The sequence below is a fragment of the Ranitomeya variabilis genome, chromosome 2 (assembly GCF_051348905.1).
Source record: "Ranitomeya variabilis isolate aRanVar5 chromosome 2, aRanVar5.hap1, whole genome shotgun sequence".
Taxonomy (NCBI): Eukaryota; Metazoa; Chordata; class Amphibia; order Anura; family Dendrobatidae; genus Ranitomeya; species Ranitomeya variabilis.
This window is the reverse complement of record NC_135233.1, coordinates 248,962,575-249,106,753: the sequence shown is the minus strand read 5'-3', so window position 1 is coordinate 249,106,753 and position 144,179 is coordinate 248,962,575. Positions and strand designations below refer to the sequence as shown.

The 144,179-nt window shown below is 47.4% G+C and overlaps 3 protein-coding genes across 5 annotated transcripts; 2 read left to right on the top strand and 1 right to left on the bottom strand.

Moving 5' to 3' along the window:
• Positions 1-7,946: 7,946 nt before the first annotated feature.
• On the top strand, positions 7,947-24,613 carry DOLPP1 (dolichyldiphosphatase 1). The gene is made up of 8 exons (XM_077284524.1): positions 7,947-8,178; positions 11,597-11,697; positions 11,775-11,859; positions 13,388-13,487; positions 13,757-13,855; positions 13,934-14,062; positions 21,396-21,485; positions 22,580-24,613. The coding sequence occupies exons 1-8, from the start codon at positions 8,103-8,105 to the stop codon at positions 22,614-22,616; spliced, it is 717 nt and encodes a 238-aa protein (XP_077140639.1). The 5' UTR covers positions 7,947-8,102; the 3' UTR covers positions 22,617-24,613.
• A 24,748-nt stretch (positions 24,614-49,361) lies between these two features.
• Positions 49,362-71,900, bottom strand: CRAT (carnitine O-acetyltransferase). Of its 2 annotated transcripts, none has more exons than XM_077284509.1 (14): positions 71,442-71,900; positions 64,013-64,273; positions 63,076-63,194; positions 61,995-62,048; positions 61,748-61,913; positions 61,127-61,301; positions 59,300-59,478; positions 59,122-59,222; positions 53,333-53,452; positions 52,635-52,757; positions 52,101-52,236; positions 51,960-52,022; positions 50,712-50,849; positions 49,362-50,639 (listed from the first exon to the last, which is right to left on the bottom strand). In XM_077284509.1, the coding sequence occupies exons 1-14, from the start codon at positions 71,466-71,468 to the stop codon at positions 50,424-50,426; spliced, it is 1,878 nt and encodes a 625-aa protein (XP_077140624.1). In that variant the 5' UTR covers positions 71,469-71,900; the 3' UTR covers positions 49,362-50,423. The 2 variants fall into 2 exon arrangements, with proteins under 2 accessions (XP_077140624.1, XP_077140625.1); XM_077284510.1 differs by lacking the exon at positions 71,442-71,900 and adding an exon at positions 66,122-66,224.
• A 123-nt stretch (positions 71,901-72,023) lies between these two features.
• PTPA (protein phosphatase 2 phosphatase activator) lies at positions 72,024-104,339 on the top strand. 2 transcript variants are annotated; one of them, XM_077284512.1, is made up of 10 exons: positions 72,024-72,162; positions 76,962-77,071; positions 77,863-77,949; positions 84,668-84,793; positions 85,329-85,446; positions 86,850-86,949; positions 87,518-87,642; positions 87,754-87,854; positions 95,118-95,225; positions 103,813-104,339. In XM_077284512.1, the coding sequence occupies exons 1-10, from the start codon at positions 72,138-72,140 to the stop codon at positions 103,885-103,887; spliced, it is 975 nt and encodes a 324-aa protein (XP_077140627.1). In that variant the 5' UTR covers positions 72,024-72,137; the 3' UTR covers positions 103,888-104,339. The 2 variants fall into 2 exon arrangements, with proteins under 2 accessions (XP_077140627.1, XP_077140626.1); XM_077284511.1 differs by lacking the exon at positions 72,024-72,162 and adding an exon at positions 72,222-72,322.
• Positions 104,340-144,179: the final 39,840 nt, after the last annotated feature.

The window sequence follows — 144,179 nt, the reverse complement described above, 5'->3', positions numbered from 1 at the left end:
GCTATCCAGGACGCTGCAATGTCACGGATTGTTGTTGTTCTCTTTGCAAAGTTGCTGAGTGTGACGGTACCTTTATTTGCTCCTCACCCAACCGCCTCCAAGACTTCTCCCGAATATCCCCCATCCTCTGGAATTCTTTGTCCCAACACGTCCGACTATCAACCACATTCGGATCCTTCAGACGGAACCAGAAAGCCTACAGCCTGCACTGACCCCGCTGCCTTCTCATCACTACTGAAGCTACCACCTCACCAACACCGGAGCTCCTGCAACCCTCAACCTACTGTCTCCTTCCCCATAATCCTGTAGAATGTAAGCCCGCAAGGGCAGGGTCCTCGCCCCTCTGTATCAGTCTGTCATTGTTAGTTTACTGTAAGTGATATCTGTAACTTGTATGTGACCCATTCTCATGTACAGCACCATGGAATCAATGGTGCTATATAAATAAATAATAAATAAATGCTGTTTAATAATTTGTTCAAAGCTCTTTCCTGGTATAGCAGTAAGGCTCACTGGCCTGTAGTTTCCTGGCTCCGTCCTCTTTCCCTTATTTAAGATAGGGACATTTGCCAATCTCCAATCTTCTGGGACTTCTCCTGTTCTCCAGGATTTTTCAAAGATTCTGGCTAGTGGTTCTGCAATATCCTCTGCTAACTCTTTCAGTACCCTAGGATGTAATTCATCATTTAAATTAGCTAAGTGTTCCCTAATAGTGATGAGCAAATATATATCGTTACTTGAGATTTCTCAAGCATGCTCGGGTGTCCGAGTGTTTTTTAGAGCTCGGAGAATTAGTTTTTCTTGAGGCAGCTGAATGATTTACATCTGTTAGCCAGTATAAGTACATGTGGGGGTTGCCTGGTTGCTAGGGAATCACCACATGTAATCAAGCTGGCTAAGGCTAGGTTCACATTGCGTTAGGGCAATCCGTTTAGCGCTAGCAGATTGCGCTAACGCAATGTCTTTTTCGGGGCCGCGTTTAGGGGTCGCGCTAACGTCCCCGCTCTCGCAGATCCCCGATCTACGAGAGCGGGGAATGGACCTCGGGCGCGCCGCGGACGCTACAAGCAGCGTCCGAGGCGCGCCACAAAAGAACGGCACATCGCTAGCACGAGCCGAAAAAGGCACGCGCTAGCGATGCGCTTCAGGCTGAAACAACATTGCTGTCAATGGGTGCGCTAACGGACCCGTTGCACGGCGTTAATTGCGATATTTTCGCCGTGCAACGCTGTCCGTTAGCGATCACCCACTAACGCAATGTGAACCTAGCCTTACAGATGTAAATCATTCAGCTGCGGTGATGAAAACTAAATCTCCGAGCACTAAAAAATACTCGGAGGACACCCGAGCGTGCTCGGGAAATCTTGAGTATATTCGCTCATCACTATTCCCTAACCATCTGTTTATAGTATGGATTCTTCTATTCCATTGATAGTATAGTAAAGATCACATTTACTTACTTACATAAAGATTACATTTACTTTCTTAAAGAAAACAGATGAAAAATAGGAACTTAAAAAGGTTCAGCCTTCTCAACATTATTTTTTTACCACATCACCATTTTCATTCTGTAAAAATCCGATAACATCTTTGACTGTTCTTTACTTTTGACATACCCCCAAAATACTTTTTTATTGTTTTGTGATGTCTCTTGCAAGCCTTAACTTATTTTCAGGTTTAGATAATCTGACGTGTGCTCTGCAGACAGCATTAAGGTACCGTCACACTAAGCGACGCTGCAGCGATACAGACAACGATGCTGATCGCTGCAGCGTCGCTGTGTGGTCGCTGGAGAGCGGTCACACAGACCGCTCTCCAGCGACCAACGATGCCGAGGTCCCCGGGTAACCAGGGTAAACATCGGGTTACTAAGCGCAGGGCCGCGCTTAGTAACCCGATGTTTACCCTGGTTACCAGCGTAAAATGTAAAAAAAACAAACAGTACATACTTACATTCGCGTCCCCCGGCGTCCGCTTCCTGCACTGACTGAGCGCCGGCCCTAACAGCAGAGCGGTGACGTCACCGCTGTGCTGTACTTTCACTTTACGGCGCTCAGTCAGTGTGGGAAGCGGACGCGAAGGTGAGTATGTAGTTTGTTTTTTTACATTTTACACTGGTAACCAGGGTAAACATCGGGTTACTAAGCGCGGCCCTGCGCTTAGTAACCCGATGTTTACCCTGGTTACCAGTGTAAAACATCGCTGGTATCGTTGCTTTTGGTGTCAAACACAACGATACACGCCGGTCTGACGACCAAATAAAAGTTCTGAACTTTGTTCAACGACCAGCGATATCACAGCAGGATCGCTGCTGCGTGTCAAACTAAACGATATCGCTATCCAGGACGCTGCAACGTCACGGATCGCTAGCGATATCGTTTAGTGTGATGGTACCTTTAGAGTTGTGTGAAAAAGTGTTTGCCCCCCTTCCTGGTTTCCTAGTCTTTTGCATGTTTGTCACACTTAAATGTTTCAGATCACCAAACAAATGTAAATATTAGACAAAGATAACACAAGTAATCACACAATGCAGTTTAGAAACTAATGTCTTTGTTAAGGGAAAAAGAAAAGAAACACAAGAATTGGAAATATGCCATACTAAGGGTGAAAATCTGCAGAAAGATGACAGTGGATTTGAGATCTCCACGTCAATTTTTTTCTCATATTTGTTGCAATTTTTCTACCTGTAAGTTGTGTAATATTTCTGCTATGTGTGAAGATATCGCACCAGCGGGTTCTGAATATAAGATTTCTCTGCGAAGGTTGCTAATACACAGAAACTGCACCATTCTGCCATCTGCTGGTCATACTCGTAACTGGAGCCTGTGGTTTCCGTAGTTTGATGTAGGTGCTGAACTTGCTTCTCGACACTATTGAACGGACATTGAGGCTATGTGCACACATCAGGATTTCTTGCAGAAATTTCCTGAACAAAACCAGACATTTTCTGCAAGAAATCTGTATGCGATTTTTGCGCTTTTTGTTTGCGGATTTTTTGCGTTTTTTTCCGGAGGTTCCCAATGCAATAATATAGTGGGAAATCCGCAAAATTAATGAACATGCTGCGTTTTTTACTGCGATGCGTTTTTTTTGCAGAAAAAAACGCAACATATGCACAAAAATTGCGGAATGCATTATAAATGATAGGATGCATATGTATGCATTTTTTAAGCGTTTTTATAGCGAAAAATCCTGAACGTGTGCACACAGCCTAAAGTGAACATCCACATTTACATAAAAATGTAACCTAGCTGCAGAAAGGTGCCTTTTTTCGACTTAAAATAACCGCAATACTTCTAAGCTACCGATTCCCCCACTTGTGGATTTCCATGAGCAGACCGAGGCCATTTCTAATTTAAAGGGAACCGGTGACCCCCAAAATCGAAGATGAGCTAAGCCCACCAGCATCTGGGGCTTATCTACAGCATTCTGGAATGCTGTAGATAAGCCCCCGATGTATCCTGAAAGATGAGAAAAAGAGGTTAGATTATACTCACCCAGGGGCGGTCTGATCCGATGGGCGTCGCGGTCCGGGGCCTCCCATATTCTTACGATGACGTCCTCTTCTTGTCTTCACCCTCTGCGCGCAGGCGTAATTTGCCCTGTTGAGGGCAGAGCAAATTACTGCAGTGCGCAGGTGCTGGGCCTCTCTGACCTTTCCTGGCTCCTGCGCACTGCAGAATTTTGCTCTGCCCTCAACAGGGCAAATTATGCCATCGTAAGAAGATGGGAGGCCCCAAACCGGACCGCGATGCCCATCGGACCGGACCGCCCCTGGGTGAGTATAATCTAACCTCTTTTTCTCATCTTTCAGGATACATCGGGGGCTTATCTACAGCATTACAGAATGTTGTAGATAAGCCCCTGAAGCCAGTGGGCTTAGCTCATCTTCGATTTTGGGGGTGGCAGGTTCCCTTTAAAACCGGTGTGACGTGTTGCTTTAAGGAAAAATAACTGTGGTCCTCCCCCCTCTTATCAGCCTGTGCCCCAAGTCCCCCTCTAGCACACAGGCTGCCCGTTTCCCCTGTAGCACACACACGGCCTGCTCTCCGTGTCTCCCTCTATTACACACAGCCTGCGCCCCAGATCCCACTCTATTACACAGTCTGCGCCCCGGGCCCCCTCTAGCACACACAGCCTGCGCCCCGGGCCCCCTCTAGCACACGCAGCCTGCGCCCCGGGCCCCCTCTAGCACACGCAGCCTGCGCCCCGGGCCCCCTCTAGCACACGCAGCCTGCGCCCCGGGCCCCCTCTAGCACACGCAGCCTGCGCCCCGGGCCCCCTCTAGCACACGCAGCCTGCGCCCCGGGCCCCCTCTAGCACACGCAGCCTGCGCCCCGGGCCCCCTCTAGCACACGCAGCCTGCGCCCCGGGCCCCCTCTAGCACACGCAGCCTGCGCCCCGGGCCCCCTCTAGCACACGCAGCCTGCGCCCCCTCTAGCACACGCAGCCTGCGCCCCGGGCCCCCTCTAGCACACGCAGCCTGCGCCCCGGGCCCCCTCTAGCACACGCAGCCTGCGCCCCGGGCCCCCTCTAGCACACACAGCCTGCGCCCCGGGCCCCCTCTAGCACACACAGCCTGCGCCCCGGGCCCCCTCTAGCACACAGCCTGCGCCCCGGGCCCCCTCTAGCACACACAGCCTGCGCCCCGGGCCCCCTCTATTACACATAGCCCCTGGGCCCCCTCTAGCACACGCAGCCTGCGCCCCGGGCCCCCTCTAGCACACGCAGCCTGCGCCCCGGGCCCCCTCTAGCACACGCAGCCTGCGCCCCGGGCCCCCTCTAGCACACGCAGCCTGCGCCCCGGGCCCCCTCTAGCACACGCAGCCTGCGCCCCGGGCCCCCTCTAGCACACGCAGCCTGCGCCCCGGGCCCCCTCTAGCACACGCAGCCTGCGCCCCGGGCCCCCTCTAGCACACGCAGCCTGCGCCCCGGGCCCCCTCTAGCACACGCAGCCTGCGCCCCGGGCCCCCTCTAGCACACGCAGCCTGCGCCCCGGGCCCCCTCTAGCACACGCAGCCTGCGCCCCGGGCCCCCTCTAGCACACGCAGCCTGCGCCCCGGGCCCCCTCTAGCACACGCAGCCTGCGCCCCGGGCCCCCTCTAGCACACGCAGCCTGCGCCCCGGGCCCCCTCTAGCACACGCAGCCTGCGCCCCGGGCCCCCTCTAGCCCACACAGCCTGCGCCCCGGGCCCCCTCTAGCACACACAGCCTGCGCCCCGGGCCCCCTCTAGCACATGCAGCCTGGGCCCCCTCTATTACACATAGCCCCTGGGCCCCCTCTAGCACACACAGCCTGCGCCCCGGGCCCCCTCTAGCACACACAGCCTGCGCCCCGGGCCCCCTCTAGCACACACAGCCTGCGCCCCGGGCCCCCTCTATTACACATAGCCCCTGGGCCCTCTCTAGCACACACAGCCTGCGCCCCGGGCCCCCTCTAGCACACACAGCCTGCGCCCCGGGCCCCCTCTAGCACACACAGCCTGCGCCCCGGGCCCCCTCTAGCACACACAGCCTGCGCCCCGGGCCCCCTCTAGCCCACGCAGCCTGCGCCCCGGGCCCCCTCTAGCACACGCAGCCTGCGCCCCGGGCCCCCTCTAGCACATGCAGCCTGGGCCCCCTCTATTACACATAGCCCCTGGGCCCCCTCTAGCACACACAGCCTGCGCCCCGGGCCCCCTCTAGCACACACAGCCTGCGCCCCGGGCCTCCTTTAGCAAACACAGCCTGCGCCCCGGGCCCCCTCTAGCACACACAGCCTGCGCCCCGGGCCCCCTCTAGCACACACAGCCTGCGCCCCGGGCCCCCTCTAGCACACACAGCCTGCGCCCCGGGCCCCCTCTAGCACACGCAGCCTGCGCCCCGGGCCCCCTCTAGCACACGCAGCCTGCGCCCCGGGCCCCCTCTAGCACACGCAGCCTGCGCCCCGGGCCCCCTCTAGCACACGCAGCCTGCGCCCCGGGCCCCCTCTAGCACACGCAGCCTGCGCCCCGGGCCCCCTCTAGCACACGCAGCCTGCGCCCCGGGCCCCCTCTAGCCCACGCAGCCTGCGCCCCGGGCCCCCTCTAGCCCACGCAGCCTGCGCCCCGGGCCCCCTCTAGCACATGCAGCCTGGGCCCCCTCTAGCACACGCAGCCTGCGCCCCGGGCCCCCTCTAGCACACGCAGCCTGCGCCCCGGGCCCCCTCTAGCACACGCAGCCTGCGCCCCGGGCCCCCTCTAGCACACGCAGCCTGCGCCCCGGGCCCCCTCTAGCACACGCAGCCTGCGCCCCGGGCCCCCTCTAGCACACGCAGCCTGCGCCCCGGGCCCCCTCTAGCACACGCAGCCTGCGCCCCGGGCCCCCTCTAGCACACGCAGCCTGCGCCCCGGGCCCCCTCTAGCACACGCAGCCTGCGCCCCGGGCCCCCTCTAGCACACGCAGCCTGCGCCCCGGGCCCCCTCTAGCACACGCAGCCTGCGCCCCGGGCCCCCTCTAGCACACGCAGCCTGCGCCCCGGGCCCCCTCTAGCACACGCAGCCTGCGCCCCGGGCCCCCTCTAGCACACGCAGCCTGCGCCCCGGGCCCCCTCTAGCACACGCAGCCTGCGCCCCGGGCCCCCTCTAGCACACGCAGCCTGCGCCCCGGGCCCCCTCTAGCACACGCAGCCTGCGCCCCGGGCCCCCTCTAGCACACGCAGCCTGCGCCCCGGGCCCCCTCTAGCACACGCAGCCTGCGCCCCGGGCCCCCTCTAGCACACGCAGCCTGCGCCCCGGGCCCCCTCTAGCACACGCAGCCTGCGCCCCGGGCCCCCTCTAGCCCACGCAGCCTGCGCCCCGGGCCCCCTCTAGCCCACGCAGCCTGCGCCCCGGGCCCCCTCTAGCCCACGCAGCCTGCGCCCCGGGCCCCCTCTAGCACACGCAGCCTGCGCCCCGGGCCCCCTCTAGCACACGCAGCCTGCGCCCCGGGCCCCCTCTAGCACACGCAGCCTGCGCCCCGGGCCCCCTCTAGCACATGCAGCCTGGGCCCCCTCTATTACACATAGCCCCTGGGCCCCCTCTAGCACACACAGCCTGCGCCCCGGGCCCCCTCTAGCACACACAGCCTGCGCCCCGGGCCCCCTCTAGCACACGCAGCCTGCGCCCCGGGCCCCCTCTATTACACATAGCCCCTGGGCCCTCTCTAGCACACACAGCCTGCGCCCCGGACCCCCTCTAGCACACACAGCCTGCGCCCCGGGCCCCCTCTAGCACACACAGCCCCTGGGCCCCCTCTAGCACACGCAGCCTGCGCCCCGGGCCCCCTCTAGCACACGCAGCCTGCGCCCCGGGCCCCCTCTAGCACACGCAGCCTGCGCCCCGGGCCCCCTCTAGCACACGCAGCCTGCGCCCCGGGCCCCCTCTAGCACACGCAGCCTGCGCCCCGGGCCCCCTCTAGCACACGCAGCCTGCGCCCCGGGCCCCCTCTAGCACACGCAGCCTGCGCCCCGGGCCCCCTCTAGCACACGCAGCCTGCGCCCCGGGCCCCCTCTAGCACACGCAGCCTGCGCCCCGGGCCCCCTCTAGCACACGCAGCCTGCGCCCCGGGCCCCCTCTAGCACACGCAGCCTGCGCCCCGGGCCCCCTCTAGCACACGCAGCCTGCGCCCCGGGCCCCCTCTAGCACACGCAGCCTGCGCCCCGGGCCCCCTCTAGCACACGCAGCCTGCGCCCCGGGCCCCCTCTAGCACACGCAGCCTGCGCCCCGGGCCCCCTCTAGCCCACACAGCCTGCGCCCCGGGCCCCCTCTAGCACACGCAGCCTGCGCCCCGGGCCCCCTCTAGCACACACAGCCTGCGCCCCGGGCCCCCTCTAGCACATGCAGCCTGGGCCCCCTCTATTACACATAGCCCCTGGGCCCCCTCTAGCACACACAGCCTGCGCCCCGGGCCCCCTCTAGCACACACAGCCTGCGCCCCGTCTATCAGATTCAGCCACTTTCCTTTCCACCGACCTCACTTCCTGTATTCTGTACTATAACCCCTCCCATATTCTGGTCACATGGTCATGACGTCATCGCAGGTCCTTTCTGCTCACTGGGATTTAGCATCTACCGTTTCTCCCATACGCCCGGTATCCGGGTAAGATGGCGACCGGTGACCAGTGCTCGCTCTCGGCTCAGTGGCGCCCAGTTTCCCTCACGCACGTTGAGTATCCTGCAGGTAAATGACTTTCTTCCCGCTTTCTCGCCTCCGCTCGCTCACGGCTCATAGAGATTGGTTTGAAGAAAGATTTAATGGCGATATTGTGATCCCTGTACGGGACTGTCTGGGTTGTACGCAGGCGCAGTGTTGCTGAGGCTGGTGCCAAGTAGTGTGGCGGGGCAGTACGCATGCGCGGCGCACTTTCTGCAGGTTCCTGCTGTGTGTGGACTGTCATGGAGGACACGATGGTTTCCACTGTGTTTTCCTCAGTGTGTAGTGTGACTCCAGTGCTGTATACACGTTGCTGGCCAGGATGTGTATACATTATGCTTTCTGTACGGACTGGGACGTTGTTTTCGTCTTTGTTGACAATTCCTCGAAATGGTTTATAGTTCTGGTTCCGTGGCGCTATTAACCCCTTCCTGTTACAGGATGCAGTTTATCGTCTTGTAGCCAGTGTATGGAACGGGCTCTGGTGCTGGGTGTATTTGAAGGCAGCAACTGGAGCTAACCCCTGATTGCTGCTGTTTAGCCCCATAATTGTCTGTAACCTGATTACTTGGAGTGAGTGGCACCATCACGGCTATGTGTGTGTTGGCCCCCCAGGACCATGACCGCCAGCCACTGATGGGATGCCCTGACTGCCAGTTGTCTGCTGAATCCCCCCTTGCCGCCACGTCCATAAAGGCTTCTTATTTACTCTTTGCCATGACCCTTGACTGGCATTTGTGGGGCCCCTTATTTTAAATGGCTCCTTATGTATCTATAAAATGGACAGAAACTCATCTTTCAATAGGGTAACTCAGAGTCTCCCAGTGGTCCCTAGCTTGGGGCTCTCGCTGGAGTAGGAAGTGCACATGCTCTGTAAAGCCCACTACTCGGGAACACTGGAGGTCCCGGCGATCAGTAAGTTATCCTCTGTACTATTTATAAGGGGACACATTTTTGGGAAGACTGCGTGAGTTTAGCTGGCCCGTCCCGTTATGTATTGCAGCTTTTTGCATAGAGAGAATGTCTTCCCGCAGTAAACAATCCTAATAAAACTATCCTACTGTTTTGTGTTCACAGCTCCTATGCAGATTTATGTGTTTCTATGGTTACAAGTGATAACCAAGCCCTGTGTGTCGTCTGATTGTGCACTGCTTTGTACGCCGCTTCTTCTGCTCACCTATAGGCATAGAGGCAGGACTCTGGTCCGGGGCTGCTGCTCCAGGGTCCTGTGAATCTTTTTGCTCAGCTCTCATCATGACATATGTTGCTGGGAATAACCCTTTAACTGCTAAATCAAACTATACACGTGCATGTTTGGTAGTCAGCGACTACTAAGGTTCATATATCTGCACAGGAGCTGCAAATACTAAACGGTAGTGTGTGTATATATTGATCCGATGCCTAAACTCAGCCATGAACTGATGTGACCCAGGCACAGGTCCGTAGATGAAGAGCTCATTCTAAAACGACACAGGGATTTGAATGGCAAATCTATCGCCTGTGTGTGGGGCGACACAGGGCGAGGCTCGGGCGAGTCATCACGTTCTCTGTTCCTTTCTTGGTGGCTATCTGAAAGCACAAGAAGGAAAGTCTGGTAACTGAGTCACGTCTTATCAGTCAGCTGCCCGGGTCAGTTTTCCGTTTGGGCTGTGCGGCTGCTCACAAGTTATGATAGAGAGCCAACCCCATCCCACTCCTCTACCAAGTGGGGGGAAAGGAGGAAAAACCAGTAAGTCTATGGATACCTTCATATGTGATGTTTGACGCAAAATGCACTAAAACGGTACCATAAAGGGTCGTCTGAGATGCACATGCCGCCGTTCTTGCTCATCTCATGGGCAATGTCTGATGTTGTAGATCCTCCCAATTTAGTATAATATAAGGTCACCATCCCTATTGCTAAATGCAGCCCCTATAGATACTGATTCTCTGTAGAAGGAGTATACAGATATACATATTGAACTGTACTAATATACACGTATTATGAGAGTTGGCGGTCCTGGCTTTGGCAGCTTTGCTTCTAACATGGGTTCCGCAAAGGAAGGGGGCTGTCTAATTCGCATTTCAGTAGGTGAGCCAGCCCCGCATCTGTCCCTTAGAGAAGCTTCAATGGATCCTGTCGGCCAGCCCCCTTATCATACAATATTGGCCCCATTGTCGAACCCTAATCAGAAGTGAAGCTCCCAGGACCGATGCTGAGATCTTAAGATGACAGCACCTTTCTTAAAACAAATATTAGTATCTCGTATGTATGTATGTATGTATTGTGTTTTTATGAGCTGGACAACCCCTTCTAATTTCCGTTTTCTAGGAAACTCCCCTTCTTAAATGCTGGATGCGACCGCTTCCTCCGCAGACTGTATGTGGCCACATTTCTCTCATCTGGATTCTTCCGCTATGAGCCTTCCCTGAATATTTCATGTGGTTTTTAATGGCTCAGCAAAACTGACAGACTCAATTATTCATGAGGTTGTTCCTCTGGGCTGCAACTAAATAAGTCACATTTCTATGACGCTGGTAATTTACCCAGATATGTTCTTACCAAGCCTATAGGGGGCGCTCTTTCCTGCTGGATAGTGGACTGACTGAGGGACAGGTGTTACCATTTCAATAGGCAATGGGTTTGTACAATTACTTGTTTATTGCCCTATTGGGATACATCAAGTCGCCAAGAAGTGGGCCTTTCCCTGGTTGCCGTCCCGAGCTGGGACCTCCTCCCGTGTCACCCACCCAAGCTGCCAGGCTGGAGTCCTTCCCGGGCTGGGGCCCTTCCTGGGTTGCTGTCCTGAGCTGGGACCTCCTCCTGGGTCAACCACCCAAGCTGCCAGGCTGTAGTCCTTCTTGGGCTGGGACCCTTCCCGGGTCACCCACCTGAGCTGCCAGGCTGTAGTCCTTCTTGGGCTGGGACCCTTCCCGGGTCACCCACCTGAGCTGCCAGGCTGTAGTCCTTCTTGGGCTGGGACCCTTCCCGGGTCACCCACCTGAGCTTCCAGGCTGTAGTCCTTCCTGGGCTGGGACCATTCCCGGGTCGCTGTACCGAGATGCTAGGCCCTTCCTGGGTTGCCGTCCCAAGCTGCCGGGCTGGGGCTAATATTTGACTGAGAGGTGAATTGCACCCAGTGTTCCGATTTTTGGGCTTACACCTAATTAGATTGGCCTTTCCCGGTCCGAGTTGGTAAATAGCATAATTACATACAGTTAAATTCCATGTATTTAGATCAATCAGGGTGGGAATGATTGAAGCCCCCTCTATGGTCTGCATGTGTATAAGAGTAACATGGAAAGTTGTTGCCCCCTTGGTACCTGTGCTCCATTTCCATCTGCGCCTGTTCTCGTATAGTAGCCTTCCTGTGTTAGGTGCCTCTGCTGTCAGTTGCCTTTGCTATAGATGGACCATAATCCATTTACTCACCGCTTTCTTATTTTTGTGTCCCTCGTCATCCAGGAGACGTCTACGGGCAGCTTTTGGCCTACCTCAGCCTGGGACCAGTAGTCATTCTCATCAGTTTCGTGACTCTCATCATATTCAAGAGGGAACTGCACACGGTGAGCGTCCATTATACCCCCAACACCTTATATCAGAGGGTGTCAGATTCCGGCTCACGGTCTCCTCTCTTTTCCAGATTTCCTTCCTGGGGGGTTTGGTAATGAATGAAGGCGTAAACTGGTTAATTAAGAATATAGTAAGAGAGCCGCGTCCATGTGAAGGTAAGTGAGCGAGCGCAGGCGACCGGGCAAGGGGCTGCTGCTCACGGTTCGTGGGGATCAGACTGTGCACCCCATCGTCATTCCTGCCCGGCAGGATACACAGAGCTGCTCATTATGTCACATTCAGTAGAGCGCAGCTTGGAGGTGAAGGCTTCTAGCAGGGACCCTGGAAAGCAAATGTGCAGGACGGCCCCAAGTGGCCGGAAAATAGGTCAGAGTTATTATGGTGTTAGTAATGTCTTGGTCAGGAGGGTGATTATTAGTAAGGTCAGGATCAATACAGATATTAGAGTTGGTAAGGTGGGTCGTCGGTATCATTAGTAAGGTCAGTGTTATTGGGGAAAGTAAGTCAAGGTAAGTAGTGTTATAGTGTAAGTAAGACTAAGTGGGTAATTAGAGATAGTAAGGTCAGTAGAATTAGTAAGGTCAGGGACTGTGGGCTGTTCAGGTTATTTGGGTTAGTAAGGTAGAGGTCAGTGTATTAAATAGGGTCAGGAGGATTAGTGTTAGTTAGTTTTGGCTCTGTGTAATATCTGAACCCTAAGTTTGGTGTTTATGCTAGGACATATGTCCTATGTATGCACAGGGCTCCTATGCAGCCCTATAAGTTAGTGTAAATCATAGTTGTACAGTACAGGCTATTTATTTCATATTCCTTTTTTTTTTTTTTTTTTTGAAATTGTGGCCAATCAACGATGCATCCCGCTATATGGCTGTACAGAGGTGGGCGTTGCTAATTATTCCCAGCATCATCTCAAGTTAAAGGCTAAAATGTGAACAGATCATGATTGCAGGGTTTGCAGGCTTGGGGTCAGTGGGATTGGCAGGGTTTGGGTTTGTAGGGTTGGGGTCAGGGGGATTTGCAGGGTTGGGGTTTGCATGGCTGGGGTCAGCGGGGTTTTCAGGGTTGGGGTTTGCAGGCTTGATGTCAGTGGGGTTGAGGTTAGTGGGTTTAGTAGGGTTGGGGTCAGCGGGGTTTGCAGGGTTGAGGTTTATAGGGTTGGGGTCAGCGGGGTTGAGGTTTGAAGTCTGTTGGCTTGGTGTCAGCAGGGTTTTCAAGGTTGAGGTTTGCAGGGTTGGGGTCAGCGTGGTTTGCAGGGTTGGGGTTTGTAGGATTGGGATCGGGGATTTGAAGGGTTGGGGTTTGCATGGCTGGGGTCAGCGGGGTTTGCAGGGTTGGGGTTTGCAGGCTTGATGTCAGTGGGGTTGAGGTTAGTGAGTTTTGTAGGGTTGGGGTCAGCGGGGTTTGCAGGCTTGGGGTTTGTAGAGTTGGGGTCAACAAGGTTTGGAAGTTTGGGGTTTATAGGGTTGGGGTCAGCGGGGTTGAGTTTTGAATGGTTTGGGGTCTGTTGGCTTGTAGTCAGCAGGGTTTTCAGGGTTGGGGTCAGTGGGGTTTGTAGGGCTGGGATAAGCGGGGTTTGCAGGGTTGGGGTTTACATGGCTGGGGTCAGTGCAGTTTGTAGGGTTGGAGTCGCTGAGTGTCTGATGTTGTTTTCTTGTGTATCATTTTGCTTTTCTCTTCTCTCAGGAACGCACACGACAGTCACCACAGAGTACGGCTTGCCTTCTAGTCATTCCCAGTTCATGTGGTTCTTCTCGGTATACTCCTTCCTCTTCCTGTACTTAAGGTGAGGTACTGTTAATGGCTTGGCTCTCAGGCTGTTCATGGCCACCTCAGAGATTGGTGACTAGTATAATTGGTCGTATGTGTGGCACTGGTCCAGTCGGAGAGCAGGTCACACTTTCTGTAGAAGACAACTTTTCCACGACCTGGTAGAATCACCTCTGCTCCAAGCTTCTCTGAGGTCTGGGAGTTTTCTCTCTGGAGACGAGCAACACTTGGCCGTTAAGCAGTTTTAAACACATCGGATTACATTTTGTGCCTTTTTTCCTCCAGGATGCACCAGACTAACAACGCACGGTTCCTGGACTTGCTGTGGCGCCATGTCCTGTCCCTGTGCCTCCTAACAGCGGCGTCCCTGGTCTCATACAGCCGGTAGGGGATCTGCCTGTCCTAATGTCCTATATCCCTCTATATTCTGAGTGTTCGGTAACGGTTGTGGTCTTTCTGCAGAGTCTATCTCGTGTATCACAGCTGGAGCCAGGTCACGTATGGAGCTGTGGCAGGAAGTATCTTGGCTATAATTTGGTTCGGCATCACCCAGGAGATTCTCACCCCCTTGTTCCCTAGAATTGCATCCTGGTAAGTGTTTTTTTTTTTGTTTGTTTTTTTTTTAAACCCCTTCACCCCCAAGGGTGGTTTGCACGTTAATGACCGGGCCAATTTTTACAATTCTGACCACTGTCCCTTTATGAGGTTATAACTCTGGAACGCTTCAATGGATCCCGGTGATTCTGACACTGTTTTCTCGTGACATATTGTACTTCATGATAGTGGTAAAATTTCTTTGATATTACCTGCGTTTATTTGTGGGAAAAAAAACGGAATTTGGCAAAAATTTTGCAATTTTTCAACTTTGAATTTTTACACAATTAAATCACAGAGATATGTCACACAAAATGCTTAATAAGTAACATTCCCACAAGTCTACTTTACATCAGCACAATTTTGGAACCAAAATTTTTTTTTTATTAGGGAGTTGTAAGGGTTAAAAGTTGACCAGCAATTTCTCATTTTTACAACACCATTTTTTTTTAAGGACCACATCTCATTTGAAGTCATTTTGAGGGGTCTATATGATGGAAAATACCCAAGTGTGACACCATTCTAAAAACTGCACCCCTCAAGGTGCTCAAAACCACATTCAAGAAGTTTATTAACCCTTCAGGTGTTTCACAGGAATTTTTGGAATGTTTAAATAAAAATGAACATTTTAACTTTTTTACACAAAAAATTTACTTCAGCTCCAATTTGTTTTATTTTACCAAGGGTAACAGGAGAAAATGGACCCCAACAGTTGTTGTACAATTTGTCCTGAGTGCGCCGATACCCCATATGTGGGGGTAAACCACTGTTTGCGCGCATGGCAGAGCTCGGAAGGGAAGGAGCGCCATTTGACTTTTCAATGCAAAATTGACTGGAATTGAGATGGGACGCCATGTTGCGTTTGGAGAGCCCCTGATGTGCCTAAACATAGAAACCCCCCACAAGTGACACCATTTTGGAAAGTAGACCCCCCTAAGGAACTCATCTAGATGTGTTGTGAGAGCTTTGAACCCCCAAGTGTTTCACTACAGTTTATAACGCAGAGCCGTGAAAATAAAAATTCTTTTTTTCCCCCACAAAAATTATTTTTTAGCCCCCAATTTTGTATTTTCCCAAGGGTAACAGGAGAAATTGGACCCCAAAAGTTGTTGTCCAATTTGTCCTGAGTACGCTGGTACCCCATATGTGGGGGGGAACCACCGTTTGGGCGCATGGGAGAGCTCAGAAGGGAAGGAGCGCCATTTGGAATGTAGACTTAGATGGAATGGTCTGCAGGCGTCACGTTGCATTTGCAGAGCCCCTAATGTACCTAAACCGTAGAAACACCCCACAAGTGAACCCCATATTGGAAACTAGACCCCCAAAGGAACTTATCTAGATGTGTTGTGAGAACTTTGAACCCCCAAGTGTTTCACTACAGTTTATAACGCAGAGCCGTGAAAATAAAAAATATTTTTTTTTTACACACAAATTATTTTTTAGCCCCCAGTTTTGTATTTTCCCAATGCTAACAGGAGAAATTGGACCCCAAGAGTTGTTGTCCCAAGTAAGCTGATACCCCATATGTTGGGGTAAACCCCTGTTTGTGCGCACAGGAGAGCTCGGAAGGGAAGGAGCACTGTTTTACTTTTTCAATGCAGAATTGGCTGGAATTGAGATCGGACGCAATGTCGCATTTGGAGAGCCCCTGATGTGCCTAAACAGTGGAAGCCCCCCAATTATAACTGAAACCCTAATCCAAACACACCCCTAACCCTAATCTCAACTGTAACCCTGACACACCCCTAACCCTAATCCCAACCCTATTCCCAACTGTAAATGTAATCCCAACCCTAACCCTAACTGTAGCCCTAACCCTAATGGGAAAATGGAAATAAATACATTTTTTAAATTTTTTAATTTTTCGTAACTAAGGGGGTGATGAAGGGGTGTTTTCTAGCGGATTTTTGATTGGCAGCCGTCACACACTAAAAGATGCTTTTTATTGCAAAATGTTTTTTGCGTTACCACATTTTGAGTGCTATAATTTTTCCATATTTTGGTCCACAGAGTCATGTGAGGTCTTGTTTTTTGCGGGACGAATTGACGCTTTGATTGGTAACATTTTCGGGCACGTGACATTTTTTGATTGCTTTTTATTCCGATTTTTGTGAGGCAGAATGACAAAAAACCAGCTATTCATTAATTTCTTTTTGGGGGGTGTTTATACCGTTCCGCGTTTGGTAAAATGGATAAAGCAGTTTTATTCTTCGGGTCAGTACGATTACAGCGATACCTCATTTATATCATTTTTTTAATGTTTTGGTGCTTTTATACGATAAAAACTATTTTATAGAAAAAATAATAATTTTTGCATCGCTTTATACTGAGGACTATAACTTTTATATTTTTCTGCTGATGATGCTGTATGGCAGCTCGTTTTTTGCAGGACAAGATGGCGTTTTCAGCGGTACCATGGTTATTTATTTCCGTCTTTTTGATCGCATGTTATTCCACTTTTTGTTCAGCGGTATGATAATAAAGCGTTGTTTTTTGCCCCGGTTTTTTATTTTTTTTTTACGGTGTTCACTGAAGGGGTTAACTAGTGGGACAGTTTTATAGGTCGGGTCGTTACGGATGGGGCGATACTAAATATGTGTACTTTTATTATTTTTTATTATTATTATTTAGCTAAAGGAATGTATTTATTGGAACAATATATATATTTTTTTATTATTATTTATTTAGGATTTTTTTTTTTTTTTTTTTTTTTTTTACACGTAAATTTTTTTTTATTTTTACTTTGCCCCAGGGGGGGGCATCACAGTAAAGTGACAGATCGCCGATCTGACACTTTGCTGTGCACTGCGTCAGATTGGCGATCTGAAGTGCACAGCTCCAGGCTTCCCGGCGCCTGCTCTGAGCAGGCGCTGTGAAGCCACCTCCCTGCAGGACCCGGATGCAGCCCCGCGGCCATTTTGGATCGGGGGCCTGCAAGGAGGAGACACTCGGTACAAGGTGAGCACATCGCCTTGTACCGATCGTCTCAGGGAAGCACGCAGGGAGCCCCCTCCCTGCGCGATGCTTCCCTGTACCGCCGGAACACTGTGATCATGTTTTATCGCAGTGTGCCGGGGGTTAATGTGCCGGATGTCAGCTGCGATAGTCAGCTGACACCCGGCTGCGATCGGCCGTGCTTCCCCCGTGAGCGCGGCTGATCGCGCTGGACGTACTATTCCGTCCTTGGGAAGTAGGGCCCACCCCACATGGACGGAATAGTACGTCCAATGACAGAAAGGGGTTAAATTCCGTCTTTGCATTGGGTAATACAAATGGGGTCTGTTTTAACTATTGATATGAACCAAGCAGGCAGGCCCATTCTCGGTCTTTGCATTGGCTGGTACAGAAGGAGGCTGGCTTAACTATTTGTTTAAACCAGTCAGCCAGCCCCCTATAGACACCTGCAATGATGCAGTAAATACTTTCCTGTGGACCTGCATGACTGGTGCCGCCCCATACAAAGCCCATGAGTCCGGTGGGGTAACTGAATCAAACCCATGATTGTACTGTGAGGAGGAACAGGGGATCAAGATGAGAAGACACAGGACCCTGGTTCATGTGACATAGTCCCAATCACATTCCTCTGTGTATTGTGCACATATAGACTTGCGCTCCCCAAAATACCACCATTAACACTTGCGCTAACAAATTGCACTAGATTAATGGAGGGCACTATTGTAGTAGAGGCTTTGTTACTTTTCGGCCCCCTACCCTGATGTCTTTCATTTCACTGCCATCTTTATATGTGTGTGTGTGTGTGTATGTATGTATGTGTGTATATGTATATATATATATATATATATATATATATATATATATATATATATATATATATATATATATATATATATATATATATATATAAAAAATATATATATATATAAAAAATATATATATATATATATATATATATAATATATATATATATATATATATTACAAAAACGGGCAGCACTCCATATTCAAAGGAAAAACAGCAGATCTTTATTGAGCCCACATCTCCGCGCAACATTTCGGCTCTGACTGAGCCTTTCTCAAGGCTTGAGAAAGGCTCAGTCAGAGCCGAAACGTTGCGTGGAGATGTGGGCTCAATAAAGACCTGCTGTTTTTCCTTTGAATATGGAGTGCTGCCCGTTTTTGTAATTTATATGGACTGAGAGCAACCAAGGGACGGGTTGCTTGGGCTTTGCACCCGAAGATAAGTATAGACTTTGTGCTGTTCCTTCTTTTTTTCCAATATACACTCACCGGCCACTTTATTAGGTACACCTGTCCAACTTCTTGTTAACACTTAATTTCTAATCAGCCAATCACATGGCGGCAACTCAGTGCATTTAGGCATGTAGACATGGTCAAGACAATCTCCTGCAGTTCAAACCGAGCATCAGTATGGGGAAGAAAGGTGATTTGAGTGCCTTTGAACGTGGCATGGTCCCGTGTTGTTGGTGCCAGAAGGGCTGGTCTGAGTATTTCAGAAACTGCTGATCTACTGGGATTTTCACGCACAACCATCTCTAGGGTTTACAGAGAATGGTCCGAAAAAGAAAAAAAAAACAGTGAGCGGCAGTTCTGTGAACGGAAATGCCTTGTTGATGCCAGAGGTCAGAGGAGAATGGGCAGACTGGTTCGAGCTGATAGAAAGGCAACAGTGACTCAAATCGCCACCCGTTACAACCAAGGTAGGCCTAAGAGCATCTCTGAACGCACAGTGCGTTGAACTTTGAGGCAGATGGGCTACAGCAGCAGAAGACCACACCGGGTACCACTCCTTTCAGCTAAGAACAGGAAACTGAGGCTACAATTTGTACAAGCTCATCGAAATTGGACAGTAGAAGATTGGAAAAACTTTGCTTGGTCTGATGAGTCTCGATTTCTGCTGCGACATTCGGATGGTAGGGTCAGAATTTGGCGTAAACAACATGAAAGCATGGATCCATCCTGCCTTGTATGGAGCATCTTTGGGATGTGCAGCCGACAAATCTGCGGCAACTGTGTGATGCCATCATGTCAATATGGACCAAAATCTCTGAGGAATGCTTCCAGCACCTTGTTGAATCTATGCCACAAAGAATTGAGGCAGTTCTGAAGTCAAAAGGGGGTCCAACCCGTTACTAGCATGGTGTACCTAATAAAGTGGCCGGTGAGTGTATATATATATATATATATATATACACTGTGTTCCAAATTATTATGCAAATTGGACTTAAGGGTCATAAAGATTTAATTGTTTTGTTTTTCAAATAAACTCATGGATGGTATTGTCTCTCAGGGCTCAATGGATCGCTGAAATCAATCTTAAACACGTGATAATTAGTTTTCTAAGTTGATTCTAATTGAAGGAAAACTACTCAAAAATGATGCAGTTGCTAAAAAGCCATTACAAAGCAGCAAACAGTTATTTGAAGCTGCTGGTGCCTCTGGAGTCCCTCGAACCTCAAGGTGTAGGATGCTTCAAAGGCTTGCTGTGGTTCATAAACCTACTATTCAGCCACCCCTAAACAGGGTGGATTGATTTAAATCACGCCGATTTAAATCATGATTTAAATCACGATTTAAATCAAAAGATTTTTTTCTATTTAAATCGGATCGATTTAAATCATGATTTTAATCATGATTTAAATCACTGATTTAAATCAAAAGGTTTTTTTTAATATAAATCACGATTAAAATGAGAAGTGAGAGCAGTGCGCATGTGCGCCCATAGTTACACGGACGAAACTAGGGGCAAAGATCTAACGCCAGGGTGAGGGGGGGACCCCAAAGTAAGTAAAAATCTTTTTTGTTTTACTATATGGCAATAGGTAGGTGTTTAAAAGCAGCATGTCTTAATTGTATAAACTATTAATAGCCTCCACATTTTGTTCATACTGCCTCTTTAATTCCACACTTCTAGCTTGGTTTCACTTTTGGTTTAGTTTCTTTTTCCATTCAGTTGACATGCCCAAACTTGTTGGATAGTCAGCATCCTACAGAAACCTCTCGAAGAGCATGGCATTGTGAATGTTACACATATACAGCCTTTATTCTACTGAGTTAAACAACTCAGCTTTATCTCATGATGGAAGAACCTTTGGATGGTAAAATATTTTCCTCAAAAAGCAGTTTATTGAAAAAAATCCGATTTAAATCAAAAAAATCCGATTTTTTTGATTTTTTTAAAAAAACATTGATTTTTATCCACCCTGCCCCTAAACAGTGTTCACAAGCAGAAACGGTTGCAGTTGGTCCAGACATACATGAAGTCTAATTTTCAAACAGTCTTGTTTATTGATGAGTGTCGAGCAACCCTGGATGGTCCAGATGGATGGAGTAGATGGTTGGTGGATGGCCACCATGTCCCAACAAGGCTGCGACATCAGCAAGGAGGTTGAGGAGTCATGTTTTGGGCTGGAATCATGGGGGAAAAAGCTGGTAGGGAACTTTAAGGCTCCTGAAGGTGTGAAAATGACCTCTGCAAAGTACATAGAGTTTCTGACTGTCAACTTTCCTCCATGGGCTAAAAAGCAGAAATGTGCCTTCAGGAGCAAAATCATCTTCATGCATGACAATGCACCATCTCATGCTGCAAAGAATACCTCTGAGTCATTGGCCGCTATGGGCATAAAAGGGGATAAACTCATGGTGTGGCCACCATCTTCCCCTGGCCTCAACCCTATAGAGAACCTTTGGAGTATCATCAAGCAAAAGATCTATGAGGGTGGGAGGCAGTTCACATCAAAACAGCAGCTCTGGGAGGCTATTCTGACATCATGCAAAGAAATACAAGCAGAAACTCTCCAAAAACTCACAAGTTCAATGGATTCAAGAATTGTGAAGGTGATATCAGAGAAGGAGTCCTATGTTAACATGTAACTTGGCCTGTTAGGGTGTTTTAGAGTTAAATAGCCTTTTTTGTTCAGTGAATGTGACCTCCTAATGCTGCAAATTCCACAAATGAGCATTTTCAGTTCTTTAAGACATATTAAATGTTTAGAAATTCTACTGTGCCTAATAATTTGGAACAGTGCATTTTGAGTTTTTATTCATTTTGGAGATCTTAACATTGGGAGGTTTCTTCAATAAAATTTGATGTATACTCTAACAGGTGATGACTTTATTAGACTGACCATTTAGGAAAATCAGAGAAAAATGTTATTTGCATAATAATTTGGTACATAGTGTGTATGTATGTATGTGTGTGTATGTATATGTATGTATATGTATATATATATATATATATATATATATATATATATATATATATATATATATATATATATATATATATATATATATATATATATATATATATATATATAATTTTACTACTTTTTCTTTTTTTTTTCTTTTAGGCCAATTTCCGAATTTTTTCTTATCCGTGACACCAGTCTAATTCCCAACATCTTGTGGTTTGAATACACAGTCACTCGATCAGAAGCCAGGTAACTATGCCAAGGGTGGCGTTTCTTTGAAGCTGGTGGCACGGGATCTCCATCTGGTCACTTTCCAGCTGCTGTAAAACGACAGCTCCCAGAATGACTATCGCTTTCTAGTTGTTGTCAGCTCTGTAGAAGTCACTGTAAAGTATGCGGAGGATGTGGCACTGTGCGGGGCTGATGATTGGCGGTGGGGCCTTTCTAACCTTGATGGCCTCTCTTAAATACACCTATCATTTTTACAGGGATTGTCTAAAAAAAAAAAAAAAAAGTTACAAACGACAGAGAAGGTTTTAAGTCATTAATGTTGCTGGCTCGCTCTAGCCGCTATGAACTCGGCACTGGTTGCTCGGGCAGGCCACTGGAAGGGGATGTCGTCAGACGTGCTATGGGCGATGTTCCCCATCAGTCACCTGACCTCTGCGGCCAATCACAGGCCTCAAATGCACAATGTCATTGCTTACTGTACTAGCGGAGAGCACCGGATCGGCACCGCTCGCGAGCATCCTTCATTTTATCGCTTCATCTCTTCCTGTCGCTTGCGATCTATAATTTTTTTTTCTGTAGACATTCTGCAATAATCAGGCATTTAAAGGTGAGCAATCTGTTCCAGCATCTAGCTTGGTCTTCACTTCTGCACCTGGTATCATGGGTTCCACTGGAGTTTACTGGGCAGCATGCTGTCATGGCGGGAGGCTATGTCTGAATACCTTGGGAGGGATTTAATAAGTGCTTGAAGCTCCAAGGAGGGCAACAACGAGCGGCCCAAATTGATGTATTAGCCATCTACGTGCACGGCCGGCAGGTATCGTGCGTGTGCCTGCGGGTATGTGTAGATGCTGGGTCATCGGCGCCATTGACCTTTCAGTGCAGAAATTGCAGCGGCCCAAGCTTTTTGGGTGGTGGGATTTGGAGCTGTGAACCAGAATACCAGCCCTCTGAATGTAAAGACATAGTATGAAATGAATGCAGCAGTCGTGATGCAAAAAAATAGTCTGTACCCCCTCCCTCCATTGCTCATTGATTGCACAGTTAGGTAACTTACAGTAAATATTCTTTTAAACTTTTTCTTTTATTATTATTCTTTCTGCCTTGTCCAGGAGCAGACAGCGCAAACTCGGTACCAAGCTTCAGTGAATCTCAGCCAAGCAGACTGGTTTGGGGGATGACGGCGGCAGGATCCATAATATTCTGGCAAGGAACTGAAGCCGGTACAGCCCGTGGCGCACTGAAGAACATTTATAACGGACGGACCAAAAAAAAATGCGGGAAAAAAAAAAAAAAGCGAGCGAGAGGCCTTTTACTCGGTTTACATGCCTGTCTTGCCAGCGGCCGCCCTCTGCATGTCAGGATCGGGCTGACCCACACACGCCGTCCAACGGTGCCTCTCCGAGACGGATTGACGGAAACTTGCAAGAGCTAAGGGTGTCCCCCTTTTTTATTTTTCTCCCTGATGATCAAAGGAAATTCATAATTCTATCAAATCCGAGCCCTTTTTATTGCATGAGCATCCACCTTTTATTTATTTATATATATTTTATATAAAATGCTTTGGGACTAATAAGTATAGGGTGGAAGATTCTGTAAACGGGGGCAGATTTTTTTTTTCTTCCCATTTTATATAGGGGGCGAGAGAGGCTTTGGGACTGACTTTTAGTCCCTGTAGACAATGGACCCAAAGTGCTTCAACAGACTAAAAGCTTTGGTTGCCGATTTAATAATTCCGCGCCCCGCTGCTCACCCCCATGGGCTTCAGCTATGCTCCCGAGGTGCCTATCGATGATTGACGGCTGGAGGGCTTAAAGCAATTCCTGTTGCACTTTTGAACAAGGTTTTTTTTTTTTTTTCTTCGATTTAAGGACTATAAATTACCCTTTTAACACTAGTGATATATATTTTTTAATTGTTTGCGTGAAAATTGTGATAGCGGAATTTTTTTTTTTAGTTTTCCTTTTTTTAATCTACTTTGTTCCTTGTTTTACTCCGTGGAGAGGATGTTTCTTACAGTAAATGAGGAGCTGAATCACTTTGTATCTTCCCATGCGGTTCGTCCTGCAACTCGCATGGGTTAAAATAAAGCCGCACCCTTGGAGCCATGCTTAAGGAATTACCTTTTAAGCGATTTTTCTAATGTATAGGTCAGGAAGCATGCAGTCATCTAAAGAAAGGGCACCACTCTTGTCTATGGGCTGGTATCGGTCCCTCAAAAAAAAAAATTCTGGGTTCCTTAAAATGGCTTCAATGGAGTTTTATTTTGGGCCATTTTTAGTTGACAGAATGGAGCCGTGTTTAGTCTTCATGACAAATCTCACTGTTTCTTCTACGAGATGGCAGCCGCCATCTGCAAGGTATCGGTGCAGGCCCAGCTCCTGCGCCCGTTCTTATATGGATGCGAATGGGTTAAGTCTCATATGATCTTTTCCAACCCTCGTGCCCTACACTAGGAGTAACACCAATGGCCGATTATCAGAGGTGACCATCTTTCCCCAATTCTGAATTGTCCGCGAGTGAATCCGCACCCCCTGTATCTGCCAGTGTGAATGAGCATTACTATCTGTATACATGTCAGCTACAGCAGAATTATCTGTCCATGTGGAAAGGGCTTACGGCGGGCTGATTCGGACGTCTGCCATCATCGTCTATATGTCCCGTGTGGACCGATGCCGAGTGATCGAACGGCAGAGAACAGGAACTGCACAGGCGGCTGTTAAAGCTCACCCCCCCCCCAAAAAAAAAATAAAAAATAAAAAAAAAATATGCACATCTGTTAAAGGGGTTGTCCAGGTATAAACTTTATGGTTGACTTGGCAAATGTATGATCAAGTGTCTCTCACTTTCTCAGAGTCTGTCTGGCAGTGCATTTATTTGCTGCAATACCATGCACAGCCTATGGACCAGAGGGGGCGCTGTCTCTGGGCAGTCTTGGACAATCCCTTTACCATGAGATGGGAGCATCAGTTTATTTCTTCAGCTCCATGGCACAGATATCCATGCAGTGACCCCATGTCATGGCGACTGACCAACGGCTCCTGGCACAAACGCGTCACTCGTTTGTTTTGTTCTGTGAGTCTAATGAATTGAGTCATGACATTTTTATTTTAAAATAAAAATTATGCAAAAAGTCTGCATTTCTAGTGCATGTGTGCGGTGTTTATTTTTTTTTTCTCCTGCCGATGTTTCAAATGTGGCAAATTCATATTGGAACGGGGGCAATTTTGTAGGGTACATTTACATTTTTAGAGAGTGCAACCATAACTGGGGAAAATACACACATGATCAAAGTTGTTGGTACCCCTCGTTTAATGACAGAAAAACCCACAATGGTCACAGAAATAGCTTGAATCTGACAAAAGTAAAAAATCTATAAAAATGAACAAGTGAAAGTCAGACATTGCTTTTCAACCATGCTTCCACAGAATAAAAAAAACCAAAAAACCCTCATGAAATAGGCCTGGACAGAAATGATGGTTCCCTTAGCTTAATATTTTGTTGCACAACCTTTTGAGGCAATCACTGCAATCAAACGATTCCTGTAACTGCCAATGAGACTTCTGCACCTCTCGACAGGTATTTTGGCCCACTCCTCAAGAGCAAACTGCTCCAGTTGTCTCGTGTTTGAAGGTTGCCTTTTCCAGACGCCATGTTTCAGCTCTTTCCAAAGATGCTCAATAGGATTTAGGTCAGGGCTCATAGAAGGCCACTTCAGAATAGTCCAATGTTTTCCTCTTAGCCATTCTTCGGTGTTTTTAGCTGTGTGATTTGGGTCATTATCCTGTTGCAAGACCCATGACCTGCGACTGAGACCAAGCTTTCTGACACTGGGCAGCACATTTCTCTCTAGAATCCCTTGATAGTCTTGAGATTTCATTGTACCCTGCACAGATTCTAGACAACTTGTGCCAGATGCAACAAAGCAGCCCCCAGATCATAACAGAGCCTCCTCCATGTTTCACAGTAGGGACATTGTTCTTTTCTTGATATGCTTCGTTTTTCCATCTGTGAACATAGAGCTGATGTGCCTTGCCAAAAAAAGTTCCATTTTTGTCTCATCTGTCCATAGGACAATCTCCCAGAAGCTTTGTGGCTTGTCAACATGTAGTTTGGCAAATTCCAGTCTGTTTTTTTTATGATTATTTTTTCAACAATGGTGTCCTCCTTGATCGTCTTCCATGAAGTCAACTTTGACTCATACAAGGACGGATGGTGCGATCTGACACTGATGTTCCTTGAGCTTGAAGTTCACTTTTAATCTGTTTAGAAGTTTTTCTGGGCTCTTTTGTTAGGCTATGTGCACACGTTGCAGATTTTGCTGCGGATTTGATGCTGCGGATCTGCAGCTGTTTTCCATGCGTTGTACAGTACCATTTAAACGTATGGAAAACAAAATCCGCAGTGCACATGCTGCGGAAACGCAGCAGTGTTTTTTCCGCAGCATATCAAGTCTTTGTGCGGATTCTGCAGTGGTTTACACCTGCTCCTCAATAGGAATTGCACAAATACCGTGGTAAATCTGCATGTAATCCACAGTGCGGTTTACCTGCGGATTTTGCTAAAACAGTGCGGAAAAATCCGCACACCAATCCGCAACGTGTGCACATAGCCTTACCATTCGTATTATCCGTCTCTTTGATTTGTCATCAATTTTCTTCCTGCGGCCACGTCCAGGGATGTTGGCTACAGTCTCATGGATCTTGCATTTCTGAATAATATGTGCAACTGTAGTCACAGGAACATCAAGCTGCTTGGAGATGGTCTTATAACTTTTACCTTTTAGTTTCAATATGTTTATTTAAAGTTTTCGTAACAGTATATAACAAAAACGACCTTCCATGTAAAGAGGACATAGTTATTTGCAGAGTATCTTGACAGAAATATAAAAGTAACCATATCCATAAAGGTCAATCATATAAACCAAACAAGAAAGACAAGACAGGACAGACTAGGGATAGGAACAACAAGGGGAATAACACCACTTCGTTTTACCAGATATGGGGGGTACTCCAACATGTCACGGCATCGAGCGCTGATAATTAAGCGAGTGCTGATTCGTCGCAACATACTAGTTATGTTAATGAGCTTTACAGACATTAGATGTAAGAAATTCATGGGGACAGTAGGAGGGTCCGAGTCAGGGGGGAGCTGGAGTCAAGATCGAGCCAAGGGTTCCAGATCCGAAAAAAGGCACTCAGGTCATCACACCTAGTTGCTTGGATTCTCTCGCACATTAAAATTTCATTCATTCTGTCTCTCACCATCGAAATGGACAGCGTCTGAGTTCTCCATTTAGAAGCTATATGAATTTTAGCTGCCATGCACAATGTATTCGCTAATCTCTGAAGGTGCTTCGAGAATCCATGTTGCATCTTACCCAATAGGAATACTGTGGGGTCCATGGGAATTGGTTTACCAAATAATTGGTTAATAATTGAATTAACTTCTTGCCATAATTTCTCAACGATCGGACATTTCCACCAAATGTGGAGCATATCCCCAGGGATATTACAGCCCCTAAAGCAATCCTTAGAGATGTGCGGATAAATGGCATGCAATTTGGTTGGAACATAGTATGCCCTATGTAACACCTTAAGTGATGTTTCTGTCAGAGATGTTTGATGGCTGCCTCTAGACAGGGTTTCACTGCATTTATGCCACGTCTCCAGAGGCAAGACGAGCTCCAAATCATTCTCCCATTGTAGCATATAGTTTAGTTTCCCTGATGTATGAGCGACATTCATCGTGGAATATATTAGCGAGATTATCCCATTACCCATAGGGTTTCCAGAATACCTTTGCTCAAAACCAGTGAGCCGAAAGGGGGCTCTACGTGACAGAAACTGTCTGGCAAAGTGAAAAACTTGGTTGATGCGCATAGCCTCTCCAGTCGGAGGGTCATGACATTGTATAAATTCTTGCTTAGTGAGTAAAATATTGAAAGGGGAGCAGAGGTGTTTTAGCATGGTGATCCCCTTCCCGATCCACCAGGAGAACAGTGCAGGCTCCAACCCCGGCTGAAACATAGGATTTCGAAACAATGATGTAAGGGGTGAAGACTTGGATTGAAGATTATGCTTAAATCTCTCCTTTCTCCATATGATCAGAGAGAGGGCGGAAAAGGGAGCTGTGACCTGAATGTCCGGCGGGAGTCTCACCGTAGACCACAAGAGGCCACAAAGAGAATATGGTTGCAAAAAGTAGGATTCCAATTGCACCCACCTGGGAGTATTACTATTAGGAGAAAGTTTGGACAATTGAGCTATTTGGGCTGCTTTGAAATATGTCAAGAGAGTAGGCAGTGACATGCCTCCATACTTTCTGTGTAAACACATTATGTTTTGTTTGATACGGGGTCTCTTTCCATTCCATATAAATTTGGAAATAATTGACTGGATCTCTCGGAGACATTTCAAAGGGACCGCAACAGGGAGTGATCTAAATAGGTATAGGAATCTCGGCAAAGTAACCATCTTTATAGTGTGTAACCGGCCAAGCCATGAGATTTTTAAGCGAGACCATTTTGCTATGTCAGTCTTAAATTTTGCAATTAAAGGGGAATAGTTCCATTTGAAAAGGGAAGATTTATGAGTCGTAAGGTTAATTCCCAAGTAGGATAGGGAATGTTCCTTTCTTGTAAAGCCAAACTGTGAGATCAAATTGTCTTGGTCAGTCTTGGAGGTGTTGACGAATAGGGCCTCTGACTTATCAACATTTATCCTGAGACCTGATATTTTTTCAAATGTACGGAGAAGCGAAAATAGGTTGGGTAAAGTAGAGTAGGGGTTAGACAATGTGAGTAAAAGGTCATCTGCAAAAAGGCTCAGTTTGTATTTTTCACCAAGGCCTGTGGGTCCTAATATGTTTGGATTTTCTCTTATGGCTGCGGCCAACGGCTCCATGGCTAAAGCAAATAATGCTGGGGACAACGGACATCCCTGACGAGTACCTCTTTGTATATTTATAGATAACGGTTTAGTGGATGGGAGTTTGAGGTATGCTGATGGATTGTCATATATTAGTTGAAGGCAGGAAATCAGCTTTTGAGGGAAGTTAAATTTGTCTAACACTGAAAAAAGATAAGGCCAAAGAACTGTATCAAAAGCTTTTTCGATATCTAGAGCCAGTACCATCAAAGGTCTCTGCGTACGATTCGCTGAGTGGATGATGTTGAGATTTCTACGTATGTTGTCGGGTCCTTGTCTCATCGGGATAAAACCCACCTGATCCCGATGTATAAGTGAGGGAAGTATTTTGTTCAGTCTATCGGTGATAAGGGAAGTGAATATTTTTAAGTCGACGTTTAATAAAGAAATGGGACGGTAGTTTTTAACTAATAAGTGATCTCGTTTTGGTTTGGGAATGACAGTAACGTGAGCGATATAGAACTCGGGGGGCATTTGGGAACCTGAAAGAAGGGCGTTGCAGAAATTTTTAATGTGGGGTACTAGGAGATCTCCAAATTTTTTGTAATAAAGGGCTGACAGGCCGTCCGGACCCGGAGCCTTGCCCGACTTTAATTTTTTGATTATTGTAATAATTTCCTCAGGAAGGATTTCTGACTGAAGTTGCTGAATAGCAGGTTCGGAAATTTTAGGAAGAGAAATACCTTGTAAGAAAGAGTTCAGGGAGTTCAAGGGGGTGTTTTGAGGGGAGGAGTACAGTTTTTGATAGTATTCATAAAAGACTTTATAAATAACTTCTGGATGAGCTGATATGCGTCCAGAGTTATCCCTGATGGAGGGGATAGAGTTTAAAAACTCTCTTGCGCGTAGCTGGCGCGCTAACATTCTGGAAGGTTTGTTTGCCTGCTTATAAAAGGAGGCTCTAGTCCAGGCGAGGGCTTTCTCTGTTTTAACAGTGAGTAATGAGCTCAGCTGTTTTTTGACATCTGAGATTTGTTTTATTAGATAGCGAGATGTTGTTAGCTGATTAGCCTGTTCTAGCTTGAACAGTTTGGTTTCCAGTCTATTTTGGAGGGCTGATCTGGTTTTTTTTCGGGTGGAAGCTATCTTGATTATGGAGCCAGTTATGAACTTTTTATGGGCCATCCAGATGCTACCAGGGGAGGAGTCATTAGTTACATTAGTTTGGAAGAAAAGTTTAAGATCTTCTTTGAGTTGAGAAAATATAGTGGGGTCTGTAAGCAGGGATTCATTTAAGCGCCACTTAAAAAGGCCGGACGTGGTAATATCAAATTTAAAGACCGACAGTACGGAATCATGATCTGACCAAGCTGATGGGACATGTCGCGAGTATAGGGCTGATGTTAGTGTGTTTGCAGTCGTTAACTGTAAGTCAATGCGAGAGTACGATTTGTGTACCGGTGAGTAGAACGTGAAGCCCCTTGCCTGCCCGTTAATCTCCCGCCAGACATCCACCAATCTGTTCTCCCTCATCAAATGCAAAATTTGTTTCCTATCCCTCTTGGAAACATCAGACCTCCGAGCTGCACTACTGTCCTGGGTTGGATCAAGGACCATGTTGAAATCACCACACCAAATCAGGTGGTGGTATGAGATTTGAGAGAGCTTTGTTAGAATTAATTTGAAAACCTGGAGCTGGGAAGTAGCGGGGAGATAACTATTAATAATACAGATTTGTTTACCCTGTAGGGTTCCCTGTAATATTAGGAACCTTCCTTCTGGATCTGAATATGAATCAGTCAAGTGGAAGGGGAAGGAGTTTTTTAGTAATATAGCAACACCTCTGGTTTTTCTGTCCCAAGAGGCAAGGAAGTAGCGGGAATAGCTCGAGTCAAAAAATTTAGGTGAGGAAGAAGAGGAGAAATGGGTTTCTTGTAAACACAAGACATCTGGCTTGTGTTTATGGTAATCTATGAATGCTCTCCTCCGTTTAATGGGTGAGTTAAGACCCTTTACGTTGTGAGAAATTACCCTACACATTGTTAGAGAGACAAGTAATGCTTACAGACTCAGACACACGACCAGTCCTGCCAGATCTCCACCGTTGAAAGCTGCGAAGCGGACAGCGTTGGGTAAGTCTACAAGAAAACAAAGGGAGAGAGACAAAACAAGGGAAAACAAACACATATAACATTAATAGAACAAAAGTGTGAGTTCTAGACTCACAAAAGATGGAGATCCGGAATACCATATTAAAAGTAAACCGGGAATCACCAAAATAGGGCAACATGTGGTAAACCCGAGGTCGCACCCGTTATGATTACAAGCCCAGCCAAGGAGGGGAGGGGGATGGAGAAGAAAAAAAAAAAAAAAAAAAAGGGGGGGGGGGAGGGAAAAGGAGGGAGGGAGGGAAGGGGGGGGGGAAGGAGGGGGGGGGAAGGAGGGGGGGGGAAGGAGGGGGGGGGAAGGAGGGGGGGGAAGAAGGGGGGGGGGAAGGAGGGGGGGGAAGAAGGGGGGGGGGAAGGAGGGGGGGGGAAGAAGGAAGGGGGGGAAAGAAGGGGGGGAGGAAGGAGGGGGGGGATGGGAAATCTAGTAGAAAAATAATAAATAAATAAAATAGGAAGAATAAACTGGTGCGGGCATATTCAGAAAAATTCGAAATCGGGAAAATATAGATCAGTCTAATGATCGTTAACAGACAACTCAAAATAACTCAATGTAGTCAACCGGCGGAGTCAATGTAAAGCCACGTCTTAGGAATTAAACCCAAAGAATCCGGGAAACAGTCAAGTGATTCGTGAACGTTGGCTTCTGGTCGCAGGAACCTGCTGCCATTCTTTAGCTGGTCTGGGTCTTCTTTGCGGAAGTGGAGGCAGAATATCAGGAAGCGAAATTCCAGCTTGCTCTAACACCTTTTTGCCTTCATCCAGTGTACGACAAATATGCTGCTCATTCTTATGTGTAAAAGATAAAGAGAATGGGAAGCCCCAGCGGTATTTTACTTGCACTGACTGTAGTGCCATGGTGATTGGTTTAAGGGCTCTCCTGCGAAACAACGTGGCTGGCGCTATGTCCGCAAACAATTTTACAGAGTCTGGAAGTCCAGGAAGTGTAGATAAAGATCTCGCAGCATTGAGAATTAAATCTCTAGATTCTTCGTATTGCATTTTGAGGATCACGTCTCTGGGAATGTCCGCGGACCGTGTTCTGCCTAGCGCCCTGTGGATTCTTGTGACATGTAATGAGGACGGATCTGCATGCGGCAGGAGCGCAATAAATAAGGTAGTGACTGTCTCTTTTAATGTCACATAGGATTCTGGTAAGCCACGCACTCTAATATTACCTCTTCTAGACCTGTTCTCTAGATCCTCACTTCGCAGCTCTAGATCCATAATGCGGTCAGCATGAAGTGTGAGGGTCTCTTGATCTTCACTAAGAGCCTCTGCAGTGGCCTCCATTTTCTCCTCTAAACATACTGTGCGCTGGGAGATATCTTGCAGCTGTGTGGAGACTGCATTCATAGCTGCAGAGAGTTCTGTGCGGAAGGTCTCCTGAAGGGATTTGGTGAGTGCTGCAGTTGATATAACAGCGTCCCCTCCATTATTCAAATCCTCATCGTCTGCTCCTTCACTGAGCTGCAGCGCCGGGGTGTGAGAGAGAGTGAGGACAGGCGCGGCGGCCATTTTACCTGCACCGCCGCCCGCCAAGAGCTCAGATATCGGGCGACTTGCCGGCTGTCCTGCGCCACCTTTCCTGGGCATTGCGGACCTCGGTGCTCTCGGAGGTGAGGGGGAGCAGACCGCTATGAAAAGATCCCGATTCCGGCGTCTATAAAGGGGGAAATCAAGCCTCGGGTTGCGGAGCTCAGCCGAGCACTTCCTGCTCCATTAGAGTCCGCGCATGCGCCTATAACTTTTACCTTTTAACATGTTTGTGTATAATTTTCTTTCTAATCTCCTGAGACAACTCTTTCCTTCTCTTCTTCTGGTCCATGCGGAGTGTGATACTCACTGTGCTGTTTGGTGACATGATGTGTATCTGTAGCCCTATATACAGGCCACTCACTGATTCCAAGATTGTAGACACCTGTGATGCTAGTTAGTGGACACACCTTCATTGAACATGTCCCTTTTGTCACATTATTTCTCCTACGCCACATTGGGGGGGGGGGGGGGGAGAGACACAGGACCGTGGGTGTTATGCTGCTGCCACTAGGAGGACACTATGTGAATATAGAAATATTAGCTCCTCCCCTACAGTATACACCCTCCTGCTGGCTCTAAGTGAACCAGTTCTTGCTCAGTGTCTGTAGGAGGCACTTGGGTCTGATTTTCAGACCCCAAAGTTTATATTTTATTTTTACTTTTCTGTAAATTTTTATTTTTTTAATTAACGGAATGAAGGGGGCAACGGATCCTTTGAAGGTTCCGATTTCCCCCTAATCATCAACAGGCGAGAACGCGGAGTGTCGCCTCCCCTGCGATGTGGGAAGCCATGCCTGAGCTCACTTCAGGGTCGACGGTTCCTTCGAGTCCCGATCTCCCCACACCAGCAGCAGGCGACCACATGGAGTATCGCCTCCATGTATCCTCTCCTGGAGCCAGGCCTATAGCTGGACATTCTGCCCAATACGAAGGCCCCCTACTATGGTGTCCATGCAGCCCCCACTGCATCACCACTTACTTAGCAGATGATGGATGGCGGCAGAAAGACTCCACCCCCCTTGTCTATGGTGCTGGTGGATTGAGAGTGAATACCAGCCTGCAGCTCCGGCTCTGCTACATGTGAGTAGGACTGCAACTGGTTGCGGAGGTTCAAAGGGGTCCTGGGAGGGGGAGGTGTCTCAGTGTCCGGCAGTGTTCTCTCTACGCCGCTCCAACTCCTTTTTCCCTGTCCCCGACGCAGGGCTCCAACCCATTCCCCAGCTCCTGACAGGCTCGGCGAGTGCGGCGGTGTAAGGCCGCGGCTCGTATCTGGGCCTGGACATAGCCAGTTTCTGGCAGGCACAGGCCGCAGATCCGGCGGAAGACCGCGGCCCGCACTTTCCCCGGCTCCAGAAATTTAGTCCCCAGCTTCTAGCCGGGATAGGCCGCATTTTATGGCCCCGCCTACTGGGGGTGGCGCCGACCTTTGTGTTCTGGTGCTTCTTGTCCATTGTCCTTATCTCAGCATCCATCTTCCTACACCCCCAGCACTGCAGCAGGAGCAGCAGCAGTGTTCTTCTCTGGGCCTGGACACAGGGACAACAGGAGCAGCACTGACAGAAGCGCTGAGGGGACACAGACAGGGACACCTCCCCTGGGGACTCAAGACACAGGACCTGGGTGAGCTGCAGAATTTTAGCTTAACCCTTCCTCTGCACGTACATCCTCCCTCTACCTCTCTGGACGCAAAGAAACAGGGTACACTATGTCTCAATCTAAGACTTCCAAAAAGATTTAACAAGACACACAGTTTTTTGCTTCATATACCACTTGCAAGGTTTCTGTGCCCCGGGGGCCACAATACTGCGTTCTGCAAGGCCTTTGACCCGGTAACCACCCAGGAGCCACCTGTCACTGATACCAACCCCAGCCAGCCTAGTCCCCCTGAGTAAGCCACTTCTCTCTCACATTCTATGGATTCTTTAGACAAAGCAATAGACTCTCTCCGGAACCCTTCCTCTAGTCAGGGCGTAAGTCTGTTAGTTGCAGAAAACCCTTCCGATGGACAAATCTCTATCTAGCAGGGGTCATACTTTATCAAGAAGTGCTCATGCTTCTAGGAAAAGGATACATGGCACATCCCCCGAACCTCCTCGTGCTTCTGCCTCTGGGAGTTCGGCTTCTCGCTCCCCTTCTCCAGGGGTTGGTAGCGAACATGATTCAGAATACGAATTTGATGCGTCCTTAGATCAGGACTCTCAAAATGATCAGGAGACACTTGCTTCCCTCATTGAGTCAGTCAACAAGGCTCTGAGGGTGGACAAGGAACCCGTATCTACTCCAGACCACGCTGTGTCCTTTAAGAGGACTAAACACCCTCACAAGGTGTTCGCCAACCACCCTGAATTTAAGGACATTGTCGAGACATAGGGACCAACCGGAAAAAAACGCTTCACAGGGCAGAAGACCATGGAGTCTAAATATCCCTGTGCTCCTGACTTAAGAAAGAATTAGTTACAGTCCCCCCCCAGTGGATCCACCCGTGTCGCTGCTTGCTTCTAAAACTCTTCTCTCCTCGTCCGACGGCGCCGCAGTCAAAAATCCTACTGACGGTCAAATTGACAATCTTGCTCGTTCAGTCTTTGAGGCTTCTGGAGCGGCACTTTTTCCATCCTTTGCCGCGACCTGGGTGGCTAAAGCTATGACCCACTAGGCTGAGGTCTTGTCCGTAGCCATTCAGGAAACTGACCTCCCCCTGAGGCAGCGTGCCTCGCTAATCAGATAGCTCGGGCTGGGGATTTCGTGGTGTCCGCTTCTTTAGACGCGGCTAACCGCTTCCCAAGCAGCAGCAAACGCCTTCACCATTAGGAAGGCACTATGGCTCAGAGACCGGCGTGCGGATTCTGCTTCCAAAAAGTCTTTAACTTCTTTGCCCTATCAGAGCAGTCGCTTATTCGGAGAAAAGCTTGATCAACTAATCTCCGACGCTACTGGAGGGAAGAGTAAGTTTCTCCCCCAATAAAGGCACGTTTGACCCTTTTGGAACCAGCAACAACAAGCTTGGACTCGATTTTTTTCGTTACAATCCCAACTGGTCCTCTACATCCACCTCTTCGGGACCAGGACGGGCCCAACGCACGGATAGAGGTTCCCAGGTCTCATATAGACCCTCCCATTCCTGGAAAAGCAGGCCCAGACAGTCTGGACCCAAGGGTCCCAGATCACGCAGATCCTCTACACAATGACTCAGTGCGGTATCCGGGGGACACCAACAAAGTAGGCGGTCGTCTACTTTTGTGCCGTCAAGCATGGCTTTCGGTCGTTCACGACGAGTGGGTCAGAGATCTAGTGTCCTCCGGATACAAAATAGAGTTTTTGTCTCTCCCACCAATGCGTTTATTCTGTCTTCTCCTCCCAAGACAAAGGCAGAAGCATTCTTCCGAGCCTTAAATGCCCTCAGAAGAGACAGGGTCATTATCCAGGTTCCGCAAAACAAAAGGTTCAAGGGTTTTTACTCAAACCTTTTTGTAGTCCCCAAAAAAGACGGAACAGTGCAGCCCAAACTGGACCTAATACTGTTAAACAACTTCGTCAGAGTACAACGTTTCAGGATGGAATCGCTCCGTTCTGTCATCGCGTCAATGGAAAGAGGAAAGTTTTTTGTGTCCATAGACATCCAGGACTCTTACCTTCACATCCCGATTTTTTTCCCCCTCAAAGATTTCTAAGATTCGCAGTTCAAGATGAACATTTTCAATTCGCTGCCTTGCCCTTTGGCCTCGCCACCGCCCCCAGAGTCTTCTCCAAGGTCATGGCGGCTGCCATGGCCATCCTCCACGCTCAGGGGTGGTAGTGCTACCGTATCTAGACTATATCCTGATCAAGGGACCTTCTTTTCACGCCTGCAAGGAGTGAGTGAGCATCACAATAAATACGCTTTCTCGCCTGGGCTGGAAGATAAACTTCAAAAAGTTCTCGCCAGTACCGGCTCAGCAAATTTCTTTTCTGGGAATGATCCTGGACTCTTCCCAGGGGTTGGTGATCCTCCCACCGGAAAAGGTCTTAGCCCTACTGTGGGCCACTCAGATGCTCACCCGCTCTTTTATGCACTCTCTACGTTTCAGCATGAGTTCTCAGCAAGATGGTAGCAGCTATAGAGGCGGTTCCATTCATTCAGCTACACCTCCGCCCCTTGCAACATGCGCTTCTGGCGGTTTGGGACAGGAATCCATTCTCTCTCGACCATCGATTCCGCCTCTCTCAGCGGGTCAGACAGACCCTAAGGTGGTGGACGTTGAAGTCCTCACTGAATCAGGGGAAGTCCTTCCTCCCAGTTCATTGGCTAGTGGTGACCACAGATGCCAGCCTTCTTGGATGGGAGGCAGTGTTCCGCCATCACACAGCTCAGGGGCGCTGGTCTCCTCAAGAGTCGCATCTGCCGATCAACATTTTGGAGATATGGGCAATCAAGTTAGCCCTTCTGCAGTTTCATCATCTGGCAGGTCGACCTATCAGGATTCAGTCTGATAACGCTACAGCTGTGGTGTACATCAACCATGGCCATGATCGAAGTAGGTCAAATTCTCCATTGGGCCGAGAGGAACCGCTCGGTGATCTCAGCAGTCCACATCCCGGGCGTAGAGAATTGGGCGTCAGACTTCCTCAGTCGCCAGGGTCTCACCTCGGGAGAGTGGTCTCTCCATCCGGAGGTTTTCCAGCAGATCTGCTGTCGCTGGGGGACTGCGGATGTGGATCTGATGGCCTCAAGGTTAAATGCCAAGGTTCCCGACTTCATAGCTCGGTCCCATGACCCAGTAGCCATGGGATCAGACGCACTAGTCCTCCCGTGGCATCAATTTCGGCTTCCATATATATTCCCCCTGCTCCCCTTACTTCCAAAGGTTATCAAGAAGATCAGAGCGGAAGGGGTTCCAGTAATCTTGATTGCGCCAGATTGTCCGTGCCGGGCGTGGTACGCGGAATTAGTTCAACTCATCGCCGATGTCCCCTGGCAACTGCCGAATCGCACGGATCTGCTGTCCCAGGGCCCTATTTACCATCAGAACTCCGAGGCCTTGTGTTTAACGGCGTGGCCGTTGAATCCTGCGTTCTAGCTCAGGCAGGTTTTTCTCATCAGGTGATCTCTACCATGCTTAGTGCTAGGAAACCCACGTCTATGCGCATTTATCATCGCACCTGGAAGACTTTCTTCTCATGGTGCAAAGACCGTGGACGTTCTCCTCTTGACTTTTCTATTCCTTCCATTTTGGAATTCCTGCAGACCGGATTGGAATCAGGTCTCGTGCTAAGCTCACTTAAAGGGCAGATTTCAGCCTTATCGATTTTGTTCCAACGCAGGATTGCCAACAGATTACAGGTGAGGACCTTCATTCAGGGAGTCTCTCATGTGGTGCCTCCCTATAAGATGCCGTTGGAACCATGGGATCTTAATTTGGTCCTTGGGGTTTTACAAGAGGCCCCTTTCGAACCGCTGCAGGATGTCTCTCTTTCCTGGAAAGTAGCCTTCCTAGTTGCGGTCACGTCAATCAGGCGAGTCTCGGAGTTAGCGGCCTTGTCCTGTCGAGTCCCATTCCTGAATTTTCATCAAGATAAGGTGGTTCTGAGGACGTCCCTGTCTTTTCTGCCGAAAGTGGTCTCTTCTTTCCATCTCAACAAAGATATTGTTTTGCCCTCACTCTGTCCGGCCCCAGTACATCGCATCAAGAAGGCCCTTCACACTCTGGATCTTGTGAGAGCCCTGAAGAGATGTCTCGCGGACGGCATCTTTTCGCAAGTCAGATGCCCTGTTCGTGCTTCCGGAAGGGTCTAGCCGCTTCCAGGGCCACAATAGCCAAGTGGATTCGCTCGGCCATTCAGGATTCATACTGTTAGGGGTGAACCTGTCCCAGCAGGGATTACGACACACTCCACTCGGTCAGTGGGCGCCTCTTTGGCCATTCGGCACCAGGCGTCAGCAGAACAGGTCTGCGACTTGGTCCAGCTTGCATACTTTCACAAAACATTACAGTAATCATTCTCAAGCCTCTGCAGATGCGGCCCTCAGCAGACGAATTCTGCAGGCGATAGTACCACATCTGTAACTCGTTGGTACATGGGGTAGTAACAGTTGATTGTTCCCCACCCAGGGACTGTTTTATGACGTACCATGGTCCTGTGTCCCCCAGTAAAATAGGGATTTTTGTGTACTCACCGTAAAATTCTTTTCTCTGAGCCAATCATTGGGGGACACAGCACCCACCTTGTTAGCCTGATGGCTTGTTTTGTTTTCTTGGTTTTGACATAGTTTATCCTTGTTAATGGTTTTAAGCTTTGTTACCAAACTGGTTCACTTAGAGCCAGCAGGAGGGTGTATACTGCAGGGCAGGAGTTAATATTTCTATATTCACTTAGTGTCCTCCTAGTGGCAGCAGCATAACATCCATGGTCCTGTGACCCCCCAATGATTGGCTTGGAGAAAAGGATTTTACGGTGAGTACACTATAAACTCCCTATTTTCAGGGGTACCATCATTTTTGTCTAGGCCTATTTCATGTTTTTGTTTTTTTTTATTCTGTGGAAGCATGGTTGAAAAGCAATGTCTGACTTATTGGTTCATTTTCATAGATTTTTTTTAGTTATTACTTTTGTCAAATTCAAGTTTTTTCTGTGACAATTGTTGAGTTTTCTATCATTACATGAGGGGTACCATCAGATCTAAACTAATGGGGGACACAGGAACCATCATTATTATTATTTATTATTATAGCGCCATTTATTCCATGGCGCTTTACATGTGAGGAGGGGTATACATAATAACAGGTACAATAATCTTGAACAATACAAGTCGCAACTGGTACAGGAGGAGAGGACCCTGCCCGCAAGGGCTTACAATCTACAAGGGATGGGTGAGGATACAGTAGGTGAGGATAGAGCTGGTCGTCGTGCAGTGGTTTGGTCGATCGGTGGTTACTGCAGGTTGTAGGCTTGCCAGAAGAGGTAGGTCTTCAGGTTCTTTTTGAAGGTTTCGATGGTAGGTGAGAGTCTAATATGTTGTGGTAGAGAGAGAGAGAGGTAGAGAGCTAGAGAAATCTTGTATGCGATTGTGGGAAGAGGAGATAAGAGGGGAGTAGAGAAGGAGATCTTGTGAGGATTGGAGGTTGCATGCAGGAGAGTACCGGGAGACGAGGTCACAGATGTACGGAGACAGGTTGTGGATGGCTTTGTATGTCATGGTTAGGCTTTTGTACTGGAGTCTCTGGGTAATGGGGAGCCAGTGAAGGCATTGACAGGGCTTTTTGAGGATAGGTGTGATTGAGGCATGTTTAAAGCTTGAGGGGAAAACACCAGTTGTTAGTGATAGGTTGAAGAGATGGGTTAGGGTTGGGATAAAGACTGGCGAGGTTTGGGATGAAGTGGGAAGGGATCGGGTGAAGTGCACAGGTGGTGAGATGCGATCTTGAGAGTAGAGTGGAGAGTCGATCTTCTGTAATGGTGGAGAAGTTGGTTTTGGGGGTGGAGGGCTGGGTAGTTGGGAGGAAGGGCTCTGGGGATTGTCGACTAAAACAGTCTCTGATGTTCTCAATTTTCTGCTTGAAAAATTAGGCAAAGTCTTCAGCTGAGATGAATGGGGATGGAGGAGAGAGTTGAAGGTGTTGAATAACTGTTTAGGGTTGGGAGACAGGGAGGATATGAGAGATGAGAAGTAGGTTTGTTTTGCTGTGGCGAGTGTGGTCTTGAAAGTAGTGAGGTACTGTTTGAATGCGATGAAGTGCTCGTTGGAGTGGGATCTTTTCCATCTCCGCTAAGCAGCCCTGGAAGTTCGCCTCAGGTCTTTGGTCAGGCTGGTGTGCCAGGGCGGTCTGTTGATTTTGCAAGCTTTGGTATGTGTGAGAGGGGCAAGAGATTCCATAGCTGCAGCTATTTTGGTGTTATATAGAGCGGCAGCGTCATCCGCATTGTGTAGGGAACTTATGTCTGTGAGAGGGAGGAGGGATTCAGAGAGCATGGGTGTATGCTGCTGCCACTAGGAGGCTGACACTATGCAAATAAAGTTAGCTCCTCCTCTGCAGTATACACCCTACTGACAGGAAGTAGGATATTCAGTTTAGCTTAGTGTCAGTAGGAGGTGGACACGGGTCTTTCATTAGACTCATATCTACCTCAATGTGCGTCATTTCTTTTCAGGTTTCCGGAGGGATACAGGGTGAACGGTCTCTCCTGTACTCCCACAGAGACTATGAGTACGGCGTGTACTGCCACCCCGTATCCTCATACGTCTAGTCGGCAGGACCCCAGCTCCTAACACAGAAGCGTGTTGAGGTGATTCGGACCCGGGCCTGCCTCAGTCGCCCACCAGAGCGTGTCGGTTCATGGAGATGCGGACGTCCCACTATGCTGGATTATCGGACGTCCGATCTTGGATGGGGAGGTACTCTCTCTCTCTCTCCCTCCCAGATACAGAGTGAAAGATAAGAAGATCACAGAAGAAAGATGATCAGGAAAAAAAATTCCTTTATTTTAATAGTGGGCCCCTTAATTCAGGTTACCTTTGCAGCAGTTTTAGGGCTCTCCTCGCCGCTTCTCCCGTGCTCGGTGGTCATCTGATGTAATCTAGGTCCCGGCTTCTTCCGGGCCTAGCTGCAGAGTGGGGCATCAGGGGTCATTTCCTCTTTAATTTTGGGGGCTGCAGGCGTTGTTTTGCAGCGTTTTTCAATCCTCCGTGCTGCTCCCTCGTCCTCCGGCGGTCACCAGCTCTAATTTAGGTCCCGGCTTCATTCGGGCCTAGCTGCAGGGCTGGTTCCACCCCTCTTCTTCCTGCTTTTCGGGCGGGCGTTTCTCCCGCCTATCTCTTAGCCAGCTCCTTCCTGCCGGGACGTAGCTCCGCCCTATGGATTAGCTCCGCCCCCTTTTCCTGTCTCAGAGCAGGCTTTTTAGCATGTGTCCCTGCAGTGTGCGCTTTTTCACTCCTGGACCTGGGCACCCTCTTGTGACTGCCATTTTTCCTCTTGGTGGATCCAGATTGTAACTTTTTCCTGTGGTGTCTCCTCTTCCTGGCACAGCAGCCCTACATTCTGGAGCTGAATACAGGATGACTGCACGTAATGTGAGTAGCTGCTCTGCAGCCCAACACTCTCCTCGGCTCTCCTGTCCCCTAACCTTCTGGCATCAGTTAATGGGTCTGCTCATCATGCCTAACTCTAAGGGAGAGCGCTCTCGTCCTCCCACCTCCTCTTCTGCCGTCATGAAACACTTTGCGCTCTTCGTGCAAATGCAGGCTCCCTTCAGGTCAGTCCTCTCCCCTCTGTCAGGACTGCAGCAGCCCCCCTGTGCCCACCGCCTAGAAGTGCCCTTCTGTCCCAGGTGGGAGTGAGGCCCCTATTCCAGGGTGGGTTTCCTCTGTCATAGTCCGTAGTGGATCTCACCAAGGTCTCCCAGACCCTGGTGTCCATACTTGATAGGTTGCCCCTCCCGACTTCCGTAGTTGCTAGTGGGTCACAGGAATCTCCATCTGGGCCTTCCAACGCAGGCCGCAAGGGATCCAGACTGGAGCACTGTTTTAGGTCCTCTTCCCGCTCCATCTCGCCCCCCCGGTCCTTTCCGGCGGTCTGCCTCTTCCCGATCCTCCTCTCCCGAGCCAGGCGAGGCGTTTTCGGATGCACCATCAGAGGGTAATTTAGACCTTGTTTCAAAACAAACCTCCAACATGAGGGATGTGGTCCAGAGCCTCATTGTTGCTGTCAACCACAACTTTAGCATCAAGGACACCTCTACGGAACCCGCAGATCAAGCGGTTTCACTTAGATGGTCTAAACCACCTTCCAAGGTCTTTGCTCCTCATAAAGAATTTGAGGAGGTACTTGCCAGGGAAAGAGAGAACCCGACCAGGCGCTTTCAAAGAGGGAAGCGCCCTTGTGTCCTGTATCCCTTTTCTCCCGAGTACACCAGGATAAAGTGATTTTGCGACCTCCGCCTGCCTTCCTTCCCAAGGTGGTGTCCACCTTTCACCTGAATGAGGGTATTGTCCTCACTTCCTTTTGTCCTGCTCCGACTCATTCTCTGGAGTGTTCACTGAACAGGTTTGTCCTGGTCAGGGTGGTGAGGACCTATCTGGCTAGGACCGCCCCCTTTAGGAAGACGGACTCTCTATTCATCATTCCAGATGGTGCGCAAAGAGGCCTGCCGACCTCCAAGGCTACGATTGCTCGCTGGATCAGAACAGCAATTTCGGAGGCTTACCGGGTCAAGAACAGAGTGCCTCCCCCTGGGATTGAGGCTCACTCTACCCGGCAGTAGGCGCCTCCTGGGCAGTACACCATGGGGCATCTGCCCTACAACTTTGCAAAGCGGCAACCTAGCCTTCCATTCACACGTTTGCCAAATTTTATAAGGTCCATACCCACGCTTCGGAAGACGCCAGCGTAGGCAGAAGGATCTCGCGTACGGCAGTGGCGAGTTCTCCGACCTGAATGGAGTTTTCTGCTGTTCCCTCCCCAGGGACTGCTTTGGGACGTCCCATGGTTCCTGTGTCCTCCAATGAAGCGATAGAGAAAACAGGATTTTTTGGTTGCTTACCATAAAATCTGTTTCTCTGAGCCTTCATTGGGGGAGACAGCACCCTCCCAAGTTGAACAGCTGTTTTATTGTATTATATTGTTAGTTTGAGTTTTCTATCTTTTACATAGTGAGAAAGCAGTAGGAGAAGCACCAACTGAATATCCTACTTCCTGTCGGTAGGGTGTATACTGCAGAGGAGGAGCTAACTTTTTTTTTTTACCCTTCGCCACGACAGCACCCACAATGAGGGACCCGCCCATAGGAACAGGAAACCTACAGAGATAAAAAGGGCGGTCCCCCTCTCCTCCTCAGTTGGTTTCCTCTTCCTATCGGAAGTCCATGGATTCCTACAGATGGAGGTGGTTGGAGCACCTCCAGTTTACCTGAGCATGTGCACCCGCCTGTGTGGTCCTCTTGATGACAACAGGGGCTGCGGCATCAGTAGTAGCGGCAGGGGAGCCACTGCATGCAGCCTCCTCCCTCGTCTGGTCACCATCCGGCAGGTTCCGGGCGACAAAGTCCAACCTATGGAGGAGGCATGTGTGTGGGCGATCTTCCGGTTACCAGCGGCGCTGCTAGGAGGCGGCGGCTACGTCGCGCGGGTAAGTCCGCGCTGCTTCATTGAACCGGAAGTGGTCGGAGCACTTCCGGTTCGCGGGGGGCAGCGCTGCACATGACCGCGCAATTCAAATGGCAGGCCGGGGCACAGAGCTAAATCGCTCAGTATGCTGTCCCCGGCGCATGACGAGCTTCCACCAGCGGTGGAGCATGATAGCGCTGACAAAATCAGCGCTAAGGGATCAAAATCATCGGCAAAAAGGAGTGGTCGTTCCATGGACGGATCTGACACTCACATGAGAAGTAAAACAAGGAGTAAACATGCAGATCTACTCAGACTCCACACAGCGTCTCCACCTCCAAAACCGGTATGATTATGATGATGATGATAGCTTCACTGGGTGAGTGTTTATGATCCTCTATCTATAAGCTGATCCCTTCTTTCTCTGACTCTCCACTTAGGCTAAGAAGACCAGTAAATCTAAGCATAAAGAGTGTGCCCTGTGTATGCAACCCCTGCCCGACACGTATCTTAAAAGGTTGTGTTAAAGCTGTATACAAGATGAGGCGGCTGTTATGACCACAAATATCCGAGCCATAATAAGGTAGGAGATCCAGTCTCTGGGATCAAAATCTCTACAAGAACGTGGAAGTAAGCGCCTTTCTCCCGTCTCCAGTTCAGAGTCTGAAGAGGGCTTAATCCGATCCTCCGATTCCTCAGGATCATCTCCTAGCTCTTCTGAAGATGAAGGCGGAGCATGTTTTCCAGTCGATAGTATAGACAACCTTATAAAATCCGTTAGGAACACTATGGGGTGTCCAGACACTAAAGGGGTCAGATCAGCCCAAGATATCATGTTTGCAGGTCTAGGTCACAAAAAACGGCCAGCTTTCCCAGTCGTTTCTGCCATCAAGGACCTTGTAAAAAAAAAAGAATGGGACAAACAAGGAAAAGGGTTTCTCCCATCCTCTTCTAAAAGGCGTTACCCCTTCAGTGATGAGGAGTTAGCAGTTTGGTCTAAGGTTCCAAAAGTGGATGCAGCGGTGGCATCCACCTCAAAACAGTCATCTCTCCCTGTGGAAGATGCAGGAATCTTACTAGACCCATTCGACCGTAAAACCGAAGCTCTCCTTAAAAGATCTTGGGAGACAAATACAGGATCCTTTAAGCCTGCAATATCAAGTACATGCACAGCTAGGTCATTATTAGTATGGATAGACCAGCTGGAGCAACAGGTAAAAGGCAAACTGCCGAGAGAAAAAAAAATCTTACAAGCAGTTCCTTTGATTAGAAGCGCTGCGGCATTCTTAGCTGATGCTTCAGCGGATTCTCTACGACTGGCGGCAAGATCAGCGGGACTTGTCAATGCAGCTCGTCGAGCCCTCTGGCTGAAAGGATGGAAAGGAGATGCACAGTCTAAATCTAGATTATGTACAATCCCGTACCAGGGTAAGTTCCTGTTTGGAAAGGTTCTGGATGACCTACTCAATAAAGCAGGAGAAAGAAGTTTCTTCCTTCTTATAGGAGAGAGTTTAGAAGACGGCCATTTAACAGAAGGAGGTCGTATGAACCGCAGAGAGATCGTTGGGAAACGAAGGAAACAAAACCGAAAGGTGCCTTATTTAGTAACCCCGAAACATCTAGACGTAGTAAATACCATCAGTAATGAAATTCCGGTGGGTGGAAGACTGAAATTTTTTCATCGACAATGGGAGCACATAACCCCAAATCAGTGGATCCTTCGCCTAGTAAAAACTGGACTAAAATTAGAGTTCTTTAAACTGCCGCAGGATACTTTTATTATAACATCTCTGAAAGCGCCGGAACAGCAAAAAGCGCTTCAGTTAGAAATTCTAAGCCTTTTGACTAAGAATGTTCTCATAGAAGTACCAAGAGATCAGGAAGGGAGGGGATTTTATTCCCCTTTATTCCTGGTTCCAAAACCGGATGGTACTTTTCGTACTTTAATAAATCTAAAAAAACTGAATTCCTTTCTGTATGAACACACTTTTAAAATGGAATCAATAAGGTCTACTATTAGACTTTTGTTTCCTAGGTGCTTTATGACGGGTCTAGATTTGAAGGATGCGTACTATCATCTTCTTATTTATGCAGAGCACCAACAATACCTCAGGGTGGCGGTAAACCTACAGGGCCGGATCCATCACTTCCAATTTACAGCCATGCCATTCGGCCTTTCCATGGCTCCTCGGGTTTTCACAAAGGTTATGCTCGGGGTGATGGCTTATCTGCGTCATCAGGATACGCTAATTGTGCCTTATCTAGATGACTTCCTAATAATTGGAGATTCAGCCTCACAATGTAAAGAACGCTTAACTAAAGGTACCTTCACACGAAACGACATCGCTAGCGATCCGTGACGTTGCAGCGTCCTGGCTAGCGATATCGTTTCGTTTGACACGCAGCAGCGATCAGGATCCTGCTGTGATGTCGCTGGTCGCTGAATAAAGTCCAGAACTTTATTTGGTCGTCCGATCGCTGTGTATCGTTGTGTTTGAAAGCAAAAGCAACGATACCAGCGATGTTTTACACTGGTAACCAGGGTAAACATCGGGTTACCAAGCGCAGGGCCGCGCTTAGTAACCCGATGTTTACCCTGGTTACCAGCGTAAAAGTAAAAAAAACAAACAGCACATACTTACATGCGTCCCCCAGCGTCTGCTTCCTGACACTTACTGAGCGCCGGCCCTAAAAGTGAAAGTGAAAGCACAGCGGTGACGTCACCGCTGTGCTGTTAGGGCCGGAGCTCAGTCAGTGTCAGGAAGCAGACGCTGGGGGACGCATGTAAGTATGTGCTGTTTGTTTTTTTTACTTTTACGCTGGTAACCAGGATAAACATCGGGTTACTAAGCGCGGCCCTGCGCTTAGCAACCCGATGTTTACCCTGGTTACCCGGGGACCTCGGCATCATTGGTCGCTGGAGAGCGGTCTGTGTGACAGCTCTCCAGCGATCAAACAGCGACGCTGCAGCGATCGGCATCGTTGTCGCTATCGCTGCAGCGTCGCTTCGTGTGAAGGTACCTTAATACTATTTCATCGTTACAGGCTTTAGGTTGGATTGTGAACTTCAAAAAGTCCAGACTACATCCGGAAACCCTTCAGTCCTTCCTAGGACTAATCTTGGACTCTAAGTCAAAGATGTCTCTTACCAGAATCCCAAAAATTATCCATAATCTCAAAAGTTACTATGGCAAGGTCTAATCCTCAAATGTCCCTAAGAGATGCCATGTCTCTCTTGGGCTCACTCTCCTCTTGCATTCCTACGGTTCAATGGGCCCAATATCATACTAGAGCCTTACAACACCAGATACTTTATGCACAATCACATTATCATGGTCATCTAAATACAAAAATTAAACTAAAGACTTACTTAACTCACTCCTTTGGTGGTTAAATAAAACCCATTTGTCCAGAGGAATTTCATGGACGATAATACCCTCGAAATTTGTCATCACTGACACAGGTCCAGAGGGGTGGGGGGGCCCATCTGGATCAAAATATAGCTCAAGGCCGCTGGAATTCTGAAGAAATTCAGTAGTCCTCCAATTGGAAAGAACTAAAAGCGGTTTATTATGCCTTGAATTTTTTCCTTCCCCAGCTCCGAGGATCTCACATCAGAATCCTGTCAGACAACACAACGGTCGTCGCATATTTAAATCGTCAAGGAGGAACGCGATCAGGAAGTCTAAAGTGTTCAGCGGCAAACATCTTCAACTTAGCAGAGCCCAATTTTCTATCACTCACAGCTCTCCATATCAGAGGAGTAGAAAATTCAAAGGCCGACTTCCTAAGTCGCCACACGCTCCATCAGGGAGAATGGACTCTTAATCCTCAAATATTCAGCATAGTGGACATATGGGGTCTTCCACAAATAGATTTGTTTGCAACCAGGAACAACAGACAGGTACCGAGGTTCACCTCCTTAAATACAGATCATCCAGATTTGATAGACTCGCTCCAGTATCCGTGGGACTACGATCTGGCCTATGCTTTCCCACCAATGATGTTAATACCGTTGGTCATCAAGAAGATAAGGGAAGAGAAAGCGAGGGTGATATTGATAGCACCATTTTGGCCAAAAAGGCCTTGGTTCTCCTGTCTTCGAGCGATGTCAGTTTGCAATCCCTGGATTCTGCCAATGATCCCAGACCTACTGTCTCAGGGTCCATTCTATCACCAGGAAGTGAAAAGTCTTCACCTAACGGCGTGGAACTTGAGAGGCAAATACTAATGTTAAGAGGGTTTTCTCAAGAGCTAATTAACACATTACTGCTAAGTAGGAAGAAGTCTACAACTTTAATATATAGCAGAGTATGGAGAAAATTCCTCAACTTCTATACAAAACCTTTCTCTAGCAAGGTTCCTATTAAAGCTATCCTAGAATTTCTACAAAAAGGCCATGAACTGGGTTTATCGGTCAATACCGTAAGAGTTCAGGTGTCTGCCTTAGGAGCCCTTTATAGTGCTAACATAGCTGGTGACAGGTGGATAGCAAGATTTATTAGAGCATGTGAAAGGTGTGCACCAGTACATATTCCACGTTTACCACCCTGGGACTTGAATTTAGTCCTAGATGCTTTAACTGAACCTCCTTTTGATCCCTTACATTCTATTTCTCTGAAAAATATCACATATAAGGTAGCCTTATTGATAGCCTTAACTTCTGCCAGAAGAATAGGAGACATCCAGGCCCTCTCCATAGACCCTCCGTTCTTAATGACATACCAGGACAGGGTAGTTCTCAAACCAGATCCATCATATCTCCCTAAAGTAGCAACACACTACCATAGATCTCAAGAGATTTTTCTGCCTTCCTTTTATGACAATCCATCAAATCCAGAGGAAGAGAAGCTACATATGTTGGATGTGAAAAGAGCAGTCTTAGGGTATGTGCACACGTCAGGATCTCTTGCAGAAATTTTCCTGACAAAAAACGGACATTTCTACCAGAAATCCGCATGCGTTTTTTTTGCGTTTTTTTGACGCATTTTTTCATGCGTTTTTTCCAAATGCATAGAATTGCGGGAAAAACGCAGAAAATTCGCAAAATTAATGAACATGCTCATTTTACCGCGATGCGTTTTTTCGCGGAAAAAACGCATCCATGTGCACAAAACATGCAGAATGCATTCTAAATGATAGGATGAATAATGTATGCGTTTTTAATGAGTTTTTATAGTGTTTTTATCGCGAAAAAAACGTGAAAAAACCTGAATGTGTGCACATAGCCTCAAAGTATATAGAGAGAACCCAGTCCTGGAGACAGAGTAGGGCTCTGTTTGTATCTTTTCAGGGTCACCGAAAAGGCCATGGGGTCACAAAGGCTACTTTGTCTCGCTGGATCAGAGATGCCATCTATCTTGCCTACCTAACAAAAGACAAAGATCCTCCACAAGGAGTAAAAGCACATTCAGCTCGGGCCGTATCATCCTCTTGGGCGGAGAATAAAGACATCTCCATCGAGCTTATATGTAAGGCCGCAACCTGGTCGTCGCCTTCAACATTTTATAGACATTATAGGGTTGATCTGTCTTCTACATCTGAATTGGCATTTGGGAGAGCTGTCCTCAGCACGGTGATCCCACCCAGGTGAAGGTTCTCTGTAAATCTCTCATTGTGGGTGCTGTCGTGGCGAAGGGTAAAAAGCCGGATTACTTACCGGTAATGCCCTTTTAATGAGCCACGGCAGCACCCTGTCACTTCCCACCCTAGTTAGCTATGTATAGTTATTTATACAAAATATTCTCATGGGTGAATATAAATAAGATAAAATGTTCAAACAAATTACGGACATATATACTAATCTAACAACGGCGGTTCCTCTCGTACTCTGAAAAACAACTGAGGAGGAGAGGGGGGACCGCCCTTTTTATCTCTGTAGGTTTCCTGTTCCTATGGGCGGGTCCCTCTCTCATTGTGGGTGCTGCCGTGGCTCATTAAAAGGGTATTACCGGTAAGTAACCCGGCTTATTTGTCTAGTGTCAGCCTCCTAGTGGCAGCAGCATACACTCATGGTTCCTGTGTCCTCCAATGAAGGCTCAGAGAAACAGATTTTACGGTAAGCATCCAAAAATCCTGTTTTTGTTGGTAAAATGTGCATTTATTTGAAAAAAAAAAATAAATGCCATTAATCGATCAATTTCACATGTTTTTGGCTGCCCTCTACCACTGCGGTAAATATGTGCCATTTTCCACAGCACTCGGCAGACCTGGCCGTGGCTCACTGTGCTATAAAATAATGGTGTCGTGGATAAAACGTTACATTTATTATAAATCTCTTCTTAACCAAACACTTACAAAGTAAACATTAACTCCTCGACCAATCTGATTGGTCAGGATGAGATTGTAAGACCAGTATCTGGATCGTGTAGACATAAGATCTTCTTTCGAGGCCACAGATTTGTCAAAGAGCAAAGAAAATGAAAGACAGTTTGTGGCACATTTCTGCGGCAAAATCCCAATTTTTGGTGTGGCTTTTAATAAGTTCTGTGTGATCGGACCCATGGGCATCTATTGATCCATAAAGGGGTGTGTGTGTACACTTTTTTTCAGTGCTCTATGTCAAAACAACATCTGTTAAGCCTGTTTTTAAAGTTTAAAAAACTCCAAAAGGGCTCCTATCTTCTAGGAACAGCACCACTCTCATCCATAGGTTGTGCCTGGTATTGCAACTCAGCTTTAGCAAATTAAAGGGATTGTTCTTCTGCATTCAAGAACTGAGGCTGCCAGTAGCCCTATTCCAATCAAACTATATTAATGAGCAGTAATAATTTCATATTTTAAAATAATTTTATCTGCTGGACAACTTTAGATTTACCGCAGCTGCGCTGCAATATCAGACCCAACCTGTGGACAAGAGTGGCGCTGTCTATAGAAGAAAGCAAGGCATATTTTTGTAACTCTGAACAGCCCCTTTAATGCCTCTATAAAGTAAATCCATGCCTCTAACATCTTCTTTATCAACCATACAAATGAATCGGGGGCTGATTAATCAAAACTAGAGGTGGAAAAAAAATTGGGGTGTTGCAGCAACAACCAATCAGACTGGTGCTTTCAATTTCCAAGGCCCCTTTAATAAAAAAATTACCTGCTTTCTGATTGGTTGTTATGGGTAATTTCACCACTTTGCAGCATTTTGGATAAATCTCGGCATTGTTTGGAGTTAGTGAAGCTTGAATTACTTCTCATTAGTATCTAGTCCCATGAGCGGAGGGCACCACGTTTGGCCTCTGTAGTCTCTCAATGATTGGCGACTAGCGCCCACGTGTGACAATACGCATTGTGGGTAGAGTCCCTGCCTGGTTCAGGGTTAGAGCTTAGACTTGGGGGTGCTTTGGATCAGCTGCTGCATATCGCAGAGCGCCTGCTCCAGGTAATGGGCCATCCGGGCCGCGTTGGTTTCTGCACAGCTGTTAAATGCAGATACCGAGAAGTTGATGTGATCTTCCATGGGGTTGTAACAAACTCCATACCCGTCGGGCACCACCGGGCCGAAGCACATGACGCAGTCCGTTTGGGCGGGCACCTGCGAGCAATACACTACGTCAGTCAGACAAAACGATAGGTTATTTCACTCTGGAGAGGACGGCGTTATTACCTGGCTGGTGGAGAGATTGAAATGCATGGCCATGGCGTAGGACGTGTCCATGAAGATCTCCGGCATGCTGACCAAATCCTCAATGGCCTGAAGCTTCAATCCGAGCAGATGCCGGTCTATGGCTTTTCCACTGATTGCCTGCAGTAATGAAGGCATCAGTCACAATTTATCTTGTGTATAGAGACCCTCACACATATTCGATAAAAGAGACTGCATAAAAGGAAGAAGTCAGGGGAGAGGAGGTCCGCCCGCTGGACTTTCAATGGCTGATCCTTCCTCTTGGGGCAGAGATAGGAGCTCTCGAGCCGAGCAGTCCTGAGTATAGAGAAGCCAGGAGCGATGGCTATCTAATGTGCATTAGGTCCCATTGCAGGTTACAAGTGATCACAGCTCAGCAGATCACTGCCTGCTTGTGGACATTGCGATCTTACGTCGTATACCCACATGTAGCCACTCGCCTCTCTCCAATTTGGCTGGTTTCACATATCCCATACTAAAATTGGAAGATGCGGTTCCTCCCGCTCAGAGCTCACTGCATCACAGCAGGTCGGAGACCCAGTAGTCTGGCAGGATGAGGCTGTATGAGCATGGTCCGCGGTTCACTGAAGTGTAAAAATGGCCTTAATTGTAATAATAGACACTTGGATTCCCCGTGAAATAATTATTCAACATCTTTATGCGTTCTACTGCACTGTTCCTATTCTTCCTGGGAATGCAAGAACTGACTACTGGGTGTGTGTTCCTCCGCACTCTGACACCGCCGATGGTGTCAGAGAGTAGAGAAATGATCCAAGGAAAAAAGGGAGGATAAAACCCAAATCAATCTATTCCTACATTTCCAGGAGGAGTAATACTAAAACTGACAGCCGAGGGGCTGTGCGCAGGCACTGGAAAAGGTCAGAGAGGCCCAGCGCCTGCGCACTGCAGTACTTTGCTCTGCCCTCAACAGGGCAGATAAAGTACGCCTGCGCAGAAGCCGTGGCAGGAAGCAAAGAAGAGGATGTCATTGTATGAAGATGGGAGGAGCCGGACACGGATCGCGACGCCCATCGGACGGGACCGCCCCTGGGTGAGTATAATATAACCGGTTTTTCTTATCTTGCAGGTTACATCGGGGGCTTATCTACAGCATTACAGAATGCTGTAGATAAGCCCCTGATGGCGGTGGCCGCATCTTATAGGCAAAAATTGGGGTGACAAATTCCCTTTAAGGTGGACTGTGATGTCCTAAATGAAGGGTATGCTTACCATATCAGTGTAGGCACGATGAGCCTGAACCGCTTTTCTGAGCAGATCCACCTTCTCCAGGTTCTAAGGATAGGAAAGAGCAGAAACCATGCGTCAGGTAGGACAGCCGCCTCCCATATAACGGACACCGCTGTCACTCACCTGTTTCCCAGGATCCGCCATTCCTTGGACAAACTCTAGAGACTGCACGGAGGCGGAGCGGATAGTGTCGGTCCTCCCCAGGCGGAACATTCGCAGCGATGCGCTCTCGTAGGTGGCGCAGGCCTGGCCGTACATCCTGCACACAGAGTAAATGGGAGACCATCGGATGAACTTTCCAGCATCAATCAGGTCATCAACCACAGAGTCCAGGCTGAATATTTCATTTGTTGCCTTCCTGTTCAATCAGTGCTCCTCCAACCCATGGCTATTCTAAAACTACAACTCACAGCATGCCCCAACAGCCAGAAAACAAGAGCCAGCAAATTCAAAGATGGAGCTGCAAGACTTCTCTTGTGCTGCACCCATTACACTAACCCTTCTTTCTCTGCTCCCAGCTGATTCCCAAACTATGAATATTAAAAGGGGCAGAAATGTTAAATTTTGATCCCAAGACTATTAATAAGCTACGGACTATCCTGCAGAGAAGGATTCCCAGATTAACATAATACTGGTATGACTCGAGACCCCACTTACCGGTAATATGCCAGCTGGAGCGCCACTTGGATAAAGGCATCGGGGCTCAGCTTTTCTGACTTTGGGAAATTTTTCCCGAACACCTCAAAGACAATGACCTTTACATCCAGGTCATGAACCATTCTGAAAGGAGAAGAAAAAAGAATGAGGAGAGAAGCAGCACGACAAGAGGTCACCGTATATACAACATGGTGACCGTCTGGGGCCTCAGGTCACCCCTTAGTGACATCTGCCATATGTTTACAGTGAATGTGTGCACTTACTACATGGAGCATCCTCAGGAGCTGAGCCCGCCCCACAGAGAGCTTGGGCACAATGGAATAGTTATACCTTAGATTCTGCGGTCAGTCTCTGCTCGTGGCATTTAACAGGTTAGGAATGGGGTGTGTTAACTTTTTCAAACCTTTTCCACTATTCGTTTGCGATGTCCTACTGAACACCCTCGTGTCTGCTGTACCAGTACACCTATGAAGCCCCTCTTGTGAAAGAGCTTCATAGGAGAGCGGTACTTGTACAATATACTGCGATATCCCAAAATTGCAGTGTATTGTACAGGCGCTCACAGGTCTGAGTTCCCTAACGGGAATAATATTAAATATCTATATATAGCATCGTCAAGGGGTTAAATGTGACGTCAGCAGCAATAGTATTCCAAAATGTGAGGTCCCGATGCAGCAGTATCTCTAATGGCCGCTCACATGTTCAGATTCTGCTTGGCGTTGTCGATGTCTTTCTTGATTTCTGGAGTGATGTTGAATCGCAGTTTCTTAGGCATTGGCAGAGAAATCATTGGCGAACGCACCAGATCCGGCTTCTTCCTGCAGAAAAAAAATAAATAAATATCAGCTGTGGAAACACTGGTAAAAATAAAAATTTCCTTTGCATTCATTATTACATAAAATACGTTTGAAAGCATTTTTACATTATCTTGTAAAATATAGAAAAAAAAATTGTTTATTGTAACTTATTTTTCTCATTTCGAATATGATATTTGTACTCTGACATTTTTGTTTTTAGTTTTCTATATTTATAGATTTTTATTTTACCTAATTTTTTTTTTTACATCAATTTCTTTAATTTTCGGCATCATTAATATACCTGCATTTATTCAAAATGTTTGATATAGGGATTTTTGTGTACTCACAGTAAAATCCTTTTCTCTGGGCCATTCATTGGGGGACACAGACCGCGTGACCGTAGGTGTATGCTGCTGCCACTAGGAGGCTAACACTAAGTGATACAAAGAAAGTTAGCTCCTCCCCTGCAGTATACACACTCCTGCTGGCTCTCAGCTAACTAGTTCGGCGCAAAAGCAGTAGGAGATCAATAACAACATATGAGCGTATAGCATGTCAGATTATATATGAGAGTATAGCATGTCAAATTATAACAAGCACAAGCTAACAATAGGGTGTTAGCTGTGTCCCCCAATGAATGGCTCGGAGAAAAGGATTTTACGGTGAGTACACAAAAATCCCTATTTCTCCTTCGCCTCATTGGGGAACACAGACCGTGGGACATCCCAAAGCAGTCCCTATGTGGGGACAACAAATCAGGCCCTGTATAATAGCTACTTACAAGTGCGCCACCGCGGCCTGCAGAGTCCGCATGTCCAGACTCACATCTGTGGCAGTGTGGGAATTATAGTGCTTCAAGAATGCATGCGGACTGGACGAATCCGCAAGCTGCTTGCCGACGTCTGGTGCCTAGAGCCCTCAGACAGGGAGATAGGCTGACATGTAGCACGGAAGGACTCCTGAATGGTGAAACGAATCCACCAGGCTAAAATGGCTGATGAAACGGCTAAACCCTTCCTGTGACCGTCAGAAAGCCTTCTTCTTACCGTCGGGAAGCCCGAATAAAGTGTCCAACCTTCGGAAGAACGACGTCCTTGATACGCACCTACTCTGAGCACTCACTTCGTCCAGATTATGGAGAACCCATTCCGTTTTGTGGACTGGAGCCGAAAGAGATGAGAGAAGGACGATGCCCCTGTAACAGTGGGAATACAATACCACCTTGGTAACAAGGGAAGGGGATGGCCTGAGGACAACCTTGCTTTGATGGTAATAAGGAAAAAAGTCTGAAAGAACAGAGCGGCAAGCTCTGAAGACTCATCAGGATGACAAGAACGCAGAGGAAAAAAGGGAGCGACCTTCCCTGATAGTAAAGTCTGTCCGGATCAAAAAAGGAGTCTACTGTAAGACCCCCAGGACCATTAAGGTCCCAAAGATCCAACGGTATGCGATAGGGAAGAACCACAGGTGAAGACTCCCCACAAGGAAGTCCATATTTGCAGTTTTGTTGCAATAAGACGGAAAAATACTAGTACCGCAAGCTAGAAATCCTGACATGGTCAGTGCGGGTCTCCCAGGATCACTGGGGCCCTTTCTGCTTCCAAAAAAAATCTCAGAAGTAGTGGAAGAGGGGTTATGGAAATTGGTACCATGGAAGAGCAGAGCATGCACTGCGGTGCTCTTGGATCTCGAGGCCGAACCATGAACTCGAGTACATTGGCGTTCAGTTTGGACGCCATCCGACCTACATCTGGAGTACTCCAGTGAAGGCAGATCTGATGGAAGACTTCCGGATGAAGTTCCCACTCACTTGAGGAGAAACCCTGACGGCTGAATATGTCTGCCGCCCAGTGTTCTACTCCATCGATATGTACTGCCGAGATCACCGAATGATAGATCTCGGCCCATCAGAGGTGTGAGGTACCTCGGCCATGGCGCTTGACTGTGGGTACCTGCTAGATGATTGACGTATGGCACAGCCATGGCATTATCCAATTGAAGTCGGATGGGGTGACTCGCCTGAAGGCAGTAGACCTGCTGTAGGATTAGCCGCACCGTTCGGATCCCCAGAGCAATGATCGGGAGAAGAAGACTTGCATTGGTATTCACTAATAACCATTGGACCAGGAGAAGGCCCTGGATGAGGAAGGAGCTCAGAGACTACCCTTTGAAAGGCTGATTGACTTGCTGAAAACGAGCGGAGCGAAGGAAACTGCTTCCATTGTCGTCACCATTTTTCCTCAGAACCCTCCTAGCGAATCGAATGAACCGAGGGGATGAGTGATCAAGTGCGCAAGCTCCCTGTTGAAGGGCCACAACCTTGACTCGAGAGAGAATTACCATCCTTCTTGTGCAGGATCATCCTCAAAAAGGATCTGCTGGGCTGGAAATGAGGAAAACTTGTCTAAGTTTAGCTGCCAGCCCAGGTGAGAAGGTATCGCAAGTGATATAGATGACTCAGCGTAGTCCTGGAAGAGCGGCTAGAAAGTCGACCAAATAGGGCAGGACAACCACGCTACTAGGATGCCAGAGGAACCTGACAACCGCCATGACCCTTGCGAACACTCTGAGTGCGGTAGCCAGGCCGAAGGGCAAGGTCGTTACTTGAAAATGCAGTTCGCGAATGGAAAGGCGAAGGGATTTTTGTAGAGGGGAAAAATAGGAATGTGAGGGTAAGAAACCCGAATGTCGATGGATGCCAGAAACTCCACCTTTTTCTGTTGAAGTAATGGCTGAGCGGAGGAACTCCATTCGAAGGAGAACCTTGTGAAAGGTTGTTAGAAGTTTGAGGTCCGGGATTGGTCTTACTTTTCCTTCCCCCTGTTTGGAACCAAGATCCCTTAGATCTAGACTGTCCTGGACAACCCTTCCACTGCTGGTTGGGTCTGTAGGAAAAATACAATCCCTTGTTAGTCTCTCGCTCAGAAGATTTGATTGGCCAGCTGTACTGTCTTCGGGGAAAGGTTACTTGTGTGAATCGAAGTAGTTAAGGTCTCCGACCAGACCATTGCTCAAGCAACCCATGTGGCAGCTAAGGAAGGGTAGAGCGCTGAACCCGAAGCCACAAGACGGAACGAACCAGATTTGCTATCCGACAGTCCGTGGTATTTTTAATTGATGATACATCAGGCAGGGATACTGGTAGGTATACCACAAGAAATTCTACCCGCTTAGTCTGCCAAGTGGCAGAATGCGGGGCTGCATCCAGCAGGTCAGGAAAAAGCCGCTCTCTTTTGACGGGGCAGAGTACAAAATTAGGAACCCTTGATCCACCATTCTCTTAACAGGGAAGTGGAGAGGAATCGTCCGCCTTCTTTCATCATCCGCTAAATAGTGGTGATGCAAAGGGGGGTGCTCGGACGCCAAAAAGGGGTGCCTCTGTACATCCCCAGAGTTGAGGTCCCCGGGTGGACAGGGCAGGTTGTCTGGCATTAGGCCTGGATGCAGAAGAGGATACATGGAGGCGACTCTCCATGTGCTCGTCTGTTGATGGTGTGGGGAGATCGGTGCCCTTTAAGGGACCCGTCGCCCTTAAAAATCAGACCAGGTATGGCATCCCACGTAGAGGCTTCTGTCCAGTGAATCGCTCGTCAATTTGGTTGATGATATAAATAGGCGAGTCCATCCTTTTCTGAAGCTCTGGCAATCGAAGGCAATATCCGATCCATATTCAGAGCCTTGTTCTCAGCAAATCATAGGGGAGAGAGATCAGGAAATGAAACCTCCGTTTTCTAGATGCCTGTACGTTTCTAGACGCCTGTATGTTTCTAGAATACTTGCGGCCCCTGCTAGCCGACGGCTCCCATGTAGGAGAGGGTCCATGTATATCGGTCCTGCGAGCACTCCGAGCCACAGAGGGTTCACGGAGGGATTCAATCTCTTGGTCAGAGAAACCATGGATTGCGGTTAGTGACAAAGTCCACTGAGGGGGACTAGGTACTCTGGGATAAACTGGGATCAGCGGCGGAGGGCTCCTGAGCTCATTCAGGGTGACCGGCTTCGGATTGATCATGTGCCCTTAAGACCAGGAAATACTGGTCGTGCGCCATTAAGACCAGGGAATACTGGTCTTGTGCCTTTAAGAGGAGGGCATACTGGTCATGTGTCTTAAAGACACATGACCAGTATGCCCTCCTCTTAAAGACACATGACCAGTTTGCCCTGGTCTTAAAGGCACATGACCAGTATGCCCTGGTTCTTAAAGAACCAGGGCATACTGGTCATGTGCCTTTAAGACCAGGGCATACTGGTCAGGTACTTCCTTACCAGGGTACTGATGTAGAGTCGGTTTTGCAGCGTGGACGGTGCAGAAATAAAGGTGTAAGCCTCAATCGACCATCCCTTTGTTAGGGAGGTGAAGAGGAACCGTCCGCCTCCTTGTGCCATCCGCTTTTACAGTGGTGGGACAGTGGGGGCTGCTCGGACGCCAAAGAGAGGGGCCTCTGTACATCCACGGAGTTCAACCCCCGGGTAAACAGGGCCAGTTGTCCGGCATTAGGCCTGGCTGGGGAAGAGGATACATGGAGGCGACACTCCATGTGCTCGTCTGTTGATGGTGTGGGGAGATCAGTGTCCTTGAAGGGGCCCATTGCCCTTAAGAATCAGCCCAGGCTTGGCTTCCCACGTCGCAGGAGAGGATACGGAGAGGCGACACTCTCCGTGCTCACCTGTTGATGATTCGGGGAGATAGGTGCCTTGAAAGGATCCGTCACCCCATTCGTCCGTGGAAAAAATAAAATCTAAAATAAAAAATGTAAAAGGTAAAAATAAAATAAAGAGTTTTGGGTCTGAATAGCAGAGCCGTCTGTGTGCCTCCTACGGACACTAAGCAAGAACTGGTTAGCTGAGAGCCAGCAGGAGGGTGTATTCTGCAGGGGAGGAGATCACTTTCTTTGTATCACTTAGTGTCAGCCTCCTAGTGGCAGCAGCATACACCCACGGTCTGTGTCCCCCAATGAGGCGAAGGAGAAATATTAGTTTTTTTTATAGTGTTAGGCTACGTTCACATTTGCGTTGTGCGCCGCAGCGTCGGCGACGCAACGCACAACGCAAATGTGATCGCATGCACAATGCAGCGTTTTGTGACGCATGCGTCCTTTTTTTGCTTGATTTTGGACGCACAAAAAATGCAACTTGCTGCGTCCTGTGCGCCCTGACGTGTGCGCCGCAGCGACGCATGCGTCACAACGCAAATGCAACGCATGTCCATGCGCCCCCATGTTAAATATAGGGGTGCATGACGCATGCGGCGACGCAGCGGCGCCCGACGCTGCGTCGCACAATGCTAATGTGAACGTAGCCTTAGATATGTATATCTGGTGGTAAAAAATAAATATATGATTTAATGTGTAATGTTACTTTTAGCTGACAGATTTGCATAGCAAAATAAAAAAATCCTGTCACAAGTCAGACAGGTACCATCGTTTGCATCTAATCTGTAGGACCCCCTACTGTAACTTACAGCAGGGAGCCCCCAGAATAAGTTATAGATTGCCTTTCTTGCCTAGACGGCTGATGTCTAGTCTCTCTCCATAGAGATGAATAAGATTCTTCTGCGGTTTCTGATGCTCCCATTCATTATGACTCTGGTCAGTGACCCGTCAATGGATGCATAGGGAGCACTGTAAAACCCCCTCATATACATTAGACTAATATCGGCCGATCCCGGACAATAAGCACACAAGTCTTACGTGTACTCAACGACGTGATCAAGCAAGGCCACGATCGGCGGTCCTTCTGCAGGAGCGTGCTCATACACCAGCCCGCACGACCCATCCTCCGCCACTATGAACTGAGAAGAGACAAAATAGTAAATGCAGCACATAGAAATTTTAGCTCATGCAATAGCACAAGATGGTCGTCTCCTACCTGAAGTGTTTTGTCAAACCACCTGTTGCCACTGTTCAGGCGGCTTCCCCCACCGTGAAGCATCTGTGCGGCCACACGGCTCCTGTAGTGTTCATCGGAGACTTTGGGCATCGGGCCATCCAGGCACACGGTGAAGATGCTCTTCTGGATTGAGCGCACAGACTCCTTGTTGGTTTTATCTAGTACACAAGAGAAGGCATTACTTGACTCCAGACCAAACTGGTCATCGGACCCCAATGTGTCGTATGGATTGCCGTACAAAAGCCGATTGTCAGGGACACCAAGAGATGGAGGCGGAAAACTACTCTTGGGACTTTGATACTGCAGATAGGCAACCAATATCAGATTAGTGGGGGTTTGACACCTGGTACTCTGACGATCATCTGACTAAAGGGTGTCATTATTTACTCGGCACGGTGCTGCAATTTTAGTCGCAGTTGTGCTCGATACTGTAGCTCAGTCCCTTTCAAGTACATGGGGATGAGGTGTAACATCGGGCAAAGCCACTACGAAACGTGGAGGACGTCGGTAGCATCCATAACACTGCCACAACCCCTTCAATTAGCTGATCATTGGGCATGCCGAGAGGCGGACTGTTATGATCTGGTGGCCTAAGAGCAGCATGAGACGTACTCTGGAGAAGGTGGCACCTGTACTGACCGCAGACCCTGAACTTAACACCGCAACTAGAAGTAGCCGTGGAATGTACCTAGCGCTCCCTAGACATCTCGACACAGCCGGAGGACTAATTATCCCTAGAGATAGTTTTCCCTTTTCTATCTTGCCTCAGAGAAAATCCCCAAAGGATAGACAGCCCCCCACAAATATTGACTGTGAGAGGAGAGGGAAAAAACATACACAGACTGAAATGAGAATTTAGCAAAGGAGGCCACTTCTAGCTAAATAGAAAGGATAGGACAGAGTACTATGCGGTCAGTATTAAAACACTAGAAAATATCCACCACAGAAAATACAAAATCTCCACAGCTAACTAAAGATATGGAGGGTATATCTGCATCTCCAGAGATACCAGCTTGTCTAAACAAATCCTTATACAGACCAAGCTGGACAAGACAAAAACATGGAAAAGAACTGAACAATAAGGCCACAGCATGTGGACAGCAAAAATCAAGGCCAGAACTTATCTTTGTCGAAATGAACTGCAAAGCAGAAGAGACCAGGCAGGGATGTGAATCCTCCAGGAACAATGGACAACTGGCACTGACTAAAGGGTGAAGCAAGACTAAATAGCCCAGTCAGAATTGCAAAAAGTGAACACACCTGATAAATGCTGCGATTCAGAGACAGCAGCACTACCACTTACAACCACCGGAGGGAGCCCAAGAGCAGAATTCACAACAGCGGACCCCCTACTGATTTAATATCGATGGCCTAACCTAAGGATAGACCATAAAGATCAGTCCTGGAAAACTACTTTAGAAGGGGTTGTTAGAGGAAAAGAATCCGCAAAATAATTTATAGATCAATGGTGGTCCGACTGCTGGGACCACCAACAATCGACAGAATGGAGGCACTCATATCCATCAGAATGGGGCAGCAGTGACCATTGCACCATCCGTTCTCTATGAGAACTGCTCGAAAAAAGCCGGGTGCAGCGATCAGCAGTCTTGTATGTGCACTGTAGCTCCATCCAGTGGGGGTCTCAGCAGTTGGACCACCATCGATTTAGAAGTTATTGCAGTTTCCTTTCGCCAGACAACGCCTTTAGCAAAACCAGTCCTTTCAGACTAGATTTGTACAGCATTTATTAAAGCGCAGGGTCAGGAATATCGCCCTGCGGGTCACTACGGCGCGTCTTCATCGTACCTTTGATCAGGTTGTTGTAGGCCTTGGCCCAACTGTTCCTGTGATTGGAGGTCAGAATGCCGATGGGCTCCTTGTTCGTCTGTAGCGAGGTCCCCCAAATCTTTTCCAGCTGATTAAAAATCTGATCGGCGGTGAGTGCGCTTCCATCACTGTTATACACGTCCAGTTCAAAGAACTAGAGGGGGTAAGAATGACAGTAACGACCAGATTAAAGGGGGTCTCCACTAGGGCCGGTCTCTGATTGACCGCCAAGGCCACCTAGTAGACGAAGCAAAGAGACTGTGGAGGGACACTGACAGCCATATGGAGGGGCATCTGGGGTGGTGCAGATTGTGAATATTCCGTTTAAAATTTGGCAATGCCGTGCACCCATTTTCAGAGCATTTGTACAGTAAGCAGTGGACACCCCCATTAAGTGGGAATCCCACTATGGAAAAGCAAAGGTTTATAGACTTAGGGTCTGTTCTTACTGTGTTTAGAGTCTGGAAAACACACCTGACATACAAGTAAAGGGTCTCTATAAGGGGTCCATTGTCCAGAGAGGCCGAAAAGCGCCCTTTGGCCTCCACCAGGTCAGTATGGTCCTAGCTCTGCGCATCCATATATACAAATGGGTCTTACCTGGAAGTTATGGACCACAGTTATGTGAGTAGGGGGCTTCTTCACTTGACTGTAATTGACCACGGAGTCTCGCTTTGCCCCGGGGATTCGACATGAGGACAGGATCTGGTAGTACTGATTCATACATAGAAGTTTACCACCAAGATGCTCCACAGGGAGGGTTTCACTGTAATCAACAGGAGGACAATGTACACTTGGCCTATAAACAGGTCTACAGGGGGTCTGACGGTACCACTCCACTACTCACTTATCTATCATGGCTTTAAAGTCCAGGACACCCTCAATCAGCTTTGCGGCAAATCTAAAAGAAGAAATAGAATTAATTCTACCTATGGTTATTGCCTGTTGGCTTCTCTCTGCACGAAGTCATGTCTGTCACTGGTACTGTAACTCGGGTTCATTCACTTCAATGGGATGGAGCTGCAGTACCGGGTACGGCCACTGCAGAAGCGTATGGCGCTGTTTCTGGTAAGCAATGAAGAGGTTGGAGTGTTGCGACCCCTTTAATGAGCTGACTGCTGGGAGTCAAATAGCCACAGATCTGAGACAGATGACCCATCTTATGGGAATGTCAGCAGAAAGTGGACAATTGTTTAAATCAGGTTTGTGTGTCAAATTATTTATTTTTTCCTTCTAAGGATACGCCATCAATAATCGTGTAATGGACAACTTCTTGTTGTAGCCCCCCTCATCAACCAGCTGCATCTAAGATATAAATTGCAGCAGTTACTCTGCGGGTGGCGGCTGTATAATACAGCTGGCACCAGCACTCTATGGAGCGGGCGCAGCCCCTGATCCTGCTCCATACAAGGATTATGCACATCCATCATACCTTAAGGGGGTTAAAGAGAGGGAAGGAAGCCTACGGGCAAGAGAATGGCCATGAATAGATGTCAGTGTATATAGATTGGGGGGAGATAAGTGGCTGCCAGGGACCTCTCATCGGTGCACGGTAAATGGTATGCATGTACACATGCTGCACATGTCACTGTGTGAAGATCAGTCCTACATGGAGAAGATATCTGCTTGCCATCAGAGTTGGAGCTGGACTGCTGCATGGCCATGTAATGTTACACCCTAGGAGGGGAACACGCTGGAGGTCAGAGCCAAGAATCAGCACATGTAGCTCCACTCTGATCCAGACACGGGGGAGGGTCCGGAGTAAACGTCCCAAGATAAATCTTATTGGACTTTATTTTGGGCCTAGTGGAAATAGCAGTGTAGAGAGTGTGAGAAAGGTCACCCTGGACAGGGGTCATCTCCTACCTCTTTCTGAAATCCGGGAGAGGACGCAGGTTATTGTACAAAACACAGAAGTTACCGGGTACCTGAGCTGCCCCTGTCTGTCTGCAAAATCTTGCTTTGGTAAGACCACGCCAGGGCTGGAGTGGACCACCACAGGGAGCCGGTACTCCAGATAGGCCGTCTGCAGCCACCAGTCAGCGAGCTGAGGAGAAGCACATCAGACTTTATCTGCAAATGTCCCCCCATCCAAAAATGCTGCAAGAAAGTCTACCCTATATTAACCCCTTCCCCCTTGGTCCACGCCAGCATGGCGGTGTCGTCTGTGTTCTACTAGCTAGCTCTGTTCGCTGCTGCTTTACCATTTAGGCAACGCTGTTGATCACTGACCGTGGCGTTTAAATGGTTCGGTTACCACTGTGCGTCCGCCAATGTTTTTTGTTTTTTTAAACTAAAGTTCTTATTTTTTCTTTAATTTAAAAAAGAAAAAAAGTTTGTACCCAAACAATAAGGTTAGATTTTGTTTCCACTGCACTTGAAATTTCAGTACCTTGTATGATAAAGTGATTAGCATTATTCTGAACTACAAATCGTTCTGAGAAAAAAAAAAACCACACAACACACAAGCCCTTGTGTCGATGAAAAAACAAAAAAAATCCCACACAAATATGGCCCAGTCCTGAAAGGCTTTAGAAGGTTTCCATGACCAACTGTAATAGGAGCCAAGCTGCAGTACCCAAGAATGGCCACTAGAAGGAGTATTTAGCAGTGTGTTCAGGCACCACACACTGCGTACAGCTGATTGTTGGGGTGTGACCTATCATATGGATAGGTCATCAATATCCAAGTCAGCTGAGAAAGGATTGGTCATACTGAAATTCAGCATGCCCAATCCTCCTGTTCTTACAGGAGATACCAATTGTCAAAAATGCCTGGCAGCGGATTACTCCTCCCCCTCTAATGCCTGCTGGGAGTTGTAGTGTAGCTGAGGTTGCACTGCTGTACAGTAACACGTGACCATACCCAGTTTTCGGTTTTCTTTGCTCTCCTCTCAAGTCCCTTCTGCAGCCGCTCGCCCACTCCAGAGCTCTGGAAGTCTTGCACCACTTGGCTGGTGTGGCTCCATTCTTCCTGAGAGACTATGGGCTTCAGGGCCAGAAGGTACTTGTCCAGCGTCTGTTGCAGTGGTGGTACGGGAAGAGAAGGCAGCCCCTCCTGGTGTGCCAGGTACCTACCTGGCAGCTTCACCAACGACACGGGTTTCACCAGGCGAGCCGGCTTGGCCTGTAAAAATAAAATAGATAAATAATAGAGTTTAAATGGGTATGTAAAGCAAAATGACCTGGAGGGCCCCCTTATAGGGGTAACTTGCTGCTCTCTGTATCACACGCAGCACCACCCTTGTCTACAGGCAGTATCTGGTATTGCAGCTCAGCCCAACTGGGACGCCGAAGGAAAGGAAATCTACGAAACCGGCTCGAAGATAAGGGGCGTCTGGCATCTGTTCACCGCTTCTCTCCCCCTTTGAAATATATTGGGAGGCAAGGTTAGAAAGTCATTTAAAGGGCATTTATCCAATATCAATGGCTGAGAAACAGCAGGAAAATGTATTCCCTTTGTCCACTATGTCTGCCTGGCTGACACCTGTAAGTAAAGGGGGCCATACTTGTAGCTGTGTTAATAAATCTCCAGATGGTAAAAAAAAGCTGAAATATTGGATTCATTTCAGATTTTTTTTTTTGGTTAGTGTCAGCAATAAGCATCAGTATATATTGGGTTAATGGATTATGTGCCACCAGCGCTTGTGTGATGCCGGCTGTCCATTGAAGACCACTTATGATGAGCTAGAGCCAGACCTGACAGTGACTCCAAAGCTTTAGTGTGGAGCCGGATGACGGCACCATTGACTTCTATGGTGAATGTCGGATGAGCAACGCAGCAAGGAGATCTTGTTGTGATCTCTGAGACATCTAGTGCGGTATAGGGCACGTGTGAAAACATGTGTCATATGACTTAAAGGATCTGTCACCAGATCAAACGTGGCCAGTTTTTGCTATTCTTTTATTCCCACCAATTCCGTTAGAATTTCGTTTTTTTAATTTTTGGAAATCCACGATACGATTCCAAAGATATGGTCCTTTTAGTATTTAGTGCTAATTTCTATGGTCTTAACAAGGGGGTGTGGCTCACAGGATCCTCGGGGGCGTGTCTTCAGGCTGCTCTGCATTGGTAAGGACCACAAAAAGCAACACTAAAGAAAAAGGTCTACATCTCTGGAATTATATGGCGGATTTGCCAAAAATAGAAAATGGAATACTCAGGGGAACAGCAGGAATAATATAAGAGCCAAAACTGACCACTTACCACTTGGTGATAGGGCCACATTAAATATAAGAAAAAACAAAACCTCAGTTTAAATTCTAGCTGCATCGAGTGCTAATCTATGGGGTGATTTACACGAACGAATTCGGCCCCAATGCTCTGGTTCTATATTGCCGACTTAAAAGAATGAAACAAGTATCCGAAGTATCTGACAGTATCCGTAGACACTTGAGAAACTTTTTGAAAACGTGAAAAAACACAAAATCATGGACTGTAATTAAAAAAAAAAAAAAAAAAAAAGACCATGACACGGGCATGCATGTGTGAATAAGGCCTGAGGAGGGAGCAATGTGAAGGGTATGAACGATAGGGCAGCAGAACAGCACCGGGCATTTACACCATACAGGAATTTTCCAATTTGGTTAGATTTTACCATTTAATCAATAATCCCCCTATTACACAGACTGTACATCTGGTATCAGAGCCGTCCCCCAATAATAAACATGGCGCAGCCTAGGATACGACAGCTTCCTTTGGGTTGGGCCTTCAGAATAAAGACTACTGTTCGGCGGAGTCCAGACTGCCAGGAGCATAATCCCTACTGCGCCCCTCATGGCAGTTCCATCTCCTTTTACCAACCTGAGAGGCAGAAATTATGAGATCTCCAGACCTTCCTACTATAATGAGATTTGGGTAACTAAATAAATTCCCCGTCCACAATCCTAATTCCCATTATTCTAATCCCAGCAGAAGCAAAAATCAGATTAAAAGCAGGAGAACATAGCCCGGGCTGGAGGAAGCGTACCGTACCTGGCGTGACTGCCGCCTGTCATCCATCACCGCGCCTAACGCTCCGACAGAGACTACACAACAAGCGGGATCACAAAGCCTACAGACAAAACACTGGGCTGCTCTGTCAAAGGAAACAAAACGGCAGCCGTTAAGATGTGTATCGGTCAAACGAAGGGTGAACAGGGCCTTAAAGGGGTTGTCCACCTCAAACAATAACATAAGAGGGAAAAAAAAAGTGGACGACCCCTTTAATCTACACAGTAGTTCACTTGTTAGAGCAGCAGTTTATTCTCCAGAGCTGCTCTTCCTTCTGTAAGCAAGTTACAAGAACAGGCAGCCAATTTCAGCCTATATAGCTGAGTTTTCTGGGTACACATCGCATCCAAGTCTGTACAGACTGCTCCCCTCATGCCAGATGGCCCTCTAATGTCTGCACGCCCCATCCGTTACTCTCAGGGGTGACCGGTAGTGGCAGTACAGCCCCCTACAATGGATATAGATAACCTAAGGCCCCTGTGCAAGCAGATGCTCACCGGGATGTGGGTGCAGCGATTGATGTCTATCTCAGGGGTACGGCCGGCACATGGATGGCAGATCGCCAGTTCTGCAGGTCACGGACCTCCACAATGAATGTGGGAAATTGGCCGAGAGATCACACATCTCTTCCTCCATGGGCAGTTTTGCAATAGTTGGCATCGTGTGCGGCCATACTGCTGCCATAAACACGGAAGGACCACCTTACCCCCAGGCAGCTCTTTGTTACTCCTACCAGAACAGAGAGGGAACTGTTATCTAGGCAATTCCCTAATGCAATGTTATTAATACAAATCCAGCCCCATCTCCTGCACTGCTCCCACGGCTATGAGGGAATCACTTCTAAGGCAATTCCTAAAATATTGTTCCTTATACTGTTCATTATTACGGAGGCTGAGCACAAATGCACTTCAGAAATAGAGGATCGGGAAGCCTTAAAGGGATAGTACAGGTTAAAACAAAAAAAAAAAAATGGCTTCCAGCCTATAGATTGTGTGGCAATATTCCAGAAAACCTGAGGGTGGCGCCTTTTTTTTTTTTTTTTTTTGGAAGAAAAAAAACAGTTTTATGAATAGGTCCTTCTCTTAAAAAAAAAAAATTAATAAAAATTAATAGATGGTGAAAAATGTCAGATCTGCAGCTGTGCACTGCCGTGCGCTGAACTTTGCCACAGTCGCGTTAATGCTCCGAGGTGTCGGCCATAGTACAGAAATCAGTTCACAAGAAGAGAAATGTGACCCTTACTCCAATTTTCATGGCTATAATTGGCCCGTATAGTAGATGGAACCCAAGCCAAGGTCATGGACTGTAGTAACCGATTATAGCACTGAGAGCCTGATACAAATCCACCCCTCCATGGTTAAATACACGGGCAGCGTGCAAAAGAGTGACAAGGACCTGCTCAGAAAAGAGCGCTCGCTGCAGTGTAAAGTATTGTGGGAGGGAAAACCAGGTCATCGCTGTGTAATGATAAAAGACAAAGTAACTTCCGTTATTCTAAATATATATCCGATTGGGAGTACTGCCTGTGCCGGGGATCATCACCAGCCCGTGTGTAACACAATACACCGCAAGCATGCCATGCATGGCCATATGTGCGGCCGGGGTCATCATCTAGAACATGGCGCCCCCCTCACTCAATGTCAGGCTCATTACCAGAGCCAGAAACCCAAACCAATAAATCCCCAGTAACTGAAATCCGTCCTGGATCATCCTCATCTATTTATCTGTTGCTGGTGAAGCAGAGGGCATTGGGGCATGTGCCCAGGGGGTAAGACCGCAGACGATAAGTCCTGTGCGCCCTACACTATGTTCTCACACAGTTTTCTGAGGCGTTAAACAACGATGGGTTTTTACAGTTCAAATTGCTGCAATAAACTTGTCCATGTCTGTGGGTGCAGCTCTCTGGGTGAGTGAAGTACACGGCCATGTCTGTGGATACAGCTCTCGGGGTGAGTGGAGTACACGGCCATGTCTGTGGATACAGCTCTCGGGGTGAGTGGAGTACACGGCCATGTCTGTGGATACAGCTCTCGGGGTGAGTGGAGTACACGGCCATGTCTGTGGATACAGCTCTCGGGGTGAGTGGAGTACACGGCCATGTCTGTGCATACAGCTCTCGGGGTGAGTGGAGTACACGGCCATGTCTGTGGATACAGCTCTCGGGGTGAGTGGAGTACATGGCCATGTCTGTGGATACAGCTCTCGGGGTGAGTGGAGTACACGGCCATGTCTGTGGATACAGCTCTCGGGTGAGCGGAGTACACGGCCATGTCTGTGGATACATCTCTCTGGGTGAGCGGAGTACGTGGCCATGTCTTTGGATACATCTCTCGGGGTGAGCGGAGTACGTGGCCATGTCTGTGGGTGCAGCTCTCGGGGTGAGTGGAGTACACGGCCAAGTCTGTGGGTGCAGCTCTGTGTGTGTGGAGTACATGGCCATGTCTGTGGATACATCTCTCTGGGTGAGCGGAGTACACGGCCATGTCTGTGGATACAGCTCTCGGGATGAGTGGAGTACACGGCCATGTCTGTGGGTGCAGCTCTAGGGGTGAGTGGAGTACACGGCCATGTCTGTGGATACAGCTCTCGGGGTGAGTGGAGTACACGGCCATGTCTGTGGATACAGCTCTCGGGGTGAGTGGAGTACACGGCCATGTCTGTGGATACAGCTCTCGGGGTGAGTGGAGTACACGGCCATGTCTGTGGATACAGCTCTCGGGGTGAGTGGAGTACACGGCCATGTCTGTGGATACAGCTCTCGGGGTGAGTGGAGTACACGGCCATGTCTGTGGATACAGCTCTCGGGGTGAGTGGAGTACACGGCCATGTCTGTGGATACAGCTCTAGGGGTGAGTAGAGCACATAACCATACTTGTGAATGAAGCTTTTGAAGCACAGGGGTACAAGGGATTTGATGCATACTACACAGGCACTGTGTGAATATACTCAGCTAGGGTCCTGATGAGTCCATAGTGATTCTGTGTGACGGCACCCTTGAACCTCACCTTTAACTTCCCCTTTACATCCAGCTGAGTAACAAAGTTTAACACAAAGATAAAACCTCAATAACTATGGTAAGTATCAGTCACATACCTAAGAGCAGGGACTTGTGATAAACTGCAACCTGTGCCCTAAAGGCATTGCTACACATCAAGTGACAGGCACTCTTATTTATTTTATGGGAAATGATAAGCATGTGCAAAAGTGTATTTGCCTAAACACATAATAAGACGGATGTGAATCACAAATCTCTAAATTTTAATCACTGTTTACCATATGAGTAGCATTTAACGCTTTTCAGCCCGCTCTAACAGTAAAGATGGGCACAGTCCTGTAAAGAGCGGTGCAGCGAGTAATGGCAGACCACTATTCCTCTCCAAACCCCTATACACATGCACGCTCTGTGTGAGAAGGGGTTGGGGGGATAAGATGTTGCCCGAAGTGTATGGTAGCAGCTTATCTCCCCTGAAAACCAATGGAATGGGCATGTTGAAATCCAACATGTCCAATCCTCCAACCCCTTCCTTCCTGAAACCTGCCATCGGGTGCGTGTCAGGCAGCTAGTACCCCCAGGCTAAGGATCAGCTGATGGCTTGCAGTACTAATGTAGCATTAGGATGAGACTACAAGGGGACTTCGGACAAAGGCAGCGACACGCCAGGACGACACTGCAGCACAGTGCAAGTGAATTGGGTCACAAAATGAGAAAAAAAAAATCTGAATCTTTTTTATTTCTTAGTGGCTACGAGAGAGGGAGAAGGACAGTGATGGGTCACGTTAAGGTTAGGGCTGCGTGGTGACTTACATGTGGGGTCTCAACACAGCAGCATAGACAATCATTACATGCCAGGTCACGAGACCAGCATCGCTGTGTAGGCCTAAAAATGGCCAGGTCAGACATCTAGGGAAAAGACCTTACGCAGCAGTGAGCAAGATTAGGGTCTGAAAGAGAGACTAGGCCTCGTCACCCATAGCAACCAATCAGTTCTCAGCTTTTATTTATGCAACAGCTCTGGTCAAATGAAATCTACTCTGTGATTGGTCCCTTTGGACAAGAAAGCCACATTTTCCTGGCAGAAGGCTTTGATAAATAAGGACAAATTAGTCTCAGAAAGAAATTAGGCCTTGATGCAAAACTTTGGTGTTAACAGTATATAGTACAAGCTACCACAGTCACACATGCATGTCTCTTAGGAAAACTAAAGAATACAAATAAAAAAAGGGTTAAAAAAATAAAATAATTTAAAAAAAAAAAAAAAAAAAATTATATATATACATATACACACACTTTTTTATGGAGGGGGAGGAGTTTGAGTTTTGGTAAAGTTTTTTCTCCCCCTGAATTGTTATATATACTCACATCACCTCCATATAAATAGTAACAATTATATTCGGTATAGTTATGTCCTAAGAAAATGTAAAATTAACCAAAATCGTGTTTAACAAAAGATAAATAAAAATTATTTTTTTTAAAATATATATATATATATATATATATATATATATATATATACACACACACACACACACATATACACACACTCCAATATTGCTTTTCTTCAGGTACCGCACCTCTCTTACAAGTGCAATACAAAAAGGAAAAAAAAAATAAATAAATCCATCAAAATGTCGTGTGTACCCTAAACCAGTACCAATAAGATGACGGCTCGGCATGGAAAAAATAAGCCCTCACAGCCCCAGCTATGGAGGAATAGAAAATTTTCAAAAAATAAAATATATTTTTTTTACAAAAGTTCTGAATGTTTTTCACCACTAATATAACAATTAAAAATAAAATCTATATATAAAAGTTTGGTGTGGCCACAACCGTGCTGACCTGGAGACTGGCGTGACCAGGCCGTTATTACGGCACAATGACCCCACTGTGTACACAATGGTGGGCTTACTTTTTTCCCACTATTTCACCCCCTCCCCACTTGGTAAAATGACTGGTGTCATTCCAGACCACAACTCCTCATAGACTTGTGGAAAACTAAGAAAAAAAAAAAGTGTTGTGGTTCTCGGAAGGCGAGGAAAACCCCCCACAAAAGTGCAGACATGAAAAAGTGTCGCGGTGGGAAAGGGTTAAAGGCTTCACAGGTGAAAAACTTCTCCACACACACAAAAAAAGAGAGAAATCCTATGCTGAAAGGAGTGATGAGCAGAGGGTGAACCCACAGGTGACCCCCGTACCCACAGGTGACACACACAGGTGACACACACACACACAGGTGACACACACACACAGGTGACACACACACACAGACCACCCTGCACCCCCAGCCCAGTGTGCAGCACTCACCATGCTCCGCGCTATGAGAGCCAGCATGTCTCCTGCAGGGCGCCGCTATCAGAGCCAGTGCAAAGTCCCCGGAGCTGTCAGTCACAAGGGCAACTTCATTGCTGCACTGTCAACACAACTCTGGTGCGCTGCCCATAGAGGCCAGGGTGGGGCGCAGCGGCCATGTTCCTTACACACCACTATAATTCCCTTCCGTATCATAACAGCCCGGCCATAAATCACTCACAGGAGCCTCTCTCAGCTCAGCTGCAACAGAAATGTTTGCAAATACAAGTCATACGCAACTCAGACTTGCCAGAAACAAACATGGCCGCTTGCGTTTCAAACAACAGCCATCTTAACTAAGGGCAAACTATGACTTGTCCATTACATTTCATTGCGCATGCGGACGTATTTTACCCGTCACATCCAGAAGACGTAACTAAATGGGAAGGTTTGCCCTTGGTAAAGATGGCGGTGATGACTGTGAAACGGCCATATTTCTAATTGGCAGGCGCCAATTTGTGAGGGTCGCGGCGTGTTGTGTAAGGAGAGGGGAATTACTTCTGTCTGCCAGACGCAGCCTGGAAAGTTTTGTCTCCGGCAGCAAACCGTAAATTTGGAGACTGAAGAGTCACCGTTGCCAGGGTAACGGCCAGAGGGTGTGTCCTTCGGAGGTGAAAGGTGAAAGGTGAAAAAAAACCCGGCTGCAAGAAGATGGCTGAGAGGGAGCAGCAGACAGGTCTGTCCCCGGGGTCCCGGTCACATACAATTAATAGCCACACATCAGAGTTCAGTAGAGGCTGGGCGAGCCGGAAGTGGCGAGCAGTCACGTGGTTCTGGCTGGTCTCATGTTGCTATGGTAACCATGGCTGAGCCTTCAGTGGTCTCATCAGGCAGAGGTGGGCATCATGGGGCAGCCTACATGTCCCAGCATGCCTTGTATTAGTGTGCACTGGCAGCAAGCTGATACTTGTAGTGACCACTAAAGATGGGAGGACACGGAGTGGACGTGGTCATATATTCACGATAAGATAAGCGGCGCCGATTATATCTGGTTGTCACTTATCACACCTTTATCGTGGAAGCCGTAGCGTTTAGTCCAGGCTCAGTGGGAGGCATGCGCTTAGTAGTCCAGGCTCAGTGAGAGGCATGCGCTTAGTAGTCCAGGCTCAGTAAGAGGCATGCGCTTAGTAGTCCAGGCTCAGTAAGAGGCATGCGCTTAGTCCAGGCTCAGTAAGAGGCATGCGCTTAGTCCAGGCTCAGTAAGAGGCATGCGCTTAGTCCAGGCTCAGTGAGAGGCATGCGCTTAGTAGTCCAGGCTCAGTGAGAGGCATGCGCTTAGTAGTCCAGGCTCAGTAAGAGGCATGCGCTTAGTCCAGGCTCAGTAAGAGGCATGCGCTTAGTCCAGGCTCAGTAAGAGGCATGCGCTTAGTCCAGGCTCAGTGAGAGGCATGCGCTTAGTCCAGGCTCAGTAAGAGGCATGCGCTTAGTCCAGGCTCAGTGAGAGGCATGCGCTTAGTCAAGGCTCAGTGAGAGGCATGCGCTTAGTCCAGGCTCAGTGGGAGACATGCGCTTAGTCAAGGCTCAGTGAGAGGCATGCGCTTAGTCCAGGCTCAGTGAGAGGCATGCGCTTAGTCCATGCTCAGTGAGAGGCATGCGCTTAGTCAAGGCTCAGTGAGAGGCATGCGCTTAGTCCAGGCTCAGTGGGAGACATGCGCTTAGTCCAGGCTCAGTGGGAGACATGCGCTTAGTCAAGGCTCAGTGGGAGGCATGCGCTTAGTCCAGGCTCAGTGGGAGGCATGCGCTTAGTCCATGCTCAGTGAGAGGCATGCGCTTAGTAGTCCAGGCTCAGTGAGAGGCATGCGCTTAGTCAAGGCTCAGTGAGAGGCATGCGCTTAGTGGTCCAGGCTCAGTAAGAGGCATGCGCTTAGTCAAGGCTCAGTGAGAGGCATGCGCTTAGTCAAGGCTCAGTGAGGCATGCGCTTAGTGGTCCAGGCTCAGTGAGAGGCATGCGCTTAGTCAAGGCTCAGTGGGAGGCATGTGCTTAGTGGTCCAGGCTCAGTGAGAGACATGCGCTTAGTCAAGGCTCAGTGGGAGGCATGTGCTTAGTCCAGGCTCAGTGGGAGGCATGCGCTTAGTCCAGGCTCAGTGGGAGGCATGCGCTTAGTCCAGGCTCAGTGAGAGGCATGTGCTTAGTAGTCCAGGCTCAGTGACAGGCATGCACTTAGTAGGCCAGGCTCAGTGAGAGGCATGCGCTTAGTAGTCCAGGCTCAGTGAGAGGCATGCGCTTAGTAGTCCAGGCTCAGTGAGAGGCATGCGATTAGTAGTCCAGGCTCAGTGAGAGGCATGCGCTTAGTAGTCCAGGCTCAGTGAGGGGCATGCACTTAGTAGTCCAGGCTCAGTGAGAGGCATGCGCTTAGTAGTCCAGGCTCAGTGAGAGGCATGCACTTAGTAGTCGAGGCTCAGTGAGAGGCATGCGCTTAGTAGTCCAGGCTCAGTGAAAGGCATGCACTTAGTCCAGTCTCAGTGAGAGGCATGCACTTAGTCCAGTCTCAGTGAGAGGCATGCACTTAGTCCAGTCTCAGTGAGAGGCCCAGAGGTCAGTAGTTCAGACTCAGCAGGAAGCATGCGCTTAGTAGTCAAAGCTCAGCAGTAGGCCTAACGCCGAGTAGTCCAGGCTCAGCGGGAGGCATACGTTTAGTAGTCCAGGCTCAGTGGGAGACATGCGCTCAGTAGTCCAGACTCAGTGGGAGACATGCGCTGAGTAGTCCAGGCTCAGTAAGAGGCATGCGCTTAGTCAAGGCTCAGTGAGAGGCATACGCTTAGTCCAGGCTCAGTGGGAGGCATGCGCTTAGTCAAGGCTCAATGGGAGGCTTGCGCTTAGTGGTCCAGGCTCAGTGAGAGGCATGCGCTTAGTCAAGGCTCAGTGAGAGGCATGCGCTTAGTCCAGGCTCAGTGGGAGGCATGCGCTTAGTCAAGGCTCAGTGGGAGGCATGCGCTTAGTTCAGGCTCAGTGGGAGGCATGCGCTTAGTCCAGGCTCAGTGAGAGGCATGCGCTTAGTCTAGGCTCAGTGAGAGGCATGCGCTTAGTCTAGGCTCAGTGACAGGCCCAGAGGTCAGTAGTTCAGACTCAGCAGGAAGCATGCGCTTAGTCCAAGCTCATCAGTAGGCCTAACGCTGAGTAGTCCAGGCTCAGCGGGAGGCATGCACTCAGTAGTCCAGGCTCAGCGGGAGGCATACGCTTAGTAGTCCAGGCTCAGTGGGAGACATGCGCTCAGTGTCCAGGCTCAGTGGGAGTAATGCACTGAGTAGTCCATGCTCGGTGGGAGACATGCGCTGAGTAGTCCAGGCTCAGTGAGAGGCATGCGCTTAGTCAAGGCTCAGTGAGAGGCATGCGCTTAGTCCAGGCTCAGTGGGAGGCATGCGCTTAGTCCAGGCTCAGTGGGAGGCATGCGCTTAGTCCAGGCTCAGTGGGAGGCATGCGCTTAGTCCAGGCTCAGTGGGAGGCATGCGCTTAGTCCAGGCTCAGTGAGAGGCATGCGCTTAGTCCAGGCTCAGTGAGAGGCATGCGCTTAGTCCAGGCTCAGTGAGAGGTCAGTAGTTCAGAATCAGCAGGAAGCATGCACTTAGTAATCAAAGCTCAGCAGTAGGCCTAACGCTGAGTAGTCCAGGCTCAGCGGGAGGCATGCACTCAGTAGTCCAGGCTCAGCGGGAGGCATGCGCTGAGTAGTTCAGACTCAGTGGGAGACATGCGCTCAGTAGTCCAGACTCAGTGGGAGACGTGCGCTGATTAGTCCAGGCTCAGTGGGAGACATGCGCTCAGTAGTCCAGGCTCAGTGAGAGACATGCGCTGAGTAGTCCATGCTCGGTGGGAAGCATACGCTCAGTAGTCCGGGCTCAGTGGAAGACATGCGCTGAGTAGTCCAGGCTCAGTGGGAGACACGCGCTGAGTAGTCCAGGCTCAGTGGGAGACATGGGCTGAGTAGTCCAGGCTCAGTGGGAGACATGCGCAGAATAGTCCAGACTCAGTGGAAGACATGCGCTCAGTAGTCCAGGATCAGTGGGAGGCATGCGCTGAGTAGTCCAGGCTCAGTGGGAGACATGTGCTGAATAGTCCAGGCTCAGTGGTAGGCAGGCGCTGAGTAGTCCAGGCTCAGTGGGAGACATGCGCTGAGTAGTCCAGGCTCAGTGGGAGACATGCGCTGAGTAGTCCAGGCTCAGTGGGAGGCATGCGCTGAGTAGTCCATGCTCGGTGGGAGGCATATGCTCAGTAGTCCGGGCTCAGTGGAAGACATGCGCTGAGTAGTCCAGGCTCGGTGGGAGGCATACGCTCAGTAGTCCGGGCTCAGTGGAAGACATGTGCTGAGTAGTCCAGGCTCAGTGGGAGACATGCGCTCAGTAGTCCAGGCTAAGTGAGAGACATGCGCTGAGTAGTCCAGGCTCAGTGGGAGACATTCGCTGAGTAGTCCAGGCTCAGTGGGAGGCATGCGCTGAATAGTCCAGGCTCAGTGGGAGGCATGCGCTGAATAGTCCAGGCTCAGTGGGAGGCATGCGCTGAATAGTCCAGGCTCAGTGGGAGGCATGCACTGAGTAGTCCAGGCTCAGTAGGAGGCATGCGCTGAGTAGTCCAGGCTCAGTGGGAGGCATGTGCTGAGTAGTCCAGGCTCAGTGGGAGACATGCGCTGAGTAGTCCAGGCTCAGTGGGAGGCATGCGCTGAGTTCTCCAGGCTCAGTGGGAGGCATGCGCTGAGTAGTTCAGGCTCAGTGGGAGGCATGTGCTGAGTTCTCCAGGCTCAGTGGGAGGCATGCGCTGAGTAGTCCAGGCTCAGTGGGAGGCATGCGCTGAGTAGTCCAGGCTCAGTGGGAGACATGCGCTGAGTAGTCCAGGCTCAGTGGGAGGCATGCGCTGAGTAGTCCAGGCTCAGTGGGAGGCATGCGCTGAATAGTCCAGGCTCAGTGGGAGGCATGCGCTGAGTAGTCCAGGCTCAGTAGGAGGCATGCGCTGAGTAGTCCAGGCTCAGTGGGAGGCATGCGCTGAGTAGTCCAGGCTCAGTAGGAGGCATGCGCTGAGTAGTCCAGGCTCAGTGGGAGGCATGCGCTGAGTAGTCCAGGCTCAGTGGGAGACATGCGCTGAGTAGTCCAGGCTCAGTGGGAGACATGCGCTGAGTAGTCCAGGCTCAGTGGGAGACATGCGCTGAGTACTCCAGGCTCAGTGGGAGGCATGCGCTGAGTAGTCCAGGCTCAGTGGGAGGCATGTGCTGAGTTATCCAGGCTCAGTGGGAGGCATGCACTGAGTAGTCCAGGCTCAGTGGGAGGCATGTGCTGAGTTATCCAGGCTCAGTGGGAGGCATGCGCTGAGTAGTCCAGGCTCAGTGGGAGGCATGCGCTTAGTAGTCCAGGCTCAGTGGGAGGCATGCACTCTATAGTCCATGCTCGGTGGGAGGCGTTGTGTGATGGTATTTGTAAAGCGCTGTGGAATATGATGGTGCTATATAAGCAATGACTAATAAATAGCTTATTTCTGCCTCCATTTTACAGGCTCCCATGATGTAGACGAGGCTTCTTTGTCTTTCGCCGAGCACAACTTCATAGTCCCAAAGAAAGAGATCAACACAGTTCCTGACATGGTCAAGTGGAAGCGCTCACAGGTACGTCCCCGTGTGTAAATGACTGACATATGGGGCTGTCCCTGTGGTTAGCTGAACAGCGCCGCACCAGTCTACAGGTTGGGTGTGGTACTGCAAATCAGCCCAATTCTCTGCAGTGGAGCTGAGCCTCAATACCAGGTAACGTATGGACAGAGTGGCGCTATTTTTGCAAGAAAGCAGCCATGTGTTTTTTATGTTTGTTTGTTTTTTTAAATCTTGATATCTCCTTTAAAGGGGTATGCTGGTGTTAGTGCTGATACCACTAATAGTACACAGAGAGGCCCCATATACAGTGTAGGGGTTTCCCTCTGCACCTCGTATTGATGGCGCTTCTGTAGTGTGTACAGGAGCCTAGGTGGCCAAACCAGCACTGTCCCCTCCTCCACGGACCACCCAGTCCGTGCAGCACTTTTCACTGGGTGTGTGTCAGACTGTGCGACAATGAACATGTTATTTACGCTGCACATCGAATGATGTAAAAATAAGAAATAATAAGAAAAAATGTGCTTTTCTAAACCATTAATTCCCACAACATAAAAAAGAAAAATTTCTATATCTGATTGTACACTCCCTCTTGTGGCACTTTTAAGAACTGCATAACAATACTTCTACCTGAGTAAATGAAAACATCAGTAGTTGTCCACAGCAGCCAATCAGATTACACTTTTTTTTTTTTTGGGGGGGGGGGGGTAGTTTGCACCAGTGTCATTTATTTTTCTCCTTTCCAGTCTTTTATGGTAGCGGGTGTATTATCCGCCATGTATCTCATCTATACTGTATCCTCCTCGTAGGCCTACGCTGACTACATGGGCTTCATCCTCACCATAAACGAGAGTGTGAAGGGAAAGAAGCTGACCTGTGATTATTGTGTGTCAGAGGTAAGAGGATGACTTCCGTCTGTGTTCTGCATATTTTATTTTTTTTATTAACAAGCTCAAGATTGGGACATTTTTTTTGTTCTCTGTTTCTTTTTTTCTGAACTTTTTTTTTCATTCAGATATTCAGAAAATGTTTGTTTCTTATGGTTTTTTATGATCACTTAGTTATATGTATTTATTATATTATATACAGTTGGGTCCAGAAATATTTGGACAGTGACACGACTTTTGGCATTTTAGCTGTTCATCAAAACATAATCATGATCCAGATATATAATCAATACGGGCTTAAAGTGCAGACTCTCAGGTTTAGGCTCGTACTCATCGCCGTGAAAAAAAACTGTTTGATTTCGGTTTTAATTTTTAAGGGTTTGTACCAAGTTATCCCCTATCAATATGAAAGGGTCAAATTTATTGATCATAGCGACAATGACCTGTGATCACGTAGCGGTCTCGCGAGACCGCTACGTCATCGGGTCATTTCGCAATGCACTACTGGGAACTGGAGTTGCCGGCAGCATCGCGAGCATCGGGGGGGCCGCGGGAACGCCGGAAGGTAAGAATATCACAATTTTTCATATTTTTTTAATTATTTTTAATATTATATCTTTTTACTATTGATGCTGCATAGGCAGCATCAATAGTAAAAAGAGAGAGCGAGCGAGAGAGAATTTCCCTGAGTGCATGCTCAGTTTGAAAAGACGGCATCCATCGCTGGATTCCTGCTTTTGACAGTCAGCGATGGATCCTGCGTCCATAGGGTTCCATTATAGCCAATGACGGACGGTGCAGGATCCGTCGCTGAGCGATTTTCCGACGTGCAGAAAAAAACGTTCCTCTGTGCGTCGGCATTCGCATCCGTCACAATCCGTCGCTATTACGTCTATGAGAAGAAAACGGATCCAGCAAAAACATTTGCTGGATTCGTTTTTTTTCACAAAACGACGGATTGTGACGGAAGAAGAAAGACGGAAATGTGAAAGAGGCCTAACCGCTTCCCAAAAGCAAGTCCACACTCAGGTCCGTCATCTGTTAACGGAAATATAGGGGGCTTCCACGTTACTGGAAGCACAAAGGCTGTGGAAAAGCGAAATGGCTTCGCACTTTCAAATACAAATGCCCCCTCCCTTCTGAGCTCCAGTGTTTCTAAACCACATTTAGCGCCCACATGTTTGGCATTTTTGTAGCAATGAGAGCCTGCCTAACTAATGGGTACATGTCTCAAAAGCATGAGCTGGTCACTACAGCGTATTGGTCACTACAACGTATTGGTCACTACAGCATACTGGTCACTACAACGTATTGTTCACTATAACGGCAGTTTGCAATTTTCACTCAGCAACATCCACTGCTGCCTGTTCCTGGAAAACACCCATGGAGTGAATATCGTCACTACACCTGTAGATACATTCCCAAAGGGATTCTGTTTTTCTAGCACTTGGGGGTTTTGCATATGAAGTCTGCAAACTGTTTTAGGAAAGTCTGTGCTCCAGGAGGCAAATGGCGTTCCTTCCCTCCCGAGTGTCGCTGTGTGACTAAGCAGTACTGTACAGCCACATATGCAGTATTTCTACATTCAGCAGAAATTGTGGGACACATTTTGGTGCCGTTTTTACCCATTTCCCAGTGTGAAAATGTAAAACTTGGGGCTAACACACAATCTTGGCGGTAAAAATGTAAATTATTTTACACTTCTAGATTAATTCAGGGGGTCACTTATGGGGGGTTCTGCTGTTCTGGCACCTCAGGGGCGCTCCCAGTGTAACATGGCACCCTCAAACAAGTCTAGCAAAATCTGCTCTATAATATGGTGTTTCTTCCCTTCTGAGCTTTGCACTGTGCCTCAAAAGTAGTTTATGACCACATATGGGGTATCTGTAAATTCAGGAGAAATTGCACAACAAACTTTGGTGTCTACTTTCTCCCCTTACTCTTGTGAAAATATAACATTTGGGGCTAAAAAAAAATTTTGTGGGAAAAATGTGATCTTAAATTTTTTTATTTTTTTTATTTTCACGGTTATAAACTTCAGTGAAATACCTCAGGATTTCAAAGTGCTCACCACACATCTAGATAAGTTTCCTGAGGAGTCTAGTTCCCAAAATGGGGTCACTTGTGGTCGGTTTCCACTGTTTAGGCACATCAGGGGCTCTGCAAACGCGACATGACAACTGCTAATTATTCCAGCAAATTTTATATTCAAAAAGTGAAACCGTGCTCCTTCCCTTCCGAGCTCTGCTGTGCGCTCAAACGGTAGTTTTCTCTCACATATGGGGTATCGGTGTGGTTAGGAGAAATTGCACAGCAAATCGGTTGGTGCAATTTCTCCTGTTACCCTTGCGAAAGTAAATTAAAAAAAAAATTGGTCTAAAAGAACATTTTTGTGAAAAAAAGTTAAATGCTTTTTTAATTCCTTCCACATTCCATTAATTGCTGAAGGGTTAATAAACTTCTTGAATGCGGTTTTGCGCACCTTGAGGGTTACAGTTTTTTGAATGGTGTCACTTCAGGTACGATGTGGTCCCTAAAAAAAAAAATGGTGTTGGAAAAATGAGAAATCGCTGGTCAACGTTTAACCCTTATAACTTCCTAACAAAAAAAAGTTTTAAAAATTCTGCTGATGTAAAGTAGACATGTGGGAAATGTTATTTATTGATTATTTTGTGTGACATATCTCTGTGATTTAAGGGCACAAAAATGAAAAGTTTGAAAATTTAAAATTTTGTCACCAAATTTCCAATTTTTTTCTCAAGTAAATGCAAGTCATAGCAAAGCAATGTTACCGCTATCATGAAGTACAATATGTCACACACAGAAAAAAAAATCTCAGAATCAGTGGGACCCGTTAAAGCATTCCAGAGTTAGAACCTAATAAAGTGACAGTGGTCAGAATTGTAAAAATTGGTCCGGTCAGGAAATCCAGCTCAGAGGTGAAGGGGTTAATACCGCCACGGGTCCATTTGTAAAATAAATTTGTGTAGTGGATATCCCCTTAAGTCAAATGCGTCACTCAGACCCCACCTCTGAGCGGGGTGCCCACTGCCCAATCTGTTTATAATTCCATCAAAAGGAGCCCCCTACTAGACCTGTATATCGTAACCTACAGACGTCGTTGGGAATATACCGTATTATACTTTCATATTGTATGAACCTTTTAACTGTCTCCTTTCCCGTGTTGAGAACATGTATTGGGGGCTGCTCGTGCACATAGTGAAGGTTCCGGGGTCCACTAGAGTCCGCTCCTCTCATTGAGTGCACTGAATCAGCCATTATGGGTACAACACTGCCATCTAGTGGGCACACCAAAGTTGACACTTGGAAGTAAATTTTCACTTACATAATTATTATTCATTTATATAGCACCATTAATTCCATGGTGCTGTACATGAGAAAGGGGTTACATACAAACTACAGATATCACTTACAGTAAACAAGTTTACAGTGACAGACTGGTACATAGGGGAGAGCACCCTGGGTTGGGTGTTTATCCACCACTTTTCTGTGGGATATCCACACCGTCCTCTTGCTGTGCTTTCATTAGATTCAGCACAGTGCAAGGTGATATTTTTATTATTTTTTCTTTATTACTAGGGGTGGTTACCTGGCAGAGGAATGCTAATGCTGCAGTACACCACCCTGCAGTCCATAGACTCTGTAAGAATACTGCCACCTGGTGGACAAGTGGAAGAATACATTAATTAATTTATCCTGTCGCTCAAACACCTAAAGGGCACTTTCACTACAGAATTGGCCCATGATAGGTAGATCATGGCATATATTAGATAGTATACTGGGAGATTACTTAGACTGGTGTATTTTATGCCTGTTTTGCAAAAAAATTAGCACCAAAAGCGGCTTGAGGCCATTGATGCATTTCCTGGGTGCTCCAAGTGACTGTAGTCAAATCTCCCATGCTGCAATTCTTACATATCTGACAAATGTATTAGTTGTTCTTGTGTCCCGGTGTATGGGGCGTCCATCCTCCCTGGATTACCAGCACCAAAGAGGTATAGGTTGAGCTTAGTACTTTGTGTTTAGATACAGGACCTGGGATTGTTATAACAATTGTGTATATTCCTTTAAGAAATGTAACCCCCCCTTCTCCTCCCTCGCCCAATCACTAATGATGGACTATTTGGTGCAGCGTCCCATGTGGCCAACAACAGGATAGTACCTTAGTTTTACGCTTCCAAAAACTAGGCAAGGTTGCCGCCACATGCAAGCATGTGGCGCAGCGTCGCTTAAGTCCCTCCTGTTTAACCCTTTTTGTACATGCCTTTCTAGTGGGTGTCTGCTTTGGAAAATTCCTGTTGCTGCGATTAGCTGTAATGTAGTGGGAAACCCCAGTGCAAAAATTCCCTGCAGCGCCCCCAGAGGCGGTAAAAAGCATTTCCCAGTTCCTTTAAAACCAATGAGTTGTGCAATGAATACAGTTGAACCAAGAGATTTTCAGCAGCTCAGTCGGTAGTCTGTGGCCACCAGACCTGAGCCCAGCAAACCTCTCCCTCCAGCATCTTTAACTTAAAGGGGTTGTTCAGAATTATAAACACATGTTTTCTATGTTTCATAAACAGCGCCCCACCTGTCTAAGGGTTGTGTCTGGTATTGCAGCTTAGCGCCATTCACTTCCGTGGAGCTGAGCAGCGACACGTCCCTTATGTAAGGGGCGTCTGAGTGCGGTATATACCCACAAACATCAGCGTCATGAATGCCATTATTATCTATCTTCTTTTCTCCTAGTTTTCCGCACGTTCTGCCCACGGCTCGGGGTATAGCGGCTGCTGCTGAGTGGGATTCGTCCCTGCTCTCTCGCTCCCGATGACCCCGGCTACATAGGACACACACCCCAATGCTTCCGTTGCAATATTAATTTAGCCGGACAATAGGATGCCGCCTGCGCTTCCACGCGGCTTTCCAAAGAGGCCCAGACACCAACCAAACCCTCCTGTCTCTTTAATTATGTATTAGCTGCCTGGGCTGGCAGCTGGGGCCTGCTCGCTGCATACGCTGCCGCGCTGGGTTTAATCCCTTTAAAAAGCAGTAGAAAGCGATGGATGCGTGACTGCTCTCCCCTCCCCCAGCTCCGGAGCCTAGAGGTACAGCCATCCCCTGCCAGCCATTACTCAGCCAGAGGGACGGAGCATCCAGAACTGGCCATAATGAGCCGCCCATGGCTGGCAGGCTGGTGGCCATGTAAATCACAGGCATTGTTTAACAGAAAGCCTCGCTCCCCGCGACTCTTAATTACAGCGTGAGGCTGCAGCCGCCACAGCTGGATCCTCCGGAGCGGCGGCCGGCCACCAACTATTCACCGCCCGGATACCCAGGGGTTAATGGACTTATCATACAAAATCAGTCCCAAGTATAGGAAACACCATTCATACATCTGTATCTATCTATCTATCTATCTATCTATCCATCTATCTATCTATCCTCTATCTATTATCTATCCCATATCTATCTATCTATTCTTATCTATCTATCTATTATCCATCTATCTATCCAAGATCTATTTCATTTCTTTATCTTTTTTGCTCTTTCTGTCATTCCTTTTTATTCTCTATTTCTTTCTTTCTCTGTCTTTCTCTCTCACTTTCTTTCTCTTTCTCTCTTCCTTTCTTTCTTTTTTGTCTTTCTCTTTTTTTCTTTCTTTCTATTCCTTTCTCTCTTTTTCTTTCGTTTTCTTTCTCTGTTTCTTTCTTTCTCTGTTTCTTTCTTTCTTTCTTTCTTTCTTTCTTTCTTTCTTTCTTTCTTTCTTTCTTTCTTTCTTTCTCTGTTTCTTTCTTTCTCTCTTATGTTGTCAGATACCTATAGATAGCAGTGAGATATGATGGACACAAAGATTAATAAATGTACATGTATCTCTCAACTCTGTCCCTCCATCCCATAATAATCTCACTGCTATGTATAGGCCTCTGAGACCATTGCAATGCTACATAGATGATTGGCGATATTAGGATGTATCTATATGTACCAGATATGGATATAGATCCCAGTATGACAGATAAGTAGATGTTATCTCTCCGTGTACCGTAGCCCCCGTTCCTTAGGCTGGTGTCACGTCTAACGTCCATGGTACAGACCGGTCGGGGGTCTCCTATATGAGGGTAACCGTGTAGGTCAGCTGCTCGCTGCTCGTTAGTATGTAGGTAGAGATTGTAGATAAGCCATAAAGAGGATAAGCCCGATCCTCCATAAGGTCCAAAAGTGAAGAGAGCAACCACAGCTTCCACGGGGTCTTCTTCTTTATTAATACATCACGTAATACAGGGACACGGCAACACTTCCACCTTAGGTGGGTCTTCATCGACCATATGTGAGGTTGTTGAGGTCAGATGAGGCGTCGCCCCCTTCTTGCGCAGCCTCTATTCGGGGGGGAAAGTCAGACGTGTGGCTCCGGTGTTCTCCAGACAAACACCCAGCGGCGTTCACCACGGCCGGCGCCCTCGCCTCCATCCCAGGTCCGACAGCCATAGAATTCACTTTTCTCCTGCGAGCAAAGGTCCATTAGGGTCATTGCAAAAATGAATAATTGGAGGAAGTGATATAATAAGGGGACCGTGCTCATTTTGTCCACTGGGTATATCCGGTGTGCCAACTGATGTGAAAGACCCACCAGGAATCGGAGGGGTGGCATGAAACCTAGAAAGGCTCTGTGACATCTCGCCGAAACAAGCCGCCACGTCACATTACTAAGTATACCTTTACCTCCCCGCAGGTGGTTGTGAAGCTGATGGCCGTGCTGGACACCTTAGATCGCTGGATCGATGAAACGCCCCCTGTGGACCAACCGTCCCGTTTTGGCAACAAGGCATTTCGAACCTGGTACGCCAAGCTGGATCAGGTGGGCACCGCAGGAGCGATTCATGAGCCGTTACACAAAGGGCACCAGTATGTGGGCAGCACAGACACCCCCGATACATGTCTTTACAATACACATAGTGCAAACATCGCAGAGCTCCCTGCCTATCACAGCGTCCATATGTATGGGCGACATGGCTGTCTGATATCTATGGCGGCATGGTCAGCAGAGGAGCCACTAAGGGGTCCTGTAGATCGAGGCAGGCACCTGAGGTAGGGGTGGGAGCTGCACATTACCGCTCCTGTATACCCCGCACCTTAGGGAAGATTTCAGCCTGATTCCTTATTGTTCCTGTGGTGGTCGCATCGCTCCTCTCCCCCCTATTATACACATGGTGTCCATAGCTAGTACACGCCGTGCATCTGCAGACCGCCACATGCTGTGCATCCTCCATGGGGTACATATTTACCCACGTGCCATCGGGTGTTCCTTAGATCACTGTCCCCGCACCCCACAACCTGTATTCCCAGTCCATGACATATAGCGCACGTGTCTAACGCCAGAATCTTCCATTTAGGAAGCTGAGAATCTCATTTCCACTGTGATCCCTCCGCATCTGAGCGCGGCCGTGCCCGAGGTGGCCGTCTATCTGAAGGAATCTGTGGGGAACGCAACCCGAATTGACTACGGCACAGGTAATGTTGACCAGCAGCTGCAGAACGCCCCCTATAGGACACAGTCGTGTAGGGAGATGAAGCTTCTGTGTTACTGCTGCGTCGCTTTCAATGTTCCCTTTAGATCCGTGCAAACGTTTCTGCAAATGAGTATCTGTAAAATGGGGTCACTTTTCATCAGCGTCGTCACTAAACAAAACCCCAAACGATGCCCGCGGCACAGGCTCCGAAATGAAAGTTGCCTGCCATTCTGCATGGTGCCACTAGGGTGCCCTGTTGCTGCGGCAGTGCTCGCGTGGTGCCTGCGGTGCTTTTCTGGAGCCCACTTCTTCCTGTGCTGTCAGTGTTTTCCCCCTCTCCCTTACATCATTTCTTGTTCTCTGTTAGTCACTCTAAAACGGTTTGTGTCTTGTAACTCCATGGGGTGACAGCATCAGTCGCCCGTGTTCCCGGGGCTGCGGTGCGATGTGCGCGCAGCATGGAGCCCCTCTCACGTACGCAGCGGCACATGTCTCCGGTGCAGCCCAGCCGCGTCCGTCCGTCACCCCCCCATCATTCTTTCTGTACTTTATTTTTTAACCCTTTCCTGGTCGGCCGTAGTTATATTTTTCCGCAAGCCTCTTTCCTGTTAGATCACCGCCCCAGTCTCATCAGACGTTTACATACCATACTCATAGTGACACTGCGCATCCTTTCATGCCAGCCGGGAAGGGGTTAAAGGCCATTAAAAGGTGCTATTTGAGGCTCAGGAACTGTACGTTTTGGGAGGGGGACAGAAATGGGAAGGAAGCTGGAGAGGCAGGAAAGGTTGCCGATGAGTGAGGTGGCCGATGGGCAGGGAGTCCTGGATGAGTACAACATGGTGGCCAGGAAAGGACGCCATTAGAAGCATCTAGGAGCCTGCGGCACATGTCGTAGGCCGGGAATGCTCCCTGGTTTATGTCCATCATGGTGGCCAGCATGGGATGCCACGAGGGTGAATAGGTCCTAGGAGTCCGGCCGCCTGCTTCTGCCGGAGGAGTCCGCATTTCTGTCTCCATCTATTGTCACCGCTGCCTCCTACTGGCTTGTACAGCAATTACACTTAATATTACTTTCGTGAATTTTTTTTTTTTTAACTTTTTTTTTTTTCATCCCCTTGTCTTGTGCTTTATCCTCTGGCGTACACCTCTGATGTTTGATTTGTACTGTATAGTCATACATTTGCGTTCATCACGCTTAGGATCCATACAAAAAAAAAAGAAAAGGCTTGTACCAAGCAACTTAATAGCCCATAAAATTGAAAAAAGAAGGTATACTGATGCATCCCAACCTGCCCTGTCTGTTGAGTGGGATCACATCAGTCTGTACATGCTGGGGGCTGTAGTTTTCAGGGGACACAGACTGGAGACCACCGTCCCCACATGTTTTGTTTTTTTCCTTAGGACATGAAGCCGCCTTTGCTGCGTTCCTGTTTTGCCTGTGTAAGATTAGGGTCCTGCAGGCGGATGATCAACTCGCCATCGTCTTCAAGGTGTTTGATCGGTGAGAGATGGGCACTGCGGGCAAAACCCAATTATGGCATATAGTCTGTGATGTAAAACATCTGTTCAGAGCCATAGACCCCCAGATATTAGTTGGTGCCCCCTCCTGATTCTTCAGGGTCCAGGCTGTACAGTATGATTTCTACCATTCCTTCCATGGTTTTCTGTTTGCAAACAGATAATTAGATTGTAAGCTCCGAGGCACGTATGTCTCATAAAGGTCCTGCGTCCTGGAGAGATGCAGATATCATGGGGGCCGACATCTTTTAGGACTCCCATTGAAAGACACATCCATTGGTCACTTGACTGCTGCAGTCAATCGTGCTGTGCATGCAAAGGTCCCGGCTGCTCAGTGATGGACTGCAGCGGTCACGACCATTGGAAGTGCCATCATCATCGAAGCAGCAACGCTGGAGGGGAGGGAGCAGGCAGGTGATGATTACTGTAGGCAGGTATGGTGTCAGTGCACCCGGTAGAGGAGGTTTATGTAGGACGGACCTTTCTGCTGGGGCTTTATGGTGCTGAACATGGGGCATTATGATAGAGACTTTCTTTTTTCTGCTTCACAGTTACCTCGAGGTCATGAGGAAACTGCAGAAAACCTACAGGATGGAGCCTGCCGGCAGCCAAGGGGTCTGGGGCCTGGACGACTTCCAGTTTCTGCCTTTTATATGGGGCAGCGCTCAGCTTGTAGGTAAGAAGTCCATCATTGTAGGGCAGGACTGCGTCTTCCATTTCTGAGCCAGCAATCATACATGTAGTCGCCCGTAGGCCGGTGTGTAACATGCGGTCATTGTTTCTGCAGATCATTCCACCCTGGAGCCCAGGCATTTTGTGGACGACAAGGTGGTGAATGAGAATCACAAGGATTATATGTTTCTGGAGTGCATCCTATTTATTACACAGGTGAGCAGTGTGGCCAGAAAAAAACAAGTCAAAGGCTGCGGTTCTTGGTTGGCGTAGCGGGATTAACAGGGTGGTCGCCCCAAAGCAGACAGTCCGTGCCAGTCCACATATCTGACCGGTCAGTCAGTCTGGATATCGGATCTATCCGGTATTCAGCTCTTATACCCAGGGCTGTGGAGTCGGTAAGCCAAACCTCCGACTCTGACTTCAACTCCTCAATTTCCATGACTCCGACTCCACCAAAGTGGGCTCCGACTCCTGTGGAGTCGGTAAGCCAAACCTCCCACTTCTCAATTTCCATGACCACGACTCCGACTCCACAGCCCTGCTTATACTCTATATTACATAGGGTCTTGCTCATGGGTATGTGCACTTGTGCTGTCTTGTGGGTGGTCTGGGGAGAATAGTGCTCGACATCAGCACAGTCCAAGGAATAAAGACGGCGGGCACAAGGCTGGTGAGGACCCTGTAAACATCTCGCATAGGAGGGCTAACGCTTACTAAAGTGTATTTTATCCTACCGGGGCTCAAAAGATTGGAGTGACTGGCTGCAGCGGTCATACCGGTAGGTTCAGCAACTGACCGCAACAACCAGTGTTGTAGCATTCGCCTTCCGGAGGGGTGCGGTGGGGTTACAGGAGCATCAGTGCTGGCCCAGCAGATTAGTGTGGTCCGTACTGTTATTTTATATGCGGTTATTGGATTTTGAGCCATGGACAACCCCATGGTAGAGAATGTGAACTGTTGGCTCATACATAATACACATCAGATAGCCGATGGCTGGGCTATCGTTCATCCGACAGCTATGCCCCCGGCATTTATATTATTTGGGGTCTTCTTAGGTGGCGCAGCAGCCCATTAACGTCAGTTTTTGGTGCAGTGTTTGTTTTTTCCATAGACTCAGTAGTTAAAGAACAGGCTCGTGCTGTAACGGAGCCGCTCTGTACACTGCACCCACATGGTTAAAGGTTAACGCATTCATTTCACATGTCACCAGACGGCGGGGAACTCCACCGGTTGGGTGAGGCCAGGCTCACACTGTTATGTAGTCAGTGCGTGCTGGAACTTGTAGTTCACCCCTCCCCTAAAGAGAGTACTTAATATTCTGCATCTGGACAGAGTGCTGGGGTCACTTTGATGCAACAAGTCAGCGAGCGGTCAGTATTTCTGTAGCTTTTCTGTCCTCCACCCCTTGGAGCACACACTATCCGTACTGAGGCCGGTATATGGCCTGTGTCCCGGGGTCAGCCACTGAGGATGCTGCCTGCCCGGAGCATCATATGGCAGCTGCAGACCAGGCCTTATCCATCGCTGCTCTGTAATGGAAATTTTCTCCGTGCACTGGTAGATTTCCATATAAAAGTAAAATAAACTGGTGGCTCAGAGCTTATGTATTCGGGAAAGTATTTAGGAACTCCTGTGTAATATTGCATTTAATCTCCGCCAGTTCCATCGATTGCTGCCCTTAATGATGGTCTCCTTTCATTCTTTTTTTTTCCCTTTAATGAATATATCACCGTTTTCATACTTATATGTAGGTAGTCTGATACAGATAGAAATCTAGTAGCCAGAACGGCTACAAAGTGTCACTCCGGAGGACCCGGCCCGTCCGTGCACTACAATGGGAGTGGTGTAATGCTTCCTTTCGCCTCTGGTGGCGCTGTAAGGGAAGTGAACGCATGCTGCCTATTCCTCACCTGTTGATTGGACACTCTGTGATTAATCCAGGCTAAACATGCAATCACCCATTCACTGGATTGGTGTGGCCCCTAGCACTGGGACCCCCACCGTTGGCTAGAATAGGGACCTTTGCGGACAGATGAGCAGCATCATGGCTCATTATTTTGCAGCTGTGGTTCCACATGGATGGAGTTTGGATTTCCTTTCCTTGTTTGCAGGGCTGTGGAGTCGGTAAGCCAAACCTCCGACTCCAACTCCTCAATTTCCATGACACCGACTCCAACTCTGACTCCACCAAAATGGGCTCTGACTCCACAGCCCTGCTTTTTTGTGTGAAATTAAAGGGGTTGCGGAACATTTATGGCATATCCTGTATAAATGTCCAATAGATGCAAGCTCCCTCAAGAACTGGACCTTGTCACTCTCTGCCAGGAATGGAGAGATGGCTGTGAAAATGGGGAGAAAACCCTTTAAGGGGGTTGTCCAGGCAGGGCGTAACAATTGATGACCTGTCTGTAGATGAGATTGGTGGGGGTCCGACACCCGACAAGTGAATGGGGGATCAGCACTAAGCAGAGTACAGGCCAGAGCAGATTACAGCTGATAGTTGGGGGTGCTGAGTGCCGGACCCCATGATCTCATATTGAGGACAGATCATCTATCGTTAGGTGCTGGACAGCTCAATGGGCCTGATGTGAGTGATTACAGTCTGTGTACAGCGCTTCGGTATAGGTTTAATGACAGATAAGAAACAGAAAGTCATTTAAAGGGATTGTCTGTAATTAAAAAAAAAAAATTCTAAAATTCCTTCGTAACTTTAGCATCTGTGGACTTCCAGCCAATCAGTAGCCGCAGCAGTGATGCCGAGGCCATTGATTGGCTGCATCGGTCACATGGATGTATGTGATGTCATGACTGCAGGACAAGTAAACAAAGACCCTCGGAACGCTGGAGCGGCGGGGGATCGAGTATATTTTTTATCACGTTGCCTGCTTTAAAGCTAAACTTTCCAGTTCCTGGACATCCCCTTTTATTGTATATATCTCCCTCCGCACATCTGGGGTCTCACGAAATAAACGCTCTGTACCAATCCTTTTATTTTTAAAAGGGATTTGCGGGGGAGGGCGCTTAGGGGGTTAATAGAAGCGCAGCATCCACCACAAAGGATGAGATCAGAGACGTTTGGAATGAGCGATGCTGACTTAACGGGAGCAAGAGACGAGCGGTAATTGAAAGGCGCAGAGCATTGTGCTCCGCTCTGCCTGCACAGCCTCCGCTTCAATCTGCCCTTCTAAATTTGGAGATTTTTTTTCCCCCTCTCCTGGAGAAAGGGAGGGTTCGGATTTCTGCTGGAAGGGAAGGAACTGACAGGAAGGGGCTGCTCTCATCTCAACCGCTGCCCCCCTCCTCTTACTGACTGAGGAACCATTTACAAAAGGCTCATTCTCTGGGGAGAGCAGAGTCAGGAACGCAGAGCCTGTGAGTAATTTCCTGCTCAATATGGCTCCTCTGACTCACACAATCCCCCCGAGGTTACTGCAGGATTGGCTCTCTCCCTCTCTCCATCATGTGATGTCTCAGGCTCTTTTTCTCTTGCCTTCTCTCATGATCTCTCCCTGGATTTTTTATTTTTTTTTTTTTATTTTTCCGTTCTCGCTTTTTTAATTTTTTTTTTTTCAGCACTCCGCTATTACAGCGGAAGCGTCATTGTTTACAACCACATGTGGCCGGGCATGGCGACCGACGATGTCCTTGCTGCGTGCGTCCCCCATCCCTGATTAATCACACAAAATAAAATTGTGTCGGCTTTATTAGATATTGGCAGCCCACCGGTACTGAGAACACGCCTGACGTTAACCAGCGGCTCCAGCACCCGGAAGGGACGCCATCGCTGACCCTATAGGATATCCTCATTGTGATAAAAGCAGCGCCACCACTTGGCCTGTGTGCAGTATCGCAATGTCCAGATATTGTGATGTCGTCTCTTATCACTTTGCATTGTGCCGTTCCTCTGTTACTCCTCCTGGAAGTGAAGGAAAGGGGCATGTTCCTACACAGTCAGTAATGATTGGACAATATCAGCGTGTGTAGTGACACGCCCCCAGAGCTGGTAACACCCAGTTGTCCATTTATTCATGAACTTCTAGGAGAAATAACATAGAAAAAAAGCAAGAGAGGTAACAAGTTCTAATCAGGCTGGGCTGTAATACCACATACAGTCTACAGGGGCGCTGTTTTTTATTTAATTTCTCCATTTCATATAATCCTTTAAAAGATTATTCTCGTGCCACTTCCACATTGGTTGGGGGGTGAGCGGCACCGATGACGTGACGGTACAGTTAAGGAACCTCTCGCACCCCCTGATTTTATTAGGCAGACAATAATTTTTGTGAGGGTAGATAGCGCACGCCAGAGGGGTGATCAACGAATGACGTGATCTGCCAAGTTTCAGGAATATTAATAACTTCCAATAATGATGAGGATCTGTGCTGCACATATCCAAAACCTCAACGTATCCTATCCATCACATAAATAAAAGAACACATCTTCCCAAACTAGTATTGATTAAAAAAGAAATCTGCTACCGTTTTGTGTATACAGCACCCGTGCAGACATAGACGTCTCCACGGTTGCTCCAACTTCAGGCTACACAAAGTGGAAGAATCAAACAGAAAGGAGTAGACCGCACTACTATCTGACTACATGCAGGGTTTGTTTGTAGTCTGTCACCATGGAAACACATAGGTCTGCATAGGAGCTGTATACACAAAATTATAGATCACCCCCGCAGAAACCTTGCACACCTAGACACCCACACACTCTCTTGACTCTATCCTACCACTGGCATCTATATCCTCACTCCACGACACAGACACTGATGCTGCTTTCTACAATGCCACTCTCGCATCAGCTATTGACACGGTCGCCCCTCTCGTCCATAGCAGAGTGCGACGTTTCAATTGACAACCCTGTCACAATAACACCACTAAAAAGCTCCGGCAACTGTCCAGGGTAGCAGAGCGGCGTTGGAAGAAAACACACTCACAAGACCATTTCACTGCATTCAAACAGGCAACACTCGCTTTTAAATCAGCTCTCACCTCTGCTTAAACAGGCCTACTTCACAACCCTCGTATCTTCCCTATCCTACAACCCCAAACAGCTATTCAAGACCTTTAACTCCCCCCACTGCCCCCTCCAACCTCCCTCATCTCTGCTGAGGACTTTGCCACACACTTTAAAAATAAGATCGACCAGACAAGGCAAGTCTTCATTGTTCAACCACCACAACCCCTTTGTATACCAGACCAATGCCCAAACCCCATAACCTCCCTATCCAACATCACTGAAGGGCGGCTTAATTGTCTCCTCTCTAAATCGCACCTCACCACCTGTGCGCTCGACCCCATCCCATCCCATCCCACCTCCCCCCCCCAACCTCACCACCACACTTATCCCATCCCACCTCCCCCCCCCCCCAACCTCACCACCACACTTATCCCATCCCTAACCCACCTCTTCAACCTTTCACTAACTTCCGGCACCTTCCCTTCTGCTTTCAAACATGTAACAGTCACGCCTATCCTTAAAAAGCCAACCCTCGACCCATCCGCTATGTCCAGCTATCGCCCAATATCGCTGCTCCCATTCGCTTCCAAACTCCTGGAGCAGCACGTCCACGCTGAACTTCCCTCCCACCTCTCATCTAATTTGCTCTTTGACAATCTACAATCTGGTTTCCGCCCCCATCACTCAACTGAGACAGCCCTGACCAAAATCACTAACGACCTACTTACTGCTAAGTAAAGCTAATGGACAATACTCTGTACTCCTCATTCTAGACCTGTCCTCTGCTTTCGACACAGTTGACCACTGCCTCCTACTACAGATCCTCTCCTCCTTTGGCATCAAAGACCTCGCCCTTACCTGGATCTCCTCGTAGCTTTCCAACCGCACATTCAGTGTCTCCCACTCCCACACTACCTCCTCATCCCACCCTCTCTCTGTTGGAGTCCCCCAAGGCTCTGTCCTAGGACCCCTACTCTTCTCAATCTATACACTTGGCTTGGGACAACTCATAAAGTCCCATGGACTCCAGTACCACCTCTATGCTGATGACACTCAGATCTACCTTTCTGGCCCAGACGTCACCTCTCTGCTGTCCAGAATCCCAGAGTGTCTGTCAGCCATATCCTCCTTCTTCTCTTCTCGCTTCCTCAAACTCAGTGTGGACAAATCTGAACTCCTCATCTTTCCTCCATCCCATAGATCTTCCCTACCTGACTTATCTATCACAATCAACGACATCATGCTTTCCCCGTACCGGAAGTCCGCTGCCTCGGAGTAACCTTTGACTCTGCCCTGTCCTTTAAACCGCACATCCAAGCTCTGTCCACCTCCTGTCGCCTCCAGCTCAAAAATATCTCCAGAATCCGTCCTTTCCTCAACCGTCAATCTACTAGAATGCTTGTGCATGCCCTCATCATTTCCCGCCTTGACTACTGCAACATCCTTTTCTGCGGCCTCCCTGCTAACACCCTTGCACCTCTCCAGTCCATCCATAACTCTGCTGCCTGACTAATTCATCTCTCTCCTCGCTACTCCTCCGCTTCCCCCCTCTGCAAATCTCTTCACTGGCTCCCATTCCCTCAGCGTATCCAGTTCAAATTACTAATACCGACCTACAAAGCCATCCATAACCTGTCTCCTCCATATATCTCTGAACTATTCTCCTGGTATCTCCCTCACGTAATCTCCGGTCCTCCCAAGACCTCCTTCTCTCCTCCATAGTTATCCGCTCCTCACCCAACCGCCTCCAAGACTTCTCCCGAATATCCCCCATCCTCTGGAATTCTCTGCCCCAACACGTCCGACTATCAACCACATTCGGGTCCTTCAGACGGAACCTGAAAACTCATCTCTTCAGGAAAGCCTACAGCCTGCACTGACCCCGCTGCCTCCTCACCACTACTGAAGCTACCGCCTCACCAACACCGGAGCTCCTACAACCCTCAACCTACTGTCTCCTTCCCCATAATCCTGTAGAATGTAAGCCTGCAAGGGCAGCGTCCTCGCCCCTCTGTATCAGTCTGTCATTGTTACTCTGCTTACTGTAAGTGATATCTGTAATTTGTATGTAACCCCTTCTCATGTACAGCACCATGGAATCAATGGTGCTATATAAATAAATAATAATAATCAGTTGTACCGTTGTGTTTTTTTTTTGTTTTTTTGGTCCCAACCGTAATGTCAGAGATGGACATGGGTTTTAAAGAAGCAAAATCCTAATGATTGCAGGGAAATTGTGTGTATTAAAGGAGTTGTGTCATACAGCAGCCCCTGTCCATAACTGATATCAGGGGTCCGCTGTATGACCTGTCCAGTAATTACTGGTGGTGTGGCCCTGACAGTAGCGGCCTTTTCATTCTTGGACCCTATGGGGGTCTTGGGTCATTCACCCCCCACAGTGATGATTTTTTGGACTTAGTCTTTAGTATGCCAGCTGCTGTATATTCGATTTTCTCATTGACGTCTGTAGAAATATTCCATTTAGGTTGGATCTGATGATTATTTCTCTTCCAGATGAAGACCGGACCCTTCGCAGAGCACTCCAATCAGCTGTGGAACATCAGCGCCGTCCCAACGTGGGCGAAAGTCAACCAGGGCCTGATCCGCATGTACAAGGCAGAGGTGAGACGCCGGACGCACACTGTCGGCACCACAGTGGGGACATGGAGAGACCCTGTGTGCTTCCAGGGAATGTAAGGTGTCTGTCATTGACGTCTCTTCCCTGAAAACAAAAGGATTGGGTGCTTCAATCAAACTAGCCGGACCCTAAATAATTACTGCCATATTGGAACACCTCCCATCCTAGCAGATTAAAGGGGTTGTCCCGGCAAACTCTCCTGCCCAATCTGACATTGGGTATGAAAAACGCTGGGCAGCACAATTGGTACCGAAACTGTCCCAAGCCGAGCGAACACCATGTACGAGTGATATGCAAACACAATATTCGCTGTGCATTGGATGGCGGTTTTGGGGTCTGTGTCATACAGCGTCGTATGCCCAAGTCACAGGGTGCAAAATAACCTCAAGGGGGGAATCATCCAGCAGCACAGAGTGTTTCAGTAGAGAATGTGCGTGGCCATAGCCTTGAGTAATGGCTGCATCCTGCTGCTTTACTGCACCGTAGCAATGGAGATGGAAGCAGGACAGGCATAAATTACTGCCCCCTGTGCTCACGTTGCTGCCCCCTTCCCCTGTGCTCACGTTACTGCCCTTTATGCTCAGGTTATTTCATCCCCCTCTGTGCTCAGGTTATTGTCCCCCCCACCCACCCATGCTCAGGTTGCTGCCCCTCCCACCCACCCATGCTCAGGTTGCTGCCCCTGTGCTCAGGTTACTGCCCCTGTGCTCAGGTTACTGCCCCTCATGCTCAGGTTATTGCTGGTATATGGAAGCGGTGGAGTGTGCTGCTGTGAGCCCAAATTAGAGCAAAGGGGGATAAGGCAGGGCCAATGTGGCGCCGCAGATCTCTAGGAGAAATAAAGGATAGCGGAAAATTCTGAAACCGCGTGTCGGAGCCGCTTATCTCCAGAGGACGGGATGGCGGCCCCTCGCTCACACATACAAAGATAAAGCCGCTCATCTCCAGGCGGACATGTTTCCGTATTGGAGCAGCTTTGGTTTTCTGGCCTCCCTCTAGGATGATAATGATAATGAAGATCCATACACTTCCCAGTAGAGCAGGGGTTAATGTTACCACAGGCTTGCTTGTTAACCCGTGAAAGGGGCAAGCACATGTACTGAATAGAATTACTGAGGTGAAAAGTTCCTGGAGCTGTGAATCAGTCCTTCCTCCACTGCCCCCTCCGCTGCCGGCTCCACATCCTGTGCTGCGTCCCACCCACATACCTCTGTAATCTGGGAGCCAGTCTCTTGGAAGTCTGCGCTGTCTCCTTCCTGCTAAGAGAGCTCTGTTCCCGGTTGTCTCTCCATGTTATACAGAGGCCCAGTGCGGGCAGGACAGCGGGGTCTACCCGAGCGGTGTCGGGGGGCACCTGGGCACGAGTCGCTGCAGAGCTAAACACACATATATATATATATGAGTCCAATAATCCCCTACAAGATCCAGGTTAATAGAGGGGTCAGAGGAACCCCACACATCCATGCATTGCACACACAGCCCATTAATTTCTATAGGCGCCATGTAATTCTTTATTTCCCCAGTAGGGGAGCTGCAGGGAGTTTCTCCATAGATTACAGCTAATTGCTGGGAGCCGGTGGGGTCTACTCGCCTTCTGAAATGGGTCAAATACTTGTTAAAGGAAGCAACTTCTTATTAGAAAACAAAATTTTTAAGTCTGAAGTTTATAGCTTGTTGCCTAGGTTACAGGCACCTCTGCAGTCAATCAGAGGTGGTCGAGTTCCTAGGCAAAAGGTACAGCACTTGCAAGATTATTATTATTATTATTTATTGTTATAGCGCCATTTATTCCATGGCGCTTTACAAGTGAGGAGGGGTATACATAATAAAAACAAGTACAATAATCTTGAACAATACAAGTCATAACTGGTACAGTAGGAGAGGACCCTGCCCACGAAGGCTCACAATCTACAAGGGATGGGTGAGAATACAGTAGGTGAGGGTAGAGCTGATCGTGCAGCGGTTGGTTGATCGGTGGTTACTGCAGGTTGTAGGCTTGTCGGAAGAGGTGGGTCTTCAGATTCTTTTTGAAGGTTTCGATGGTGGGCGAGAGTCTGATGTGTTATGGTACAGTGTTCTAGAGTAGGGGTGATACGCGAGAGAAATCTTGTATACGATTGTGGGAAGAGGAGATAAGAGGGGAGTAGAGAAGGAGATCTTGTGAGGATCGGAGGTTGCGTGCAGGAAAGTACCGGGAGATGAGGTCACAGATGTATGGAGGAGACAGGTTGTGGATGGCTTTGTATGTCATGGTTAGGGTTTTGTAGTGGAGTCTCTGGGCAATGGGGAGCCAGTGAAGGGATTGACAGAGGGGAGAGGCCGGAGAATAGCGGGGGGACAGGTGGATTAGTCGGGCAGCAGAGTTTAGAATAGATTGGAGGGGTGCGAGAGTGTTTGAGGGGAGGCCACAGAGCAGGAGGTTGCAGTAGTCAAGGCGAGAGATGATGAGGGCATGGACTAGGGTTTTTGCAGATTCTTGGTTGAGGAATGAACGGATTCGTGCAAGATCTTTGTAATACAGCTTGTAAGCGCTGGGCTGGATCCATCTACCTTCAGCGCCCCTTTGCCCCTATTGTGTTAGGCTACTTTCACACTTGCGTCGTGTGACGTACGTCGCAATGAATCCTGCAAAGTTGCCCGCAGGATGCGTTTTTTCTCCATACACTTGCATTAGCGACGCATTGCGACGGATTGCCACGACGTGCGACGGATGCGTTGTGTTTTGGCGGACCGTCGGCACAAAAAAACATTCCATGTAACACTTTTTGTGCGTCGCGTCCGCCATTTTCGACTGCGCATGCGCGGCCGGAACTCTGCCCCCTCCTCCCCGGACTGAAGAATGGGCAGCGGATGCGTTGTAAAACTGCATTCGCTGCCCACGTCTTGCAGTTATTTCACAGCGTCTGTCGGTACATCGGCCTGACGCATTGCGACTGGCCCGTACCGACGAAAGTAGCCTTAGAGAGCGCACTGTTTTGACCAGTGGCACAACCATAATGATGGCTCGCATTACCAATTCTCAGGAGAGCACTACAAGCGGGAGGAGGCAGAGGATTGTTGTGCTCTTAGAGAAAGGGCATGAGACAACCCCTTTAATGTGGTCATGCACTTTAAATAAAAGTAGTTTTATAGTTGGGTTATCAGTGAGGACTCATTGTGCGGGCACAGGTGATGTTGGCCTGTTTTGGACATTAGTGGTCCATCCTGGTCATACCTGGTCAGGAACACCGGGCCATGACTATCTGGGATCAGTCCGATATAACCATTGTTCCTTCTTATATTTTACCCAATGATTGGTGATTTCTGGTTGAAATCATACATTTTCATCAAAATGGCTTATGGCTGTGGGCTAGCGTACCATTAACGGGTCAGTAACAGAAATGTGAAGGCTGCGTACAATCAGTGGTTGTTGATTGACTGCAGTGGTCACATGGAAAGACTCTCCTTATTTTTACCGTGCTGTCCACAAATTGGATTGCATGTACGATGTGACAGGTTCTCTTTAAGAAAATAAAAAAATTACCGTTCTGTGTATGCAGCTCCTATGCAGTCCAATGTATCTGCATGGTTATTGACTGCTTACCTGGTGACAGATGGAGAAGACTGAGGGTGCGTTCACATTGCGTTCAGGTGTCGTTCACTGGTGCCGTCAGAGCTTACAAAACGGGATGTGGACATATGCGCCAACAGGGCCGTGGACTATAATGGTGGCGGCAGAGCCAACGTGCGCTCTCTCGTACATCATTTTTGGGTGTATATGCCTACTGGAGGCAGAAAATCGGACTAAGTAGACTGTGTCTGAGTGTCCACCCCCAATAGGTGTAAACGCCCAAAAATGATGCACGACAGAGCACACATTCGCTCTGCCGGCACCCTTAGTCTAAGGTCTTGTCGGCACATATGTCCGGTTCAGACGTTCCCTCCGATGGAGCCAGTGAACGGGTGCCTGAACGCAATGTGAAAGCACACTAACTCATGACACAAGATCTGACTACACAGGGGGCGTTTGTAGTCTGTTACCATGGAGACGCATAGAAGCTATTGACAAAACACAATTGTAGAACTTTTTGAGCATTCTTTACATGACAAGGATTGGTGAGGGTAGAAGCAGACCGAGTGGGAGGACCCCCTTATCTTTTCTTTTTTTACAGCTCTGCAGTAGACCCCCGTTTGGAGCTGTCTGTGAAGCAGATGATATTCACCTGATTGGTCCCATTTCTTATTTTCAGTGTGGTCTCCTCGCTCAGGCAGCCCAGGATGAGTCATCTGCCATGGTCACCCTAACAAATGTCACCTAGCGGCCGTTGTATCCGTGGCTTATTACCCATCTCTGCAGAGCAGCATGTGGCGGTGTGAGGGCGACGCTCGCCCGGCCTCCCTGGCGCTATACGGAGGTGTGGTATTGATTTTCAGGCGAGAGCTGCTTCCCATTAGGATTGTAGAGGCAGCACACTGCGGCCATGTGTGTCAGTGCTGAGGATAGGCCTCTTCCTTTCATCTGCTGTGTGCTCCCCTCACACATGAGGCTCCGTCTCTGCCGCGCAGAACAGCACAGCTCTTGTAGCTTTGCAGCCCTCTCTGGTGTTTGCTCAGCCTCCACCAGGCCCCCAAGTCTCTGGGAAGAGACGTGAACTTTCACCCTGGCTGGAATTCCAGGCGGCCTGATCTCTACACCCCCCAGCCTCCCTCATGACATCGGCGGGACCCGCAGCTGCCGCCTGCAACTAAAATCCGGAGCGAGGTATCGGGGGTCTCACAGTGTGCACCACACAAGCAGCAGTGCCGCTGGTCTCTGGGAGCCGTAAAGGAAAAACAAATATTTTCTGCACAGAAAATGTCCACAACTTGTAGATTTTTTTTTTCAGGCCACGTTCACACCTTCGGGATTTGCTGCAAATTTAGGGGGTCAGGTTTTGAAAACTCCCACTGCTGGAGATTGAAAGCACTGTGCGGATTTTACATTCTGCAGCATAATCCTGCAGATTTCATCCCTGTGTTATTGGAGTAGAGCAAAATCGGCGACAAATCTCAGCAAAATCAGCTTGTAGCGCGCAGATTTTGTTGCTGATTTGTGAATAAAAGGACGGGCCGATGCCTGATCCTCATGTACACCAATATCTGCCATAAGGGGAAGATGGGAGATCCCTCTCATACCCGTTAATAGGCTGGATTAATGTCAGATCGGTGGGGATGTGACACCAGGAACCCCCGCCCGTCAGCTGTGCCGGCGGCAGCTGGATGTGATCTGTTGTGAGGCTGCACAGCGCCGCCATCTGCGTAGTGGCCACAACGGGTATTGCACATTCACCCACACCAAATCTCTTCCTGCACAGCTGCGGGGGTCATTGCTAGAGGGATTTTCTCAAAATCCTAAGCAATAGACATGGGTTAGCTTACTGATTGCTCAGGGTCCAGCTGCTGGGACCCTCTGCAGAGCTGCATCCTGTGTGCCGCCGGCTCAAGCTCTGCTCCATTCACCCTCTATGGACAGACCCATAGATGGTACATGGAGTGGCGTTGGTGCAGCTTTCCCAGGATCCAGAGCCTCAATCTGAGGCTCCATCAGTAACCTATATTTTAGGAATAACCATGTAGCACACCCTGCGCCTGTGGTTCGCCTCTACTCAGCAATGAATGTGTCCATTCACTGACTGCAAGCAGAAGTGTTGAATCCATTAAGCTCCATTTACATCCAGCAGGAAGCCTCCCGCCCTGGCCGTGCCGCAGGCTGATAATACATTGCAGATGGGGGGCCCCCAGCAGCTAATGGCGTTTATTGCCCGGTGGGTTGGGGAGCGCAGCTGTGCTGTCCCGGTCTCTTCCCACACACACATGTGGAAACTTCCTGCAGAGACAGAGCTCACACACAGAGCTCTGCGCGCCCTCCCACCTCATCCTGTGCAGAGCGGAGCCTCCATCGCCACTGCCTGACAACACAGCGCTGTAGGTGCAGTTCACACACGGCGCGGTTTTTGGCTGGATTCTATAGCACGTCACCATGCCCATCCTTGCCACCCAAATGTCCTCCAAACCATAGAGGTGAAAGATGTTTTGCCTCGTACTTATCCTGATCTGTGTACAGAACTGCATTCACAAATATGTGGGCTTCAGAGCTGAACTCTCCAAGCACCCTTTTGGTTTTACAGTATCTTGGAAGTGAAGGTTTTACAAAATGAGCTGTTTAGGGGTATGTTCACATGGATGATAAATGTGGTGCCTAAATCCACATGAAATATGCACAGAAAAGCAGAAAACCACCTCACCCGAGTCACAGCGGTACTCGTGTGCCGAACCCCTGCAGGTCAAAATTCAGATCCGTGGCCGACGTCTGAAGTCTGACTGTAGCCTAAAGGGTATCTGACAACAAGCTGCTCAATGGTTTCCAGAGTTAATCAGTAATGTTGTGCATACAGCTCTGGAGTATAATGCAGCATGTAACTCGGGATCAGTAATGTATGTGCACAGTGACTGCACCAGCAGAATAGTGAGTGCAGCTCTGGAGTATAATACAGGATGTAACTCAGGATCAGTAATGTATGTACACATTGACTGCACCAGCAGAATACTGAGTGCAGCTCTGGAGTATAATTAGGATGTAACTCAGGATCAGTAATGTAATGTATGTACACAGTGACTGCACCAGCAGAATAGTGAGTGCAGCTCTGGGGTATAAAACAGGATGTAACTCAGGATCAGTACAGGATCAGTAATGTAATGTATGTACACAGTGACTGCACCAGCAGAACAGTGAGTGCAGCTCTGGAGTATAATACAAGATGTAACTCAGGATCAGTACAGGATAAGTAATGTAATGTATGTACACAGTGACTGCACCAGCAAAACAGTGAGTGCAGCTCTGGGGTATAATACAAGATGGAACTCAGGATCAGTAATGTATGTACACAGTGACTGCACCAGCAGAATAGTGAGTGCAGCTCTGGGGTATAATACAGGATGTAACTCAGGATCAGTACAGGATCAGTAATGTAATGTATGTATGCAGTGACTGCACCAGCAGAATAGTGAATGCAGCTCTGGGGTATAATACAGGATGTAACTCAGGCTCAGTACAGGATAAGTAATGTAGTGTATGCACACAGTGACTGCACCAGCAGAATAGTGCGTGCAGCTCTGGGGTATAATACAGGATGTAACTCAGGATCAGTAATGTATGTACACATTGACTGCACCAGCAGAATACTGAGTGCAGCTCTGGAGTATAATTAGGATGTAACTCAGGATCAGTAATGTAATGTATGTACACAGTGACTGCACCAGCAGAATAGTGAGTGCAGCTCTGGGGTATAAAACAGGATGTAACTCAGGATCAGTACAGGATCAGTAATGTAATGTATGTACACAGTGACTGCACCAGCAGAACAGTGAGTGCAGCTCTGGAGTATAATACAAGATGTAACTCAGGATCAGTACAGGATAAGTAATGTAATGTATGTACACAGTGACTGCACCAGCAAAACAGTGAGTGCAGCTCTGGGGTATAATACAAGATGGAACTCAGGATCAGTAATGTATGTACACAGTGACTGCACCAGCAGAATAGTGAGTGCAGCTCTGGGGTATAATACAGGATGTAACTCAGGATCAGTACAGGATCAGTAATGTAATGTATGTATGCAGTGACTGCACCAGCAGAATAGTGAATGCAGCTCTGGGGTATAATACAGGATGTAACTCAGGCTCAGTACAGGATAAGTAATGTAGTGTATGCACACAGTGACTGCACCAGCAGAATAGTGCGTGCAGCTCTGGGGTATAATACAGGATGTAACTCAAGATCAGTACAGGATCAGTAATGTAATGTATGTACACAGTGACTGATGTAACTCAGGATCAGTACAGGATGAGTAATGTATGTACACAGTGACTGCACCAGCAGAATAGCGAGTACAGCTCTGGGGTATAATACAGGATGTAACTCAGGATCAGTAATGTATGTACACAGTGACTGCACCAGCAAAATAGTGAGTGCAGCTCTGGAGGATAATACAGGATGTAACTCAGGATCAGTACAGGATGAGTAATGTATGTACACAGTGACTGCACCAGCAGAATAGTGAGTGCAGCTCTGGAGTATAATACAGGATGTAACTCAGGATCAGTAATGTATGTACACAGTGACTGCACCAGCAAAATAGTGAGTGCAGCTCTGGAGGATAATACAGGATGTAACTCAGGATCAGTACAGGATCAGTAATGTATGTACACAGTGACTGCACCAGCAGAATAGTGAGTGCAGCTCTGGGGTATAATACAGGATGTAACTCAGGATCAGTAATGTAGTGTATGTACACAGTGACTGCACTAGCAGAATAGTGAGTACAGCTCTGGAGTATAACACAAGGTGTAACTTAAGACTTGGATCAGTACAGGATCAGTAATGTAATGTGTGTACACAGTGACTGCACTAGCAGAATAGTGAGTGCAGCTCTGGGGTATGATACCAGATGTAGATTTGTGGTTTCATTCCTCTTGACTCCCTGTCCTTCCTTGCCTGCTCTGTGTCTCTGTGCTGCTGTGTCCTAACTCGGATTGTCCCTTTATCTCTTGCAGTGTCTGGAGAAGTTTCCTGTAATTCAGCACTTTAAGTTTGGCAGCCTGCTCTCCATTCAGCCTGTGAAGTCGTAAGGATCGCCGGCGGTGGAGTGGAGAACCCTCTGCCTCTAGATACAAGCCCACTCCTCCTTCCCGGCCACTCTTCTCATCCATGTTGTCCCATCTGCTGGGGAGGATGGGGAGGGAGGATTCGGCCCTTTTTCATTTGTGGAGGTGCAGAGAGCAGTTACTATTTTGGAATTAGCAATATAAGTTAATATGCGGCACTTACCGCCATGTTTGTATGGGGGAGGGTGTCGTTGGTATTTTTGTGTTTAGCTGGACTTTTGGGGGCAGCAGATTAAATGATCCAGGGGAAGGTCGGGTGTAGGATATTGATGTGACAAGTCGCTTCCCTGCTCTTTTCACCTCTACTAATGACCAATAAGGAGACCGCCCCGTGTAGACATGGCAGATTCCTTGAATTTGGCACTGCAGTTCAAGCTGCATAAAGGGTTAATGCCAATAAAATCTTAAGACCCTCATGTCGGGTTCGTTATTTAATCGTGTAAAGTTATTTGTACATTTAAAGTGACAAAGCTGCAGTACCCAGCACAGCCACTACTGAACGTATGGCGCTGTATGATGAGCTGACGGCAGGAGCGCAGGGAGTCCGGACCCCACCAGTCGTCAGTTTTAGAAATGTGGATAACTCCTTTAAAAGTGAAACGGTTTTATAGTGAATTTGAAGGGGATTTCTAGTTTTATGCAAATCTTAAAGGGGTTGTCCAGGAGGCGCCTGGGATGCCGGCATTTGAGCGGCAGCAGACATTCTTCCTTAGTAAATCCCCCCAATGTATGCCGTCTAGACAATCGCCCATGAATTATAGTCCCCCGTACACATTAGACCACAGTCCTCTGAACCCGCTGATATCTGCAGGATGCAATTGTTGCAAACCCTCTGCTGTGAACTGGATGAAGTCTGTACATTGTTAGCCCATAAATGAGAATATTTTCGTTCACCGACAGCCGGAATCTTGGTGAGGCAACCGGATAAAGCAGGAAAAATGCTCTAAATGGGACTTATAGACCGAACATGGGGGTAGCGGAGTACAGACACGCTCATCAGCCCACGGTCTCTGCTCTCTGGTGATTCTCAGGGAATTGCACCACCGGTAATTCTTCATCACATTGGGCTTGGAAGTTGCAATGCTCCGGTTCCATCCTGCAGGACCCCCCATTGTTACCCTGTAGGGGCCATCAGCACAGAATACTGAGGCCCAGTGCGGCGGCCATATTCTCCCTATACGAGGCTGCCATGATCTGCAAAGAAACTGTGTGTGGCTGACAGACGGGTTCCCTTCCCGGGAGCCCCGCTAATTCCTACACCCAAGACGTGGGGGGCTGTGACTGGGTTAGCTGCTGACCACTCACCAGCATATCTCCAATATATGATGATCCACGAGGAATCTGCAGCCATAGAGGAGAGGGATTACTTATGCAGGATGGCATGTCAGACTTTCCCATATATACTGCCCTGTTTCCTCTGTTCGTCAGCCGTCCTCAATGCTGAGAATACTGATCCATCATGTAATACCATCAGGGAGGCGTCTGATTGGCCCCAAATTTATTCTGCAGCAGGAGAACAACCCCCAACATCCAGCCACTGTCATTAAGAATGAGGAGTCCTGGGGCGCTGATCCCTGACATCACATTATCCAGTCTGTCTGGGATCACAAATTTCCACAAGCGACAACCACAGAAGATCTGGGGTCAGTTCTCCAAGATGTTTGGTGCAACCTCCTGCCGAGTTCCTTCAAAAACTGTGATCTAAAAGAAGGGATGGCGGTAAATGGCGGTCACCAGACACTGATGGGAATACATTTCCCTTTTCATGATTCACTTTGTAACTTAATTGATAAAAATAAACCAGTAATGCTTCTATTCTATGCAATATTATTTGCATTATTTGTTTTTTCCCAAACCTGCCTAAAACTTTTACACAGTGCTGAGAGGTTGTCTTTTAAGCTTTTCCTCTTTTATACACTTCTTAGCAAACAGTCTGACAACCGATATGGCCGCCCGCAGGGGTTGTCACTCAGTTCTTACAGAGACCAAAATGGCAAACCTGCCAAACTATGCTGTACTGCGGTGAGATGTTGTCACTCCGATCAATGAATAACCATCAGGAACACAAGGCTCATACGGCTCTTCACAGTTCCTACTGTTAACCTAAACAAATAATAAGTAAGAGGAGCAACAAAAGTGGCGAAATATAAGAGTAAAGTCCATATTTGCATACTCTGTGAAGTCATTTACAATGCCCGTGAGCGATCACACGAAGAGCTGGACTCATGGACTGAGTGAGATCATGCGGCTATGTGATGGTCTACATAAAAAGTGGAAACGTTACACTACTTATCTCATTAATGAGCCTGTATTATACTCTAGAGCTGCACTCACTATCCTGCTGGTGCAGTCACAGTACATACAGGTCCTTCTCAAAAAATTAGCATATAGTGTTAAATTTCATTATTTACCATAATGTAATGATTACAATTAAACTTTCATATATTATAGATTCATTATCCACCAACTGAAATTTGTCAGGTCTTTTATTGTTTTAATACTGATGATTTTGGCATACAACTCCTGATAACCCAAAAAACCTGTCTCAATAAATTAGCATATCAAGAAAAGGTTCTCTAAACGACCTATTACCCTAATCTTCTGAATCAACTAATTAACTCTAAACACATGCAAAAGATACCTGAGGCTTTTAAAAACTCCCTGCCTGGTTCATTACTCAAAACCCCCATCATGGGTAAGACTAGCGACCTGACAGATGTCAAGAAGGCCATCATTGACACCCTCAAGCAAGAGGGTAAGACCCAGAAAGAAATTTCTCAACAAATAGGCTGTTCCCAGAGTGCTGTATCAAGGCACCTCAATGGTAAGTCTGTTGGAAGGAAACAATGTGGCAGAAAACGCTGTACAACGAGAAGAGGTGACCGGACCCTGAGGAAGATTGTGGAGAAGGACCGATTCCAGACCTTGGGGAACCTGAGGAAGCAGTGGACTGAGTCTGGTGTGGAAACATCCAGAGCCACCGTGCACAGGCGTGTGCAGGAAATGGGCTACAGGTGCCGCATTCCCCAGGTAAAGCCACTTTTGAACCATAAACAGTGGCAGAAGCGCCTGACCTGGGCTACAGAGAAGCAGCACTGGACTGTTGCTAAGTGGTCCCAAGTACTTTTTTCTGATGAAAGCAAATTTTGCATGTCATTCGGAAATCAAGGTGCCAGAGTCTGGAGGAAGACTGGGGAGAAGGAAATGCCAAAATACCTGAAGTCCAGTGTCAAGTACCCACAGTCAGTGATGGTGTGGGGTGCCATGTCAGCTGCTGGTGTTGGTCCACTGTGTTTCATCAAGGGCAGGGTCAATGCAGCTAGCTATCAGGAGATTTTGGAGCACTTCATGCTTCCATCGGCTGAAATGCTTTATGGAGATGAAGATTTCATTTTTCAGCACGACCTGGCACCTGCTCACAGTGCCAAAACCACTGGTAAATGGTTTACTGACCATGGTATTACTGTGCTCAATTGGCCTGCCAACTCTCCTGACCTGAACCCCATAGAGAATCTGTGGGATATTGTGAAGAGAAAGTTGAGAGACGCAAGACCCAACACTCTGGATGAGCTTAAGGCCGCTATTGAAGCATCCTGGGCCTCCATAACATCTCAGCAGTGTCACAGGCTGATTGCCTCCATGCCACGCCGCATTGAAGCAGTCATTTCTGCCAAAGGATTCCCGACCAAGTATTGAGTGCATAACTGAACATTATTATTTGATGGTTTTTTTGTTTGTTATTAAAAAACACTTTTATTTGATTGGACGGGTGAAATATGCTAATTTATTGAGACAGGTTTTTTGGGTTATCAGGAGTTGTATGCCAAAATCATCAGTATTAAAACAATAAAAGACCTGACAAATTTCAGTTGGTGGATAATGAATCTATAATATATGAAAGTTTAATTGTAATCATTACATTATGGTAAATAATGAAATTTAACACTATATGCTAATTTTTTGAGAAGGACCTGTACATTACTGATCCTGAGTTACATCCTGTATTATACTCCAGAGCTGCACTCACTATTCTGCTGGTGCAGTCACTGTGTACATACATTACATTACTGATCCTAAGTTACATCCTGTATTATACCCCAGAGCTGCAGTCACTATTCTGCTGGTGCAGTCACTGTGTACATACATTACACTACTTATCCTGTACCGATCCTGAGTTATATCCTGTATTATACTCCAGAGCTGCACTCACTATTCTGCTGGTGCAGTCACTGTGTACATACATTACTGATCCTGAGTTACATCCTATCTTATACTCCACATCTGCACTCACTATTCTGCTGGTGCAGTCACTGTGTACATACATTACACTACTTATCCTGTACCGATCCTGAGTTATATCCTGTATTATACTCCGGAGCACTCACTATTCTGCTGGTGCAGTCACTGTGTACATACAGTACATTACTGATCCTATGTTACATCCTGTATTATACTCTAGAGCTCCACTCACTATTCTGCTGGTACAGTCACTGTGTACATACATTACATTAATGATCCAGAGTTACATCCTATATTATACTCCACATCTGCACTCACTATTCTGCTGGTGCAGTCACTGTGTACATACATTACACTACTTATCCTGTACTGATCCTGAGTTACATCCTGTATTATGCTCCAGAGCTGCACTCACTATTCTGCTGGTGCAGTCACTGTGTACATACATTACATTACTGATCCTGAGTTACATCCTATATTATACTCCACAGCTGCACTCACGTATTCTGCTGGTGCAGTCACTGTGTACATACATTACATTACTGATCCTAAGTTACATCCTGTATTATACCCCAGAGCTGCACTCACTATTCTGCTGGTGCAGTCACTGTGTACATGCATTACATTACTGATCCTAAGTTACATCCTGTATTATACCCCAGAGCTGCACTCACTATTCTGCGGGGGCAGTCACTGTGTACATACATTACATTACTGATCCTGTGCTGATCCTGAGTTACATCCTGTATTATACCACAGAGCTGCACTCACTATTCTGCTGGTGCAGTCACTGTGTACATACATTACTGATCCTGAGTTACATCCTGTATTATACTCACAGCTGTACTCACTATTCTGCTGGTGCAGTCACTGTGTACATACATTACATTACTGATCCTGAGTTACATCCTGTATTATACCCCAGAGCTGCACTCACTATTCAGCTGGTGCAGTCACTGTGTACATACATTACTGATCCTAAGTTACGTCCTGTATTATACCCCAGAGCTGCACTCACTATTCTGCCGATGCAGTCACTGTGTACATACATTACATTACTTATCCTGTACCGATCCTGAGTTGTATCCTGTATTATACGCCTGAGCTGCACTCACTATTCTGCTGGTGCAGTCACTGTGTACATACATTACATTACTGATCCTGAGTTACATCCTGTATTATACCCCAGAGCTGCACTCACTATTCTGCTGGTGCAGTCACTGTGTACATACATTACATTACTTATCCTGTACCGATCCTGAGTTGTATCCTGTATTGTACACAGTGACTGCACCAGCAGGATAGTGAGTGCAGCTCAGGAGTATATTACATTACTGATGCTGAGTTACAGCCTGTATTATACTCCAGAGCTGCACTCACTATTCTGCTGGTGCAGTCACTGTGTACGTACATTACATTACTGATCCTGAGTTACATCCTGTATTATACTTCACAGCTGTACTCGATATTCTGCTGGTGCAGTCACTGTGTACATACATTACATTACGGATCCTAAGTTACATCCTGTATTATACCCCAGAGCTGCACTCACTATTCTGCCGATGCAGTCACTGTGTACATACATTACATTACTTATCTTGTACCGATCCTTAGTTATATCCTGTATTATACTCCAGAGCTGCACTGACTATTCTGCTGGTGCAGTCACTGTGTACATACATTACATTACTGATCCTGAGTTACATCCTGTATTATTTTTCACAGCTGTACTCAATATTCTGCTGGTGCAGTCACTGTGTACATACTTTACATTACTGATCCTGTGTTACATCCTGTATTATACTCCAGAGCTGCACTCACTATTCTGCTGGTGCAGTCACTGTGTACATACATTACATTACCAATCCTGAGTTACAGCCTATATTATACTCCACAGCTGTACTCACTATTCTGCTGGTGCAGTCACTGTGTACATACAGTACATTACATTACTGATCTTGAGTTATATCCTGTATTATACTTCACAGCTTTACTCGATATTCTGCTGGTGCAGTCACTGTGCACATACATTACATTACTGATCCTGAGTTACATCCTGTATTATACTTCACAGCTTTACTCGATATTCTGCTGGTGCAGTCACTGTGTACATACATTACATTACTGATCCTGAGTTACATCCTGTATTATACCCCAGAGCTGCACTCACTATTCTGCTGGTGCAGTCACTGTGTACATACATTACATTACTTATCCTGTACCGATCCTGAGTTGTATCCTGTATTATACTCCTGAGCTGCACTCACTATCCTGCTGGTGCAGTCACTGTGTACATTACATTACGGATCCTAAGTTACATCCTGTATTATACCCCAGAGCTGCACTCACTATTCTGCCGATGCAGTCACTGTGTACATACATTACATTACTTATCTTGTACCGATCCTTAGTTATATCCTGTATTATACTCCAGAGCTGCACTCACTATTCTGCTGGTGCAGTCACTGTGTACATACATTACATTACTGATCCTGAGTTACATCCTGTATTATTTTTCACAGCTGTACTCAATATTCTGCTGGTGCAGTCACTGTGTACATACTTTACATTACTGATCCTGTGTTACATCCTGTATTATACTCCAGAGCTGCACTCACTATTCTGCTGGTGCAGTCACTGTGTACATACATTACATTACCAATCCTGAGTTACAGCCTATATTATACTCCACAGCTGTACTCACTATTCTGCTGGTGCAGTCACTGTGTACATACAGTACATTACATTACTGATCTTGAGTTATATCCTGTATTTTACTGCAGAGCTGCACTCACTATTCTGCTGGTGCAGTCACTGTGTACATACATTACATTACTGATCCTGAGTTACATAATGTATCATACCCCAGAGCTGCACTCACTATTCTGCTGGTGCAGTCACTGTGTACATACATTACTGATCCTGAGTTACATCCTGTATTATACCCCAGAGCTGCACTCACTATTCTTCTGGTAGAGCCACTGTATACATATATTACTTATCTTATTCTTGATAATTACAGCCTGTATTATACTGTACAGCTGCATTCACTATTTTGTAGCCTTCAGAGCTGCAGTGATTGCAGTGTGGGAGGTATATTCTATTCACCATGAATATTGATACTTTTCTCTTCCATACTATTGGTTTCCTTCTCTTCAGCTTCCTACTAACCCTACATGGGCAGCGCAGGAGCGGCGCGGTTCCCCTAATCCCTGTGCCAGCTGCTCCTCCGGCCCGCGCTGCTGACCGGCAGCTATAGCCCAGTTCTCAGGAAATCATCCTTCTTCCATTGACGTCCTGTATACAGTGATCACTGGCAATCCCAGTAGTAAATATGTACTGATCGGACCTAACGCCGGGTTTTTGCTCTGGGGCGCATACTCTGCTGCTACAGTGCCGGCAAAGGGGTTGAGATTTTACTAAATTTCATCCTCAATCTGAGAAAAAAAATCTGCAGAAATTGTCAAGCACCGTATCAATGTACGCTTCACTGCACATCTCACCCTTTGCAGAGGATAAAATCCGGAACAAATACGCAGTAAAATCCGTAAAAATTTTGCGTGGAACTGGTTTCTTTACACTCCATTCCACACAGTCGTTTTAAAAAGAGGCACAGTACTGTGCAAAAGTATTAGGCAGGCGTGGAAAAAATGCTTCAAAGTAAGAATCTTTAAAAAATAGAAGTGTTAATAGTTTATTTTTATCAATGAACAAAGCGAATGAGCAAAAGGGAAATCTAAATCCCATGAATATTTTGGTGACCGCCCTTTGCCTTCATCAGTTCTTCTAGCTACACTTGCACAAAGCCAGGGGTTCTGTAGGATTATTGTCAGGTGTAGGAGAAACTAATTATAGCAGACGGGTGATTATGATCATAATTTTAATGTTGGCAGCCATTAACTGATACAGAAACAGCTGTGTAGGAGACAAAGCTGGGTGAGGAACAGAAACTCTGCTATAAAGGCGAGGTTGTGGAAGACAGTTTCATATCACAGGTCATAGACCATGGCAAGATTGAGCACAGAAACAAGACATAAGGTAGTTATACTGCATCAGCAAGGTCTCTCCCAGGCAAAGATATCAAAACAGACGGGTTTCAAGACCTGATGTTCAAGCTCCTTTGAAGAAGCAGCAAGACATAGGCAACATTGAGGACCGTAGCCAAGGAAACATTGCAGCGGATAAAAGAAAGACACATGCTTCCTTGCATTCTTCATTGGGAGATGTCCAGCAGTGCCATCAGCTCAGAACTTGTCATAGGTGGTCTTCATAGAAGTGAACCCTGATCTTACATCATCCAGGCTGTCTGGGATCACATGAAGACACAGAAGGATTTGCACAAGTAAGTGACATCCACAGAAGATCGGGGGTCAGTTCTGCAAGATGTTTGGAACAACCTCCTGCCGAGTTCTTTCAAAAACTGTACAAGTATCTAAAATTGGTGAAGGCAAAGGGCAGTCACCAAATATTGATGGGATTTAGATTTCTCTTTTGTTCATTCGCTTTGTATTTTATTAAAAGATAAACAAACTATTAACACTATTTCTGAAAACATTTTTTCCCCATCTGCCTAAAACATTTGCACCGTACAGTATCTATACCCGCCATAGAGGGAACAGTTCCCCATAATGATGAATCTCCTGGAATATATATATATATATATATATATATATATATATATATATATATATATATATATATATATATATATATATATATATTAGTTGGCACAGGGTGATTTGTCTCCGGCAGCTGAGATTGGGCAGCTCTGCTTTCCTGCCTGTTCTCCATGTAATCTCCCCTCCACCACAAACCCTGGCAGCCCCCTCCTCGCCAGACACCCTCTAACTGTCACTTCCTGAGCCGCGCAGCTGTACTGCAGCATTGTAAACACAGCATAGCCCCCAGCTACCCTGCAAATCCCGGGATGATCACCGGGACTATTCCTGCCTGTCCGTCCTGGGAGCTGGACCACCACCGCCCTATCTTCTCTTATAGACGTTGCATTAAGAAAATCAGGACATTATATTACAGCTGAGGGGCTGTATGAGAGTATAAAAAATGTAGGTACACACTGCAATACCAGACACAACCCATCGACAAGGGTGGCACTGTTTCTGACACCTTTTTTCAAGAAGTACATCGATCAGCCAAAATTCCAAGGTGTTGAAATGGTCAAAAAATTAAATTCTGCCTTTTTCCCCCCTCAATTTTTACAGTGTTCATTGTGCAGTAAAAATTACCTGGAATATGACGCTCAAGGTCACGAATATTTACAGAGATCCCAAACTTGGATTTTTTTTTTTTTTAAATAGTGAAAAAATACCGAAGTTTGCAAAATATAAGGTTGATTACACTATTTTTTTTAGACCAGAAATGTTTTTATTTTACTGTTGATGGAGCTGTGATCTTTGTATTTCTAGCAGTTACATTTTTTTTACATTATTTTTTAGTCCCCTATGGGACATGAACCTGCAATATCCTTGTACTATGTGCTGTAGTACTCAACTATTGCAGTATATGGTGTACACGTATAGTTACGGCCATATGTGCCAAGCAGTTAGAAGAAAAGTATCATCACAACATGAGCTAACAGTTATATCAGGTTTTTATGTAAAATGTAATTAAAAAGGAAAATGTTATTATTCATATCACTATATTAAACATAAAAAATTGTGCAATTGTCTCACTGGACTTTAATGTTAGACTCTCACTGTTCACATGGACATTAGCAAACACTAGTTTTGTTATAAAAGCCCTATCTATGCATGCTCTATTCTGGACAAAGGTTATTGTGAAGGGAGGAGGAGGTGAGCTGTGACATCATCTATTGTGAATGGTGGATCCTGTGTTATCTGCTGTATATAGAGGTGTTATCAGTCATTGTACAGGAGGAGGAGGTGAGCTGTGACATCACCTATTGTGTATGGTGGATCCTGTGTTATCTACTGTATATAGAGGTGTTATCAGTCATTGTACAGGAGGAGGAGGGGAGCTGTGACATCACCTATTGTGAATGGTGGATCCTGTGTTATCTACTGTATATAGAGGTGTTATCAGTCATTGTACAGGAGGAGGAGGTGAGCTGTGACATCACCTATTGTGAATGGCGGATCCTGTGTTATCTACTGTATATAGAGGTGTTATCTGTCATTGTACAGGAGGAGGGGAGCTGTGACATCATCTATTGTGAATGATGGACCCTGTGTTATCTGCTGTATATAGAGGTGTTATCAGTCATTGTACAGGAGGAGGTGAGCTGTGACATCACCTATTGTGAATGGTGGATCCTGTTTTATCTACTGTATATAGAGGTGTTATCAGTCATTGTACAGGAGGAGGTGAGCTGTGATATCACCTATTGTGAATGGTGGACCCTGTGTTATCTCCTGTGTGTATAGAGGTGTTATCAGTCATTGTACAGGAGGAGGAGGTGAGCTGTGATATCACCTATTGTGAATGGTGGATCCTGTGTTACTGTATACAGAGGTGTTATCAGTTATTGTACAGGAGGAGGTGAGCTGTGATATCACCTATTGTGAATGGTGGATCCTGTGTTATCTACTGTATATAGAGGTGTTATCTGTCATTGTACAGGAGGAGGGGAGCTGTGACATCACCTATTGTGAATGGTGGACCCTGTGTTATCTCCTGTGTATATAGAGGTGTTATCAGTCATTGTAAAGGAGGAGGAGGTGAGCTGTGACATCATCTATTGTGAATGGTGGATCCTGTGTTATCTACTGTATATAGAGGTGTTATCAGTCATTGTACAGGAGGAGGGGGTGAGCGGCGATATCCCCTATTGTGAATGGTGGATCCTGTGTTATCTACTGTATATAGAGGTGTTATCAGTCATTGTACATGACAAGGAGGTAAGCTGTGACATCAGCTATTGTGAATGGAGGATCCTGTGTTATCTACTGTATATAAAGATGTTATCAGTCATTGTACAGGAGGAGGAGGTGAGCTGTGACATCACCTATTGCGAATGGTGGATCCTGTGTTATCTACTGTATATAAAAGGTCTTATCGGTAATTGTCCAGGAGGCGGAGGAGGTCGGCTATGACATCACCTATTATGATTGGTGTGTCCTGTGTTATTAGTCTTTGTACAGGAGGAGGAGGTGAGCTGTGACATCACTTATTGTGAATGGGTGTATCCTGTGTTATTTACTGTATATAGAGGTGTTATCTGTCACTGTCCAGGAAGAGGAGGTGAGCTGTGACATAACCTATTGTGAATGATGGATTATCTATTATATATATAGTTGTTTGTACAGTATGGGAAGGAAGTGAGCTGTGATATCGCCTATGGTGGATCCTTTTTTATCAGCTGTATATAGAGGTGTTACCTTCCACTCTAATCCTGCCTGTGATGATAATGAGGCTGCTGAAATGTCTTCTGTGCAGATTAGGAAGTGTGAGCCTTTTGTAAAGTTCAGAGACCAGTCTGAAAATTGCTAAATTTTAGAATGTTTTTATCTAGATAATGATTTGTACTAAGGTGACTTTACAATGACACGTTCCCTTTATCAGGGCTTCATGTACTAAGTCAATTGTTCTGATACCTCGGTTTCATCTTCTGCCAATTTATTGCAACCGAAGAAACTTGTCCATGCCACGGAGAGTAGAATGGGAAGACATTTTACATGGACAAAATAATATTTTGGTATCCAGAGGAAACTTTGGCCCTTGGTCAGCCATCTTGATGGACCAGAGGAGACGCCAAGTGCTTCACTACGACTTAGTCAATCATTGTGAGCCAAGTACTCGTGCCCCCTCGTTGGCGCAGCGGCCATAATGGCTGCAGATAGTATGTGCGCTATGTATATTATTAATATGCCAGTCACTAGTATGCACACACATCGCTGCGGCACTGAAACTTTGCGGCACAGAATACTAACGAAGGCCGTGTGTCCTCCACCCCCTGCTAAGAAAAAAAACTAAATTTTTTATATGCATAGATGCCTTGTTTATAGGCGACTCTGGGTACGCACAGACCCGCAGGATTAACAACAGGGGGTTCAATGATTTTATAAGTTTCCTTTAAGATTACAGGCTCCCCTGGTGTCTCCAGTCCGGCCAGAAATACAGCACAGAGATCTGTCCTCCCCCTGGAAGCCCCCGTGTATGGTACGTGCAGCACAGAACAGGACGCACTCGCACAAGACAGATGGGAACAGACTGCCATGGTGTAAACTGCATTTGTCTTCCACATTACAGCCTAACATGCCTCCCCGGTGATGCAGACTTGTCCGGCCGCCTCTTCCAGCCCAGAATGAATTGCAAAAGGGGGATTCACAACGACGACTTGTAATCCGACGCGTTTTCTGTCGATATTCCCATATCCATGTTGCAGTTCAGCCATTTACTAGGAGAATTTATGTCTCCGGAAGGACGCTGTAGCCCAGGCCTGGGGAGCAATCACAAATTGTCCGTGTAGATACAGAAACGCATGAATTACGGATGGCAGAGCTGGTGGACATTTAATAGGACTCAACTTAGGCTCCGGCTACACACTGATTTCAGTCGCGCAACTTTGTCCGCAAATTGGAGTTGCGTTGCAATGGCTCAACTAGCCAGGAACGATTGAGGATTTGCAATTCCCATTAAGTGCAAAAAACATCAGAAAACGCAAATATGTCCCAATTGAGTCTCAGTTGCTCACAATTTCCATTAATCATTATGCTGGGAAAGACACTCCCCAATGGCAACCGTTTTGTTGCAGCTGCATCATGACTAGAGATGAGCAAAATTTCTTTACATTTTGTTTTGGTGGCAGATTCGATTCAGTGCCGAGAAAATTGAAAGTGAAAGATGTTTATATGGTCTGAGGCCTCTCCTGACCCCAAGACATAAAAATGAAGGAGAAGGAAGGAGGTAAAAAAAATTATAAAACACATTATACTCACATGTCCCAGGTCTTCAGCTGTCCTGACGCCATTGGTCATCCACAACAGTCTTCTAGACTAGTAATTGGCCTCACTTGGTCATGTAGGGGACCACACACTGGAGACCAGTGCAGAGGACCAGGGAGCTGCGGTGGCATAAGGGCAGGTAGGAGCCTTTTATATACCTTTCTGGCCCCCAAAAGAAGACAGCAAAATTGTGTCCAAATAATCTCCATTTTTCTGTATTTGTGAGATCTGAAAGAATAAAATTTGAGATTTGTCAGAAGAAAAAAATTGGAACCATTAGGGCTCATCCACGAGTGCCATTCACAGCTGTTGGCATGCCATATTTCGGATGTATTTTCCCATAGAAGCTTCGCTCCTAGGGAATTATAGACTGCCATACGAGGCAACAAGCAAAGGCACACAGAGGGCCTACTTGTGCCACCATATACACTGCAATCTACATTATGCCTTAGTGGCATGTATAAGTAATGGTCAGAAGTACAGATGAACATACCCTCATCTTAGCACAAATTTAGGTAGGAAGGCTCATAGCAGTAGGCACACCAGTTGCAGAGATCCTGTGTCAGTTGTAGAGACCCTGGGTCAGTTGTAGAGAGCCTGTGGTAGTGGCAGAGATCCTGTGTCAGTTGTAGAGGACCACTGTTAGTTGTTGAGATCCTGTGTCAGTTGTAGAGGGCCTCTGTCAGTTGTAGAGAGCCTGTGCTAGTTGCAGAGATCCTGTGTCAGTTGTAGAGATCCCGTGTCAGTTGTAGAGGGCCTGTGTCAGTTGTAGAGATCCCGTGTCAGTTGTAGAAGGCCTCTGCCAGTTGTAGAGATCCTGTGTCAGTTGTAGAGGGCCTCTGTCAGTTGTAAAGATCCTGTGTCAGTTGTAGAGGGCCTCTGTCAGTTGTAGAGATCCAGTGTCAGTTGTAGAGGGCCTCTGTCAGTTGTAAATATCCTGTGTCAGTTGTAGAGGGCCTCTGTCAGTTGTAGAGATCCTGTATCAGTTGTAGAGGGCCTCTGTCAGTTGTAAAGATCCTGTGTCAGTTGTATAGGGCCTCTGGTCAGTTGTAGAGATCCAGTGTCAGTTGTAGAGGGCCTCTGCCAGTTGTAAAGATCCTGTGTCAGTTATAGAGGGCCTCTGTCAGTTGTAGAGATCCTGTATCAGTTGTAGAGGGCCTGTGTCAGTTGCCACCACTGGACTATAGCTAGTACCAAAAAAGAAGGTCGACTCTTGCCACCTTTTGTTAGTTTTAGTTTGCTATTACTATTTTGGACACATCGCTCCTTTGATTGTGAATTGCTCTTTCGCAGTGTATGTTTCTATATGCCATTGTGTTTTATTACACGCCCATAGCACTGCCAGAGGAAGATAATCTATGAGATTTTGGCATTTCCAGCCATCACATTGACTTATGTTCAGTGCACTCTTTTATGGTTATTACCTGTTTACTTCCAGCCATGCTTTCTGTGTGTTTGTGCTGTGTGCCGTGAGTAATGCTGGGTCATGCTAATGCTGCAGGAGTTTAAACATTAAAATTAAAAGTCTGTACAAGAGACAGAGAGGCAGGACAAAGAATGTGACAAATTGAGGTTATTTAGGGGTTGGCTACCCTTCTTTAAGTGTCAGTTGCAGAGATCCTGTGTTAGTTGCAGAGATCCTTTGTAAGTTGTAGAGGGCCTCTGTCAGTTGTTGAGATCCTGTGTCAGTTGTCGAGAGCCTGTGATAGTTGTAGAGGGCTTCTGTCAGTTGTAGAGATCCTGTGTCAGTTGTAGAGGGTTGCTGTCACTTGTAGAGAGCCTGTGGTAGTTGCAGAGATCCTATGTCAGTTGTAGAGATCATGTGTCAGTTGTAGAGGGCCTGTGCCAGTTGTAGAGATCCTGTGTCAGTTGTAGAGGGCCTGTGTCAGTTGTAGAGATCCTGTGTCAGTTGTAGATGGCCTCTGTCAGTTGTAGAGGGCCTCTGTCAGTTGTAGAAGGCCTCTGTCAGTTGTAGAGTCTAAGAACACATAGCGTGTTCGAAACGTGTTCAGTTCCCTCTGTGGCAATCTTCCTCTGGTATCCCTGGCTGCGTATGTCTTTGGCAGCTATGTTACCATTTTAATGGATTAAAATAAAGCATCTTAATTTTACCTACTGAAGCTGGATCTTTTCACTTGAAATTATTCCCCACGGCATCTGGCAAGACACGATCCTGTGCTTCCATGGGAACCGACCAGGGGTCAGTTGCATGAACTTTACCCTTTTATGTGCAGTTGCAGAGCTCCTGTGTCAGTTGTAGAGGGTCTGTGTCAGTTGTAAAGGGCCTTTATCAGTTGCAGAGGGCCTGTGTCAGTTGTAAAGGGCTTGTGTCAGTTGAGGAGGGCCTGTCAGTTGCAGAGGGCCTGTGTCAGTTGCATAGGACCTTTGTCAGACACAGAGATCCTGTGTCAGTTGCAGAGATTATGTGTCTGTTGAAGAAGGCTTGTGTCAGTTGCAGAGTGCCTGTGTCAGTTGCAGAGGGCCTGTGTCAGTTGTAAAGGGCTTGTGTCAGTTGAAGAGGGCCTGTCAGTTGCAGAGGGTCTTTGTCAGTTGCATAGGACCTTTGTCAGTTACACAGACCCTGTGTCAGTTGCAGAGATTCTGTGTCAGTTGCAGGGGCCTGTGTCAGTTCCAGAGGGCCTGTGTCAGTTGCGGAGATCCTGTGTCAGTTGCAGAGATCCTTTGTAAGTTGTAGAGGGCCTGTGTCAGTTGTAGAGGGCCCGTTTCAGTTGTAGAGATCCTGCATCAGTTGCAGTGGGCCTGTGTCAGTTGCAGAGATCGTGTGTCAGTTGCAGGAAGCCTGTCAGTTGTAGAGGGTCTGTGTCAGTTGCAGAGGGCCTTTGTCAGTTGCAGAGCTCCTGTGTGAGTTGCAGAGGGCCTCTGTCAGTTGCAGAGAGCCTGTGGTAGTTGCACATGACTGGGAATAGGAGCTGAGGAAGGAGAGTGAATGCAAGGAGCGTGAAGTAATTGTACCAGCTAAAGTTCGGTTGTTGCTGGGGTTGTGTAGACCCTCAAATAAGGACAGATGTACTAAGAGCCAAGATCTGGCATCTGATAAACAGGGTGGAGGCACTAGGAGGTGTGCCTGACAAGAGGGCTCAGCAGTCTCTGGCCTCCCTCTTGCCAGTTAGACTGTTATTTGTATCTTTACCCTCTCACCCTATCTATTAGTAACCATGGTTTTAGCACAGATTTTGGTAAGAAGACTTATAGCAGTATGCACGCCACCAGTGGACTACAACCATTAGCCATTACAAAGGAAGACAGCAGTGATCCTTTAAGAGCGCTATGAGTAAATGTAGATGACTCCATCATTAATGCCCCTTTTACATGGGTTGATCCAGGTTATTAAAACGACTGTCCATTGGCGGTCTTTTACTGACTTATTGATGTAGGCCGACATGTTCTATGTGCACAGAATATCATTCATTCAATCGGCAGCACATCACGCGTTTACATGAGGCGATGTGCTGCCGTTTATCGTCATAATAATAATAATCATTTTTATATAGCGCTAACATATTCCGGCACGCTTTACAGTTTTTGCACACATTATCATTGCTGTCTCCGAGGTGGCTTACAATTTAAATTCCCTATCATTAGGTCTTTGGAATGAAACCGGAGAACCCGGAGGAAACCCACATAAACATGGGGAGAACATACAAACTCCTTGAAGATGTTGTCCTTGGTGGGATTTGAACCCAAGGCCACAGTGCTGCAAGGCTGCAGTGCTAACCACTGAGCCACCGTGCTGCCCTTGGCTCAGTGCATAAAAATCACCCAGCTATCCAGAGTTCTGCTAATTTCTTTGGTCATCGCCAGCCCATTTAGGTGGACTGATATACGGGAACAAGTATTTCTATACATTTTTGTTCCCCAATTATTGGCTCCTCTACATTGGCTATAAATTTATATATAGGCAGAAAATAATGGGGTTCAGTCATATCTCAAAATGGCCCACACCCAACTTCACATTTACCCTCCTGGACATGTTCATTTTTAATATTGCCACCCTGTAATTATCTTTATACCAATTTGACACAGTTGCTGGAAGTATCAATACAGGTATTTTGGCTTTTACTAGCTGCTATCCATTGCTGAAGGAATACAAATGTTGGCCAACTTTAAAGCAAAGTTTCCTTTTGGTACCCTATGCTGAAGTCTTCTGAACTCGCCAATTTGTGTAGGATTTGGCTGCCTCTGATGTCGGAGGAAAGAAGGATTAGGTATGTTTTGTTCTCTCAGTAGACAAGCAGCCACCAGAGGTGCCTCTGGTTAAAGCCCACCATAAACATTAGATGGTTTGGCCGGCAGCCATCATAATCAGACATGTCTGGTCATGGTTTATTTCAGGGACACAGTACGATTGGCAGTCCGAAATCAGACATGCTAGATCAATATTTCCCTCGACAATAAATTGTCCAGGGCTCCCATAAACATAAGATTGTTGGCTGAACCTGTCGCTATAGGCGTGTTTTTTTCTAATGTGTGTGGGGGGCTTTACTCTGATCTAATTTGAAAACACATACATGTTGGGCCGATCCTGGGTCTTGAGTTCAGGTGAGGAGAGCCAGGTTATTGTCCATTCTCGGGCTGTTAATGTTGGACATATGAAGCAAGCCTAAGTTTATGGTCACCTTCAACTATTGGTTTATCATTTATGGTCATGGTTGGTGCTGGCTAAATAAAGGATATGTTTTGTAGGTGACCTTCTGTTCCTCAAGGAGATGAGCATTTCCTACTTAGATGTCCACATCACCAACCTAAAGTGGTCGCCTTGTGGGTAGCTGTTGAGGAGCAAGCGCAAAACTCATACTGAGTCATCGGTCATCAGACAAAGACATATTAGCCCATCAGTAGATTTGACTTTCAGTAACATCTTTATGCCGATGACACACATCTATACACGTCATCCCCTGACCTTACTCCCGTTGTACTACATAAAGCCAGTGACTCTCTGTCCTCAGTCTCCGACATCATGTCTGCCCTCTATCTGAAACTCAACCTCTCCAAAACTGAACTTCTGCTCCCACCATCTACTAACCTCCCTAAACCTGACGTTTCCCTCTCCGTGGGTGGCACCATAATAACACCCCGGCAGCAGGTGCGCCATCTGGGTGTTACATTTGACTCCAATCTCTCCTTCACATCCCATATACAATCTCTTGCCCGCTCGTGCCACTTACACCTAAAGAACATCTCTAGAATCCGCCCTTTTCTCACTATGGAAACAGCAAAAACCCTCACTGTCGCCCTGATCCACTCCCGCCTGGACTACTGCAACGCTCTATTAATTGGCCTCCCCCTTACTCGACTTTCCCCTCTCCAGTCTATCCTTAATGCAGCAGCCAGGGTTGTCTATCTAGCTAATCGTTACTTGGACGCGTCCGCTCTTCGCCAGTCATTAGACTGGCTGCCCATTCATTATAGAATCCAATTCAAAATACTTGTTCTCACGTACACAGCTCTTCACAGTGCGGCACCCCCTTACATCTCCTCCCTCATTTCTGTCTATCGGCCTAGCCGACCACTGCGCTCTGTAAACAACTTTCGACTAACCTCTGCACTAATCCGTACCTCCCACTCCCGACTCCAAGACTTCTCCTGTGCTGTGCCAATCCTCTGGAATGCTCTACCCCAAGATATTAGGACCATTCACAATTTGCACAGTTTTAGGCGCTCCCTCAAAACACATTTGTTCAGCGCGGCCTATCACGTTCCCTAATCAGTCATTTTATGTTTGTGTGTGTGTAGCCCATTCACTACTTCTGCAGCGCCCCAGAGTCCTGCTCGTTGCAGTAATGTCGTTCTTCCACCAGGGGGAGTGATGTTATGTCTGAAGGCAATAAAGGAGATCACTTTACCAGGTATCACATACCACACAACACACTTCACACTCCAGTACACCAGGGGGAGCTATGCTCCTATTTATTAGGGCACTCTTCACAATTAGGTAAAACTGGTGGTCTGGATAGGAAGTTAGGCAGAAGCGAGCTGGGCTTCACCCAGTAAGCTGCTATCTGAGCTCCGCTCAGGTAGTAGGTCCCTGACAGGGGTGGGATCCTGTCAGAGGCCTAGACAGAAGGCCACGAAGCTGCGCCTGCCCGACGTGTGGCAGCATCCAAAGAAAGAGACATTAGAAGAGAATTGTATTGTAGCGAGTGAGAAACGAAATCATAGCAAAAGGAGAGGAAACCAGAAGGAGTTCTGTCCTGTACAAGGTTGCCTCCTTTCTGAGGCGCAGGATCTGGTAGCCGGAACACCGAGGGCGTATCGACTCCAAGCTTTGCTCCAGAGACCGGCAGGACAGCTAGTTCCATACTAGTTGCCCGACCTTTACCCAGGAGGCACGGTGGCAACGATGGGAGGCTGGGGTATCCTAAAGCTCCTGTAAAAAGCCTCAAGCCACCGGTCATACGGGTTTGTCCTATCCTTACCATCAGGGGGACAGAGAGAGAGCCATAACATCTAGAACACCAACATCAGTTGTGAGGACCTTACCGAGACGCTCAGCAGGGAGGTACTACAACACCCAGGCGCTAGAGGAAGGCTACTGATTTCCACCTGGATAAGGGGACTCTGGATTTGCCTTCAGACCGGCCGGACTCTGCCTACCCTGTGATCCGGTGCTCTGGACTGTGGACGCTGAAGCCTTCAGTAAAGGTAAAGAGACTGCAACCTTGTGTCCTCGTTATTCACTGCGCCTTACATCATCCACCATCACCATCTACTCTTCTGGGAAGCCCTGGGGATACACTTCACCTGTGGGAAGGTATACCATCTAGCTGCCATAACATCACCCCAGCGGACCCCTCACAGCAGCGTCGGTCACCCTGACCAAATACCACAGGTGGCGTCACGAACATTTCCCCTTTAAAGACCTTTCCCCATTTATAACGGACGTCCCTAGGGCCACGGACCGGGTCAGCCACCGTGACATCCCCATCGAGAACCGAAGGGCCCAGCTCCGAGTACCCCACTGCCCTACGGGGGCGCTCCAATTTCATCTATCCCCCACCCCCTGAAGATGGCTGGAACATCATTGTAAATACATCATTGTACATACACACCTGTACTTTGTATCTCCCCACCTCATTGTAGATTGTAAGCTCCCACGAGCAGGGTCGTCTTATTCTGCTTTAATTATTGTATTGTTAACATTGTTACTTATGACTGTTGTGTTTGAAAATGTTAAGCTGTAAAGCGCTTTGGAATATGTTGGCGCTATATAAATAAAGATTATTATTACATTAGCTCATAGTGGTACTGTGCAAGTGGATGAACAAGTTGGTCATAGCGGTCCATAAGGATAAGGTGTTGGAAGACAAAGTCCCTGAGAAGGACAACGTCTAAGCTATGGGAATCAAAGGATTTAGTTACTCAGCTCATTAAAGAGGAAGAACGCTGCTTCTATCATGATAGGACCATGCTTAATTTCCAGTCCTGAAAGGCAGCAAGTTACAAATGGGAGCAAAGATGTGATCCACCAAGAAGACATAACAGATTGTGAGTAGTGTTGAGCATTCCGATACTGCAAGTATCGGGTATCGGCCGATACTTGCTGTATCGGAATTTCCGATACCGAGATCCGATACTTTTGTGGTATCGGGTATCGGGTATCGCAACAACATTAATGTAATAATGTGTAAAAAAGAGAATTAAAATAAAAAATATCGCTATACTCACCTGTCCGACGCAGCCGGGACCTCAGCGAGGGAACCGGCAGCGTTGTTTGTTTAAATTTCGCGCTTTTACTTGGTTACGTGAAGTCCCGGCTTGTGATTGGTCAGGGCGGCCATGTTGCCGGGACGCGGACCAATCACAGCAAGCCGTGACGAAATTACGTCACGGCTTGCTGTGATTGGTCCGCGTCCCGGCAACATGGCCGCCATTAACCAATCACAAGCCGTGACGTCACGGGAGGCTGGACATGCGCGTATTTTGAAAAGCGCGCGTGTCCAGCCTCCCGTGACGTCCCGGCAACATGACCGCCATTAACCAATCACAAGCCGGGACGTCACGGGAGGCTGGACATGCGCGTATTTTGAAAAGCGCGCGTGTCCAGCCTCCAGTGACGTCCCGGCAACATGGCCGCCATTAACCAATCACAAGCCGGGACGTCACGGGAGGCTGGACATGCGCGTATTTTGAAAAGCGCGCGTGTCCAGCCTCCAGTGACGTCCCGGCAACATGGCCGCCATTAACCAATCACAAGCCGGGACGTCACGGGAGGCTGGACATGCGCGTATTTTGAAAAGCGCGCGTGTCCAGCCTCCAGTGACGTCCCGGCAACATGGCCGCCATTAACCAATCACAAGCCGGGACGTCACGGGAGGCTGGACATGCGCGTATTTTGAAAAGCGCGCGTGTCCAGCCTCCAGTGACGTCCCGGCAACATGGCCGCCATTAACCAATCACAAGCCGGGACGTCACGGGAGGCTGGACATGCGCGTATTTTGAAAAGCGCGCGTGTCCAGCCTCCAGTGACGTCCCGGCAACATGGCCGCCATTAACCAATCACAAGCCGGGACGTCACTGGAGGCTGGACACGCGCGCTTTTCAAAATACGCGCATGTCCAGCCTCCCGTGACGTCACGGCTTGTGATTGGTTAATGGCGGCCATGTTGCCGGGACGCGGACCAATCACAGCAAGCCGTGACGTAATTTCGTCACGGCTTGCTGTGATTGGTCCGCGTCCCGGCAACATGGCCGCCCTGACCAATCACAAGCCGGGACTTCACGTAACCAAGTAAAAGCGCGAATTTTAAACAAACAACGCTGCCGGTTCCCTCGCTGAGGTCCCGGCTGCGTCGGACAGGTGAGTATAGCGATATTTTTTATTTTAATTCTTTCTTTTACACATTAATATGGTTCCCAGGGCCTGAAGGAGAGTTTCCTCTCCTTCAGACCCTGGGAACCATCAGGAATACCGTCCGATACTTGAGTCCCATTGACTTGTATTGGTATCGGGTATCGGTATCGGATTGGATCCGATACTTTGCCGGTATCGGCCGATACTTTCCGATACCGATACTTTCAAGTATCGCACGGTATCGCTCAACACTAATTGTGAGACCTCCACTAACTTCTGGACTCTGAAGTTCCAAATGGAGAACCAAAAGTGATGGAATGGGGCACTGTACCAGTCGGTGTGTCCTTTTGACCATTCAGGGTTCATGTGACTTCATTAGACTGGATCAAAGAACTGTGAACAGAAGACAGGAAAAAATAAAATAAAAAAGGTAAATATGTACCCCCTAAAGGTCTTCCTGAGAGGCAGATTGGGAGCATGCATGCATGCATGCTATAGAAATTTGACCCCTTGTGAACTCTCTGAAAAGGGCTCATGGGTCTCTGTAGACTTACTGGGAGGATGTCATGAAACAAATGAGCCTAATGAATGGAAAGACCTAATGAGAGTCTGTTTGTGTGACTCAGTGATAGAAAGGACTCACTTAAAGGAATTATCCATTTTAGAAAACCCATTTCCATATACCATACTGATTTAGAGAAGAAGAGGAAGAAGAGAGGGAAATCGCTCTTCAGGATCCTTGACTTTTGGCCAAAGTGGACAGTAGTTGTAAAGAGAACTATGGAGGACCTGCCTTGTCCTGCATTACACAGACAGCCCATTGATGTGAATGTGCACTGTGCAATACTTAATTTCCCCTGTGGTGGCGCTGCAGTGAAATATAACACTTGCAGCAGGGTTTTTTTTTCAGATCACTACTGATCACCAAAAAAACATTAACAGGTAGGTATTGTCCAACGTGGAGAAATCCTTTATCGCTGGTGCACTGCATTTTGGATATTGTGTATAAGAAATATAGAAATTTTAGTAGTACCGAATCTGTTTAAAAATACATAATTTCCCCAGCAGATTTAGCCTAAAACAGATGCTATAAAAACTTGCATTGTTTTCTATGATAAGATAAAGTTATTACTTATGAAGAAAGTGATCCCCAAAACTGGAGACACCTACTCCTGTCACAGCATGGCCACAGAGCAAAAATCTTTAAAGGAAATGTGTCAGCAGAAAATGATTTATTATTTTAATAAGGTTTCATGTATTATAAATGTCAATTTTTTTAGTTTTTTTTTTAAATAGCTTATTTATTAGACAAAATACAGAATTAGCAATCTTGGAATTTTCACACTGGCTAATAGGACAAATGAGTCTAAAAAAAGCCCTATTATTGTCAGGAGAACAGTTTTCAGCAGGTTCATTATCATCAGAGTCAGGATTACAATGACAGGTAACACTCTATACACAGCTGATAACACAGGATCCACCATTCATAATAGGTGATGTCACAGCTCATCTTCCCCCCTCTTTGCAAACTCTCATTAGATGCTTTAATACAAGTAATAGGGCCGGAGTCTGGCCATTGCTGCTAATGTACCTGTGTGGTTTCCTGAAATAACAGGAAGTTAGAGTCTAAAAATCCCCAGTGGCCGGTGTGAGAATTGCAACATTTCTCATTTTTTAACACCAATAGCGATATGGAAAAAAAAGCAAAAAAAAATAAATAAAAAGAATGCCAAAATTTTCTTTAAAAATATACTTAAAAAAGGTAATTGAAACTATAGATCATTTCCTGATGATAAATGCCCTTTTAATGTGCTTTATGTATATTGCTAGCCACCTGAAAATATGATCATGGATGGTACCTTGGATCCAGGCTGGTATTTGTGCCAAGGGTCAGTACCAAGTCCCCTGGGTACATACTTGATACTCCTACTCTATGTTCTTGAGGACACAGCTATTTATTCTCCATTATTTCCAACAGTAGAGATCACGCAGCTCCTCATGCCCAGCTGGACTTATTGTGTCATTTTCCAAAAGCCAAACTTGTTTTTGGAGTGTGTGTGGAAGCGGAGTACCCGGAGGAAGCCCACACCGACAGCGGGAGCGGCTTGTATAAGTCTTTGCTCAGCCGCCTAAATGCAGCCATGGTGGAAGAATCAAGGACTCTGTGGTTTTCAGGACGAACATATGTGGGGGGGGGGGGGAGAGGTGGGACTTCCTGGTAGTGAAGGGTTAAACAGCATGACCTCGTGCAAGGATGCTCCAAGGCCCAACTCGTGAGAGCTGTGTGCTCGGGGTATGACCGATGGATGAGTCCTCAGACAGCTATTTCTGCCTGTCAGGATTATCAGCGCCGCGCTGTCACTCTGCAGCTTTTCTGCATTGTGCAGCTGGAAATTGGCTGCAAACAGGACACAATGGGAATATCATGTGCAAAGCCCGAGCACGGAGATGTCTTCTGTGCCGGGCATTGTGTGCATTAATGCATACCCGGCCTAGAGTATGCCGGCCCTGCCATTGCCGCAATGTTTAATCTTGTCCAGAAGGGTACAGCGAGGCCTCTACATGACAGTGGACATTGCAGACTCGGACCTTCTGAATGGCACATACCGAATGGCATAAATGCAATCTCTGTTCGGCTGCTGGCCCTATCGCCCGGGGACATTGCCCTCTTACGCATAGGTCATTGGTGAGCACTGTCTGCGGGGCTTACACCCTGGACACAGAGGCTAGTGTTAGGGTTGTAAAGGGGAACCGGCTAAACAGTCGGCTTTGTTTCTAGTCTGACCTCCCCTAGTCTGCCCGTCTCCAGCCTTACAGGATGATGGTGGTAGCTTTTGACCTGTGAAGCACGCTGAGGGTTGTAGTTCAACCAAGGAACCATCATCTTATCCAACTGTGAACATCTACAGGACACAAAATTTTGTCCAAATAGACTGGTCCTACTTTTGTGCACTTGGAAGCATTTTTCCTTGGTGGTTTTGGAAGCCCCACTGCTGCCCAAGATCTAATTGATGAAGGTCTACAGAGACAACCGTTAAGAGGGTCAGGAGCAGGAGTGATGAGAGCCCCAACTGATAGCTCCATAGAAAGCAAGATCGGACCCCATTGTCACGCCATCCTTCCCTTCTACAAAGGAATGAAGATGGGATGCACAAGGTTTTAAGTCAAGATGATAAAATACGTTCTGAATTTCTAGTAGATTATTCCATGGGGTTTTATGGACATTTTTATCACTCTCCCCATTGAGACTCACAATCTACATTCCTATCAGCATGTCTTTGGAGTGTGGGCAGAAACCGTAAGAAACCCACGCAAACACAGGGAGAACATACAAACACCTTGCAGATATTATCCTTGGTGGAACCCAGAACCCCAACGCTGCAAGGCAACAGTGCTAACCACTGATCCAACATTCTGCTCAACTGACAAACTGTCCTGACTTCCATGATTCCTGTATCTCTAGACTTGATGAATCTTGACTAGGTTCACTGTATCCCAATGTACTGTAAGATTTCTCACCTAACTGTAATTTTTTGCAAAAATCTGATTAATATAACAAAAGATAGCAAGGCGCATTCCTGTTTTCTGCCATTAGCTTAGTGTCACATGCGAAACTGGATGCGAGGGCTGGGTCTGGCTCAAATATTGTGGCTGATTAATGCTGACTGGCATTGTGCACACAGTAGAGAAAGAGGAGAGCAGCAGTCATTCCTACATGATACTGTTGAATACTGTAACTGTGCCCATAGGGTACTGTCTAAAGCAAATATGTCACCGGTGCCCCTATAATACATACAGACTGTACATCTTAGCTACCAACATTGGTATTGACAATTCAGAGACCATTTAGCTACACTTGTGGCAACCCCTAATTCCACCCAGAAATGGCCATTTGTGGGTGCAGTTTACGAAACGCCAACCTTTTCTGGCCCGGGACACCACAAGTTTTCAGGGACCGATTATGAAAAATTGGGACAGTCCTGGCAAATTCAGGAAAGTTGGCATGTTTGACCGCATCTACTTTTCAATTCATTTTTGTGTAAGCAGCCATCATATGGAGGAACCAGGGAGGGTTGGAGCTAAGGGTCTGCACCAAGAGGGACCCACCATTTTATTTTCCCCTCCCGTCCACCCTATATTTTTTTCATAGGAGCCAATGACACTATATGAAAGCTGGTACCTTCTCACATTTAGGGTTAGGTCAGAACGACAATTTTAGATTAAGCTAGGGTACATGACTGCATATTTAAAGACCATGGAGGACACATCATATTACTGGCTTTATGGCTACGCCAATCGATCATCTGCAGAATGAAGAATCACATTGCGTTTGAGTCCGCCCATGCTAAGATATTGGACTGGCTACTGATAAATGCGGCATGTGCTAGTTCTGCTGAGCGCAGAGCAAGTGCCGCTTAATTAACATGGCTGAATATATGGCAATCATTTCTTTAAAGTGAATTAGCAAGCAATTAATGCAACCACTGAAATCCCACCGCAGACTTGTATTAGTGTTAGAGGTCGTCCTTATTTCTCATTATATATACTTTAAGTAGGGAAGGGGTCTATGGCTTCAGGCCTGCCACATGCCACAGAGAGGGTGTGATAGTTCTAGTGAGAGAGCAAAAATAATAAAAAAAATGATGACAGGTTGAACATAGCTAGGTTGACACAAGGAGTCTTAGGAGTGCCTTTTAGGTTTTATCCAGCTGTGAATTTTTCTTTTTGCTATCATGTAAGAAACACCTAAATTTATGTATGGAACGCCTATAAATATAAGAACAGTCTGGAAAGACTACGGAGATTGTTGGAAATCACATGCCAGTGTATTTCTTCTCACCGGCCATAATCTGAATCCCAAAACTTTTAGCTTGGGGACGAGAGAATATTAAACAAAAATAAACTTACAAAAAGTTCTAAAACAAAATCTGTAACAAAAACAGCAGGTCATTGTGACGTTCTTGTCATCTAGAGGTGACATGTGGTCCTACAAGTCTAAATGTGGACTTCATACACTGGGATTGTTTTCATCATTTGTATTTAGACATTGATTAAAAGCCGGCAGTAGACAGAAAAAAAATAATCAAAGCTGTCAACCTCCAGTATATGTACCAATATTGAATAAAATTATGTAATGGTGGTACATGGCCCACATTAGTCTCTGCACTGGTTTTCTCCAGGGTAATTTTGCACATTCATGAACAGCATTTGGCAATACAAGTGATAGACTTGGTTTCTGAACCATAAGTTTACCAGTCTTTATCTTGAGCCTTTGCTTTGGCTTGCAACTCAAGTAACATTGGAAGCCTTAAGTTAAAAACATTTATGGTTCATGGCAAGATGGGCTCCAGGCTCTGCTCCTCTAGAAGAAAAATGGGTACATGAGAGGTCATTGGCAATCAGATGGATTTGGATAATCGCCCACTGGACAATTATGTCCAATGGTGAATGGTTTTCTAGTATGCCCCATCAAGTTCTTCTCGAAGCAGGTCTGCAAGATGATCACCTGGTCTTCCTCAAATATTTTTGTTCATATTTGGGTGGCCCCATTACAGGTTTAGACTAGTAATGAGCGAACGTGCTCGAACAACATGTTATCAGAGCATGTCTGGGTGTTATCCGAGTTCACTAGATCAGACAATCATTCTTGTAGTTTAGAGGTGACTTGGGGTTTTCCCTTTATCTGAGCTTAAAAATTTGGAAGACCGGGGTCACATTGTATAATTGGTGGAGAAAGGTTGAATTTGGTGGACCTAGGTCTTTTTAGCCTATGTACAGTGGCTTCACCCACCTTTGGCTTTTTACCTATTTTGTTACATTACAACTGGTGTTTAAATATTTTTGTAATCCGATTTGTGTGTGATGTATTAGCACTAAATATTCTAAGTTGGTGAAGTGAGAAAAATATCGACATAAATTAATATATGGGATCAAATAACTAAAAATTGTCATGTATATGTATTCACCCCTTTTGCTATGATGCCCCTAAAAATTTCTGGTGCAAGCAATTCCGTTCATAAGTCCCATGCTTAGTGATAGGATGTCCCCCTGTGTGCAATCTAAGTGTCACATGTCAGTCAGTATATACACTTTACCTTTTCTGAAAGGCCACAGAGGCTGCAACACCATTAACAAGATGCTCCACTAACCAAACACCATCAAGACCAAGGAGATCTCCAAACAACACCATGAAGAACAAGGAGATCTCCAAACAACACCATGAAGAACAAGGAGATCTCCAAACAACACCATGAAGAACAAGGAGGTCTCCAAACAACACCATGAAGACCAAGGAGATCTCCAAACAACACTATGAAGAACAAGGAGATCTCCAAACAACACCATGAAGAACAAGGAGATCTCCAAACAACACCATGAAGAACAAGGAGATCTCCAAACAACACCATAAAGAACAAGGAGATCTCCAAACAACACTATGAAGACCAAGGAGATCTCCAAAAAAACCATGAAGAACAAGGAGATCTCCAAACAAGTCAGGGACAACGTTGTTGAGAAGTACAAGTCAGGGATGGGTTATAAAAAATATCCCAATCTCTGATGATTCCCAGAGCAGCATCAAATCCATCATCATCAAATGTAAAGAAAATGGTGCCACAACAAACCTGCCAAGAGAGGGCCGCCCACCAAAACTCTCAGCCCCGGCAAGGAGGGCATTAATCATAGAGGCAGTACAAAGACCAAAGGTAACCCTGAAGGAGCTGCAGCATTCCCAAACTGGATTATCTGTCCATATGACCACAATAAGTGATAGACTCCATAGAGGTGGCCTTTATTGAAGAGTGGACATAAAAAAGCCTTTACTTACACACAAAAAATGTAAGGCTTATTTTGACTTTTCTAAAAGACATGTGGGAGACTCCCCAAATGTATGGAGGAAGGTAAGGTGGTCAGATGAGACCAAAATTGAACTTTTTGGCCACCAAGGTAAGCGTTATGTCTGGCGAAATATCAACACAGCTCATCACCCAAAGAACACCATCCCCACAGTGAAACATGGTGGTGGAAACATCATGCTGTGGAGATGTTGGTCAGCAGCAGGGACAGGAAAAATTGTCAGAGTTGAGGGAAAGATGGATAGTGCGAAATACAGGGATATTCTTGGGCAAAACCTGTTTCAGTCTGTCAGTGATTTGAGACTGGGATGGAGGTTCCCTTCCAACAAGACAATGACCCAAAGTTTACTGCTAGAAAACACTTGGGTGGTTTAAGGGGAAAAGTGTAAATGTTTTGAAGTGGTCTATTCAAAGCCCAGACCTTAATCCAAATGAGAATCTGTGGTCAGACTTGAAGATTGCGGCTCACCAGAGGAAACCATCTAACTTAAATTATCTGGAGCCGATTTGCCTTGAGAAATGGCCAATACTCCCAGTTGACAAGATGTGGAAAGTTCATAGAGACTTATCTAAAGAAACTAGCAGTTCTAATTGCCGCAAATGTAGGGTCTACAACTTTAGGGGTGACTTTAGGGGTGTGAATAGTTATGCAGGTTGAAGGGCAAACCCTAAAAAACCTGTGAAATTCCAGGTTGTGGGGTAGCAAAACACAAAAAATGCCAATGAGGGGGGTGGTCGTGAATACTTTTGCAAGCAACTGCAGCTATGTAACTTTGGTATAACTATTAAGAGTAATGAACATTTGGAAGACTATCCTGCAAAGAGGCCACTTATGGCCTTGTCCATGCTGAAAACATCATGGACCACCTATTTTCTTCCTTTACAGCTTGTTGCAAAGCGATATGGTGCTTGATGTGCCATTATTAATTTCCAATTCTCTTTTTACAAAAATATCATGGGCACTCAAATATCTTTTGCCGAGGGCTCTCCGTAAACTTTGATAAATATTGAAAACTAATAAATGTATTACTCTCCTGTATTGGCTCTAGCGTCAGGCATTGTGTCCTCCTCCTGATCTGACCGGTTTGCTCTCCTGTTTGGCCCACACATATGATGTCACACTATTAAGCCTTGTAAGCCAACACATGCATCAAAATGCTGTCTGGTTATTCAGGTTATACTTCCATCGACTACAGACCTCTCTAACCTTGTGACAAACCCATTTCTGCATTCTAGACTCTATGACAAATCCAGCTCTGCTACATTGAACCTCATGGCAAACACAACTCTGACAGCCACTTATTCCCTTTCCGTTAGATTGGACCAAAGAGTAATCTCAGATTCATGCTAGTGTGTACTGACAAATTTCACTTTCAGTGGGAAGTATTCACCCGAGTGTTTGTTATTCGCTAGTAACGGCCCAATGAGAAATGGCACTGTTGATCCACCAACTAAACCTTTATACATGACTCGTGATAACCGTAGCCATTGAATTGTACTGATGAAGGCGCGTGCCCACTGAAATGGATAGGAGCTTACACCGGGGGACTGAATGATCTTGAAATAGGAGTCATGTGCAGAGGACGCTCCATAGAACATGACGGTTTAGGGTTATTGCCGTGCTGGTTTGCTGAAAGACTTTCTTGTCTTCTCGCTGCCAAAGGCTGTTTGTAGTAGCGGTGATTACTAGGAGCAGTCTGTGCTTGTGTGCGGAGACTTGCAAGGACACAGTGAATGCAGGAAAAACTGAGGCCGTCTCTGCTGTACAGAACATTTATGTTTTCTACTGCTGGAGCCGACGCTCCATTCTCGCCAGTCATAACTTTCGTCTTGTCTGACCATTATGAATGTGGTGGACAAATCTGGTCTTTATTAACCAAAGGAAATTTAGAGACTGGGGTAGCAGAGCTGCTTTTTTTTTGCAGGGTAATTATCTGCTTTAGAATTATGCAGTCCTATGTAAAACTACACTGAGTGTGGCATATGTACTTTTACATAGTACTGCAGGATATGTTAGGAGTCAGTCCTCTGGGACACCCACTGATCCTGAGAATGAAGGGGCTGCAGTGCTGGTGTATAGCATCGTCCACTTCACTGATTTTCTCCTGCACAGCGCCTCCCATGGCTTTGCAGGGAACTACAGCCCCATTCAAGTGAACACAGCCTCCTACCCAGCTGCGCAGGGAAAAACAGTTCTACACCAAAGCAGAGTCCCCCTTATTCTCAAAGGGAAACGGTCAGCAGGTTTTTGCTATGTAATCTTAAGACAGCATGATGTAGGTGTTAAAAAGATACCTCTCTTAAGCTCAGTGGTTTTGTTTACTTGCATTGATAATTTTGGCACAAGGAGCCATTGCTGGGTCACAGCAGCACATGACTAGTAGTCCAACTCCGCCCCCTCTTGTGATAAGCAGCTTACTGTCTATGGACATTGTACACAGAGAGTCTGGTGTAAAGAGCTGATGTGCCAGACATGCGAAATCAAGCACAAAAGTCACAGAGTACCTATTCCCCTGCTCAGTCTGTCCTATGCTGTCAGTGAAGTTCTGGAATTGTATTAATGAACCAGGAAGATAAAGGAGTCATCCAGGACTGGGTTTTACCCTATGTGGCTAAGCAATTATCGACAGGTAGTTGCCAACTAAACTACCTGTCTGTTCTGCCTGGTGATTATATCTCCCAGATCAGACCACTCCTGCTGGCGACTCTGCGGCTCCCTGTGACATCACGTTGACAGAGCAATTCCTTCTCTTCCGCTCTTTCGATGTCATGGTGATTGACAGCCAGCTCCCATCCGTTAGGCATTCACCCAGGCGACTTTGGGATCCTGTCCTCGGAACCAAGTGGTCAGACATCCCCTCCCTCAATGATCCTGCATTTATCACCAGTCCTGTTTTGCTTACAGGACAGGTCCTCTTTAAGAAGCACGGTGGCTCAGTGGTTAGCACTGTTATTTTGCAGCGCTGGGATCCTTGGTTCATATCTGAACTGGGACAACATGTGCAAGTGCGGCGCGCCCCCACACCGCCGCAGGGCCGAGGGGGTACCCGGAGCCGGGCCTCTAGTTCTCAGTCTCGGGGTTGTCACGGTGGCTAGACCCGGTCCGTGGCCCTGTCCGTCAGTGGGGGACGTCCGGTGAAATAAGTGGTGCTAATGGTGGTGTAGCGGTGCGGTTGTGGGGTGTAAGTCGCGGTAAATAACGAGGACACCAGGTTGCAGTCTCTTTACCTCTTTACTGGAGATCTCTGAGTCCTCAGTCCAGAACACGGTTCACCAGGCTACGCAAGTCCGGCCGGTCCAATGGCACCTCCAGAGTTCTCCTCTCAGGTGGAAATCTGTGCCTTCCTTCTAGCGCTATGTGTTGTAGTCCTTCCCTGCTGTGCTCACGGAAAGTAACCCCACAACGGTTGTGTCTGTTTCTTAAGTTCCCTCACAACTCGATTTGATGTTCCTCTGTAATCCACCCCTTCCCTGTATTCAGGTTGGAATGGCACCCGTTTGTCAGGTAGGCCTGGAGTTCTTCCGGGACCCTAGAGTCGCCCCTCTCCCGCAATTGCCCCCCAAGACTTCATAGGTGATATGTGGTAGACAGCCTGCCTGAGACCGACTGTCCTGCCGCTGTTTGGAGTATGGCTTGAAGCTGTATTCTAATCCACTCCCTCGGCGTTCCGGCCACCGGTATTGCGCCTCAGCAGGGTGCTGCCTCTTTCAACAAAACCCCTGCTGGTATTCTCCTTCTGCTTGATCTCGTTTCTCACTCAGCACAATCTATCTCGCTTCTAGTCCTTTCTTGAGTCCCGCCGCTTCCAGGAGCCTGCGCGGACCCGTTACGTTCTTTCAATGCCAAGCCTCTGCCAGGATCCCACCCCTGGCAGAGACCCTACAGTCTCTCCCTTCACAACACCCCCTGCCACAGGGTGTTGCTCCGTTCAATCCCGTCAGCGTTCTCTTCTAACTTCCTGCCTGACCCCCAGTTTACCCACTATGGTGGGGAGTGGCCTAATGAATAGCACCCTTAGCTCCCCCCGGAGGCCCAGCTGTGAAACATATTGGTGTCTGTGATACCTGATTGGAGGAACTCCTTCGGTGCCATCGAACGTACCATGGCTCCCCTTAGCGGCGAAGCCACAGCACTGCAACGACCAGGACTCTGGGGCGCTGCACTCCCCCCTGGTTAAACACAGTACTCCGGGACTGGGAAGAAAAACAACAATACAGATTAGCAAAAAGACATACAATTTTGTTGAGTGCAAAACGATAAGTATACTTGAACAAGCTTCCCTTTATGGGAGGTGAGGACACTTTTAACGTTACAAACATGGTCAACATTATAAATTACAGGCTATGCATAACTCCTGTTACCCAACCGGGTATTCTACTTAGTGCAAATTCTGGAACAATAAATTAACATTGCCTTTAAGAAACATACACTCTTAGTTTACCAAAGGCCTTCCTATAATCACATTACAGGGTAAGGTAACTTCACATTCTCCTACTTTGAACCTGCAGGACCGCCTGTCCCTATGGCACCAGACCTACTGCCTCTCCTTTCTTTTACAGGACCGCCCCGTTCAGCCAGGGCCTACTGCCTTTCGCTACTATACATAGTATAGACATAACATTCCTTTCGTTTAAAGAACTCTGAGCCCACTCTACTCGGCTCCTTTAAGGACTCACTCTCTAACCCCTACGGATTCGCCTTCTGTCCTTAGTAACAAAGTAACTTTCTATGGGGACGCAGGGTTGACCTTCTATCCTCACCTTCATCATTACTTCCTTACTTTCAGCTATGCAGATCTCTATCTCTACCCCTACGGGCTCTCTGCATCTTTTCTTTCTGCAAAACATTATTTAGATTTCACATTTCAACAAATTCAACACATATAACTTAACATGTAAAACAGTTACATTTCTTTTTCAAGCTTCATTATCACATTACTGTTCTGCAACAGTATCTTTCTCAAGTTCAATTTCACACATCCCCTTTAAGAGGGGACCAAGTCTTTCTGAGGGAGCTCGTCTTCTCAGCCTACCAGCCCACGCAAAGGTTCCGGTATGGTATCTTCGCAAAGTGTCTTTAACTAGAACCGGTAGGAAAGGTATCTTCACAAAGTGTCTTTGGCTCAAACCAATAGGGCAAATATCTTCGCAAAGTGTCTTTGGCTAAAACCAGTAGGGAGCACCTTTAAGAAGGTGCAAACTATTTACAAAAGAAAGTTCGAATCATGCACAGTCCATGATTTCTGCAGTTCTTTAAACTTGTGCAAAATTTTAGAAAAACTCAGAACAAACACAGGGATCCATTAACCCTGGACGGGTTTTAGCAGCAAACAATCAGGAATAGTTAAAACAATAAAATAGCAACTATTTACATTTTCTGACAGCAATGTCTTACTGAGGTTCTGCGGAAGGTGATCTCTTTTCTGGCCTCACCAGACCAACAGATCGGCCCGGTGAGCCAGGACGCCGTTCTGATCCCAGTAAGGATAAGATTCCCCTCCGGGGGGTCCTCCTTGTCGGCAGGTGCACACGTCCCTCTGGTGTGCGGCGAGGCTGGGCTCCTTGCGGTTCCGCGGGGCCGGGTTCTGCTGCCTTTCCTCCGGGACTATCCCCTTCTGGTGTCCCCGCCGCAGCCCGGAGGGCAATGCATCGCTGGACCCCTTGAGCGAACCAGCCCGTCTCACTGGCGTCCCTCTTCCACCTCGTATAGGTGACGGCATCTCCTGGCTCCAGGTCGCGATCAAACCCCCCGCGGCAAGGTTCCACCTCTTCTCGGTCTACCCGAACTTGTACTGGCTCTCCAATTTCTTGGATCACTCCTCTCCCATATCGGGGATTAAAGGCCACCACCACACCCCAGTGCGAGGTCGGAATCTCCGGCGCGCCAATCGAATCAATCTGCTCCGCCGGCTGGGGTCGGCTCCGCCAGGCGGCCATCAGACGCCGGAAGTGTTCGGCGTCCGGAATTATTTTCAGGTCCGGAGTCGGTAGCGTACCTTCAGACGCGGCCAGGTGGGACGGAGCGGGGGATACTGGGGACAAGCGGATCTCCGTTGGCTGACCCATCCGAGCAAGCACACGGGCATCCTCTTTCAGCCGGCGTGCTAACTGTCGGGCCTCGGCTGCAGCCGCGCACTCCGCGGACATCGGTACAGGGGGTCGTCCCATCTGTGGCCCTGCGAGGGTCAGACCCCGCAGTGTTGGTACCTCTGGGGCTACCCCAGGCCGCGCAGCCTCAGGCCGGGCCGGGTCAGCTCCGCATGGTGCTCCGGGCGTCGCCATCTTTTTCTCCTCTCCCACGTCTTCTTCCCGCGGTCTCTTCCGTGGGCGGCCCCGTCCCCATGGTCTCCACCCTCCGACCAAGATCAGGAGGCGTACCTCAGCTGTTGACGGGCACGTCCTCAGGACACAGAAATACTTAGACTGGGCGGCCATTGTTGTTCGCGCTCTCCAGCTCGTCTACGCCCACTCCACGCCCCTCTTCTCTTCCTGCGCTTTCCTCAGCGCTGCAATGGCGGCGGATTTTGGCGGCAACTGGCGCAGCACAGTCTTTGTAATAAAGTACAGTCCAAGCACAACAAATCACAGTCTCTAGGCACACATGACCTGATTCTTCAGGCTTAAGTAGATCCTGTTCGTGACGCCAAGTCTGCGGCGCGCCCCCACACCGCCGCAGGGCCGAGGGGGTACCCGGAGCCGGGCCTCTAGTTCTCAGTCTCGGGGTTGTCACGGTGGCTAGACCCGGTCCGTGGCCCTGTCCGTCAGTGGGGGACGTCCGGTGAAATAAGTGGTGCTAATGGTGGTGTAGCGGTGCGGTTGTGGGGTGTAAGTCGCGGTAAATAACGAGGACACCAGGTTGCAGTCTCTTTACCTCTTTACTGGAGATCTCTGAGTCCTCAGTCCAGAACACGGTTCACCAGGCTACGCAAGTCCGGCCGGTCCAATGGCACCTCCAGAGTTCTCCTCTCAGGTGGAAATCTGTGCCTTCCTTCTAGCGCTATGTGTTGTAGTCCTTCCCTGCTGTGCTCACGGAAAGTAACCCCACAACGGTTGTGTCTGTTTCTTAAGTTCCCTCACAACTCGATTTGATGTTCCTCTGTAATCCACCCCTTCCCTGTATTCAGGTTGGAATGGCACCCGTTTGTCAGGTAGGCCTGGAGTTCTTCCGGGACCCTAGAGTCGCCCCTCTCCCGCAATTGCCCCCCAAGACTTCATAGGTGATATGTGGTAGACAGCCTGCCTGAGACCGACTGTCCTGCCGCTGTTTGGAGTATGGCTTGAAGCTGTATTCTAATCCACTCCCTCGGCGTTCCGGCCACCGGTATTGCGCCTCAGCAGGGTGCTGCCTCTTTCAACAAAACCCCTGCTGGTATTCTCCTTCTGCTTGATCTCGTTTCTCACTCAGCACAATCTATCTCGCTTCTAGTCCTTTCTTGAGTCCCGCCGCTTCCAGGAGCCTGCGCGGACCCGTTACGTTCTTTTAATGCCAAGCCTCTGCCAGGATCCCACCCCTGGCAGAGACCCTACAGTCTCTCCCTTCACAACACCCCCTGCCACAGGGTGTTGCTCCGTTCAATCCCGTCAGCGTTCTCTTCTAACTTCCTGCCTGACCCCCAGTTTACCCACTATGGTGGGGAGTGGCCTAATGAATAGCACCCTTAGCTCCCCCCGGAGGCCCAGCTGTGAAACATATTGGTGTCTGTGATACCTGATTGGAGGAACTCCTTCGGTGCCATCGAACGTACCATGGCTCCCCTTAGCGGCGAAGCCACAGCACTGCAACGACCAGGACTCTGGGGCGCTGCACAAGGAGTGTTTATGTGTTTCCTCCCATACCACAGAGACATACTAATAGGGAATTTAGTTTGTGAGCCCCAATGGGGACAGTGATGTCTGTAAAGCGCTGCGGAATATGATGACACTATATAAGTGAATATAATATGGGAGGATAACCAGAGCTTATATTTCATAAGAACTCCTCATTTATTCATATGGCTGCAGTATATGAGCCTCCTGGAACAATCTGTTAGCTGCTGGACTGGATTTATGAAAAGTTAAAGGGACAAACTATTTTGGAAAATCTCACTTTAGGATCCCCTGTAATACGCATTATAATTTATATTGTTATAGATTATAAAATATATTTATTGTGTTGATTCAACCCCAGTAGTCAATTAGCAATCTGTGAATAAACCTGTTCAATTTTGCAACAGCTCCCCCACAGGAAAAATTAAGCATTACATAATTTTTATTAAAAAAAGAAAATCAGCCATCAGGATAATGAGCATATTTGCAAGGTTCTCCACTACGTTGTACATACATACAAAATATGAGGCTCCTGAATGGGGGCCCCCTCAAAATTTCCTAATAGGGGTTCTGAAAACAAAAGCCCAATGATATAAATGTGCAGCTGTGAAATCATGGACACCAGAGGGTCTTTGGAGGAGTAAACCTTTACCTAGGAAGGATTCCTTCTATCACTTTTATTAGGGTTATATAGGGGCTCACTTACTGGATGCCGTCTACGGTCGTATTATGTAACCTCTCTTAACAAAACCTATATAACTGTGACGCCGGTATACGTGGGGTCTGATCTGCGCAGGGTGTAGTATGTCTTTAATTCCCAGCCCACTCGGTGATATTCTCAGCTTTGAGGGTGATGAGAAAACAAGTTTTAGACCCCGAACAAGAGACAAGCCTGGTTGTTTCACTGAAGATCTGTGCCGACTGTCTTCTCTCTCCAGCCTCACATCATGATTAATTTATCAGGGGCTTATGAATATGCAGATGAGCTTGCTTCTCTCCAGCATCCCCAGCTATTTTTTTTAAAGGGCCAGTCAGGATTGGCTGAAACAGCAAATTCCCCTCACTTCAACATCATTTCCCAACACAAAATAAATGAGGTGCCAGCGACGCACTGAGCTGTGTGCACCCTGAGATCGGTGTGTGATGTCTGTCAGGGTGCGGGGTATTTTTTTTTTTTTGGAGACATTTTATACGGTACGTTATGGCTATTGTATTGTTCTTTCCCCGCTGAAAAAATTAAGATTTTTTTTATCTGCTTGCTGTGAAGCTGAAAAAAACCATATTGACCTAATTCTCCTCAGCTGCGGGGTTGTTACAGTGTATCAGATAAGGCATCCATCTCCTGCAACACAAATCCCTCTTAATCTGCACTGATACATTGTAGCAACACATCAGCTGTGCGAGCAGGACTAGATCTGAACATATTCTTATCCTCCAAATGTAAACAAGGAATGCTAATGTTTACTAGCAGCAGATCTTGCCATTGGTACATCTTAGATAGTTGGAGAACTTTTCATTATGCTATAATTGAGCCTTATTAACATACAATCGGAAAACTCCTTTAAGGATTAAAGAAACACTACTGGCAAATTAATTCTGCCTACTGCCTGTCCCTAGGGGGTGGAGCCTGTCATAAGGATGTTCTCATTGGTGTTTCTTCTATCATGCTCCGCCCCTGAAGATCTCATAGTTTCTATTTTTTTTTATACTCTGTAAAAAAAAATTGAGATCTTTTACGATCAGATGAAAACGAATGTTAAAATGAGAATTGGATCGGATTAACGGGCTGTCCATTTCAATGTAATACATAGTCCAGCATAAAGTCCATGTTGCTTAATGGGGTTTCCAGGATTAAAAAAGTAAACAGCACGGTTAATTTCAGCCACTCCTGTCCATGGCTTGTGTGAGGTATTGCAGCTCAGCTCCATTTATGTGGTTGAGTCTGAATTGCAATACCATACATAACCTGTAGTCAGGTGTGGAGCTGTTTAATGGAAGAGAGCGGCCATGTTTTTCTAAGCTTGGATTGTCCCTATTTACAAGAAGGGACGACATTTGAACTCCTTGATTGGCACTTTGGAGGAAGTCTAATTTTAGTAATTTAGTTCTAATTATGGAATGTTACGCAGATTAGGCCTGAAAAAAGTCTACAAGTTGCAACATTTTACGTTACGTTTGCACGTTTGTCCCCTTTATACCTTGAGTCGATTGTGAGCCGATCTGCCCAGCAGGGGACACATTAATGATTTCTTCCCTCTAACTCAACTGGACATATTCACCTTTATTTAAGGATAGTAACTCCCTGCCAAGTCAGGGCCACAGAAACATCCTAAGATTAAAAAATATATATATATATTAAATAGTCAAGGCAAAAAAAAAATGGTATCAGAGTCCAAAATAAACCCCGACATTGTTATTTTCTTGATCCATACTATTTTTTCTATAATATTTTCATTTTTTCCTCCGCTGCCTTTGTTAAAATTTTATAGGGTTATGTTATTCTTTTTAAGCTATGGCATCCAATTGTACAATGCAGGGAAAACTGGGCTATGACCTTGGATCCTCCATGTTCCACAGCCGGTGCTCTTAACTACTCTGCCTCCTTTCAGAAGTGGCCTGATGGTGCAAACATAAAGACTCTGCAGCCCTAGTAGGGAACAGCTGCGTGGAGGAGAGCGGACATTTGCATACAGCAGATAGCATTCATTCATGAGCACACATGGACACCCACACATATGGGAACTCAGGTGACGGTGGGCAATGTCCTGCCCCACCACCACCTAAAAAAGTGGGTATATAAGTGACACAGAGTCATAGCGGAGGTTTCATGATGCCAATCATCCATGCACATTGGAGGCTGCAATATTGTGCAGTGAGCCAACTATATACTGGAGGCATCAGGAACCTCACCCCTCTATAACAATGTAGTCAATATATACCCAATTATTCATGTATATAGATCATCTTTAGCTCTCTCCATATATCTAGATTTATTTTAATATTTTAAATATATTATACACACACACACACACACACACACATATGTATTTCTAAAAAAATAAAATGCAATGTCAATGACAGCGATAAAAAATAAATAATTATGATAAATTTTCCTTAATTGATCTGAATGGCGCCCCCTACATCCCGAAAGGTGTATTTCTATCATATGAAGATACGGCTTCATCGGTGGTCCCAATGCCTACGCGGGGTTTGTGTTGTGCACGGCGCACTCCGCACGCCAATTACCGTCACCTACGTGCGGAATGCAGGATCCTATCTGCAGTTGCTATAGCGACGTGTCGATGTGCGAGTGCGTGTGTCCCTGACGGGGCCGGGAAATTACTCTGGGCAAAAGTGGTGAGTGCAGTTGCTTTGGTAACCCCACGCGGTGGCGGCGGCTGCTGCTGCTGTTACAGTGTGTCAGCGCAGGTTGCACTGCGTGTCCGGGGAGGTATGCGGAGAACTTTGGTGTCATTGTGCTGCCACTCCTTATTGTCAGGTACACAGAGCTGCCCAGCCAGACTAACCAGTTCAGGAGAAAACACAGTCTGCTCCAACTGTGCACTCATTTCCATAACCCCGTGGCTTTTTCTTTCCTGCAGTGCAGGAGCCATGTGAATTCAG

Excerpts from the sequence above, each read along its gene's own strand:
- DOLPP1 (XM_077284524.1), top strand. The coding sequence starts at position 8,103 with ATGGCGACCGGTGACCAGTGCTCGCTCTCGGCTCAGTGGCGCCCAGTT. Across the intron at positions 8,179-11,596 it reads GCACGTTGAGTATCCTGCAG|GAGACGTCTACGGGCAGCTT; the intron begins GTAAATGACTTT and ends CTCGTCATCCAG. Across the intron at positions 14,063-21,395 it reads TTCCCTAGAATTGCATCCTG|GCCAATTTCCGAATTTTTTC; the intron begins GTAAGTGTTTTT and ends TTTTTCTTTTAG.
- CRAT (XM_077284509.1), bottom strand. The coding sequence starts at position 71,468 with ATGCTGGCTCTCATAGCGCGGAGCATG. Across the intron at positions 52,237-52,634 it reads CTCCAGCTGGCATATTACCG|GATGTACGGCCAGGCCTGCG; the intron begins GTAAGTGGGGTC and ends CTCTGTGTGCAG. Across the intron at positions 52,023-52,100 it reads TGGCGGATCCTGGGAAACAG|AACCTGGAGAAGGTGGATCT; the intron begins GTGAGTGACAGC and ends TCCTATCCTTAG.
- PTPA (XM_077284511.1), top strand. The coding sequence starts at position 72,280 with ATGGTAACCATGGCTGAGCCTTCAGTGGTCTCATCAGGCAGAG. Across the intron at positions 77,072-77,862 it reads TCAAGTGGAAGCGCTCACAG|GCCTACGCTGACTACATGGG; the intron begins GTACGTCCCCGT and ends TCCTCCTCGTAG. Across the intron at positions 87,643-87,753 it reads GGGCAGCGCTCAGCTTGTAG|ATCATTCCACCCTGGAGCCC; the intron begins GTAAGAAGTCCA and ends TTGTTTCTGCAG.